The 144,179-nt window shown below is 45.4% G+C and overlaps 2 protein-coding genes across 6 annotated transcripts in view; one reads left to right on the top strand and one right to left on the bottom strand.

Annotated features, from left to right (window-relative positions):
* MAP2K2 (mitogen-activated protein kinase kinase 2) overlaps positions 1-50,204 on the bottom strand; it is a 63,272-nt gene extending 13,068 nt beyond the window's left edge. The window contains exons 1-9 of the mRNA XM_033955324.1: positions 49,123-50,204; positions 42,781-42,991; positions 25,776-25,922; positions 12,976-13,053; positions 12,329-12,380; positions 12,127-12,251; positions 6,164-6,377; positions 5,806-5,870; positions 5,344-5,405 (exon numbers count right to left, since the gene is read on the bottom strand). Coding sequence (XP_033811215.1) covers positions 5,344-5,405; positions 5,806-5,870; positions 6,164-6,377; positions 12,127-12,251; positions 12,329-12,380; positions 12,976-13,053; positions 25,776-25,922; positions 42,781-42,991; positions 49,123-49,214 — 1,046 coding nt within the window. The 5' untranslated portion in view covers positions 49,215-50,204. The remainder of the gene's footprint in view (positions 1-5,343; positions 5,406-5,805; positions 5,871-6,163; positions 6,378-12,126; positions 12,252-12,328; positions 12,381-12,975; positions 13,054-25,775; positions 25,923-42,780; positions 42,992-49,122) is intronic.
* Positions 50,205-64,669: 14,465 nt separating this feature from the next.
* Positions 64,670-135,340, top strand: CREB3L3 (cAMP responsive element binding protein 3 like 3). 5 transcript variants are annotated; one of them, XM_033953550.1, is made up of 11 exons: positions 74,832-74,969; positions 77,548-77,642; positions 81,748-81,903; positions 82,637-82,928; positions 91,112-91,230; positions 95,298-95,432; positions 107,932-108,038; positions 109,409-109,477; positions 109,876-109,960; positions 113,903-113,999; positions 134,561-135,340. In XM_033953550.1, exons 2-11 carry the CDS (start codon positions 77,607-77,609, stop codon positions 134,899-134,901), a joined length of 1,437 nt encoding a protein of 478 aa, XP_033809441.1. In that variant the 5' UTR covers positions 74,832-74,969; positions 77,548-77,606; the 3' UTR covers positions 134,902-135,340. The 5 variants fall into 5 exon arrangements, with proteins under 5 accessions (XP_033809444.1, XP_033809443.1, XP_033809441.1 ...); XM_033953551.1 differs by having other exon boundaries at positions 74,841-74,969; positions 77,487-77,642; positions 95,301-95,432; XM_033953549.1 differs by having other exon boundaries at positions 74,841-74,969; positions 77,487-77,642.
* The last annotated feature ends 8,839 nt before the right edge of the window (positions 135,341-144,179 follow it).

Below are 144,179 nucleotides of genomic sequence, written 5' to 3'. Positions count from 1 at the left end.
TTTGTCGTTTTTGCTTTAATCATCTTGTCTTCACTCTTCTTTCTAGCCAGCATCTGTCCGCTCTGTCTGCCATACAGCATCAGCCCCTTCCATCCAATGTCCGCCCTCTCCCCGTTCCATATGGCATCTTCCCTCTTTTTATGCTCCTTCAATAAACTGTCTATCCTGTGCCCCTTCTCTTCTCCTTTGTACATGATTGATTTCAGCTCTGCCACCTCTCCATTTTTCTCTCTCTGTCACCAACCCGTCCCCTATGCTCTGGCATCTCTCTCTTCTCCTTTCTTTCCTTCGCACCCCACAGTCTGGTATCTTCCCTTCCCTGATTCTCTAGCATCTCACTCCTTTCCTTTTCTTTCATCTCTCCCTCCCCCTCCATGCTCTGACATCTCCTCCTTCCTTTCCCCCTTCCTTTTCCCTTGGTCTGGCATACTTTCCTCCTTCCCTCCATGCCCTGGCATCTCTTCCTCCCTCCCTTCCCTCCAATCCCTGGCATCTCATTTCATTCCCTCCCTCATATTCTTTCTCCCTCCAGTTGGGTGCAGCAAGTCTCTCCCCCTCTGCTCCCTTTCCTCCTTCTGTCACCCATGACCTAGCTTCATGAACTTCTTCAGGCAGCAGCATTCACAATTCGCTGCTGTTGCCAGCTTCGGGCCTTCTTCTCTGTCGGGTCCTGCCTTCATGGAAACAAGTAGGCAGGACTCGGCAGAGAGGAAGCCCTGAAGCTGGCAACAGCAGTGAATTGTAAATGCTGATGCTAGCTGAAGAAGTTCATGACGCCAGGTCGAACACCCGGGGCAGACTGCTACTCTCCCCCCCCACGACCCTCCTATCTCTCCCTCCCTCCCATCACGAGACTCTAAACAGCACTGCTCTACTCTAAGCAGGCTGCTTCAGGGCTTTCTCCTGCCGTGATTCCCTCTGGCACGTCACTGATGAGGGAAGGAGGGAGAGATAGGAGGGTCAGATCGTGTTGGGGGTTGCCCGGGATGATGATGAGGTTGCTGCTGCTGCCAGCGAATCCAGCAAGGGTGAGGCCTCAAAGCACAGCACTGGCAGGCCCCACCTGACTATTTCGGGCCCTAGGCCTGTGCCTACTGGGCCTATCCTTTAATCTGGCCCTGCTTTCCCCCCATATGCCCTGACATCTCTCTCTTCCACTTCATGGTATGGTATCTCCTTTCCCTCCCTCCCATGGTCTTTGCATCTCTTTCCTCCTTTTCCTGATCTTCCTTCTCCCTCCTTCCCTCTCTCTCCCCAATTGGGTGCAGCATTTCTCTTCCCCCTCCCCCCCCACTGGGTACAGCAGTATCATCAGCATTTCTCCCCCCCCCCCAATTGGGTACAGCAGAAGCAGCATTTCTCTTCCCCTCCCCCCTAATTGGGTGCAGCAGCATTACTCCTCCCATTCCACCAGCCCCCCGTCTCACACACCCGGCAGATTCGTTACAGACAAAGGCAAGTTGCAAGTTTCCCTTGGTCGCTGACCTATCTCCCAAAGGGCAGCGACAGAGGGAAGTTTACAACTTCAGGCCTTTCTCGTTGCCAGGTCCTGCCTTCATGGAAACAGAAAGTAGGCAGAACCCGGCAGCGAGAAAGGCCCGAAGTAAGCAAGAGCAAGTAAGCTTCCCTCCGTGGCTGGCCTATCTCCCGCATGCTCCGGGGCTCTAATGGTCCGTGCCGGCTTCTCTTCTCTACCCCCCCCCACGACGTAACTTCCGGTTTCGGAGGGAAGCCGAGTTCGAATCGCTTGCTGGGGTTCTTTTTTGTTTAAAATCCGGCGGGTTTTTTGGCAGCTCTTCAGGCTGCGCATTAAGCAGTGGCGGCAGCAGGATTCGGCCGATAACAGCTGGGCGGGCATCTAAATTTGCTGGGCGTTGCGCCCGGCTGAAAAGCGCTGGGAGAACACTGGGGAGCCTGGGCCCCCTGTCAGCTCCGGGCCCCTGAATGCAGGACTGGTAGTACTGCCCTGATGGCGGCCCTGGGTAGAAAAAAAATCTGCTGACTCAAGCCCATAGAAATGTAAGAAAAACCTAGCTTTGGAAAACACAGCATCATCCTCTTGTAGATTGTGGCAGATTTTAATATGCAAAGGCGTCGGCACGAACAACTGAAAATACAGCTGGACATGTACTCGAAGTACTGAATGAAATCTGCTGCATAAGAGGAAAACACCAGTACTGCTGGCTGCATCGACGGCTCCAGAGATGAAAATGCCAGCATCAAGGCACACATCAGGAGCAGGGTGGAAAAAGTTACTGCAGGAAAGAAAAAACATTGGTACCATTGGCCTGTTAACCGATACCATGGGTGCTGCTCCACGCTCCGAAGATGAGTATGCTGGTATCGAGGCACTCATTGATATCGAAGCAGAGCCAGAGATGGAGCTGATCGAGGTCGGCAGGACTTGACTCACTGCTACAATAAGCCCAAAGGAGAAACTTGTGAGCCAACTTACCTAGGTAGGAGCGGGCCCAAGCAGCAATGTCAATCTTGGTGCGGGCTGGATTAGTGGTGCCAGAAGTGCACTGGGCACCGGATTACAGATATCGTTGGGTGCCGTATTCCTGACAGCACCGAAGGGAAACTGCTTCTGAAGAACCCACATGAGAATGCACTGGCGAGGAGAAGAGCAGGGGAAGAAGTAAGTGGCAAGGCCGAGGTCTCGACACTGCGAGAACTGTTGATGGATGTTGGTGAAGACAACTGCCCCAACAAATCAACTGCCCGGATGGAAAATTATCAGGAGTGTCCTGAACGGAAAAACAGCCATAAGGTGGAGAAAGAACAGTATTGCAACCCACAAGGCCCCATCGAGGCTAAACCGACGACAGCAAAAGAAAAAAAAAATTGTTTTACTATATATTGGTTTTTTGGTTTTTTTTATTACTAAAATTGAAAAAATTGACTGAAAAGTCAGAAACCATGAGAGTGGGAAGGCAGCAAAAAAATTTTCATCAGCCATTGAAAACGTGACTTCTTAGCTTTGCAGGAACTAGGAAACTGAGGGACTGCGCGCCCTACATCGGGCGGGAAGGCACTCGCACTTGCCAGTTCGGGCTATCACGAACTTTCTAAACTCTTAAAGTGGCGATGCACTTTTAAAGTGGTCCGTACCGGGGCTCTGTCGGTGACGTCACCCATACGTTAGAATATGCTGCCTGCTTGTCCTGGGATAAAGGCAATTATTAACTAGAAGAAAGCATCTACAAATAGCTGTGTCTTGAGTAATTTCCTGAACATACCCTTTACACGGCAGTTTCGTATTTGGCCCACAAAGGAGTTCCATTTTCTAACTCCTGCACAGCAAAAAGTCATTTTGCCAGTCTCAACAAGCCTTGGGTTTACATTCGTCTTCAGTAAAGCTAAATTTTCAGAATGTAATGATCTGTTTGGTGTATAACTGGACACATTATTTTAAACCATTCTGGGATGTTTCCATACAAGAATTGATGGCAGATCATTACTGTTTTATATTGTATTCTGAAGGCGTTTGAAAGCCAATGCAATTGCTGTAGATATGGCATACAATACTTGAATACAGATTCATAATAGTATTCCCACTAGATTCACTAAGCAAACCGATCGTGTTCTGATCTGTTTGCGATCCCTTTGTGACCCGATTTTACTCCGGCCTAATTCACTTACCTCTGTGCCGATCTGATTCCGATCCATGCATGCAAATGAGGGGAATGGCATGCAAAGTAGGCAGAGACGTGATTCACTAAAGAAATCTTGGAAACCAACTGGGTTGGCTGGTCAACACAAGAAGCGACTGCTGGGGACCAGTCACAAACGTCCTTTCCAACTGTCCTTGGCCTGAAATTCCAGCCCTGCAGCCCATCTCTGCCGCTCTGCTCTCTGCCCCTTCCAGCTAAGCCCAGCTCTTGCCACCCCAACTCTCATGCTCTCTGCCGTCCTTCTCCGCAGTGCGAGCCCTTGGTTTTAAAGCAGGGCTGCACTGCGGGGAAGGGAGGCAGAGAGCAGGAGAGTCAATAATTCCTGCCCCCCCACTTCATGTGCTGCGTGGCAAAAGGGCACCAATACAACACAAAACTGGCATGAATTAGGGATAAAAGAGCCTGAGGACTCCATCTCTGCCAGTTATGAGGCAAAAAGAGGTGATTTGAAGGTTCTGGAGAACTTTGAATAAAAAAAAGGGAAATTCAAATGGCCACGGTGGCAGCATTTTGGTGTAAAAAAAAAAAAGGCTCTAAAATGCTTTAAAATTAAACAATGAGGGATTTAAAGATTTTAGAGAGACGGGGAAACCTAAGGAAAGGGACAGACACCTAAAAAAATGTTTTAAAGATGCCCCCCCAACCTGATTTTCTCATAGGCTGTTAACAAACTTACTCACTGTGACCTGTGCTGGAAATGTGCTGCAGCCTGCCTCAACTCCAAAGATAGCTGGATCTGGGAGAAGAAATCACTGAAGCTGGCACCTGCGAGACCCTGATGAGCCCCCTATGGATGCCTGACAGCCTGCGCTCAATGCAGTAGGTGAGAAAAGCTACAAGGAGAACGGACCTCTTGCTCCAAAAAGATTCTGCAAATTGGTCCATAGGCACCACAGGGGGATTGGCCCGTCAGTTGCAAACCTCAGTCTGCTTCTTCTCTACGCAAGCAGAGCTGAACCCTCGATGAGCGGAGCTTTAAGCACCGAAAGCTGACAAAAAGTCACAAAAAGAACTGACCCCCCCCCCCCCCCCGAAAATCAATAAAGAAATATGCAGAGCATATCAGCATATCAGAAAGATGACTCTTGGCTCGCGATCTGAAGGAAAAACTGAAGGGGGGCAGCAGAGCTCTCTAGTGAAGGAGGGATTCGAAAGCTGGAGTGGAATCCTTCTGCATGGCTTGCGAGCACAGTGACATTACCCCATCTGTCCAGAATGACACACCTATTGAACATGAATGAACATTTAAAATTAAGTTTTATAAGCTTAAAAAAAAGTTTTATTTTGGATCAGATTATGCTCATTTAATAAAAGAGCCATTAGCAGGTGGCGCAGATTAAGAGAAAAATTCAGTGCTAGAGCAGCAGGTGATGTTATAGATCAAACTAAAGTGAACTGGAGGACCTGCAGGTCACAAATGAAGGCTCTTGGCCAAGCTGTGTGTTGGTCTCATTACAGGAATAGCTGGGTGAAAAGTGCAAGAGCACTGAGGTACACTGCCAGAGCTGTGGGAATATTGCAGTACTGAAATTGTACCGAGTGCTGTCTCAGCAAAAGTATTAGAGGGGCTGGTCACCAATCTAGAAATGTACCAGACTCTATGCATTTCCCAGAATGATGGCTGCTTAGGGATCCTTTCACTTTTGTTACTAAGTAAAATCCTTACCATTTATGTACAAATTCTTGGAAGTCCTGTGTGAAAACGCCACTTGGTAGTTTTGGAGGAGGCTACAGAAAAGAGGGTGAGCAGTCATCAGAAACCAGCAATCATGAAACGTACAGTTCTGTATTTAAAAAAACTCCCTGCATATTTGTAAAAGATTAATTCTTGCCATGTTCTGAATGCCATCATCATCCAAAAGCGCAGAGGTCTTAAAACATTTCAATCACACCACAGCCCCCTGAAACAAGGCAGCAGCTCCACCCCAGTTAGCAGCAGCAACTCAGAGCCAAGTATGAAAAGACAGCACAGAGGAGACTATTTTCAGAAGACCATTAAACAGAACATGCTAGGAATCAGCTGATTCCTTTCACTGGTACCTTGGATCTTGACCACCTGAAAGGCTCAACAGTGAAAATATCTGCAAGGTGCAGCAAGGTTGAAAAGGAATAGAAGTGATGTACAAACCTCATTGACAATGTAGTCCAGGAGTTCAAAAATGGCCATGGCTGGTCGGCTGTCTATGCCGTGACCTGAAAAGTGAAAACAGCAAGGAGGCTATTAAGTGCTCCTATTTCTGGGACGAAGCCCATAGGACGAGACAGAGTCTTAATTAGAACTTTTCTCCTATCTACACAAACTACAATTTCCATAATGTATACCTCAGCCTACTGTGTGGCTATTCCTCATTTGGACCCATATAGATTACTCTCAAGGAAAAGGGCAAAATACTGTGTTTGCTAATCACAGGATCTTTATTCATGTTATCCCTCAAAGACATTGCAAAGTCCAGGATGACTGTGAGAATGACACAAAAGGTTCTTACCACTGACAGGGCGTCCTGGGGGTCTTGGCCGTGGAGAGATACTGTGAGGTTCTCCTTCTGCCCCATCTGCTATAGGGCGGCCAAATATCACTTCTAGCTCCTTGGCATCTGGTGGGGGTATGGGATACCTGCCAATTGAGAGCTCCACCAGAGATAAGCCCATGCTCCAGATATCGGACTGAACAGAGTAATGTGTACCTTGTAACCTCTCTGGCTGAAGATTGAACACAAGCAAATTTCTGTCAAAATATTATCCTCCAAACTTAGAAAAGAAGATGGATTTAGAGTACAAAAGAAAATACAAAAATGTTATTCTCAGACAGGGCATTGGGGGGACAGAAAGTTTCTACTTATTTTTTGAGGCAGGAAACATTTTTTGTGCACCATCCAAAATCAAGTCATTGTTAAGCCAATATGGAAAGATTAAGTTCTTACCTTTGCTAATCTTCTTTCTTCAAAATCCACACTCTATTCCTGGACAAGTGGGTCACGTATCTTTTGTAGGAAGCCTCATTTACATATTTTTGATCCTCCCCTCTTATCTCAGGACTGCCCTTTGACTTCCAGTTGGTACAAAAGCCAAACCTATATAGGACACAGAAAGGGGAGGGATATGGGGACACTCCCTGAGAAACAAGTCTAATGTGCTCATAACAACATCAATAAACATCAGAACAGTCAATCAGAAATTTAAAAATATTGTAAATGAGAAAACAGTGAAAATACGGAGACTCAAACTGTACTAACAGTGTGGAGAACAGAAATTAAGGACCCCCTAGAACAAAGTGCACAAAATTTTGCAAGTATTATACTTGACAAAGGCTGGTCAAAGAATCAGTAGTCCAACTTACCAGTACTTAAGGCAGATAGTGGGTGAATCAGCAATTCTCAGGGCAGGTTCCAGTAACAGAGTGTGGATTTACAAGTAAGCAGATTAGCAAAGGTAAGAACCTAATCTTTCCTTCTTGTACAATCCCACTCTATTCCTGGACAAGTGGGATTTAACAGAGCAGTCCCTCAAATTCAGGGGGGACTGATGAGCCTGCTGCCAGAACCAAGGATCCAAATGCAGAATCCCTCCTGGCGCCCACATCAATTCTGTAAAACTTTATAAAGATATGCAAAAAAGACCAAGCAGCCGCTCCCCAAATATTTGCTGGGAAAACCACTGAAGATTCTGCCGAGGATGCCACTCTTCATGTGGAGAGCACCTTCACCAACACAGAAGAATGCTTACTAGCTCCAGTTTAGGCCGATTAAATTGCCATCTGAATCCATGTAGAAATGGTGGCCTTCAAAGCTGTTCTGCCCTTACAGGCTGCCCCAATCAGCACAAACAGGCGATCCAACAAACAAAATTTGTTCGCGACTTCCAAGTATCGCTGTAAGATTCTGCACATGTCCAACAATTTAAATACCCCATCATGTCCTTTCTAACCCAAGCGTGAAAACGCTGGCAACCTCACTTCTTAGATAATGTGAAAGTTAGATACCACTTTGGGTAAAAAGGAAGGAACCATGCATAGGATAACACTACAGTCTGTAACCGAAGAAAAGGAACTCTGCAGGACAAAGTCTGAAGTTCAGAAACTCTGCAGGCCGATGCAACAGCTACCTGAAAAACAGCCTTGATGGTAAGGTCCATCAAAGAAGCCCAGTCCAACCAGCATGCCAGTGACCTGAGAACCAGGCTCAGATTCCAAGCTGAAAACAGCTAGCACAAAGAAAGGCGGAACCTGACTTCATCCAGATGAGCGGCAAGAGAGCTTCCCAGAGGCTTCCCAGAGGCAAGAAAGCCCAGCTATCTGAACTCTCAGAGAACCAACTACAAGACCTGTCACCAAACCTCCCTGTAGGAATTCAAGAACCAGCAGGATAGTAGCCGAGTTTGGGTCTATGCTCTTTCAAGGGCACCAATTATGAAAACACTGCCAAGCCTTAGCATACATGGCATCAGTCGTTTTCTTCTTGCTGTGTAAGATGGCACCTATCACTCCTGTCAAGTAGCTTCTGAGCACTAAATCTGCGCACCTAAGAGCCATGCCATAAGATCAAAGTGGTTCAGATCCTGCAGGGCTATGGAACCCTGCATAAGACAACAAAAGTGGCAGGGAAGTTTGAGATCCTGCTCCAGCGGCAGACAAACCAGATCCACTTAGCACAGGTGCCTCGACCAATCTGGTGCCACAAGAAACACTCGACCCCCCAGAAAATCTTGATTCTCCACAGAAGATGGCCTATCATGAACCATGGAGGAAAGATATAAAGTAGACCCTCCTATGGCCATGGGAGCACCATAGCATCCAATTCTACCCTTCCAGGTTTATGATGGCAACTGAAGAACCGAGCTGCTTTCTTGTTGGGTGCTGATGCCATCAGGTTGAACACTATACTTTGGGATAGAAACCATTCCTCTGGATCCAGAGTTTGACATGAAATAATCTGCTTGCAAGTTGTCTACTTCTGTTTTGTAAGCCATGGAAAACGCCTGAAGATGTTTGCCCCCCAGTGAAAGAAGAGTTGAATCTCCTGCCACAGGGGTGCGCTTCTGGTGCCCTCCCTCTCAATGACTGACACAGGCCACCACTTTGGCGTTGTCCGAGAAGAATTAAACTGTCATATTCTGGAGTGCACTCTCGAGGTGTAGGAGAGCTAGCCAAATTGCACAAAGCTCCAAGCGATTGATCAACTACTTCCTCTCCGAGATATGAATGTCTCTTCTGGACTGGACTGTCCACTCAAAGAGCCCCCTAGCCATAAAGACCGGCGTCCATCATTAAAATAATCAAGGTGGCAATCTGAAAGGGAACCCCACTGGAGAGGGAGTGATGATTCAATCACCAAGTTAGACTGCACCGAGCTTCTGCCATCCAAAGGAGATTCAGTTGCAGCGGATCCCTTTGTGGATCCCAACGGGAAATCAGTGTATCCTGGAGCAGGCGCAAGTAAACCCTCGCCCAGGAGACATCATCTATGGTCACGACCATCAACCCCAGAACCTGCAAACCTGGGAGTCCAGAAAGGCATGTATCAACTGGTGAAGCTTCTCTTGGCATGACTTGAGAAGAAACACCCTGTTCATGCCTGTGACAAAATGGACCCCCTGGTATTCCAGGTCTTGGGTCAGCATGAGCTGGCTCTTTCAAAATTTGACCACCCAGCCTAGCCTCTGCAGCAATTGAACAACTTGGCAAACTGCTTGGTGTCTTTCAGACTCGGACAGAGTCCTGATGAACCAATGGACCACTGGACCAGTGGAGTACTGCAGGGCTCAGTCTTGGGCTGCTGCTCCCACAATCTTGGGGGAGACTGCTGCTACACCCACAAAATGGGGAGGGGGTTGCTTGGGCTGCTGGTCTGGCTGGAGCTGAAGGGAAAGGAGACAGGTGTTAGATCTGGTATGTGGATTGATGGGAAGGGAAAGAGGTGCTAGGTACATGTGGTGAGGGGACTGGAGCTAGAGAGGTGCTAGACCAGGGGTAGGCAATTCCAGTCATCGAGAGCCAGAGCCAGGTCAGGTTTTCAGGATATCCACAATAAATATGCATGAGATAGATTTGCATCTCAAGGATGCAGTGCATGCAAATCCATCTCATACATATTCATGGTGGAGATCCTGAAAACCTGACCTGGCTCCGGCTCTCGAGGACCAGATTTGCCTACTCCTGTGCTAGACCCACACCTGGGTGCTGAAGGGAGGAAATAGAGGTGTTGGACCCATGGGAAGGAGGCTAGAGGGAAGGGAGAGAGGTGCAGAACCTGAATAAGCAATGACATGGTTAAATCATCTGGATCATCCATGTCATCAGTCGGCGTACCATCCCTCCCCATCTCAGGTGCCTCATCCTGGGAAGGGGGGACCCCCCCCCCCCAAGCAAGGACGTCACAGGCGCCTTTTTCTTGGCTAGATAAGCCTGGAAGAGAATGTTAATAAATTCCAAGGGAAAACCCTCATTCAGAGATGCAGCCGCCTCCTGGGAACTCTGTCGCTCTTAGAGGACTTCTTCATCTTCAATGCTGAATCATGGCTGCATTTCGCTGAGGCCGTGAGCATGTCTTTCCCAGGGATCAACTTCTGCTCTTTCAACTAGCCACTAAAGGACTGAGCGGCAGGACCTCCCAAAGGGGTCAAGGGAATCAAGGCTGATGAAATTTTGCTCCCTTCTTGTGCTGCATGGCACGTGAAACACAGCTGGTTGCCGGCCATCCATCCACTGCAAATGTGGCATGAATCCAAAGTATCCTGCCCTGAGTAATCCATCTGATTAGTTTTCTTACAAAAATGAAGCTTGTAGAGGCATAAAATAACTTTAAATTCAAATCAGGAAAATCCAAGAGGGCTACTGCAGGAGTGATTTTCAAAAGAAAATAGCCTGGGAAAATAACAAAAACACCCAAAATGCGGCAATTTTAAGATTTTAGGGGTGGAGGGAGGGGACCTAGGAATAACCCCCAAACAACACTTTTGAAAACCGTCCAAAATCACTGACAGGCCTTGTACTCAATGTGCCATGCTGTGCTGGAAGCTGCAGGAAAAGAAGTCAAAATAGTTTACAAGGAGATCCTTCTGCTTCAACAAGCCTTGAAACCTGGACGGCTGATCTTCTGACTACCACTCCGGCCCAACACCCCAGCTGGAGACCTCCACCGCCTCTGAGACACACCATGCACATGACCAGGCAGTGGAACGAAGTGAACCCCAATCCTGACCACACCTCCACAGAGCCATGCAGCCTGCACTCAAACCTACTAGCTGACGAACCTGGGGTGAGCCAGTTCCCTGAGCCCCAATCTCAGAATGCAGGCTTTCCAGGCAAGTGCACAGCAAAGCAGCCAACCTCCCGGAAGCAGTAGAAGGAAAAATAAACACAAGCAGAAAAAGACAAGCTCCAACTGTACCTCTTGTAGGAAAGCAACTGGTGATCAGAGGGTAGTCTTCAAGTAAGAGGGGGAGGATCAGAAAAAAATATGTAAATGAGACTTCCTATAAGCAGTCTCGTGACATGGGATGCATAATCCACTTGTCCAGGAATAGAGTGGAACTGTACAAGAACAGAGCTTACTCTGTTCATTTACTGATTTAAGAACATTTTATAAAAATTTTGTAACTAATTCTTGCTATGACATAATCAAAGCGTATCAACTGCACAGGAAAAATCTTTCAGATGAGGATGTTACAAGTGTAGTACTTTTCCATGATGGAAAGCCATGCTTTGGTTAATTCTATCATGATAACTTTTCTGCTGCTTTGCTGATCCTACATGATGATACACCCCATTCCAGGCTTTTACTATCTGGACTTCAAGTTTCACACCCACTAGCCAACTGTACTCATTCAGCATGTCCCCACCCCACAGTGGGAAATGAGGGCATTTCAAATTGCATGATCCTGTTGTAGTTGGAAAAATATGATGCTCCCAGAAGAAGTAAAGGACAGCTCTGACATAAGCTCTCTCAATTGTTATAACCTAAAACATACTGCAGAGATGTTAAGGTACATTTACAAATCAGGCTACTCTAAGCCTGGGATCGGTAGCATAAAATATTGTTACTGTTTGGGTTTCTGCTGGGTGCTTGTGACCTGGATTAGCCATTGTAGAAACGATATTGGACTAGATGGACTATTGGTCTGACTCAGTATGGCTAATGTTATGTTAAGTCAAACTTGGGGGATAGTAAAAGCTATAATAGTTTTTCCAAAGCAATTTTTGGACTAGCTGAAAATCTGGATGCAAGGGTTGGGCCTAGGAGTTCAAGTACAAAAGACATATGAATATTGTTGTGTGTCAGTCTACAACAAGAACCATTTTGTTTAATATGAGACAAAGACAAAGGGAAGCTGCTCTCTTCATACATTGTACTAAGCCTATGATAGATAAGTAAACTATGCGTCATACAATGGTTTGCCAAACCACCATAAGTGTGAATATACAGGCCCAGTGAAAGCCAAGATATTGACTTACAGACATGTAGGAACGGGTGCCCACAAAGGAGTTGGCCATGGAGTCGATGAGCTGCCCACTGACTCCAAAGTCACAGAGTTTGATCTCCCCTCGGGAGTTCACCAGGATGTTGGAAGGTTTTACATCTGCAGAAAACAAAAAAATGAGGTAGGGGGTGGAGAGGAAGTGTGGGATCCCTAGATCATTTATGTGCATGAATTACCTCTGTGCATAATCTGGTGTTTTTCCCTTAAATATGCCAAGCCTCGCAGAACCTGCAGAAAAAAAGCCACAGATGAGAGGATGGCAGAGCCAAGAGTCATCTTCATAAGTGCCCTATACAGATTCTGAGCAGTCATTGTTCAATTCTGCCCACCATGATCCAAAGCCCTCACATATTTTTTTTACTTGCTACTGTTGCCCCATCTTCAAAGGGAAACGTTTTATCTTGGAAGTGTGCCATGGGTACAAGGTACACATGAGACACTGGCACCATCTACACGTGTGTTTCCTCCACCCAACCTAAAACACATTGCCAGAAACACCTCCTTTCAACATGGCTGAAAAGACTTGCACTGTTGCATAACATGTGGATTTTCTGCCACATTAAGAAGGGGAATGTAAAATGCATTCAACTTGCATTAAATTTCTTTGAAAACTGTCCTCAAAGTGGGTGGAGAGAATAACCAAGAGAGCTATGGAAAGCACCTCTCAGTCATAAAGGCTATATGCTTCTCTAATACAGAAAATATCAGAAGTTCACATTTAAGGATATACAGTCAGAGGAGCATGGAACTGTTGTACATCAGCTGATGAGCCTTCCTCAAAGAAAACTGGTTTAAACAAAACAAATACTGTTGGAACACTTACAGCAATGCTGACTTTCCCCAGAATCTCTTCAGGGATTCTTCGAGCTTCTTTCAGCACCTGGTCTAGAGATCCTCCATCCTACATAGACAGAACCAAGACTTGAATCCAATAAGCACAGTAATGTCCTTCAGGGATCCCTCGCTAATATCATACCTCTGGACCAATTAATGGAATCAGATCTCTCATTAGAGCTCATGGCTTAATAGATTTACATTATTTGGTCTGCAGAGGAAGGTGCTCTCTTTACCAACTTTGCACTCAAAGGCATATTCAAAGAGCACAAACAAGACTCCTCTCTCTTGTTCTCTACCTGTTTTGTTAAGACAGGAATAGGGCTAGAGCAATGATGCCAGGTTCCATTCACGCTCAGAGGACAGAAGAGAAAAGAAAGCAATTTTTTTTTCATTCATTAACTTTTAGGCTACTAAAGTAACTCATGCTGAATGAAGGCAACCAACACCTGCTCCAGAATCAGTGTCACTCCTCGACTCCTACCCATCTTGATCTGGGTCAATGATTCTGGCCAAAAGGACTTCCCCACTGTGAGTCCCCCTACCATTATTTGGCAATAGTATTATCTGACCTTGATCTACATCCTGCCCACGGAAGTCTCTCTCTATCATTTCTCTTTAGATAGCTTGAATCTGAAAGCAGAACTGCTCTCAATTCTGTACAACGCATCATCTGAAAAGCGATGGAAAACCCCTTCAAATATTTTCAGCATAGTCTCTGAGGTAATGGGAAAGCAGATGCTAACCTTCATTTAGGCCTGTGTTCAGGTCACAAATAAAACTGGACTTGACGGGCTTTTCTTATCAATCAGTCCAGGAACGGGAAGGGGAAGAAGGTGTATCAGGATTCTGGAAAACAACTTCCAGAGATCTCAATTACTGTATACAGTTTCTCCAAGCACAACAGGTCTGGTTCATCTGCTTGATTTAGAGAAACCCTTACATATGCAGAAACCTTATAGGAAGATCATCCCTGGGAGGATCTAGCCACATTGGCCCACACTTCACACCCAGCAACTGTTCAAGGGAGGGGCTTACACTGTGTATTTCCTCTTAACCCTGGCCCAAACCTCCACTTCTGCTTTCCATGAAACCAGCACATCTAACAGTAGCTTTAAAAGACTTAAGACCAAGAACACCAAGTTACTCTGCTAGACAACACAAGTAGTCGGCACTGAACATGCCCTAAAACCTTTGCAAAACCTGTACATACCAAAACACATATTCATATCTGTCTCACTTGTTATTTTCACCTTGGCTTGAAATCCTTTATGAAGAGAGTCAACACTGTTGCAACTTTGAAAATACAATCAATAAATAAAAGCAGTCTTTAAAACTTGGGTCCTTTCAGGGAAGCAAATAGGTGGTTTTGCTGTTCAGAGTTTCTATCTAGTGTTAACTGTACAAACCACAGTTCAGCAGATCATGCACACACAACCAAGACTAGAAAATCCCACTGCTGAAAATTTCAGCATTAAAAAGCAAAATATATGTGAACCCACATAAAAATCTCTCTCTTATCCACAATAGCAGCAGCAAATACAGACCAAGTGAAGAGATTCAAACAAGCCAAAAATTCCTAGTACAGGAGAGCATCAGCTAAAAACGTAGCTGGCTGAGGGAGATTGTATACTAAATGGTCCTCTGAGCACTGAAGGATACAAGAAAAAGAGATTATGTACTTACCTTGGTAAGCACTTTTCCAGTAGATAGGTGAGATATTCTAGACAGTAGGGTTACTTCCCTATAGCTGCGTGCTGCTGCAGAACGAATCCACTCTGGATTTTTCACTCTGTCTCCGTTATACTTCACTGGGCTCTCTAGCTCCACCTTCAGTTAGTACCCAAGCAAGTAGAGCCATCCAATATATGTGAAGTAGAGGCACCTGTAGTAACAGGCTTAAAAAAATTGTTCTGCTCAAAACTAAACATTACCGTCAACTGCCAACACAAGCTTCAAAGGAGCTCAGAAACTACTCCCCAATAAATTGAAACATAAGAATTGCCGCTGCTGGGTCAGACCCGGGGTCCATCGTGCCCAGCAGTCCGCTCACGCGGCGGCCCTCTGGTCAAAGACCAGCGCCCTAACTGAGACTAGCCCTATCTGAGTACGTTCCGGTTCAGCAGGAACTTGTCTAACTTTGTCTTGAATCCCTGGAGGGTGTTTTCCCCTATGACAGACTCCGACAGAGCATTCCAGTTTTCTACCACTCTCTGGGTGAAGAAGAACTTCCTTATATTCGTACAAAATCTATCCCCTTTCAATTTTAGAGGGTGCCCTCTTGTTCTCCTTACCTTGGAGAGGGTGACCAACCTGCCCTTATCTAGTAAGTCTATTCCCTTCAGTACCTTGAATGTTTTGATCATGTCCCCTCTCAATCTCCTCTGTTCGAGGGAGAAGAGGCCCAGTTTCTCTAATCTTTCGCTGTATGGCAACTCCTCCAGCTCCTTAACCATCTTAGTTGCTCTTTTCTGGACCCTTTCGAGTAGTACCGTGTCCAAATTCTTCCCAGCCCTCAAGGGCTGACAGGCATTCAAGAATCAGCTTAGAGAAGCATAAACAGACTGAAAACTGTAAGCAGGGGCAGGAAGGACAGGGCGGAAGTCTAGAATGTCTCACCTATCTGCTGGAAAAGTACATAATCTCTTTTTCCAGTGCAATAGGTGATACATTCTAGACAGTAGGGACATACAAAAGTAGTCCCCCCCAAAAAAAAACTAGGGTGGGCTTGCTGCACAGACCCTTAAGACCAAGGACCCAAAGGTTCGCAGCCATGTCCACTCTGTAGAGCTTGGCAAACATGTGAAGAGAAGACCACATCACCGCTCTGCAAATCTCCTCAGGAGAGACAGATCTAGCTTCAGCCCATGAAGAAGCCACACTCCTGGTAGAATGTGCCTTAACGGTAAAAGGAGATTGTTTACCCGAAAGAATGTAGGCTGATGAATTAGCCCTATGGATCCATCTGGAAATCATGGCCTTGGAAGCGGGGGAGCACCCCGTTTAACTGAATGAGTCAGAACAAACAAACGGTCAGAGACGAAACTCACTGGTGACCTCCAAATAATGCAGAAATCTCTGCGCACATCCAGTTTCTTCAACAGACGGTCCTGTGACTTGGAACCTGTCGGCTGAAAGGCAGGCAAACACACTTCCTGATCATGGAAAGCCAAAACTACCTTCGGCAAAAGAAGGAAGGAACTGTCCGAAGGGAGACCCCCACTTCCGAAATACGAAGGAAAAGGTCCCTGCAAAACAAACTTGTAGTTCCGACACATGACACACTGAAGTAATGGCGACCAGCAAAACAGTCTTGAACATCAAGTCCAATAGGATAGCATTTCAAAGGGGCTCAAAAGGAGCATTGGTAAGGCTAGACAACACCAAATTAAAATCCCAGGAAGGTCAGACATGAAGAGTCCCCTTCAAGAATCTAGCAACATCAGGATGAGATGCCAAGGAAGGCCGAGGCTCCCGGGATCTAAAATAGGAGAGCCTGGACATTTGGGCCTGAAGAGAAGCCACAGTGAGGCCTTTATCCAATCCAGCTTGAAGAAAAGCGAGAATCAGCAAGCATCTGGGCACACCAATGTTGGAAGACCTTCCACGCCTTAGCTTAAGCCACTATTGACAACTTCTTAAGACTTCAGAAGGGCTGAAGAAGCTAGGAAGCTTAGAATTGAGAGACGAGGCCATGAGGTCTAGGACAAGGAGATCTCACGTCCAGAAAAAGCGCTAGAATGCCTGAGCCACAACACTCAACATCCAGGATGGAGAAGATCACACTATTACCCACATGCACACTTTCCAGAGCGTACACAGCGCTGTACACTGGAACCTACAAGAAAATGGGCCATGCTCAGATTCTGCGGAAAGAAAGTCTATCCAAACCCTGCCAACAGAAGATGAAGATGAAAGCCCCCCCATTGAAGCAGACCAACTTCACCTGCCAACTGAGGACAACACCTACTGCCTAAGCTGTAGAGAAATACCCCCATCCTAATACTGACCAAATGATCGGCGGTCATGAGCTAGTCCAGCAAAGACCGAGGCATGCCTTGAAAAGCGAAATCGCTCTGAGCCACCAAACATATAGAGCGGTGCAGGGGGAGCCTACCAAACATTTGGAGTCCTGAGATACCGGGAACTACTGGAACAACAGCGACTGCTGTAGCGGAAGAAGGGGAAAGCAAGCTGAAGTTCCCAGTGGAGTCAGGAATATGGATCCCAGAAACTGTACAGAATCCCATACTCTTAGTCATGGTAAGCGAAGAAGAAGACCAATCTGAGACCGAGACCCCACACCCAAGTCTCCGGAAAGAAACACATGTCACTCCTATATGAATAAAACATCACCCCGTTATACCTATAAATAGTACAGGAGAAAAAAAGCGCTGTGCAAATCCGAAGATGCACATGTAAAGAAATGAGGGAAAGATACCACCCTTTTCATGACAGTCAAATGGCCCGACTGGAAGTCGTCCGAATCAAGTAGGCGGTCAAGAAAAAAAAAATTAGATGAATCACCTGGCATCGCCAAAACGGAACCACCGCCCACATCACCTAAAACGTTTGCGAAGCCTTGGGTAGGCGAAATGGCATGTGCCAAAACCAAAAGCGCCGCTCCAAGAGAGGCAGGCATACCAAGTGCCCATTTGGAGTCCATAGAGAAAATGTAAATATATTCCCAGGTTGTATGCAGAAATGTGTAACCCCGAGAAACTAATTCAGCAGAACCGGATTTAGCCTGCCCAATGCCCCCATCTCGGGCCCCATGCAGGAAGTGGAAAAACGTCCCTTAGTTCCCAAAGAACTGCAAGAACTGCCCCGAGGACCAGGAACACTGAAAAGGGAAACACAAAACAGAGAGACTCCAAGAACGCACTGGAAACCTGAGGAGGATGCAAAGATGCAAGCATCATGAAAAATCTACACCCCCCCCCCTGACCTGACAGTACCGCGTCTTCTCCCTCATGAGAAAGCCTGAAGAGACATTGGAAGAAGTCAAGATCTCCTCAGAATGAAGAGCAGAAGGTCAGGGAATGTCAGGATGAGACTGCCGGATCTGCAAGAAGAGTCTCCTAGGAAAAATCAAGTGTCACCCTGTAAAGAGGAATATACTGGAAACCATGAAAACAGTCCTAACACCATGCAACATGAGCTAAATACGTATGTCCGTTAAAGAGAAAAACACACTAGACTCAATCAAGAGGCTGCATCTACCGCCCCGTGGACAACAACAGCATCCTTATAGGTATCAGACAAAGCTCACATCGCTAATGAGAGCTTCAGGGATGAGGCTATCAGCCACAGAGCGCGCGTCCTCCGCGGGTTTGATAGAATAGTTAACCGGCTCCTGGTTAAAAGGAGCTGTACAGTCCGTCTTGTCTGGTCGGGGGGCCTATCTAGTATGTGCCATGAGAAAATGGTGACAGAAGAAACCAGCATGATAAGCATGGCAATCCGCAGTCCAGGCCCCCTCAGAAAGAGTGCCCTTAGGAAAAGTAGACAGACCCGTATGTCTGAAAGATAAGACACCCATTCCCAAAGAAAAAACGGGAGGGAATATTCAAACTGACATATAGCCCTGGTGTCCCCTACTGAGAGTCACTGCAAGGTGAAATGAACCCTCAAACAACCTGGAAAAACAGGGTGTACAGCCCCCTATGGCAGGAGAAGATGGTAGCCTCATAAGACTGCAAAGAAGCCAGTAAAACACAGGACCTTGCATCACTCCTGAAATAAGAAAACCTAGCCCTGCCCGTAGGAAAAGGCAAGGCACCACCTGGCTACCACACTCCAGCCTTAGGTAGCATCTCACCAGGAAAACCTAATACGGTAGGATAAAAAGTCATTTCCATAGCGCTAGCAGACCCCCACCGCGCAGCCTGAAGGTGCAAGGAAGAGGAAAGCAGACAAACTGCCTAAGCACCAGACAGGTACCCCGGGAGAGAGGAGGAGAGATCCGAACTCAGATCCGGATATCCCCCTGTTGCTGACCTCCGTCAGTGACAATCTGACTGCTGCCGGTCCAGTGCAGGAACAAGCTGCAACCCAGGAGCCAAGCACACCTTGTCACCCCCTCTCCATCGTCCTCTGGCCAGTCAGGACGGCTCCCATGCCCGAAAAAAACCCAAACATATAGGCCCAAACAACAGCCTCGGGAGAGAGTCTATGGCCGCAGTACTGGTAACTGCAACTCGCAGAAGCGGCCAAGTCCAGCAATCGGGAGCTCGCAGAAAGCGCAGCGAGAGGAGAGATGTCATAACAGACAACAAAGACGCCACGGTGATTCCGCCAGCGTCGGAGCACAAGCGCGGGCGTCCGGGCCTCCGAAAGGCACCGGCTCCATAAACAGTCACCCGCAGTGCAATTAAACACAGCTGCAGGATACTCCGTGCAAACAGCAGTCTCAGTGACCAGGCCATAACAATCAGGATACTTCCCCGCCCACGCAAGAAGACAAGCTCGCACCCCCTCACGCGGGAAGGCACCGGCGCCATTTTTTTTTTTTTTTTAACTGAGCCCAAAAAATTTTCTAAATTAACTAGATTGCATATACAAACGTACATTCCCTAGCAACAGCAGGGAGCCCTCCATCGAACAAGTCCAGTTACATTGAAATTTAACAAAGCGGAGCCTCTGAGAAATAAATCATCCCATGATTGAGCCACCTGACCGCACCACTGCAGTTATCACAAATCACCAAACATAAGATCACCAACAAAACCCGCAGCTCTAAGACAACGTCGAAAAACTAACACACCCAGCTCCAACATTACCAGAAATATAACCCACCGATGTAACATAAAAAGAAATACTCACAACCTGGTGGACAGGGCTTGCAGAGCTGGTAGACCCTGGCTGAGCCCAAAGACAGGGCAGAATCATACATAGCAAATGCGGTCTCTTTTTTTTTTTTTTTTAAAGGGAAAGAAGAAAAAAATTAGAGACCAAGTTAAACCCTCTATCATTGGAGGGAGGGTGAGGCAGGGACAAGGGGGGGCCCAAGTGTAACCTCTAAAGCCGGCACCGTTTAGCCGGACACCCCTGTCTCACTGAAGAGAAAAAACTCAACAGGAGAAACAGAATGGCAGTCTCACTGAAGAGAAAAAACTCAACAGGAGAAACAGAATGGCAGTCTCACTGAAGAGAAATCCTCAACAGGAGGTAATAAAGTTCCAGTCACAGCCAGAATCCAGGAGCTAGTTGAATAGCGACTTCAACCTGCTGGGAGATAGAGAATACTGATGAGACAGGAGGAGTGCCAGCAAATAAGTACACCTGTTAATCAGTTTCTCTATCTCCACCTGCTGATAGATGTGAGCTATCCCATTGGTCTCTGGATTCATCTGCTGCTTTGCTAAGGAATATCTCTTATGCTCTAAGGCTGCGTGCTCATGAGCCATGCTGTAAGAACAAAGTGACTCAGATCCTCCATGGATACCAGACCCTGCGTGAGAAGGTCTGGATAGGTGCTCAGCTGAAGGCTGTGACCCTTGCACAGCCTCAGAAGATCAGCATACAATGGTCTGCAAGGTCGATCTGGAGCCACCAGAATGACGTGGCCCGAATGTGCCACGACCCTCCGAATGACCCGGCTGATCATCGGCCAAGGAGGAAAAATATGCAAGAGAATCTCCCGAGGCCATGGCTACATCTGAGCGTCAAGCCCCTCACTTCCGGGCTCAGATCTTCGACTGAAGAAGTGGTCCGCTTTCTTGTTTCTTGCCATGGTCATGAGGTCAAAGCGGGGCCTCCCCTTAGCGACCCACTATCGCTTGGAACGCCTCTAGGAACAGGACCCACTCACCCGGTTCCAGAGTCTGTCTGCTGAGGAAGTCTGCTTGAACATTGTCTGCTCCTGCCACATATGCTGCCATCAGCACTAGATGACACTCCACCCAAAGAAAAATAAGGTGGGCTTCTTGAGCCTAAGGAGTGCTCTTGATCCATCCCTGGCAATTAATGCAGGCTACTGCCGTCGTGTTGTTGAAGGAGACCCTGACCACTTGGCCCTCCAGAGTCTTCTGCAATCTCTCCAGAGCTAGTTGAATGGCTCCAAGCTATTGATTGACCACTTTCATTGAGAAGGCATCCAACACCACTGAACAGAACGATTGCAATGTGCTCCCCAGTCCCGAAAGCTGGTATCTGTCATTACCCAGGAGGCAATGTGTAATGGTTTACCACTGCAGAGTGACATGCTTGCTTCCAGAGTCCAAGGTAGCTGGGTCTTCAAGGCATTCCTGTGTGGAGCCCAGTGAAAGAGCAAAACATGATGAAGAGGACGCATCCAGCATGGCAACCTTGGATCCCAGAACCTGAAGATAATCTCATGCCGAGGGAGCCGGCTGATCTAGAAGGCAAGAAATCTGGGCACACAGTTTCTGCATTCCAAGTTTCTGGAAGATAGACTTGGTCTGCTGCTGTGTCGAATGGACTCCTAGGTATTCCAGTAATTGTGAGCGCTATTCCTGAAGTTGACAATCCAGCCCACGTCTTCCAGCACCTGTTCTACCATGTGTCATCCCTCAGCCAATGAGGGAGCTCTAATCAGCCAGTTGTCCAAGTAAGGGTGAACCTGGAGACCCATCTTTAGCAGGTAAGCCACCACCACCACCTTGGTGAAGGTCTGGGGCGCTGTCACTAGCCCAAAGGGCAGTGTCAAGAACTAGTAATGCTGTTCCAGAACATGAAACCGCAAGATTTTGCGGTGAGCTGGAAAAATAGGAATGTACAAGCATGAGATCCAGAGAGGTAAGAAACTCTCCTGGGGCCACTGATTCAATAACTGAATGCATGGTCTCCATCCAGAATCGAGGAATCTTGAGAGCCACATTCACATGCTGAAGATCCAAAATAGGCCTCCAACCTTCTGAGCCTTTCTTTGGCAAGATAAAGAAAATAGAGTATCTACCTGAGCCCGAGAGGTTGGGCGATACTGGCTCTATAGTTTGAATACCCAGCAAGCATTGAATGGTGGCTTGAACCTTGAGCACTTTGTCTGGGCAACCTGAAGGAGAGACTATGAACCAATCTGTCAGAGGTCGAGCAAATTCCAGCTTGTAACCCAACCGAATAATGTCCAAGACCCACTGGTTGGACATAATGCACATCCAGGCAAGAAGAAATGGCGAGAGCCGGCCCCCTATCTGCAGAGGGGCATCCATTGGCCTAGCATCATTGAGCCTTTTTGGCAAAGGGTGCAGAATGGGAAGAGGAATGCTGGGAACACCTGTAGCCAGTGAATCATCGTTGGGAGCCCTGGGAAAATCTCTGCGACGTGGCATTTGTATACAGTCTGGAACACTATGAACCATGAAAATTAGAGTATCCAGAACCCCTGAAGGGTCTGGATCTACTAAATTCATTAGGTCGTCCCGACCTTTGCCAAACAATAACTGCCTCTTAAAAGGCAGCCTAGCCAAAGTAGCCTTTGAAGTGGAATCACCAAGCCATTGACGAACCCAGAACATTCGGCGGGCCAAAACTCTCATGAGATCATACAATACATCTGCTATATAATCTGTCCCAGCCATCAGAAGATGAAGAGGGGGATCCACTGCCTCACTATCCAGGACGCGCAGTCGAGAAAGACAGGCGCGTGCTACAAACGACATCGCTGAAGTAGCCTTGATACCTACAGTAGCTGCATCAAAAAGCTTCCCAAGGACCACATCCACCTGGCGGTCCTGCATGTCCTTTAACACAACACCACCCTCACTGGAGAGAGAGGTGCGATTAGTCACCTGCACCACCAAAGAATACACCCTGAGCTGACACTCCTGTATCACAGAATACAAGCGGGACATAGCTGTTGCAATTTTCAGAAAACACTCTGGAGAGTCAAACTGCTTCAAGATCAGAAAACTCATATCAGAGTGACAGGGAAAGGAAGCCAACTGCAAGCACATACTACATAAGCAAGGATGAAAAAAGTGGATGGAGTCGGCTGAGTGACTAAATTCAATTCCTGCAACTCAGAAATGAGGTCTGGCACAGCTGCAAACTTAAATAAGAGCAAGACAGTAGAATAATCCACAGGATCTAAGACTGCAGACGATACAAAGTTATTCAGAGTAGTGAAGACGCAGGAGGATTGCGAACATCTGCAACATGACATAAATATGCTCGAGAAATGGGCCACGACACGGCAGATGAGGTTCAATGTGGATAAGTGTAAGGTGATCCATGTCGATAACAAAAATCTTATACACGAATACAGGATGTCCGGGGCAGTACTTGGAGAGACTCCCCCCAGGAAAGAGACTTGGGAGTACTGGTCGACAAGTCGATGAATCCGTCTGCACAATGTGCGGTGGCGGCGAAAAGGGCGAACAGAATGCTGGGAATGATTAAGTAGGGGATCACGAATAGATCGGAGAAGGTTATCATGCTGCTGTACCAGGCCATGGTGCACCCTCACCTGGAGTACTGCATCCAGCACTGGTCGCCGTACATGAAGGACATGGTACTACTTGAAAGGGTCCAGAGAAGAGCGACTAAAATGGTAAAGGGGCTAGAGGAGTTGCCGTACAGTGAGAGATTAGAGAAACTGGGCCTCTTCCCCCTTGAAAAGAGGAGACTGAGAGGGGACTTGATAGAAACATTCAAGATACTGAAGGGAATAGACTTAATAGATAAGGGCAGGTTGGTCACCCTCTCAAGGTAGGGAGAATGAGAGGACACTCTCTAAAGTTAAAAAGAGATAGATGCCTTACAAACGTAAGAAGTTCTTCTTCACCCAGAGAGTGGTGGAAAACTGGAATGCTCTTCTGGAGGCTGTTATAGGGAAAACTCCCTCCAGGGATTTAAGACAAAGTTGGACGGGTTCCTGTTGAACTGGAATGAATGCAGGAAGGGCTGGTCTCAGGGCACTGGCCTTTGACTTGGGGGCCACTGCGGGAGTGGACTGCTGGGCACAAAGGATCACTGGTCTGACCCAGCAGTGGCAAATTTTTATGTTCTTATGTTCCAGCACACAGCCCCTGATCTTCTGCTACAGGAAGCGCTGTACCTGCAAAGAAAGGATAAATAAGGGAAACATCAGCATCTGGGTCAGAATCAGGATCAAGTAGCGCAAAAGCCACAGCAGGCTGAGGCGAGGCCATGGCCAGAGGCACCATGCTACTAAGAGATGCCGCGGAGGAGGATTGAGAGTGTTCAGAGGGAGAACACTTGGTCTGAAACTCTGTTCACAAAAATTTCATAAATTTAGAAAACATGTCTGGCTCCTGAGACGAAAAGTCACTCTTAGAAGACTTACATTTGCATTTCTTTGGCTCTGCAGCCTGGTTGACAGAAGTACGAGTTGTACCGAGCCCCTAAAAGAACGACGGCTGCCCTGCCAGGCTAGCTGAGCGTTTGGTCATCTGCTTCAGCAGGGGAGAAGCTAAGTTGGCACTGTAGCCCCCCCCCCCTTGCAACACGTGGCGCATGGATGCTCAAAGCGCTAAATTTGTGCAATCCTGGCAAGAATCCACATGAGGAGAACTTAAGGACTCCATCCCAGCAGGTTTCCAGGAAAAATTTGCAGTTTTGAAGAAGGAGAACTTTAGAAAAAAAGATTGCTAAAAATCCAAGATGGTCACCGTCAAAAAATTCACGCCAAAACTATAATATTTTTCACACTTCCCAAACAGTAAAAATGGTGATTTTAGGATTTTTCAGGAGGGGGAACACAGAGGAACCTCCAGAAACCTTCAAAATCCCATTTTTCCAACCTCCTCTGGTGACCAGACAGGATCAGTGCTGCAGCCTGCTTTCAGCTCTTTCACAGTACCTGGATGAGAAAATTCACTGCCACAATGCTGGGAATGCTTCTACAAAGATATCTTTGGGCTGTCAGTTAAGACTCCTATGTCTGACTACACCTCCACCTCTGAAGACCAACGGATGCGCACCAGGACGGGGCGGAGGTGCAACGACACACTCTGCAAGACCCCGCCAAGCCTTCTTAGGGCGCCTAACAGCCTGCGCTCGACCCCTGATTAACAGGAGGTGAGACCACCTCAGGGACAGCCCTGAGCTCCAGAGAAACGATGCAGACTGACTAACAGGTACCCAGAGGGATCGGCCTGTAAGCTACAGATTGAAGTCTGTGAATTCTCAAGCAGGCAGAGCTTCAAAAACGCTCCAAGCATTAAAATATCCAAAAAGGGGACGAAATTACATCAAATTAAAATAATAAAATGGGGAGAGAAGAGCAAACACTCCTGCAGGCACAAGTGCAAAAGGAAAGAACTGAATGTGGAGCTAGAGAGCCCAGTGAAGTATAACAGAGGCAGAGTGAAAAATCCGGAGTGGATTCCTTCTGCAGCAGCATGCAGTTATAGGGAAATAGCCCTACTGTCTACAGAATGTCTCACCTATTGCACTGGAAGTGGAGTTATCAGTGCACTTGAGGGTAGGATAGAGATGAACAGTGTAATGCAGAAAAGAAGTGTAGTGGCTGCTTATCCTAGACAGCCCTGAAGGATTCAGCCACATAGGTTTCTCTTTCAGTGTTTAGCACAAAGGAGATTCAGAAGCAAAGAGAATGGAACAATGGAGATATTTCGATTAAAAAAAAGGAAAATACAAGCCTCATAGAGCCTGAAACTGGTTGCAGTGTCTTACTACATTAAGTGCAATGACAACTAAAGCTGGTTTGTATATAAGTGCAGAACATATGCACACTCGGATCTGAGACATAATGCAATCTGGTAAACATAGATCACATAGAAATTCCTAGATTATAGGTGGGTCTCAAAACTACGGTTTTTCAGCTTCACTTGCAAGACTCACCATGTGCTCCATGCAGATGGAGATCTCGCCATCACTGTAGAAAGCACCATAGAAGCCTACGATGTATGGGGAGTTACATTCATGTAGCACTTGCAGTTCTCGAATGATCTGGTTACGGATAGCTGGTTTGATCTCTAGGTGAATGAGCTGAAAAAAAGCAAGAGGGGAAATAAATGTCTGAGTCAGTATGGAGAGTGTTGCCAAGAGGCAGAACACTCATGTTTCACTTTGCTAAGCTGACAGCACTCCATGGAAAGATTAGATTCTTACCTTGATAATGTTTCTAGTAGACATACACTCTATTCCTGAATCTGTGTGTAGTCAACCTCTTCTTGCGAGAGCTTCATTTGCATTCTTTTTTTGCTACGCCTCCCTTACCTCTGGGTTGTCCTTACACCATGGCCTGAGCTCCAGGAATCGGCCTTCCACCGTGGCCTGAGCTCCAGGAATATTCATCAATCAAAGCCTGAGCCACAGGAAAATTTCTCAACTGAGGTCCATGTCACAGGAGCCTCTTTCATCTGAGGCCTTTGCCCCAGGAATATGTCTTGCTCTGAGGCCTAAGCCCCAGGAAACCTTCTTGCCCTGAGGCCGGAGCCCCGAGAATCTTCCATCCACTGAGGCCTGAGTCCCCAGGAATCCTCCTGCCACTGAGGCCTGAGCCCCAGGAATCCTCCTGCCACTGAGGCCTAAGCCACAGGAAAATTGCTGAACTGAGGACCAAGCCACAGGAGCATTTCTCATCTGAGGCCTAAACCCCAGGAAATTTTCTTCACTGAGGCAGAAGCCACATGAAACTCACTCATCTGCAGTCTAAGCCACAGGAAGATCTCACCTCCGAGGCCTAAGCCACAGGAAGATCTCACCTCCGAGGCCTAAGCCCCTGAAAGATCTCACCTCCGAGGCCTAAGCCCCTGAAAGATCTCACCTCCGAGGCCTAAGCCCCTGAAAGATCTCACCTCCGAGGCCTAAGCCACTGAAAGATCTCACCTCCGAGGCCTAAGCCCCTGAAAGATCTCACCTCCGAGGCCTAAGCCTCTGAAAGATCTCACCTCCGAGGCCTAAGCCCCTGAAAGATCTCACCTCCGAGGCCTAAGCCCCTGAAAGATCTTACCTCCAAAGCCTAAGCCCCTGAAAGATCTTACCTCCGTGGCCTAAGCCCCTGAAAGATCTCACCTCTGAGGCCTAAGCCCCTGGAAGATCTCACTTCTGAGGTCTAAGGCACAGGAATATTACTCATCAGTGGCCTCAGCCACAGGCATACTTCACCTCTGAGGCCTATTAAATAACCTTCTTCCACATAACTTTAAAATCCATATGCTAAATCGCCAGGACAGAAGAGGGGGAGGATTAGCAGTCATCCTGAAGGAAGAAATCGAACTCGACTTATTAGACTCTAAAATAACCAACCAGTTAGAAATACATAAGAACATAAGAAGTTGCCTCCACCGGGATCAGACCAGAGGTCCATCGCACCCAGCGGTCCGCACCCGCGGCGGCCCATCAGGTCCATGACCTGTCAAGTGTTCCCTGCCCTAAAAAAACCTATCCTTACTTCTATCTGTATCCTTCAATCCCCTTTTCCTTCAAGAATTTATCCAAACCTTCTTTGAATCCCTGTAGTGTCTTCTGCCCCACCACAACCTCCGGGAGTGCGTTCCATGTGTCCACCACTCTCTGGGTGAAGAAGAACTTCCTGGCATTGGTTCTAAACCTATCCCCTTTCAGTTTCTCTGAGTGCCCCCTTGTACTTGTTGTTCCCCACAGTCTGAAGAATCTGTCCCTGTCTACCTTATCTATGCCTTTCAGGATCTTGAAAGTTTGTATCATGTCTCCTCTAAGTCTCCTCTTTTCCAGTGAGAACAGCCCCAGCTGTTCTAGCATGTCGGCATATGAAAGGTTTTCCATACCTCTTACCATTTTCGTCGCTCTTCTCTGGACCCCCTCAAGTAATGCTATGTCCTTCTTGAGGTACGGCGGTCAATACTGGACACAGTACTCCAGATGCGGGCGCACCATTGCACGGTACAGTGGCATGATGACTTCCTTTGTCCTGGTCGTGATACCCTTCTTGATGATACCCAGCATTCTGTTTGCTTTCTTTGAGGCTGTCGCGCATTGTGCTGATGCTTTCATTGTTGTATCCACCAGCACACCCAGGTCTCTTTCAAGGGTACTTACATCTAGCAATGTTCCCCCCATTGTATAGCTGAACATCGGGTTCTTTTTCCCAACATGCATGACCTTGCATTTCTCTATATTAAAACGCATCTGCCACTTTTTGGCCCACTCTTCCAGCTTCGTTAGGTCCCTTTGCAGGTTTTCACAGTCTTCCATGGTTCTAACCCTGCTGCAGAGTTTGGCGTCATCTGCAAATTTGATAACCTCACATTTCGTCCCTGTCTCCAGATCGTCTATAAATATATTGAACAGGAGCGGTCCCAACACCGACCCCTGCGGAACTCCGCTCGTGACCCGTTGCCAGTCTGAGTATTTGCCCTTCACTCCAACCCTCTGTTTTCTGCCCGCCAACCAGTGTTTAATCCATCGGTATACATCCCCCTCCACTCCGTGGTTCCACAGCTTCCTAAGCAGCCGTTCGTGGGGTACCTTGTCGAAAGCTTTCTGGAAGTCGAGGTAAATTATGTCTATGGGTTCCCCTTTGTCTATCTGGCTGTTTATTCCCTCAAAGAAATGTAGTAAGTTTGTGAGGCAAGACCTTCCCTTGCAGAAGCCATGTTAGCTCTCCCTCAGCTGCCCATTTTTTTCCATGTGCTCGCAGATGCTGTCCTTAATAAGTGCTTCCATCATCTTACCCGGAACCGAAGTCAAGCTCACCGGCCTGTAGTTTCCCGGGTCTCCTCTTGATCCTTTCTTAAAGATAGGCGTGACATTTGCTATTTTCCAGTCCTCCGGGATCTCCCCAGTTTTCAATGATAGATTACATATTTGCTGGAGTGTTTCCGCTATTTCCTTTCTCAGTTCTTTTAGTACCCTTGGGTGGATTCCATCCGGGCCCGGTGATTTGTCGCTTTTTAATCTATCTATCTGTCGTAGGACGTCCTCATGGCTTACTTCTATTCGCTCCAGCTTTTCATCTAGATCCCCACTTATAATCTCCTCAGGTTCTGGTACATTGGATGTGTCCTCGCTCGTGAAGACCGACGAGAAAAACTTGTTTAACCTGTCTGCTACCTCTTTTTCCTCTCTTACCACTCCCTTTCTGGTTCCATCATCCAACGGTCCCACTTCCTCCCTTGCCGGTTGCCTCCCCTTCACGTACCTAAAGAACGGTTTGAAGTTTCTCGCCTCCCCAGCCAGCTTCTCTTCGTATTCTCTTCTTGCTTCCCTAGCATGCAAAATTAGTAACAAGGAACTAAAAGAATCCCTCTCTTGTATTCTATTTTATGTCCCACCGAAAAGTTGGTCAAAAGCCAGAGGGGACTTCTACGAATTCGTTCTACATAATTCAATTACTCCTTCATATAGTATTATAGCAGGAGACATAAACCTACATTTAGAGGACGAGGACAATCCAGATGCGAAATACTTTAAAAACTTCCTATCTTTGCTCAATTACAATCTCCCTTTACCCACACAAACACATGAAAAAGGTCATCAGTTAGACATGGTAGCTATGTCCACAAAGGAGATCCTAAATCCTTCCATCTCTATCCGACGGTACCTGGTGTCATGATATCTGGTCCGATAATTTTACCTACTACTTTAACTTAATCTGGAATCATCTAAAATCTAAAACACACCTAAAGATAAAAAAAGAACATCTCACAAGGGGTCATATCAACCCAGTGGAATACTGGGCACATTACGAATTACAAGAGGAAATAGGAGAAGGGGATGATTTTTGGGATCACTGGATTAAAACAAGCACATCCATTCTAGATAAAATTGCCCCTAAACGAAACAGTAAAAACTGCTCAAATAAACATAAAGCAATGTTACTTACCGTAACAGTTGTTATCCAGGGACAGCAGGCAGCTATTCTCACTAGTGGGTGATGTCATCCGACAGAGCCCCGACACGGACATCTTGAAAGCATGTCTTGCTTGAAGAAACTTAGAAGTTTCGAGATGCCCGCACCGCGCATGCGCCAGTGCCTTCCCGCCCGATGTACCGGGCGTGTCTCCTCAGTTCAGGTAGCTAGCCTGAGAAGCCAACCCAGGGGAGGTGGGTGGGACGTGAGAATAGCTGCCTGCTGTCCCTGGATAACAACTGTTACGGTAAGTAACATTGCTTTATCCCAGGACAAGCAGGCAGGTATTCTCACTAGTGGGTGACCTCCAAGCTAACCCCAATGGGATGGTGGGAGAGTTGGCAATTTCAAGAGAATAAATTTTGTAACACTGTTTGGCCAAACTGTCCATCCCGTCTGGAAAAAATGTCCAGACAATAATGAGAGGTGAATGTATGAACCGAGGACCAAGTGGCAGCCTTACAAATCTCCTCAATCGGTGTCGATCTGAGGAAGGCTACAGAGGCTGCCATTGCTCTGACCTTATGGGCCGTGACCTTACAGGGAAGGGATAATCCAGCCTGGGCATAGCAGGAAGAGATACAAGCCGCCATCCAGTTAGAGATGGTACGCTTCGATACAGGTCGTCCCAACTTGTTTGGATCAAAGGAGACGAAAAGTTGAGGAGCAGTTCTGTGAGGCTTTGTGCGATCCAAGTAGAAAGCTAAAGCACTTTTACAGTCCAGAGTGTGCAAAGCAGCTTCCCCAGGATGAGAATGAGGCTTTGGAAAGAACACTGGAAGCACGATGGATTGGTTGATGTGAAATTCAGAGACCACTTTAGGCAGGAATTTCGGATGAGTACGAAGAACCACCTTGTCATGATGGAATACAGTGAACGGTGGATCCGCCACTAGGGCCTGAAGCTCACTGACGCGGCGAGCAGACGTGAGGGCCACCAGAAAAACCACCTTCCAGGTGAGATACTTAAGTGGAGCCTTGTTGAGAGGTTCAAACGGAGGCTTCATGAGATGAGACAGGACAACATTGAGATCCCAAACCACAGGAGGAGGTTTGATAGGAGGGTTGACATGGAAAAGCCCTTTCATAAATTTGGAAACCACAGGATGAGCAGACAAAGGTTTCCCCTGTAGAGGCTGATGGAAAGCCGCAATAGCACTCAGGTGGACTCGTATGGAGGTAGACTTGAGACCAGACTGAGATAGGTGTAGAAGGTAGTCCAATACAGAAGAAAGGGAAGCTCGCTGAGGTTCCGTGGCATTGGAAATACACCAGGAGGAGAATCTAGTCCATTTTTGGGAGTAGCATTGTCGAGTAGCAGGCTTCCTGGAAGCCTCCAAGACCTCCCTCACTGCTTGAGAAAACTGGTGAGGAGTTATGTTGAAAGGAACCAAGCTGTCAGGTGGAGGGACTGCAGATTGGGATGAAGTAGTGAACCTTGATGTTGAGTGAGTAGTGAAGGAAACACTGGAAGAAGTATGGGCTCCCTGCTGCTGAGTTGAAGTAGAAGGGAGAACCAAGGTTGTCTGGGCCACCGAGGAGCAATTAGAATCATGGTGGCATGGTCTGATCTCAACTTGACCAGAGTCTTCTGAATGAGAGGAAAAGGAGGAAACGCATATAGGAAGCGATTCCCCCAACCCAGCAGAAAAGCGTCTGCCTCGAGGCGGAGAGGAGTGTAGATCCTGGAGCAAAACTGAGGCAGCTTGAAGTTGTGGGGGGCTGCAAAGAGGTCTATCTGAGGTGTCCCCCACTGTGCAAATATCTGATGAAGGGGTTTGGAATTGAGCGTCCATTCGTGAGGTTGGAGAAGACGACTCAATTTGTCTGCCAAGACATTGTCCTTCCCCTGAATGTAGACAGCCCTGAGGAAGGTGTTGTGGCGGACCGCCCAATCCCAGACTCGAAGAGCTTCCTGGCAGAGGGAGGCCGAGCCCGTGCCCCCTTGCTTGTTTACATAATACATGGCGACCAGATTGTCGGTGCGAATCAGGACCACCATGTCGTGAAGCAGATGTTGGAAAGCCTGAAGAGCATTGAAGATGGCTCTGAGCTCCAGAAGATTGATTTGATGGAGTCGTTCCGCACTTGTCCAGAACCCCTGAGTGCGAAGACCATCTAGATGAGCTCCCCATGCATAGTTCGATGAATCGGTCGTGAGAACTTTCTGGTGGGGAGGAGAGTGAAACAGCAAACCTCTGGATAGATTCGAAGAGGTCATCCACCAGAGAAGAGACTGCCGTAGAGCAGGAGTGACTACAATGTGGCGGGACAACGGGTCGGACACCTGAGTCCACTGAGATGCCAAGGTCCATTGAGGAATTCTGAGATGTAGTCTGGCAAAAGGCGTCACATGAACTGTGGATGCCATGTGACCCAAGAGGACCATCATGTGTCTCGCTGAGATGGACGGGCGAGAAGACACCGATTGGCAGAGTAGAAGAAGAGCATCCATGCGCTGAGGAGGAAGGAACGCTCGAAGTTGGATGGTATCCAGGACCGCCCCGATGAAGGGGAGAGTCTGGGTGGGCTGAAGATGTGACTTGGGAAAGTTGATCTCGAAGCCCAAGTGCTGCAGAAAACAAATTGTAGTCAAGGTCGCCGAAATGACCTCTGGGGCCGACGGGGCCTTGATGAGCCAGTCGTCGAGGTATGGAAACACCTGGAGACCCATGTTCCGGAGTGCAGCGGCCACCACCACCAGACACTTCGTGAAGACTCTGGGCGAAGAGGAAAGGCCAAATGGAAGCACTCGATACTGCAGATGTAGATGTCCCACCCGAAATCTGAGGAACTTGCGGGAGGCCGGATGAATCGGGATGTGAGTGTAGGCCTCCTTGAGGTCCAGAGAGCATAACCAATCGTTCTGCTCGAGGAGGGGATAGAGAGAGGCAAGGGTCAGCATACGGAACCGCTCCTTGACCAAAAACTTGTTGAGGACTCGAAGGTCCAAAATGGGCCGCAGATCACCCGTCTTCTTCGGAACTAGGAAATACCGGGAGTAAAACCCTTGGTTTTGCTGATCTAACGGGACCGGCTCGACGGCCCGAAGCCGAAGCAAAGCCTGAGCCTCCTGGAGAAGAAGAGCAGTCTGCGTTAAGTTGGAAGGATACTCTCTTGGAGGGTGGTCCGGGGGGACCCGTTGGAAATGAAGAGAGTATCCCTCTCTTACGATGGTAAGGACCCAAAGGTCTGTGGTGATTGACTCCCATCGATGACAAAAATGATGGAGACGACCCCCTATGGGAAAAACCGGGGAAGACAGAACGTCGGTTATGCTCCCTGGAAGAGAGTCAAAAAGGCTGAGTAGCCTTGGGTGCAGCCGGCATCTGAGGCTTCTGCTGAGTCTTTTGCGGAGGCTGTCTCTTCGCAGGCTGTCTCGCAGGAGGAGTCTGCCTCGGTTGATAACGCTGCTGGTAAATTTGAGGCGGTCTAGATGGACGAGACTGCTGAGGCTTCGGTTTAGGACGTAGAATAGACTGAAAAGACTTTTCATGGTCCGACAGCTTTTTAGTAACAGTTTCGATGGACTTATCAAATAGATCCGCTCCTGCACAAGGTACATTTGCAAGTCTGTCTTGGAGGTTCGGATCCATATCGATGGTTCGAAGCCATGCCAGGCGACGCATGGCAACCGAACATGCCGCAGCTCGAGCTGAGAGCTCAAAGGCATCGTAGGAGGATTGCATCAGTTGAAGGCGTAATTGGGACAGGGTCGCCACCACCTCTTCAAACTGGAAACGAGCCTGAGCATCGATGAAAGGAATGAACTTGCGGAGCACCGGCAAGAAAAAATCCAAGTATGAAGAGAAGAAAAAGTTGTAGTTGAGTACTCGAGTCGCCATCATCGAGTTCTGATAGATACGTCTACCAAACTTATCCATCGTTCTCCCCTCTCTGCCCGGAGGCACGGAAGCATAGACTTGGGAGGGATGAGAACGTTTGAGAGAGGACTCGACTAGAAGGGACTGATGAGAAAGTTGAGCTCCCTCAAACCCCTTGTGGTGAACGATGCGGTATCGAGCATCCAGTTTACTGGGAACTGCAGGCAAGGAATACGGTGTCTCAAAACAGCGCATGAAAGTCTGGTCCAGCAGCTTGTGTAGAGGAAGCCGAAGTGTCTCCGCCGGAGGGTGAGGTAAATGCATGGTGTCCAAATACTCTTTAGAATATTTGGACCCAGTGTCCAAAGTCACATCCAAGTCATCCGCCATCTGTCGGAGAAAGGATGAGAAAGACAGTTGGTCCGCCAAGGCCGGCCGACGAGACGGGCTAGAAGACGTGGAAGCCTCCGGGTCCAGGGAGAGCTGAGATCGGCAGGGAGAATAGGAGGTAGATGGTTCCTCATACTCCGGCCCCTCCGGCTGGGACAAATCCGACGAGGAGTATCCCAAACGCTGCATCTTCTTCTGCGGAGACACCTCCGAATGACGTGAGGAGTGCCGAGAAGAGTGCCGAGATCGATGCCCCTCCCGGTGACGGGACGGAGAACGAGATCTTCTATGCATCGATTGGTCCTTTGAAGCCTCAAAGGAATGGATAGGGCTCGATGCAGTGGATCGTAGAGGTGGCAGAGATGCAGATTCACGCAGCGCCACCCAGGTCTGGTATGGAGTGCGGAAGAACTCCTCCTGCGATGCAGTATGCCCAGGACTACGATTATCATGAGCCGCCCTAGCACCCTGTTGGCGTGGAGGTGTGATGGGCTCCAAAGGTGGCATCTCAGGAAGGGAAGCCCTTCTGGAGGATTCCGCCGCCCTCCGCCGATCCCCCTCGTCGAGTAGAGAGATCGAACGACGAGGAGGAGGGGGAGGGGGCGGACCGCCCTCTGAAACCGGGGTCGGAAGCTCACCGTGAATGTTGGCGATAAGCCGGGGTCCCATAGTGCGCATAAGCTCGACAAACTGAGCTTCTAGCAGGGAACGAAGCGAAGCCGATATGGAGGGATCCGCACCGAAAGGGGGTCCTCCAGTATGGTCTTCGCGCTCCTTCGTGGCCAAGTGCTTCTGCTTGCTAGCTTTAGGCACTTTGATGACCACAGGAGGGACAGTGGAAGGCGGTACCTGAACCGAGGAGACGGAAGCAGGCGCCGATGCTGAACTCGATGCTGAAGCCGGTGCGAACGATGCGGGCTTCACGATGCTCGATGCAGGAGTCGTCGATGCAGGTTTCGAACGGACCGGCGAAACCTCAACAGCCGCAGCAGCAGAGATGTCCTTGGCAGTCTCCATCTTGAACATCGACTCCCAGAGCAAGCAGCGCCGCTTAAACGAGCGCGCAGTGAGCGTGGAACAAGGCCGGCACGATTTCGGAACGTGTTCCGGACCAAGACACTGAAGGCAGTGTCGGTGTGGGTCCGTCAGCGAAATCGCACGCTGGCACTTGCTGCACTTTTTAAAACCGGTGATTGGTTGGGACATAGGCCGGAAAATCGACGCTGCAAGGTCGAAGCCGCTAGGCCGCAGCCACGAGGCCGGCCCGGCCGAACCGCCGGAAGAAATAATTTTAAAATTTTTTTTTTTTTTTTTAGAAAAATAAAGTAAAATTGAAATAAAATCAAAGAAATAAACAGAAACGCGGGTTAATTAGAAGGCAAAAACTGAATTTCAGTCAGCGCAGAATGAAGTACAAACTTCTCAGCTCCGCGGAAAGAAAAGAACTGAGGAGACACGCCCGGTACATCGGGCGGGAAGGCACTGGCGCATGCGCGGTGCGGGCATCTCGAAACTTCTAAGTTTCTTCAAGCAAGACATGCTTTCAAGATGTCCGTGTCGGGGCTCTGTCGGATGACATCACCCACTAGTGAGAATACCTGCCTGCTTGTCCTGGGATAATAAATGGTTCGACTCTGAACTATTAAAAATGAAACAATTAGTTAGATGACTAGAAAGGATCTGGAAAAAAACAGGAAAAATATCAGACCAAAACAATTGGAGATCAAATATAAAGAGCTACAAACTATTGATAAAAGAAAAACGAAAAACATTCTATTCATCCAAAATTAATACATCCAATAACAGTTTGAAAGGAATCAACACAAAAGAACTGTTCAACTTGGTTACAAATTTATTTGATGCTACACGCCACACTCAATCCACCTTCAGCAAATGATCAAGCACAACACTTTGATTCAAAAATTATAAACCTAAGAAACAACTGTTCAATAAACAACAAATAGCCAACATACAAGGAAATGAAATACCAGCGGATATGATATGGAACTCCTTTCAAGATCTAGAATGGAATAATTACATCAAACTATATAACAAGTACACTAAATCACACTGCATTCTGGATCCCTGTCCCCCCAGCCGGGTGTGTGAGCTAGCCAGCTCCGCCCCTCCCGACCTGCGGGAAGAATTTAAACGGAGTGGAGGGAAAAACGCACACAACTGACCTGCAATTGGCAGCTCCAACTGCCAGACCGGCCAACTCCTCCACGGAGCCTCGTTCTCAAACCAACCCCCCAGCTGGGCGTGTGAGCTAGCCAGCTCCGCCCCTCCCAACCTGCGGGAAGAATTTAAATGGAGCAGAGGGAACGGCGCGCCGGCTAAGGCGCAAGGCAAAGGTGTGTGCCTTAGCGCGCGCCTTTGCGAAGCGACTGAGCGGAGCAGAAGAATAAGATCCCCTACACCACAGCATCTTCCCCCCTGCAGCTAGGCTCTGTCCAGGGTGGCCTAACAACAGGCATGAGAACCTCTACCTTACCACCAGCACCATGTTACCCAACACGAAGACCTTCCCCCGGTCCTCCAAACTATCCTTTCATCACCTATCTTGGAGGATCCTGGAAGACCTTCCCACTGACCCATTGACTGAAAAACAGATAAGTATTCGCATGTTTAACCAATTTGCATGTTTAGCCAATCAACTGAAAAAACCCCCAACAAAACTGATAAGTATTTACATGTTTAGCATATTTGCATGTCTAACTAATTGACTGGAAAAATCGATAAGTATTTGCATGTTTAACCAACTACAATCTCACAACAAAATGGCTTCGGTAAATCAGCTTTTTCTACTGGTTCTCAAATTTTACTGGTCCTGCTACAAAAGCAGGTCAGCCGATGCCCTGTACTTCACTCCTATCCCAATCCTTACAAGACCCCATTACACCAACTTAGAAACCCAGAGACCTGCCCATCGATTCATACATGACTGTTCAGAAACGGGCCCTTTCCAAATCCCGGTCTTACCCCCTTCTCGTAAATCAAATATACCCCCCTGCAAAAACCTGCAGAGACTGAGGAAAGTTCCCTACACAGTAACAACTGACTCCCCCCACTTCCAAATGGTCCAAGGCTTTTACCTAAATATTAGATCTATAAGGAACAAGGCACAATTGGTGAAAGACTGGCTTGAAGAGACCAACCCTGACTTTGTCCTGTTAACTGAAACGTGGCTGATCTCCAATAACGACATCATCATATGCGAGTGCTTCCCACCTGGGTTCAAAATCATTTCTCAGCCCAGAAACAGGGGAAGAGGGGGAGGTTTAGCCATCATTGTAAAAGACTCATTTGAATCTACCATCTTAGCTTCGAAATCCTCAGTGGATCTCAAAATCCTTTCTTGTAAACTCGGGTCAGACCAACTAGAAGAGGGCTTAATCATCACGCTATTTTACATCCCTCCCAAGAAATGGTCCACAACTAAGGATACCTTCTTCAAATTCCTCCTTACGAACTCAACAGCTGGTCCCTACAACCTACTGACTGGTGGCCTGAACATCCACCTAGAGCAGAGTGAACAAGGCGACACCAAAGAATTACTATCCTTTATCGCTTCTCTAGACTTCCTTGTGCCACCCCCAGAAAGAACCCACCAAAAAGGACACCAACTAGACCTAGTTACCTTTTCTTCCAAAGACCTAGTCTATCCAAAAATGCTCTGGCACCAAACCACCTAGACCGATACTCTATGGTTGGACCACCGCCTATGCAATTTCCAATTCAACTGGCAAGCCAAACGTTCCCCAACCAAGCCTAAAGGGGCAAAAAGGATTAGGAAAATGACATCTACCAGAGGCTTGGTAAACCCAGTAGAATTCTGGTCACATTACGAGGTCTCGACGAACTCAGACTCCCTCTCTGTAGACTCTTGGACCAATACGAGCATGCAAATTCTAAACAAGATGGCACCCATCAAATTAAGAAAAATGAGAAATAAAAACCTAGACGGCTGGTTTGACGCTGAGCTAGGAACAGCGAAACGAGAATTACGAAAACTGGAAAGACAATGGCTAAAATCAGGAGATAACAAAGGAAGAACAACTTGGAAACTAAAATTAAAAGAATACAAAAAAAACTACAAAACGCACAAATTTTTACGCACAAAAAATAAATTTTCCCAACACCAACACTAAGAATCTATTTAAACTAGTTAACAATCTTTATGATATACAGGCCTTTTCCCGCACCATAACAGACTCCCCACCATCGGCCAATGCTTTGGATGAATTTTTCAATTACAAAATCAATAACCTAAGATCCAACCTACCGACCTCCACAACCAACCATTTGAACTACCCAGTCGTCCAATACATTGACAAACCCAGGGTAGACATGCTCTGGAGCAATTTTTCTATCCCCACCTGGAATCAATTCAGCAAATTCTACTCAAAATATGCCGATTCGTACTGCAGATTAGACAGTTGCCCACCTAACGTCATGAAAGCCGCCCCAGTCACCTTCAAAGCCAAGCTACACGATTGGCTCTCCTCTCTATTGTTGTCTGGTACATTTCCCAAGGAGTTAGGTCAGATACTATATGTATACCCTAGAGGAAAGGAGAGACAGGGGAGATATGATTCAGACGTTCAAATACTTGAAGGGTATTAACGTAGAACAAAATCTTTTCCAGAGAAAGGAAAATGGTAAAACCAGAGGACATAATTTGAGGATGAGGGATGGTAGATTCAGGGGCAATGTTAGGAAATTCTACTTTACGGAGAGGGTGGTGGATGCCTGGAATGCGCTCCCGAGAGAGGTGGTGGAGAGTAAAACTGTGACTGAGTTCAAAGAAGCGTGGGATGAACACAAAGGATTTAGAATCAGAAAATAATATTAAATATTGAACTAAGGCCAGTACTGGGCAGACTTGCACGGTCTGTGTCTGTATATGGCCGTTTGGTGGAGGATGGGCTGGGGAGGGCTTCAATGGCTGGGAGGGTGTAGATGGGCTGGAGTAAGTCTTAACAGAGATTTCGGCAGTTGGAACCCAAGCACAGTACAGGGTAAAGCTTTGGATTCTTGCCCAGAAATAGCTAAGAAGAAAAAATTTAAAATTTAAATTGAATCAGGTTGGGCAGACTGGATGGACCATTCGGGTCTTTATCTGCCGTCATCTACTATGTTACTATGTTACTAATCACACCGATTATAAACAAATTATAAGGAATCTACTGAGCTGACATCGAATTACAGGCCCATTGCAAACATTCCCGCTGATGGAAGGCTTGGTAAACCAGGATTTAGTATCGTACCTGAACAAATTCAGCATTCTTCATGACAACCAATCAGGTTTTCGTTCTGGGTTCAGCACGGAAACAGTTATTGCTTCATTGCTGGACTCCCTCCTGAATCTATTCAGCCAAGGCTCTAGTGCACTAATCCTTCAGCTAGACTTGAGTAGTGCCTTCAATTTAGTCGATCATGCCATCCTATCTGACTGCTTGGAGACAATTGGACTCACCGGTAATGTATTGAAATGGTTCCAAGGTTTCCTGACTAATCGATTGTACCGAGCCCATAGCGATAACAATCAATCCTCCAGCTGGATAAACCCATGGCCTTGTCCCAGTACCCGTGGCGACCACTTTTTTCTCCCACCGTTTCGGTGGGTTACCCGCTGCTGGCCGCGGATATCAGCTACCGTGTCATTCTCTAGTCCAGGGGTGTCAAACTCAATCACATTAAGGGGCCGAAATCCAAACACAGGCTAAGTCACGATCCAGACCCCACCCCCATAATAATACTAATTATAACACCATTTTTCCCATTCATTTTTCATATATATATATATATATATATATATATATATATATATATATATATATACACACACACACAATATAATCTTATTAACACATAATGGTAATGGTTAACCACAAAATTAAACTACACAAAACACACTGTATGCTTCTCAACATTCCTTCCTACCAGAACACAGATAACTCTTATGCAAATACGGGGCCAAAAAGGAGGCGATAGCAGCTAGCACACACAGCATTTTAACGTGCACTATTCCTCGCGTTAAGGCCCCTTGGCACCTTTGTAAAAGGAGCCCTAAAAGTACTAATATATTTTTAAAAAACCTAAGATTCAAGATTCTGCATGCAGTACAACCCCCAGAGAAAAAGAAACAAATGTATTTCTTCCTGAGCAGTGCAAAAGATAGACCGCAGATTAAAATGCTCAAAACTGACAATTCAAACTTGAAAATAAAACCATTCCCCATACCTTTGTTGTCTCCCTCCCTCCATGCTGTGCCTCCTTCCGGCGGGTGTCTAACCTTCTGGCTGGCTCCAACCTGGCCGTTTTATGCAGCCCGCAGTCCAATGCCCCCTGGTGTTATCTTGTGGCCAGCTCCCTCCTCCTCACAGCCGTAGTGTGCATGGAGCCACGTGCAGCGGCTCCTCGTGCGTCCTGCATCTGAACCCAAAGCCTTCGCTCTGACATCGCAACGTCAGAGGAAATGCTTCTGGATGAGGTGTGGGACCCGCGAGGAACCACTGCATGCGGCTCTGTGCACATTACGGCTGTGAGGAGGAGGGAGCTGGCCACAAGGTAGAACTGGGAGCATTGGACCACAGGCCGCATAAAACAACCAGGCAGCCCAGAATTGGCTTACGGGCCTTCAGTTTGACCTCTGTGCTCTAATCTGTCATACTAGAAACAAAGTTAATAAAGTTAACTTCTTTTATTAAAAAAAATATCCTCCAAATCCTGTGCCCAGGAGAAAAAAAATTAGTAAATCAACACTGGATACTAGAGGACTCTTGACTAAGCTAGTAGAGAAATCTCACCTGAAAGTCAAAACCAATGCAGATAATCTCCCACATCCTTCTATTCCCAGCAGACAAATGCTAAATAAGTCACCCTCAGAAACCCTTACAAATACTTGCTGAAATATACACCAGCCAGGTCTGATTAACAGGAGACTGTATAGCAGCAGCAGCAGCAGCCATGCCACTCAGCAAACACAAAGGTTAGCATACTTAAGATATGAAGAACTCAGGCTGTGAATTACTCCACCATCCCTAGCCAACAATTCCCTATATACTAAGAAGTCAATATTCAAACAATTTAACTGACCAGAAACAGCTCCTGACCATTTAAATCACCTGTTCAGGATTAACGGCTTTTTTTGAATGTGTGGCACTTAACTGGTTAGTGCCCCTGAAAACAACTATTTAGCACCGAACTGAAAACTGGCTATTTTGAGGGTGTCCCAGGGTGGTGTCGGTACTTGGCCAGTCAATATTCAGCACTTAACTGGTCAGGTTCATAGACAAAATCGCGCGAGACAACGGCGCCCCGACAACTGAGCGCAGACAACTGAGCGCAAGGTTGACGGCGCGCCGAAGAAAAGCACTATTTTAAAGGGTTCCGACGGGGGATGTTGGTGGGGAATCCCCCTTTTTTACTTAACAGACATCGCGCTGGCGTTGTGGGGGGTTTGGGGGGTTGTAACCCCCCTCATACTTGAAACCGAACTTTTTGCCTGTTTTTTAGGGAAAAAGTTCAGTTTTAAGTATAATGTGGGGGGTTACAACCCCCCCAAACCCCCCACAACGCCAGAGCAATGTCTGTTAAGTAAAGTGGGGGGGGTTCCCCCCCACACACCCCCGTCGGAGCCCTTTAAAATAGTGCTTTTCTTCGGCGCGCCGTCAACCTTGCACTCAGTTGTCTGCGCTCAGTTGTCTCGCGCTCACCAACTGGTCAAGTTAACCACATAAACAGGACTGCATAAAAGTCAGTCCTATATTTATACTGTAACCCATAGCCAGTTAAGTGCTGAATACTGTATTGCTCTTAACCAGTTTTATTAGCTGGCTCTGGAAACTGGGAAATTCAATACTGGTTCCAGGACATGGCCCAGCATTGAATTTCTGAATTTAATACTTGCAGCGGTCAGTACAACACTGATTACCACAGGCTAAGCACTGGACCTTAAGAATTAAGAGTCAAGGCAATATGTCCGGGAATTCAGGCATATTGGAAGAGACTTTGTCTACATGTTCAATCCATTTGGAACTGTACTTGGTCGCCCACAAACACTTTTCTTTTCACGTTGAAACTTACTCTAATGCCCAAACGTCCAGGAGCGGCAGCATTTGTTCAAAAGACAATATTCATGGGCATTAAAACTATTCTTCAGTGCTGGTTGTCATCGCACACCCCAACATTAGCACATTGGCGTGCCCAGATGATCCAACTGGCGGGTTATGAACGACTGGCCATTACTGATATTAACTCTAAATTAGGAGCATCATACTTACGTTGTTGGCTGCCTTTTTGCGATACTCTGACACCAGTAGTACGCAGTAGACTGCTTAATTGATGTGTTACTCTGGCTGTTCCCATGGGTGGGAGTGGGTGGGTGGGTGGGTGGGAGGATGGCTCATTGGGGGGTTGACTTACTGGTACTGGAAGTCTCGTTTGACTGTGTTGCTGGATTATTTGTTCTGATATTGTTATTTCATAAAATAAAAAAGATTTAACTATAAGAGTCAAGGCAATTTTTTTAACATGATAGCTGGTGGGAGAGGGGAGGTCTCAATGAATTAGAAACAAACAAAAAAAACACAACAAAGCTTGGAACTTGAACCAGAGGACAGAGAGTTACAAATAACTGTGTTAAGTAAAACGGACATAATGGCTTCACAGCACACCATCTCTACATTCAATGGCATCTAGCATAAAGAAAGAAAGGAGGCGAGTTGCTATCACTCTCCCTCACATCCTGGTGGAGATATCAGAAGATAATACATCTGAAGTCAAGCCTTACTTTTCGGGCCATGATCAGTCCTGAGGGCCTGTGTCGAACTTTGGTAACCACTCCACCATTCCCTGCTCCTAGCTCACAGATCCTGTCAAAGTCGTCATCCTTCAGTTCCCCAACCTTGGCTTTCTGTGTAAGGAAAGCCTCTAGGCGTTTCTTCTGCTGTTCATCCAGTTCCAGCTCCTCCAACTTCTTCTGGAGGTCCACAAGATTTGCCCTGCAGTAAGAGGAAAAGGAAAACAGAAAAGAAAAGAAATGGCAGGGTAAGTATGCTTCATCGGCCAACATTAAGCATAGGATCCAGGTAGAGAAAGGAGGCAGCACCTGGGCAGGAAAATGCATGTAATCAGGTTCTATTATGAAAAAATTAGAAGTCCCGATACAGCAAACAAATACAAGCCTGGAGAACCAATCCATCAAGGGAAGAAAAGAACCCTCAGAGCCTTTCAAGAAAAAACAAAAAGCAATCACTGGCTGCCCCAACAAAAAAATAGCTATCTCTACACAGCAGACAAAAAAAAAAAGTTCAGCTAAAAATATTACGTTTACATGTTAGGTTCCGGGATATTCTGGATTATTCTGCTTTCAATTCAACTTCCTCTCCAAAAATTTAAATGTACCATCAAAACACCAAAACTATTTAGAAGTATACTAAATATTTATGCTGGGTGGCTCTCTGGCTGTTTATTTATATATGTAGTACATGAATGGTTACGTCTATTATTCAGACTGTATCCCTAAAAACCTTCTTCACTGTATTGGGACACGACTGTGAAGCAATTAAGAAATGAAAAACAGAAAATCCCAAATGTCAAATATAACTTTAATCTCTGTACTGTGCAATATTTTTAAAGAACATAAGAATTGCCGCTGCTGGGTCAGACCAGTGATCCATCATGCCCAGAAGTCCGCTCACATGGCGGCCCTTAGGTCAAAGACCAGTGCCCTATTTGAGTCTAGCCTTACCTGCGTACATTCCGGTTCAGCAGGAACTTGCCCAACTTTGTCTTGAATCCTTAGAGGGTGTTTTCCCCTATAACAGCCTCCGAAAGAGCGTTCCAGTTTTCCACCACTCTCTGGGTGAAGAAGAACTTCCTTATGTTTGTACGGAATCTATCCCCTTTCAATTTTAGAAAGTGCCCTCTCGTTCTTCCTACCTTGGAGAGGGTGAATAACCTGTCCTTATCTACTAAGTCTATCCCCTTCAGTACCTTCAATGTTTTGATCATGTCCCCTCTCAATCTCCTCTGTTCGAGGGAGAAGAGGCCCAGTTTCTCTAATCTTTTGCTGTAAGGCAGCTCCTCCAACCCCTTAACCATCTTAGTCGCTCTTCTCTGGACCCTTTCGAGTAGTACCGTGTCCTTCTTCATGCACGGCGACCAGTTCTGTACGCAGTACTCCAGGTGAGGGCGCACCATGGCCGGGTACAGCAATAATACCTCTATCAATTAACTATTTCACTGATAGCTTTTTTTTCCAGTTTTGAAACTTGTGTTCCTACAATCACTGAACTCTTAGGAGCTGCTATGTCAGAATCACAGATGACCTCACACTCAGTGGTTCTGATTGACCCATGTTGGTTATTATATAACAAGTGACATCACACACACACTGTCAGTTCTGAATATAGCTATTTCTGGGAGTTCAGGAGACTCGCAGGGAGGTAGCTTACATGGGGTTCACTAGATCAGGATTTCCAAACTGCCCTGGTGACATCTCAAGCCAGGTGGGTTTTCAAGAACTCCATTATGAATAAGCATGAGATAGATTTGTATGCACTGGATAACCAGTATTTGCAGATCTGTCATGCATCTTCTTTGAGGGGAATATGAAAATCTAAATCAGACAGCTTTAGGGAACCCATGGTCTAGATGAATTTTTTATTTAAAGGGAGTCAAAAACTAGTAACAGAACATTTTGTAAGACATAGGATAAAGGTTTACTGTTTGTATATCCATTTGAAATACTTACATAATAACATAGTAACATAGTAGATGACGGCAGATAAAGACCCGAATGGTCCATCCAGTCTGCCCAACCTGATTCAATTTAAATTTTTTTTTACTTCACAATATACAGAGGGCACAGCCTCTTTAAAGCATACTGACAGCTTCTACCACTAAATACACATAGCAAAACAGGCAACCCTCCAGGTACTACGAAGTACCCCACCACCCGGCCACACACAAGGAACTCAAATTAAACTAAGCAGCAGTGACCAAACTTAGATTTGCTAAAAGTCAGGGACAATAATTACTGTATATTGTGGAGCTTTTCAAAAGCACACTAGATTGTGTCAAAACTGGAAAGATGAAAGGAGAGGGCACTGAAGCACAGCTGCCCACAGTTTTGATATTCTAATGCTCAGCATTCTCTCCAACTCTTTTGAACAGCAGCATGCAGTCTGGAGGGCGAAAGCCCTGATCTGCTACTTGCAGAGGCTGTGGCTTTACGCAGCAGCATGCAAGGAATCCGTCGGAGACCTCTCAGTCTGGAGGGCGAAAACCCCGATTCGCTGCCCGCAGAAGCTGGCTCCACGCGGCAGCATGCAGTGACTCCTGGAGAGATCTCTTGGTCTGGTGAGACTCTTATCGGCTGCCCTGCAGAGGCTGGCTGTACGCGGCAACATGCAGGGACTCCGGGAGATATTTCTCTACCGGGCCGAGTGCAGGCAAGGGGATTAGATGAGCCAGGGCATCCTGGAGGCTCCTTGCCACTGTAGCTTGTGGATCCCCCACTGCTGCATTCCAATGAGGATGGCTGCTGGAGGAAGACTCTCGGGCCTCACTTCTCTTCACGAAGTCTCTCAGTGCCCTCTTTCTTAGCCTGCATGCACGTGGTGACATGTGCGCACAATGCAAGCAACACGGAAAACCCAAGCGCCGGATCCAATCAGTGGGAGCACAATTCATGGGGATCCAGTGTTTTCATCCTCCTCCTGTATCCCAGTTGTTTCTCCAGATGATTCAGGCATCTTCAAGGTGATGAGTAGAAAAGTTGTAATGGACAGCTGTAGAAAATCCGACCGATGGGAATGGGCGCAAACTAAAGACTGGGGATTAGGGGGAAGCAGGGGGAAATGGGTAGGGCTCGGGCATGCCCAGTGGGGCCCGGGCACTGCACGTGCTCAGAGAGAGAAAAAAAAAAAATCTCTCTGAGCTATTGGAGAGCTTATCCGCAAATTGGGAGCTGTTGGGACAACACCCATATGTGGCTGACTATCCTGCTGCCACGGAGAACCTACATTACAGGTAAGTAACTACACTTTCTCTCCAACTTTTTTGAACGGCAGTACCAAAGCTTCTTCACCCTTCCTGCAGCAAATTTTATTTCAATTCATTGGAAGAACTTTCTAGTCACTACAACATTTGAGCTGTGTTTGATCTACCCAGAAGTGAAAGCTTCCATCTCCTTACAAGTGTGGACCAAGTCCATTTCTTCTTAAACATAACATGATCTTTTCAAACTAATTCTAGAAGCAATGGTTTGCCTGGTTACCGTTTGAAAACTGAGGAACACAATGCCATAAAAAATTGGCAAGATAAGCTAGAGCACAGTATGGAAAGCAAAGATGTCCCTGATAGTGCACAGCAGAAGGCAGGCTCCAAAGAAGCCATCATTTAATGGATTAAAAGATCCTTTCTATGTTGCAAAATCCAATATAATACCTAAATAAACTTGACATTTCTTTTGCATTCAATATTCTGTACAGGATTCTATTGTTTCCTCTGGCAGCCCAGTTCATAGAATCACTACCCTGGGTTGCATATTTCCTAATACCTGTCACTTCCAGGGAGCACACAAGAGGTAAGCCTAACACTTAGAGAGAGGTGGGATGAGAAATACAGAAATAAGGGTTCACATCCAGCTTCTTCCACTGATGCGAGTTGCTCAGGGTCACAGAGAGCTTCATCCTTCATTGCTTCAGTACGATAACTTAGGGTTTCATTCATTAACTTATAGTAATATGAGTTATGTATTAAATCAGTAAACAGATCGCATTGAACACAGAAATTGTGTTAACACAGATTAAGTAATAAAGACCTCTGCTTGTATCCCTTTAGGCCAGACAAATATTTAGTATATATAAATGTAAATTTGCTTGTGGCTGATTGGACGTCAGAGGAGAGGCGGGACCACGGCAGAGGGAAAACAGCTCCGAAAACCTATGGCAGCTTGCAAAGATCACTAACACTGGTGATCTTCTCTGCAGGCTGTTGATATTAGAAAAATGGATGTGCGGGAGGTCAGGGAGAACACGCAGGCCTTCCGGGGGGGGGGGGGGGAGGGGGGAGGCAGGCCTTCAGGGGGGACAGGCCTTCAGGGGTGGTGGCACAGGCCTTTGGGGGGGAGAGGTAGGCCTTCGGGAGGGTACAGAGCTTCAGGGGAGAGGGGCCCTGGTGTAGAAGCACAAGGAGGGAGGGAAGGGGGGTTCAAAGAGACGTGCATATGCCGACTTTGGTGGGGGAAGAAATAATGGGTCTAAAAACAGAGGAGAGGGAGAGAGATGGTGGACAATGGGATTTAGGGAGGGAAGGAACAAAAAGGGAGAGAATTTGGACACAAGGGATGGTGTGGAGGGGGGATAGAGATATTGGATAGAAGGGTAGTTGGGAAAAGAAAGGGAGAGATGGTGGATGGACCCTGGGGTGGTGGGGAAGGAGGGAGAGATGCTGGATGAAAGGGTAATTGAAAAAAAAGTGGATCTGTGGATGGAGATGAAAAGAAGGAAAGATGCCAGACCTCCGGGGGAGGGAAGCAAAACGGAAGGGGATGACAAAGATAGAAGATGGATGGTTAGCATGGAGAAAGAAGGAGACTCTGGCAAGCAAGTTATCAGAAGACAACCAGAGCCTGGGACCAACAAGATTTGAATAATGACCAGACAACAAAAGGTAGAAAAACAAATTTTATCTTCCATTTTGTGATTACAATATGTCAGATTTGAAATGTGTATCCTGCCAGAGCTGGTGTTAGACCGCAAACATGAGCTAGGATTTAACAGAGAGAGGAAAAGTCTTTTTTGTTTGTTTATTTTGTTTACACCACAGCACCAGTGTGGTTAGGAGAAGGCAAAGGGGGTGAAGAGGCTATAAAATAAACCCACCAGGATGTTTGAAAAAAACTTAGTTTTTGGTCCTGCATTTACATGGGGTTATCTGTGCTCTGGTAGGAATGAATGTTGAAAAGCATACAGTGTGCTTTGTGTATTTTAATTTTGTGGTTAACCATTATGTGTTGTTAATTATATTGTGTGTATATTATATTATGTGTTGTTAATTATATTGTGTGTATATATGAAAAATGAATGGAAAAAATGGTACAATTAGTATTATTATGGGGGCGGGGTCTGGGGTGGAGAGGGGCACGACTTAGCCCAGTGTTCAACTGCCAGTCCGCGGACCGGTGCCGGTCCACAAAATAATTATTTTATTTCTGCCGGTCCATAGGTGTCAAAAGGTTTAAGAACACTGCCCTAAGCTATGCTACAAGTCTTCAATTTGCAATTACCATAATTTTCTCTCTCGTTTAAATGGTCCACATTTCATATGATTGCATTGATGATTTTACAGGCCCTGAAAGAAATACTAAAGGAATGAGGAAAGGCCAAAGTGGCTAGGGCTCCGACAGCTAAGGGGAGCTATGATAAGAGGTCTATAAAATGCAGAGTGGAGTGGAATGGATATACGCAAATCACTTGTTTACCCCTTTCAAAAATACAGTACTAAGATTAGAAAGCATGCAATGAAGCTACTAAGTAGTAAATTAAAACAAACCAGAGAAAAAAATGTATTCACTCAATATGTAATTAAACTTTGGAATTCATTACCAGAGAATGTGGTGAAAGCAGTTAGCTTAGCAGGGTTTAAAAAAAGGTTTGGATAATTTTCTAAAATAAAAGTCTATAAGCTGGACTTGGGAAAATCCAGTACAGTACTTATTTCTAGGATAAGCAGCATAAAATCTGCTTTATTCTTTTGGGATCTTGCTAGGTACCTGTGACCTGAAATAGCCACCATTAGAAACAGTGGCCAGCAACCCTTATGTCAGGATCTGACCTAGAAGATCCACAGGTTTACAGTTTAACAAAATAAATTCAGAAACTCTCAAATGAAAATACGCACACACATACATAACTTAATTTTTGCAGGAGCAAGTGAAATCTAAAGGTCTGCAATACTAATTTAGTATTATCAAAATGTTCAGTTGCAAACATTCTATTCACAGCATTTCAAAGATTTGTCCACTGGTCAGAGTGAAAGACTGTGCCGTGCTCCCCCCCCCCCCCCCAAATTCTCTGTACCTCACATTCTGGAGATGGAAAGCTCTACAGAACCTATTACTTACTCAGATGAGCCATCACTGGTGGGAGAGGGACCCTCAGCAATGGTAGGAGCAATGTTCAGAGCCGGCGGCATATGCTTCCTTTTAGCTGGCATTTTATTCCTGGGAATGACAGCTGATGATCAACCAAATCCCTGCACGTCTACCAGTAATACTGCACTGCAGTTTTATTTGGAGCAGCTACCCAAGGTTCACTTCCTTCTGCTTCCCAAGTCCTAGGCCTCTGGAGAAGGGAATCCTTCTCGTCTCCGAATCTCAAGGTTGCGGGTTTACGCACTCCCCAACCTATTCCAAGGACCTGACCTCCTCAACACTCAGGCTGGCGATGCCTGAAGAGACCGGCCTCCAGTTCTCTGCTTCTGGAAGGGTCTGCTCACACCAATCCCTAAACCCAACAGTTTCTCCCCAGAGCTCTAGGGAGGTGGCGGGGGCCAGGGAGAGGAGGTGAAATCCCTCCTCCTCCTCTCCCAAACCGATGCCTGGTGTGGGGTCTCTGTAAACCCTAAGCCCAGCTCTGAGTGTGTTGGGGAGGGGATACGACGCAGGAAAGAGAGCAGCCCTTTTCCAGATCGCAGAGGGGAAGAAGAGGGAAGGGGACAAGGTAGATATCTAATAGTGGGTGAAGGAGGAGGAGCCCCTGTCAGGAAACGGTGAGGACTCTCTCCCAAAGCCGTAGGATGGGAGAGTCTCTTCTTTCCAATCCTCGAGTTGGAGAGGAAGGAAGGTAATAAATGGGGAGGGGGATGAGTCTCTGATAGGAAGGGGTGAGGTGTTTCTTTTTTTTCTCTTCAGTTCCCCTAGTTGGGGGGGGAGGAAGGGAAATATTTAATGAAGGTGTGAATGAGGGAAAGTCTCTATCAGAAGGGAAATGAGGAAGGTCTTTACAGATCCGGGTCCCCTCCAAGCTCTAAGAGAACAGCTGTCATCCCCGGATTCGGGCAGAGGACACAAGAAAAAGACCCCAGCCTCATCCAATGCCGCCGAATCTCTCTTTAGGAAAGGCCGCGGCCGCAGTTCAGAACGAGGCCGGCATGTCTCGCGAGAAGACAGCCATGGCTCATCCTCCAACCCGGAGCCGCCTAAGGGGCATACCGGAGCTTGTAGTTGGGAGCTCCGGGCGTGGCCCAGCCTGCGTTGGATGGGCGGGGCCTTGAGCTGCCGGTTGTGCGGTGAGAGTCTGCGGCTGCCTAGAGTTGGGGAAAATGGTATAATGCCTCTTGAGTTAGAATTTCAATTTAACAACATTTTTACACTCTTATTTGACCTCAATTATGATTGAGAAATAAAAGGAAAAAGATAAGGAGCTTTGACTTCTTAAACATCATTTATACTAAAGAAAGGCTTAACATGGCTATAATTCCAGCTCTATTTCCAATAAAGCAGCCTTCAGACATATTATGTAATTTTCTTAGAGTTCAGAAAACTACGAAGTTGCTCAGGTAAAAAGAATACATATTTAGTCCCGGCATATCTTATAAGACATTTGCATGGATAACTAAGCAAGAATGTAGCTCCCATCCCTTTTACTTCTTCCCTTATATCAAGGAATAATTTTCTCCGATCCTGTGTTGACTTAGTGACATCCGGGAAGACCAAAAAATAAACTATGTTATAAATGAAAGAACATTCTCATCAAGGCATTTATATCCTGCTCACAAAGAAATGATATTAATAATATTCAATTTCTTCTTGGGAGCTTTCCAATAAATCTGTTATATTGTTGAAATCAATTGGTTGTGGCTTATCAACCTGATTACTCTCTGCAGGTATTTCAGTTTTCTTCTTTGGAAGATAGTAAATCCTATTTACTGGTGGAATAGATTCTGCAGTGTAATTTAAATTTTCAATTAAATACTTTTGAAACATGTCCAAAGGGTTAATCACCACAGATTTAGGAAAATTCAGAGCTCTCAGGTTAAGCCAGGAGTAGGGAACTCCGGTCCTCAAGAGCTATATTCCAGTTGGGTTTTCAGGATTTCCCCAATGAATATGCATTGAAAGCAGTGCATGCAAATAGATCTCATGCATATTCATTGGGAAAATCCTGAAAACCCAACTGGAATACGGCTCTCGAGGACCGGAGTTCCCTATACCTGGGTTAAGCCTTCTGTTATACTTTTCTAACTGTTCAATTTTCCTTTGTAGAAACAATCTCTCTTTAACGAAGGAACCTGAGAGCTGTATTGAGGCAATTTTGGTATTAATTTGATCAAACTTAACATTTGTTTCAGTCTGGATATTTTGAACTGAGGTTAATAAAGTATTTATTTTCTACAATATGACCGAGATATCACCTGCAGATTTTGTAGCTGCTAACTTGAGTTTCTGTAAAACCCGCCATACATTCTAATGTCACCTGGGAAGTGCAGTTTCCTTCCGCAACTTGCTCTGTTGAAAACTCAGCGTCCAAGAGAACGTGGGACCCCCTCACTGCTTGAAGGCATCAGACTTTTTTGGTCTTCCACATTCATACTACCCATATCCTCCAGCCCCGGATTTGGTGGAAGTCAGTCTGCAGGGGGAGATAATGATGTTTCAAATCCCAAGACTCCGGCAGCTCCTTCCGCCGGAGTAACAGCTGGGAAGCTTCCACCCTCAATACTAGCTGGCGAGCTAGTGAAAAATCTGTCCAGCGAAGCTTGTCGGGGTGTGGAAGGATCTATCCGGAGAAATCCCTTGCGCTTGGTATGAGGCATCTCGAAAACTCCAACAAGGGAGAAGGTAGTTCTAAAATCGCAAGGTTGTAAAATCGCAAGGTGGAGCAGACCTATCTCACTGCTACCACACCGCTGCCATTTTGTTTCTCTCCCCTAATTAGTTCTTTTTCTTATGATAGTTTCCCCCGATGCAAGTCCTAAGCCTGCCCAAAACATCCTACTAACATGTTCTTTTAAGATTTGGACGAACTAGAAACAAAACAACCAGAAAGATGTCTAGAAAGCCAATTTTGAGAAAGCCCACTTGGACATTTTGACTAGTAAGGTGTCCAAGTGCAAGTTTATACTGTCTTTTGGACGTCTATCTTTTTTGAAAAAGAGCCCAAAGTCAATGGCAACTGATAAAGGCCAGCACGGCCTACCTACGTCTACCTAGTAAGGTGACTAAAGTCATACCTGCCACTCCATGCTGGTTACCACAAGCCACACCCCACTAATGATGATAATAAGGCTCTTCAAATAGATTACAAACAAGTAAACTTCCTAAGTGAAAGAAACTATAGCAACATCTCTAAGAGGATCTTCAGAATGCCAACAGAGTAACATAACTCTCACTAGCTACAATTGTCATTGATCCCCATTTCAGTATTGTATTTTTTCATAAAGCTTGTTTTCCTTTAAATATTTCTTCTTAATGAACGTCCACAGTGTCCATATAACAATATATTAATAAATCTTTATTGTGATAATAAGGCAAAACTGATCAACTTATCTTTGCAAAGGCATCTCTTCCGATGTGATACACGTTTTAACAACTTTCTTCAGGGATGAAGTGGTAACGGTATGTAGCTGCTGTAAAGTAAAGCCAGAAGTTACTAACTAACTCCAATAATTTCATCTAAAGACAGACCTAAGTCGGTGGTACCAAAGACTCACCATTTAACGCTAGCCCATTTGTCTCTATGTTGCAAGACTGTATATCACCACAAGCAGCAGCAGCACTAGCAATTTTCAAAGCTATTAATCCAAGTAATTATTTACCCAGGTAAAATAAAAACTGCCTCCCCCTTCTCCATCTGGTTAAAAGAACACACTGACTTTTAGCATGTTTAATTTGGGGAAGTAAACCAGTATATATGCTTGCTATTTTCAAAACCATAGTTTATTTTACCCCCAAATAGCAGGCATATGTGCTTTGCATTTTCTAATTTTCAAAGAATAACACAGGGTGTTTCCTTCTGAAAACTTGCTTCAAGGAATGCATGGTGTAGGCTACACATGCCAGGGAGCATTGCCTAACCACACAAGCTATTCAAAATTGCCACCTTTGTATATCACTTTTACAGCACATGTACAAACAGTTTCTAGACTTTGAATCTATGAGATAAAGCTAATATCACATGATGAAAAGCTTGCCTCTTTCCCATCACCATTGCCCTTCCTTAGCAGTGATGTCAGTAAATCCAACCAATGCTGTTCTAGAGAAGCAAATTGTAGATATTCTTTCTGTTCAGCATATGGCATATTTAATGCCGCCCACTTTATTTTAATCATAAATATGTTGACATGGCAGATTGTGTGGATCAAAGGTCAGAGGTTGTACATTCTTGTAGATATGGGGAGGAGAGCTCAGAGCACCTCTGTTGCAATAATTCCGATCTCCACATCTTTCCATAACCACAGACCCAGAATTAGAAATAGGCAACTGCCTTTAGTTTCAAATTTGGATAGGTGCCAAGGCTTTGCCATTGCCAAGGTGCATCCAACTAGATCTGTAGTTTGTTTTTGCTATGGAAACCAGTATGATAGGTAGGCTGCTACAGGGCCTATCAGAGTATGTGGACGAGCAGGCCTCGCACTGAATTTATTTATTTTTTTAACTGCTGTGGGTCTGGTGCTGGAAAACAAACAGTGCAGACATGAAGGTGAGAGCTCAGAGGGGGACTAAAGGAAGAATCTGAACAGCAGCATTTGGGGGTAGGGGGAATAGGAGGTCTCCTCACTTCTTTTTTCTCTCCTTCCCCTCTGTCATTCATATAAATCTGGTTGTGATATGAGTGGCTTTGAGGTTAGAGCTGGTGTCTTAACACCCCGTGGTTGCAAGTTCCGGATTGCTTCAGGTTCAGTGCTACTCCTTGTGATCCTGGGCAGATCACCTAACCCTCCATTACCATTGCCTCAAACATCATAGCTAGATTGTGAGCTCACTAGGACAGATAGGGAAAAGCACTTAGGCCCAGATTCTGTAATTGTCAGCAGCCGCCTTAAAAGCAGCTGCCGATCGCATGCAGTGGCGCCAGTTAGAGAATCGCGCCTCCTACAAAGCTAGGTGCCGGAAATGTAGGTCAGGATTTTCCAGGCCTACATTTCCAGCACCTATCTTTGACGTGAATTGTGCCTCCTGATGTGCCAGTTAGCTTATTTGACATATAGCATTTTTTAACAAATGTAATCAAAGCGGTTAACAAAGTTAAAAACAATGGGTTAAAAAAATAAAAGGGGGGGGGGAAAGACCAATACAATAGACCAGGGGTGCCATAAAGGTCGATTGCAATCGAACAGTAGATCGCGAAGGCAACACGAGTGTAAACCCAAGCACAGTACCGGGTAGAGCTTTGGATTCTTGGCCAGAAATAGCTAACAAGAAAAAAATTTAAAAATTTAAATTGAATCAGGTTGGGCAGACTGGATGGACCATTCGGGTCTTTATCTGCCGTCATCTACTATGTTACTATGAGTCAATCGCAGAGCCCATCTTGGGCTCTGTGATAGACTCGTGTTGCCTTCGCGTTCTACCTGCTTCCCAACGCTGTAAAGAGGACACAGAAGCGCCGGGCCGAGCAGCCTTCCCCACCCGACGTCAATTCTGATGTCGGAGAGGAAGTTCCGGGCCAGCCAATTGCTGCCTGGCTGGCCCGTAACTTCCTCTCCAATGTTAGAATTGACGTCAGGTGGGGAAGGCTGCTTGGCCTGGTTATCCTGCGTCCTCTTTACAGCGTCAGGAAGCAGGGAGAGCAGAACTCGGTGGCGGCGGCTTGGGGGCCTGTTCCCCGATGGCGATGGCGTTGGCTTGGGGGAAGGCAGGAAGAAAGAAAGACAAAGAAAGAAAGGGGGCAGGCAGGGAGACAAAAAGAAAGGGGGGCAGGGAGACAGAAAGAAAGAAGGGAAACAAAGGAGGGACAGAAAGAAAGAAAGGGGATATGGAGAGAGAAAGACAGAAAGAAAGGGGGCATGGAGAGAGAAAGACAGGCAGAAAGAAAGAAAGGGGGTATGGAGAGAGAAAGACAGACAGAAAGAAAGAAAGGGGGCATGGAGAGAGAAAGACAGGCAGAAAGAAAGAAAGGGGGTATGGAGAGAGAAAGACAAAGAAAGAAAGGGGGCATGGAGAGAGAAAGACAGACAGAAAGAAAGAAGGGGGCAGGGAGAAAAAAAAGAAAGGGGAGGGAGGCAGGGAGAGAGGAAGAAAAAGTTGGGGGAGGGAATGAGGTCTGGAGGAGAGGAAACATACAGGAGGCTGAAAGAAGGGAAGAAAAAATATTTGATGCACAGTCAGAAGAAGAAAGTTCAATCAGACACTCATGAAATCACCAGACAACAAAGGTAGGAAAAATGATTTTATTTTCAATTTTGTGATCAAAATGTGTCCGTTTTGAGAATTTATATCTGCTGTCTATATTTTGCACTAGCAATAGCAGTTTTTAGCGCAGGGAGCCTATGAGCATCGAGAGCAGCGCAGGGCATTCAGCGCAGCTCCCTGCACTAAAAACTGCTATCACAGTTTAGTAAAAAGGGAGGGGGGTCTATTTGTCTATTTTTGTATAGTTGTTACTGAGGTGACATTGCATAAAGTCATCTGCCTTGACCTCTTTGAAATAACCCTGGAATATAAATAATTAACATTTTCTCTGCGTATAGTGTGCTTTGTGAGTTTTTTAAAAAAAATTTAATGTTGGTAGATCATTTTGACTTGGTCATTTTAAAAGTAGCTCGCAAGCCCAAAAAGTGTGGGCACCCCTACAATAGACAAACTGGAACAAAAGGATTAACAGGAAAGTGATGGATTACAGTATTTGTTGGGGAAAGGAAAATAAAAACAAAAAAAGCGTTAGGCACCGGTAGGCATCTCTAGAGGCACAATTCCAGTGCCTTTTGTTTAGGGGCCAGAAATTGAACTGAAACACCATTTAAAACAGTATTTCCCTCTTAACATAGGCACCGGTAAGGCATGATTAAATTAACTTGTTTCTTTTCTTTGATATTTCTGGGCCATAGAGTGTAAAGTCCACCTGGTATTGTGCTAGGTTCCAACTGCTGAAGTTGCTGTCCACGCTCACTCCAGCCTATCCAACCATCCTGTTGTTTGCAAGATATCTACCATAAAGTCTGGCCAGTAATGTCCTCATGTTCCAAGTTAGTGGAGTTCCCACTGATGCCCCTCCCCAGCCTATCCTACACCGAATCACTATATATGGGACACAGACCGTGCAAGTCTGTTCAATACTGGCCTTGGTTCTTTCATTTTATACCATTCATTTTCGAATTAGAGATCCTTTGTGTTTATCCCATGTTTTTTTGAATTCCATCACCATTTTCCTCTCCACCACTTCCCTCGGGAGGGCATTCCAGGGAGGGCATACCACCCTCTCCAAGAAAAAGAATTTCCTAGCATTACTCCTAAGTATTCCTCCCTGTAACCTCAAGTTATGCCCTTTAGTTTTACCATTTTTCCTTCTCTGGAAAAGATTTAAACATCTGTATCATATCACCCTTGTCCCTCCTCTCCTCCAGAGTATACATATTTAGTTCTTCCAGTCTCTTCTCATACTTCTTTTGGTTCAAACCCCTTACCTTTTTCATTGCCTTCCTCTGGACGGCTTCAAGTCTTTTTATATCCACCAGATATGGCCTCCAGAACTGAACACAATACTCTAAGTGTGGCCTCACCAATGACCTATATAAGGGCATCAACACCTTCTGCTGTTTACTCCTCTTTTTATACAGCCTAGCATCCTTCTGGCTACAGCCATCATCTTATACTGTTTAAATGCCTTTAGATCCTCAGACACAATCACCCCAAGGACGTTCTCTCCATCTGTGCTTATCAGCCTTTTTACCTCCCAGCACATATGGTTCCCTCAGATTTCTTCCCCCCAAATGCATCACTCTGCACTTCTTTGCATTGAATTTTAATTGTCAGATGTTAGTCCATTCTAACTTTTGCAGATTCTTTTTCATGTTTTCCACTCCCTCCGGGGTTGTCCACTGTAACAAATCTTGGTATCATCTGCGAAAAGGCTACTCTTACCTTCAGCAATGTCACTCACAAACATATTGAACAGGGTCGGCCCCACCACTGATCCTTGAGGCACTCCACTACTCATTTTTCCCTCCTCCGAGTGAATTCCATTAACCACCACCCTCTGGCATCTGTCCATCAACCAGTTTCTAATCCAGTTCATCACTTTGGGCCCTAACTTCAGCCCATGGAGTTTATTTAAGAGCTTCCTATAAGGAACTGTGTCAAAGGCTTTGCTGAAATCAAAGTAAATTACATCTAGTGCACATCCTTGATCCAATTCTCTAGTCACCCAGTCAAATAATTCAATCAGATTCGTTTAGCACGATTTACCTTTAGTAAACCCATGTTGCCTTGGATCTTATAATCCATTAGATTCTAAGAATTTCATTATCCTTTCCTTCAGCAATGTTTCCATTATTTTTCCAATAACCAAAGTGAGGCTTATCGACCTGTTGTTCCCCGCTTCATTTCTGCGACCATTTATGTGAAGAGGGACCACATCTACTCTTCTCCAGTCCTGCAAAACCTCTCCTGTCTCTAAAGATTTATTGAACAAATTTTTAAGAGGACTCACCAGAACCTCTCAGAGCTCCCTCAATATCCTGGGAAGGATCCCATCCGGTCCTATAGCTTTGTTCACCTTCAATTTTTCAAGCTGTTCATAAACACTTCCATGAACAATGCGGTATCCACTCTATTCTCAGGGGTAACTTTGCTAGCCAATTGGGGTCCTTCTCTAGGTGTTTCTTCCATGAACACTGAACAGAGGTATTTGTTTAGCACGTTTGCTTTTTCCTCATCACTTTCCACATAGTGGTTCATATCTTTTTTCAGTCTCGTAATTCCATATTTTGTCTTCACTAATATACCTGAAAAAACTTTTGCCTCCCTTTTTTATATTTCTAGCCATTTTCTCTTCCGTTTGCACTTTCGCCAGATGTATCTCTTTCTTGGCTTCTTTCATTTTCATCTGATATTCCTTTCTGTATTTGATTTTTTTTTTTTTTTTTAATATTTCATAGACGCCAACTCTTTTGCTTTTATTTTTTCCACCACTAGTTTGGAGAACCATATCGGTTTATTTTCTCTCTTATTTTTATTTATTTTCCTTACATAAAGGTCATTAGCTCTTTTTTCTTTTTTTTTTTGGACCACTGTTTTTCCACTTCCCTTATGTCTTCCCATCCAATCAGCTCTTTCTTCAGGTACTCACCCATGCTACTAAAGTCTGCATATTTGAAATCCAGGACTTTGAGTTTTGTGTGGCCATCCTCCACTTTGGCCATATGATGATCGCCACTTCCCAGGTGGGCCCCCACTTGGATATTAGAGACACTTTAACCATTTGTGAGCACCAGATCCAGTATCGCTTCCCCCTCCCCCATGGGTTCCGTCACCATTTGCCTGAGCAAAGCCGTTTGAAAGGCATTCATGATCTACCTACTTCTTTCCGATTCCGCAGACGGATCTTTCCAGTCCACATCCAGCAGGTTGAAATCACCCAGCAACAGCACCTCCCCTTTCCCAACTTTTGTATATCTGTAATCAGATCTTTATCAATTTGCTGCGATTGAATGGGAGATCTATAAACAACACCCACGTGGATAGAAGCTCCGTCTTCTCTTTTCAAAACAATCCATATCGCTTCTTCCTTTCACCAGGCTCCCTGCATTTCAGTCGCTTGGATATCTGTCTTTACATAGAGAGCTACTCCTCCGCCGTTTTGACCATATTTGTCCTTCCTAAAAAGATTATAGCTCAGTATGGTGTCCCATCTATGTGAATCACCGAACCATGTCCCTGTGATAGCAACAATATCCAAGTCTGCCTTTAACATCAGAGTTTACAGATCCTGTTTTTTGTTGCTTAAACTGTGAGCATTTGTGGTCATTGCTTTCCAACTACTATTCTGCATAAATCTCATTTTTTGTACAGTTTTTAATTTTGTCTCATTTCCTGTTGCATCGTTAAGAAGTGAATTGCTAATTTTGTTGTTTTCATTGCTATCTTTATTATCATCATATTTATTATTTGCTTCTATACTGCTATTAATGACCGGGATGTCAATTCAGAGCGGTTTGTATGAGCTTCTGTAAAAGGTGTTACAATACTTGAGCTTCTGTGGTGTTATAATACAGAGTTACAAAGAGCCTCTGTGAGGTGTTACAATACATGGGCTCTCTTGTCTTTTGCTTGGGGTGGCGTATGTATAGAAGTAACATGCATACATACGCCATCCCTACTTTCTAGTGTAAATGCCTAGAAACATATTGCCTGAATTTCTCAGCTAGGATTCTTTTTCCTGCCATCGTAATTTGCAGCCCTTCATTACAATAGTCTCTTGTTTTTCCATGTATTGCCCCATCCTCCTATGTACGTAAAGCCTTTTTGACACCAGGCTTTGAGCCACCTATTGAAGTTCTCAGTATTTTGTACTTTTTCCTCTCCCTTTCCATAAGTAGGCAGTACTTCTGAAAAAGGTTTTAACCCTTCCCCCAGCTCCCAAAAAGCTTTCTGCACTGCAAGTGGGGTATTGTTGGCTGTGTCACTTGTTCCCAGGTGGATAACAATATCAGGGTTCAAATTCTTTGCTTCTTCCCTAATTATAATCAGTATTTGTCTGGTGTTCCTAGTATCTGAGGATCCAGGAAGGCATTTCACTATTTTGAGTTCCTTCTCCTGTGTGCCATGGTTAATCCCTCTGATGATAGAATCCCCTAGCAGCAGGGCTGGCGTTAGGGGTGGGCAAATAGTACATCTGCCCTAGGCCCCAAGGCTCTGGGGAGCCCTGTGAGCCAGCATGTCTTCCATCTTCTCTCCTTGCCAGTCCAATGTCGCCCCCACCTTCTGCCTCACTGAAATATTCGCTGGCCTTAGCAGCAATTCAGAAACTCTGCCTGCAGCTCCCCTTTCTGCTTTCTGTCTGCCATGGTTCACCCAGGTGGAAACAGGAAGTTGTATCAAGACCACAGCAGACGGAAAGCAGGGGGGAGAGCCGCGGGCAATGTTTCTGAATTGTTGCCGAGGCTGGTGGATTTTTCAGCGAGTCAGAAGGTGAGGGCAACATCAGACCAGCGCAGAGAGAAGAGGGAGAACATGCTGGGCCACGGAAGCCCCCCTGGACTAACTTTTTTTATGTACAAAGGGGGAGAGCATTAAAAGAAGTGCCAGACTGGGCGTGGGGGGAGAGCTTATGGGGCCGGAAACAGGAGAGAGAGAGAGAAATGGGGGGCAATGGTCTGAAGGAAGAAAAGTTGGGGAAAAAGATACTTGAAGGGAGGGCTGTTGGGAAGAGAAAGGGAGAGATAGTGGACCTGGGGGAGGAAGGGAAGCAGGCAGGGAGAGATATGGGATGGGGAGGCAGTTTGGAAGAGAAAGGGAGGGAAGTTGGACCTGGGGATGGAAGGGAGGGAGAAATGTTAGGCCTGGGGGTGGAAGGAAGAGAGAGATGCAACATCTCTTTTTTTTCTCTCCATCTCATTGTTTAGTAACAAGGGAGAAGGGAAGAAGAACAACATAAAACAGAGGATCACAGGGGGAGAGATGAGAGATGGACTCATGAGAGGGCAGGAAAGAAGAGAGCTGGAATATGAAGATGCTAGGGGATGGAGAGAAAGGGACAGGGAAAGTGGTCCCTGTGGCCATTAGGATGAGGTCAAAAGGGAGATGAGTGAGAGAACAGTGAGTACACTGGTAGAAATGTGGAAATGGGGAGTAGATAGAAGGAAATAGGAAGATGGGAGAGCTAGGGACTGAGAGGTAGCTCAAAATTTAAAAAGAAGGGTGAGAAAGAGGGCAAGATTTGAGTGGGCAGAGGCAGAAAAGAAAAAGGAAAGCTGAAAGGGAAAAACCAATATGTTGGAGACAGGCATAAGGAGGGAATGGAACAAGAGAGAAGAGGAGAAAAAAATGGACAGCAGGTATTGGAAAGATAATTAGCAGAAAATAGACAAAAAGCAGAAAGAGAAACTTAGATCAAGATGGAAAAACAAAATGTCCAGACAACAAGGTAGAACAAATTATTTTATTTTGAATTTATTAACTGGAATATGTTAGTTTTGGGATATGTGCATCACAATTATTTTTGTATTATGTTCAGTGGCATAGTGATAGAGCTGATTTGGGGGCGGGACTGGAGCCCAAAATTAGTGGATGGGCACCAAAGTTTCTCCTGGCCTGAGTGCAATATATAAATACTTGAGCTAGTGGGGATTCCCAAGCCCTGCCAACTGAAGACATCTTCCTCCAGTCCAGCAACCAGAAATCTCTGAGCTTTGCAGCTAATTGCAGTATCCTCAAACTGCCACTGCCAAGCAGGGGCAGGGAGGAGGGAAGGTGGCAGCAGCAGCATCTCTGCAATATTGCTGCCAGCTGCAGAACTTGGAAAGTTCTGGTCACTGGACATGATGGGGGGGGGGGGGAAGGTGGCCATCAGTTGGTGAGGCTTGGGGATCCCCACCAACTACAGCAAGGAAGATGTTCATTTTGAGGGGGCCTAAGCTCAAAGTGGGAGGTCCAACCCCCTCTCATGTTCAAGGCAGGATTAATTTGTCGAGGGCCCCTAGGCACAAAAGTACACTGGGCCCCCTGCCACGCCCTACCCCACCATGCACCCAGGCGGAAACAGGAAGCTGCGTCAGAGGGAAGCTTTGGGCAAGCAACACCGCTTGCAAAATTACAGTTCCCGTTGCCTTCCTTACCCGCGTTGCTTGCTTGTCTTAATTTCTGTCAATGGGAGGGGGGGGGTGTTGCTGATCGGGGGGCCCGTGTTGCCGATCGTTTGGAAAAAACAATGTTGATGCCCTCCTTCATCGGGCCCCCTGACCATTTCAGGCTCTAGGCACTGGGCCTATTGGTTAATCCTGCCCTGCTCATGCTTATGCCACTGGTTGTGTTCAAAATGAAGTACAGTATTTGCTGAGTTTAACTTTTTGATATTCCCAGTTCAGCTTTAGTATTCATATTTCTATTTTTAATTTGTGACCCATTGTTCTATATTTGGTGAAAGTTTATCTGTCTGTTTTGTGTGTGAAGAAGTCATTTAAAGGTGGGTGAGGAAATTGGGAGACGAGCAGATAGAAGAGGGGCCCCCCTCCTTAGTTTCTGCCCTGGGCTTCAGCATGTCTAAAACCGGCCCTGCCTAGAAGTAATACTTTTCTGGTTTGAGATTTTATATAAGTGCTTTGGGGGTGCTTTTCTTCATGAGTTATCTTCACTGGTTCTAGTTCCTCCTCAATTATTTTATCTTGAGTATCACAATGCTCTAATTGAGCAAAGGGATTCTTTAGGGACAACAATTGTGAGGGTGGATGTTTCTATGTCACATTCCGCAACCTACCTGAGCCTACTTTGATCCATTTATTCCTGGGTTGTTTTATTCTTTGAGGGAGTGATGGTAAATTGATATATTTGTGTGGGATGACTGTAGCTGTTTAATTGCCTCTAATTCCTGCTTAAGTTTACAGAGATCCACTTTGATATTAGCAAGATGAAGATAGATGGGGCAAGCCTTGAGCCTCTAGTTGGTGTGCCCAGGAACTAAAGCACTACAGTGACTGAAAGTCATCTTGATTGGTTGGAATTGGGATTGACTGAGTCTTCTTGATTATTGGGTTTTGAATGAGTTCCGTTTTTTAAACTGTTCTTAAGTTGAATTTGTATGTAACTTGGATCCTGTACAGTACACAATCTATAAAACATTAAAGAACATTAAACATTAAAGAAACAATCCTCAAAATAAAGTGCTGTAGTTTAAATAGAAAGAAAAGATAGGAGGTTTACACTTATTTTCCCACATCAGTCCCACTGTTCCCTCTCCACCACCACATCCAACAGTTCTCTCTCTTCCCCATATATTTATACCTTATGCCTCTCCCATCACCATGTCCAATATTTCTCTCTCCCTCTATGTCCAATAATTCACCGCTTTCTTGATTTCCCCATGTGTACTTTCTCTCTTTCCCTCTCACTCAGACACCCATACCCAATAATTCTCCCTTACAATTCCCTCCCCACCTTAGTATCTCTTTCCCTTACTTCTTCCTTTCTTTCATCCTATGCCCCAAGTTCATGCTCCCCTCCCTCACTCCATTCTGTGTACCATGTTCATGCTCCCTCCCTCCTTTGTCCAAAGTTTGTACCTCCTCCCTTCCTTCTGTGTCCCAATGTGACCCTGCTTCTGCCTTCCTATACCAACACAGTCCCTCTTCCTCCCTTCTTGTCCCAACGCGACCCTTCTCCCTTCCATGTCCCATCATGACCCTCGTTGTCCTCCTCTGTTCCGCTTCCCAAATTCATGCCTCCCATGTTTACCTCCTCTGGCTGGCTCCCTCCTCCCAGCCGTACTTCTCTTGGCAAAGCTGCGAGCTGTGGCTTCTGCACGCGGTCCGCTGGTCTTTGTAAAGCCGCAATCGGTGATTCCTGCACATGGTCCACTGACCCAGAAACCTTCCCTCTGATGTCTGCATCAGAGGGAAGGTTTCTGGGTCAGCGGGCTGCATGCACAAGCTGCCTATCGTGGCTTTGTGAAGATCAGGGGACCACGTGCAGGAGCCACTGCTTGCAGCTTTGCCAAGAGAAGTGCAGCTGGGAGGAGGGAGCCAGCCAGAGAAAATAAATGCCCATGGGAGGCATGAATTTGGGACACGGAACGATGAAGAAGGACATGTTGGGACACGGAAGGGAGGAGGAGGGGGGTGCATTGGCACAGGAAGGGAGATACAGTACCCCAGTTCATAAGTACGAGTTTAACGTGTCAAGCTTTCTTAAACCATGGACTGCCTGTATATTTGTTTCAAACCCTGGGCTGAGTGTGGTGTGGGTAGGGTGGGTAGGAATAAAGTCCAGTGAGTCACCAAGATCCCTATCAGCAGTTCTATAGGAGGGGATAGCAATTGAGAAACTATGATACAAATTCTGCTGGAATCTACCTGTTTTCTCTTTTTTAAAAAAATAAGCCAAATATCCCTAATAAATCTAACTAGCTGTTTCTGTGCTATAATCTCCAACTACAGATTAAACCTTAAAGCTGCTTTCTGGTCTGAAAGACTATGTAAAATAAACCTTGCCAACAGTATGAAAGACAAGAGTTAGTCAGAAGAGTTTATCCCCTCTAATAACAGAGCTAGGCAGAAAAAGGAAAAGGAGGGAAGGCTTTGGTTTTTTTTTAAGGTGTTGAGGGGGGGTGTTACATTGGAAGACAGAGGAGTTACACCACACTGGGGGCTTAGTCCACTTTCATTTACAGCGAGAAAACGCAAAACACACATGATCTTTCTGAAAGATTGCATTTTCGTTGCTTTTCTTTAATTTGAGACATTATTGAAAAAGCCTTGATTTTCCTTTAAAGTTAGTATTTTTTTTCTTCAGGAGGCAAGAACAATTCCATCCACTTGGATGTGATTCTTTGAAGAAAGAAGGAGATATAACAGACGTTAATAAAATCAGTTTATAAAATCACGAATGGCATGAAACAGTTGTTTAACCTATCAAACAACACAAAAGCAAGAGGACATACATGAAATTAATGACCAGCAGATGGAAAACAAATTGTGGCAATGTTTATTTTGAATCCAGCACATAATTAAGCTGTTGAATTTGTTGCTGGAGGATGTGTAAGTCACCCGTTTTCCTTGTTTTTCACACGTCTCAATGTGATTTTTATAGTTTGTTTTTATGTAATTTTATTTTGTTAACCGCTTAGAAATTAGAATAAGCGGTCAAAAACATATTTTAATAAACTTAATAATAAACTTGGTCAAAGTAACCAACATCATGGGATTCAAAACAGGACAAGTTCCTGAAAGAAAAATGCAGTTTTCCTTGGTTCTCCTAGGACAAGCAGGATGAGTCAGCCACATATGGGTGTTGTCCCAACACCTCCCAATTTGCGGATAAGCTCTCCAATAGCTCAGAGAGATTTTTTTTTTTTTTTTTTCTCTGAGCATGTGCAGTGCCCGGGCCCCACTGGGCATGCCCGAGCCCTACCCATTTCCCCCTGCTTCCCCCTAATCCCCAGTCTTTAGTTTCCGCCCGTTCCCATCGGTCGGATTTTTCTACAGCTCTCCATTACAACTTTTCTACTCAACCTGAAGATGCCTGAATCATCTAAAGAAACGACTGGGATGCAGGAGGAGGATGAACACACTGGATCCTCATGAATTGTGCGCCCACTGATTGGATCCGGCGCTCGAGGTTTCCGTGTGGCTTGCATTGTGCGCACATGTCACACATGCACGCAAGCTAAGGAAGAGGGCACTGAGAGACTTCATGAAGAGAAGTGAGGCCCGAGAATCTCCCTCCAGCAGCCATCCTCATCGGAGCGTAGCAGCGGGGGATCCACAGACGAATCCGGTGAGGAGCCTCCAGGACGTCCTGGCTCAGTCAACCCCCCCCCGACTGCAACTTGCCCGGTCGAGAAATCTCTCCCGGAAGTCCTGCATGCTGTCGCTAGCCGTCGGCCCCTGCAGGAAGCCGATAGGAGTCTCACCAGACCGAGAGATCTCTCCAGGAGTTCTTGCATGTTGCTGCTGACAGCCAGCCTCCGCAGGGCATGAAGAGAAGTGAGGCCCGAGAATCTTCCTCCAGCAGCCATCCTCATCAGAATGCAGCAGCGGGGGATCCACATGCTACAGTGGCAAGGAGCCTCCAGGATGCCCTGGCTCAGCTAATCCCCCCGCCTGCACTTGGCCCGGTAGAGAAATATCTCCCGGAGTCCCTGCATGTTGCCGCTTAGAACCAACCTCTGCAGGGCAGCCGATAGGAGTCTCGCCAGACCGAGAGATCTCTCCAGGAATCCTTGCATGTTGCCACGCAGCCATCCTCTGCAGGGCAGCCGATAGGAGTCTTGCATGCTGCTGCGTAAATCCACAGCCTCTGCAAGCAACAGATCGGGGCTTTCACCCTCCAGACGGCATGCTGCCTCTTACAGCCGGCCTCTGAAGGGAGCCGATTGGGGTTCAAAGGTAAGTCCTATCTGCTTGTTTTTGGGAAAACCTCTGATAATCTGTTGCAGCCCCGAGGGCTCTGCCCCACCCTCCTCCCAATCTGAATTTAAGGAGAAAGAATCTCCCATGCTTCTTTCCCTTGGAGGGGACCTGCAGACCTCTCCCCCCAGTAGGAGACATGCTGCCCCAGAGTTCAGCTTATAAAGGACATGCTGAAAAAAAAAAAAAAAAAACCCAACTCGATGTTTCTTTCCCTCTTGGGGTCCTGCAGAGTCTACAATTCACACCTTTCCCACCCCTCCCCCTCCCCCTCTCAGGTTGGGAAGAGGAGTCTGCCTTTCTCAGCAGGGTGCTGATATCTTCAGAGATGCGGCATGTCAGACCATGCCTCTCCAAGGGTGGGGGTTTAAAACTCCTCAGTCTAAAAAGCTGTTTGCTCTTCATAAAACCTAGGCAGAGTGTTTTTCCAGCTAGCATGAGGGACTCTGTACTATTCATGATTTCTATAGCACTGAAAGGCATATGCAGCGCTGTACAGTTTAATATACAATAGGCAGTACAGCAGGAGAAGCCCACTCAAGAGGAATTATCACTCCTCTTTCTCTGCCTCCAGGCACAGTGGGAAACGCAGCCAGGAGCACTGGCACAGATGAAGGGGTGCATCCTGCCCCCTCTCTGCAGGCTCTCCCCCCCTCTCAAGAAGGACAGAGAAGGGTGGTGGGGTACATGGAGCCACCCAACCAGTCAAGTGGAGCAGCACATGAACCTGCGAACCACCAGGGGTGGGACCAGCAGCCACAGTTAATCCTCCTGCTGACCCACTCCTCTCTCAGCGGGCTTACACTCCCCACAATGCCCCCCTTTAGAGGGAGCCACGCACAACAACATGGCGCGGTTCAGCGGCAGGCCATGCACCCAAGCAACGGAGGAACAAGCTACACACCAGCCTCCAGCCACGCCCCGAGTCACCACCCACAAAAATAAATAAATATTTACTAAAAAACAAAACAAACAAACGAGGACTCACCCCAAGTCCCTCCAGAAACTCACAGCCTTTCTCAAGATCCACGTGGGGGGACAACAAGTACCCAAGACAGAGTACTACAAGGCCTGAACTACCAGTACCAGTACTTCACGCAGGCAGTGGCAATTCCAGTCCACAAGAACCTCCTGGACTGCAGAGACAAGATTTGGCTGACTCCCTCCTCAGGGCAACCAACATCAAGGAGACTGGGATTGAAGTACCAGATCTTTCCAGCCCAGGAATTCGACAACCCGCAGCAGCCATACATGGACATTGCGGTAGCTTAAGAGAAACAGGGCAGCACAACCCCCCCCCTCCAACCCCCGTCAGGGAAGGACCTGAAAAACCCTGGTTTCCACGGGGAAAAAGACCTTCGAGGGCGCAATGCTGAGCGCACGAATTGCTGCGCTCCAGTTCCAGATGCGGCTTTATCAGGAGGCCAGTGAGAGGAAATAAATAAATAAAATAAAATAGAGACTCCAGCTCACAACTGAGCCAGTCCACACTGGCAGCAGTCTGTGCCCCAGCACTCGCAACAGTAACATAACTGCTACGCAAACAAGCACCGCCCGAGGGGCAGGGGCATCCAAGGGCAGCCCTCTCCCCAAGACAAAAATAGAACCTTGACCACCCTCCGGCCCAGCAGGATCAGATTGTCTGTGAAGGCTTGGCCCAGGATCACCATCGACCAGTGGGCCCTCAGCATCATCAAGCAGGGATTCCGAATTCGTCTCCACTCCCGCCCCCCCCAAGTGGGCGGGGCACCCTCCACCTGACGACCCAACTTTCCTGCAGCAAGGAGAGGACCTGCTTCGGTAGAATCAATAGATGCGGTGACGAACAGAGGAGATCACCAAGGGGTTTCTACTCCAGGAACCCCCGCGTCACCATGGACAAGGACAACGCTCGTCCCTGGATCTCTGTAAGCTCAACAGATACATACACAAGGTCCAGATGCACTCTCTGGGTACAGTCTTGGCCCTGTTACAGCCCGAGTATTGGCTAGTATCCCATGCACCCAGCCCACAGGAGGCATCGTCGCTTCTAAAGCCAAGACAGACGCCTCCAGTACAAGGTCCTGCCCCTTGGACTCTCAACGGCTCCAAGAGCGTTCACAAAGTGCGTGGCAGTGGCACATCCTCGCCTTCAAGGGGTGCGCGTCCTATCTTATCTCGACAGCTGGCAGCCCCGTTAACCACCATAACCCTCCTCCAAGAACTGGGGTTCCTCATCAACTACATGAAGCCCAACCTGATACCCACCCAGGGGATATCGTTCATCTGGGCAGTCATCGACACCACGCAGACCAAGGCAGTCCTACGGGACTACCAGATCGACGCCATGACATCCCTGGTCCAGTGCATCCCTGCCAGCAGCTCATTGTCAGCACGCTCCGGTCTTAGTTGTGCAGCACACCAGACTACTCATGTGATCCCTGAAAGGGCACCTCAGACATCACTGAGACCAGTGTACGCAACCTCTGACCACCCACCCACTGGAGCTCAGGGCCTTAGGGAATGCCCTCGAAACCTTCAAACAGGCAGGGCAGTCCTCACCCAAACAGAAAACCAGGTGGCCTCGCACTATATCAGCAAACAGGGAGGGACAGGGTCAACCTCGCTATGCAAGGAAGCTTGCCAAATGTGGGAGTTCTCCAACTCCATTCAATGCACCATCCAGGCAACTTACCTCCTGTGGGAGCAGAACGACCTGGCAGAAAGACTCAGCCACCAGCTGGATCCCGATGAGTGGTGTCTCAACCCAGCGGCGATTAAGAAGATCTTCAGCACCTGGGGCACACCGAGCATCGACCTGTTTGCAACCGAACCGAACTCAAAATACTCGACCTTCTGCGCAAAGAGATCAACCCATCGTCATCTCAGCCCCGACGGTCTGTCTGTGAGTTGGAACACCCTAAGTCCTGCAGAAGATTCTTCAGGACAGAGCAACGGTGATCATGATTGCCCTGATCGGGCTCCTGCAACCATGGTTCCCGTTCTGGCAAGGGATAGCGGTTCACCCACCTCTCCCCGCTCCAGATCAGTGCAGTTCTCATTACCCCCTCCACCACGACCTGCGTTCCTTAGCCCTGACCGCATGGATGATGAGAGGATGAACCTACCACAAGACGTGGAGCACACTCTTATGGCAGCCAGAAGACCTTCAACCAGAAAACGCTATGGGTTGAAAGGGAGAAGGTTCCACTACCAGTGCACAGACACGCAGCGAGACCCCTACAACTGCCCCATACCGGACATCCTGCAGTACATACTGAGCTTATCTCAGGGGGACCTAAAACCCACTTCCATCAAGGTCCACCTAAGTGCAATCACGGCATACCACGCTGGCCTAGACAGCAAACCAGTGTCGAGGCATCCAGTAATCACAAAATTTCATGAAGGGACTGTCCAATCTGCACCCACCGGTCAGACCACCACCGCCCGGATGGGACCTCAACTTGGTGCCGCATCATCTCACCTCGACCCCTTCAAACCTTTGGGGGAGGCAGATCCCGTATTCCTGGCTGGGAAAACCCTGATCATCGTGTCTCCGACACACTCCCTCATGAGAACAGGGTGGCACCCAGTACCCTTCCCCGATTCTTGCCGAAGGCGGCTTCAACGGGCCTCCCGGCACTCTACATCTCCCCACAGGGAGGCACACTGCCACCTCAGCAACACCTCCTGGACTGTGTGCGGGCCCTGACTATGCAGCAGATTAGACAAGCCTCAATTGTTCGTCTCCTACGACCAAAACAGACCGGGACTTCCGGCCACCAAACGCAGGCGCGCGCACTGGATATAAGAGTGCATCCCCTTCACCTATAGAAAAGCGCAGCATCAACCGCAGGTGGGAGCCAACGCCCACCAGCGCAGAACCATAGCCAACACAACGGCACATCTGCACCACACACCAATAGGGGACATCTGCGATGCAGCCACTTGGTCCTCCATGCACACCTTCACCAAGCACAGGTTCACTCCCAGGAGGGACAGCAACCACTAGCACAGCCTTGACAAACACTGATCAAGTAGGGTGTTATAAATATCGACAAACACTGTTCAAGTAGGGTGTTATAGATATTGATTAAGTAGGTCTTCCAGCACTCCTTCTAGACTGAATGTGTAATAGGCAAGTATGAATTCTCACATGCAAGTACGATTTGTCACTGTTGATCAGTTGGTTTCTCACTGTTCATTGATTGTCATTGACCAATTTCACTGTTCTGTGAGTTAAGTAGGTCTTCCAGCAATCCTGTCTAGTCTGAAGGTGGAATAGGCAAGTATGAATTCTCATATGCAAGTACGAATTGTCACTATTGACCAGTTATGAATTGTCACCGTTGACCAGTTGGTTTTCTCACTGTTCATTCATTGTCACTGACCAGTTTTCGCCGTTCTGTGAGTTAAGTAGGTCTTCCAGCACTCCTGTCTAGTCTGAATGTGGAATAGGCAAGTATGAATTCTCATATGCAAGTACGAATTGTCACTGTTGACCAGTTAAGAATTGTCACTGTTGACCAGTTGGTTTTCTCACTGTTCATTGATTGTCATTGACCAGTTTCGCTGTTCTGTGAGTTAAGTAGGTCTTCCAGCACTCCTGTCTAGACTGAATGTGGAATAGGCAAGTATGAATTCTCACATGCAAGTACGAATTGTCACTTTGGACCAGTTGGTTTCTCACTGTTCATTGATTGTCATTGACCAGTTCACTGTTCTGTGAGTATTATTGCTCAGTTAACACAGCACTTTATCTAAAACCTTGTTTCCACAACCTTACCTGCTTTGCCTGATTACCCTGCCCGGCTCGGCCTCCACAGCCAGGCGAGGGATGCACAAAGCGCTAAGGCGCAGGTCCAGTCGGTACATCCCTCGGCTAGGGAGTCACCCATATGTGGCTGACTCATCCTGCTTGTCCTAGGAGAAAGTGTAGTTACTTACCTGTAACGTAGGTTCTCCGTGGACAGCAGGATAGTCAGCCACACAACCCACCCGCCTCCCCATACGGCCGACCCGGCCACAGCTAGGAACATCCTGGGGATTAGGGGGAAGCAGGGGGAAATGGGTAGGGCTCGGGCATGCCCAGTGGGGCCCGGGCACTGCACATGCTCAGAGAAAAAAAAAAAAAAAAAATCTCTCTGAGCTATTGGAGAGCTTATCCGCAAATTGGGAGGTGTTGGGACAACACCCATATGTGGCTGACTATCCTGCTGTCCACGTTACAGGTAAGTAACTACACTTTTTCCTTGGTGTGAAATATTTTCCTATCAATTATTTGTAGTTCCTTTCCATCTGTATTTTTTGTTTATTAGACTGTGCACCACCTTGTCCTGCTCTGTCATTTAAAGACAGTATAGAAAGACAGAAATAAGCTTAGGGCCTCTTTTACAAAGCCATGGTAGCGATTCTCCCACATCAAATATACCAAAATCCATAGGAATTGAATGGGCTTTGGTTCATTTGCCACTGGAGAAATGCTACCTCTGCTTTGTAAAAGAGGTCTTTAGTCAGGTAGACTTGGCAGAGCCATTGCTCATCCCTGGAAATGAGTTCTGGGAAATATGTCTACTTTTCAACATCTGCCTGTTACTTGTGACTTGAACTGACTGCTGATGGAGACAGGATGCCAGATTCGATGGATCTTGGTTAGATTCAGTGTAGCTTTTCTTAGGGTTACTAGACATAACCTTTTTTAGAGGACGGACTTTCCAAAACCTGGCAGTTTGTCCAGGTTTTGGAAATCCCTGAAGAGCTCCGGCCGCTTCTGGAGGGCCTCCAAGCATGCCCAGATTATGACACACACGTCTGCGCATTCTTGATGCCCTCGAAACACGGCCTGGAGGTTGAGGGAGTAAGAAACGAGGCTTTGTGGGGGTGAGGCTGGAGGCAGAATGGTGGGGGGGGGGGGAACTGGGGGCAGAACAGGACGGGGCCATGTGGTCAGTTTTTTGCAACAGTAAATCTGGTAACCCTTGCTTTTCTTATATTCTCAGATTCTTTTGCATTAGGAACCAAACCAAGTCTGGGGTATAACAAAGTCATATTGAATAGCTACTCTTGTATACTGGAAAATGCAACTAGTGTATTAACTGTGATTAATGGCATACTACACTGGGTAACTGGGAAGGGAAGGTATCAAAAGTACATCAATAAAACTCAAATCAGGACATCTGTCATGAGACAAGTTAGGTTGCAAAAATTTGGCCTAGAGGTACTAATATGTGTTTATCACATTAGTGTGCTCTAATGCCATATCACATGTTAGTAGTGGGACCTGTGGTAAAATAATGCATGTTAATTGCAGTAACATGTTAGTAAGTCTAACTATTGCTATAGGAGGCCCATCAGCTTTCATCATTAACTGCTAAATACCAAAATACAATTAGTACAGAGTTTTCACTGGTGCTAGATGTTACTTATTCTTCCCATATAAATCCTTCTCTTCAGCTTTATTTTAAAAATGAGTTGTCAGTTTTGTAGAACATCAGACAAGATCGTACCATCTCATCCTCTCTAGGTCAGAAAAATAATTTTCGATTACTCTGTCAATATCTGATTCAGCAGTCCCCGATCTATTATAGTGTTATGGATGTGCATGGTACGAAGCATGCATTGTGCAGTCATAAGAACTTAAGAACATAAGATTTGCCGCTGCTGGATCAGACGTGTGGTCCATCGTGCCCAGCAGTCCGCTCACGCGGCGGCCCATAGGTCAAAGACCAGTGTCCTATTTGAGTCTAGCCTTACTTGCATATGTTCTGTTCCAGTAGGAACTTATCCAACCTTGTCTTGAATCCCCTATAAGATCCTCCAGGAGAGTGTTCCAGACCTCCACCACTCTCTGGGTGCAGAAGAACTTCCTTATGTTTGTTCGGAATCTTTTCCCTTCTAACTTTAGCGAGTGCCCTCTCGTTCTCTTCATCTTGGAGAATAATCTCTCTGTCTCTACTAAGTCAATTCCCTTCAATATCTTGAATGTTTTGATCATGTCCCCTCTCAGTCTTCTCTTTTCAAGGGAGAAGAGGCCCAGTTTCTCTAGCCTCTTGTTGTACGGCAACTCTCCCAGCCCCTTAACCATTTTTGTCGCTCTTCTCTGGACCCTTTCGAGTAGTACTATCTCCTTTTTCATGTACGGCGACCAGTGTTGCAGATGGGAATAAGGAGCTCTTTAGGGTCACCATTCCATTTACCATGGAACTATGCTTTGCTTAAAGACAGATACAATGGGGTGAAAACTGAGACTTGGCTCAGCCTAGACTAATGACTCAGGGACGGACACCTGCAACATTTCTCTGCCTTGTCTTCATTCTTTAAGGTCATTCCCGTTATCACCTCTGAAGTTCAGGTGGATGTATAACGACTTACCTTTGTACCAAGCAATGATGGTTCTGATAAAATAGAGCAATAAATTAATTTAGGCAAAGTAATTTCCAATGAGTGCATTGCACAACTGATTTCGCTTCATACTACTGTCCTGTATCTAGGTCATGGCTTTGGCTCCTTTCCTGGGGTAGACTCCCTTGTTTGTTGCATTTATAAAATTGACATTTTTCTTATTCTATATCTACGCAATTGATGAACTCAGGGGTGATATGATAGAGGCCTATAAAATACTGAGTGGAGTGGAAAGGGTAAATATGAATTGCTTGTTTACTCTTTGCAAACATACTAGGATTAGGGGGCATGCGATGAAGCTACTAAGTAGTAGATTTAAAACAAACCAGAGAGAATATTTCTTCACACAACGTGTAATTAAACTCTGGAATTCATTGCCTGAGAATGTGGTAGCATCAGTTAGCAGGGTTTAAAAAAGGTTTGGCCACTGTTGGAAACAGGATACTGGGCTTGATGGACATTTGGTCTGTTCCAGTATGACAATTCAAATTCTTATGTCCTGATGCATCATGCCTCTCTCTTTCCCTTTTTTACCTTCCCTCATCCTCAACTACCTTCTTCATTTTGCCTGTTTCCTCTCTGTCCCAAACAACTAAAAGTCCAGGCATCCAATAGGGCAAGAACAAGACTGGATCAGTTTGTTTCATTGGCATAAGGTGAGGGGGTGACCCTATATTACAGGTCTATTGCTAATTCCAGTATGAAAATAAAAGTGTTTGTGGTGCAGCTTTGGGCTGGGATGGCAGATTCTAAATTCTAATACTGTAAATAAACAAAGCAGGGAAAGAATGCAGAGCATGGCCCATGGAATTCTTTCCAACTCCACTATATATGTATGTGGGTGAATGTATGTGTTGCCTGTAGATTTGTGGGTGTGAGATATGTATGTTGATATTAAAGAACAAAAACATCCCTAGTTCAAGATTTGGAAAGGTGTTGGGACCTGGTGACCTTCCTTAGTCTGCTGAACATGTTGGCTGTTTATTTTCTGAGTGGCCCTCACTGTCGTATGCACAGAATAAGAGAAACCCTATTCAAAACACAGGTGCTAGTTTGTTTATTCTGTTTGCAAAAATAGAGAATTTATTGCACGCCAATTTGCTCCAAGTAGTATATAAAAAAAAAAGGGAAAATGTATTTTGAAACTATGTCAGAGTTCAAGGTGACCAACTGGGGATGGACTATGGACCATTGTTTCCATGGCAATATCAGTCCAGAACAAGGCATTTTCTAATGGACATGCCCATCTGGGGCCACTCTAACCTGAGTGGTGAATGTCACTTGCCAGTCATCCCAGAAAACCAGCAATCTGCCTAGCCTAGGCCAATCAGATGACAAAGATGATTTTGCAATCCTTCAGTCTATTTCTGTACTGCCAGAGTTTAACTTTATCACAAAGTAGAGAAGAGCTGCAAGAGGGCACTAGAGACATAAGTTGCCACCAGACCTCTACCAACAACCACAGCCGATCTGACACCAAATTAAGAATTTGTCCTCTGGGAGCTGGGAATGGCTCTGGTCTCAGAAAAGGTGAGTTGATTTTCTGGGTTGGTTTGTCACACACTGGATTCTTTTCCTCAGTTTTGTCTTTTTTTCCCCCCTGCCTGACATTGTCCACTGTGTGAGACGATCTGTGAATCATAAACAGATCAACAGGAGTGAAGTCCAACAGGGCAGGATAACCCAGCTGAACAAAAAAACTCTTGAAGGAAAACAAATGGCTTGTACCGCAGTTTCTATAAAAAGAAATGTATCCTCTTTATTTCTGGTGCTCTAGAATGGCATTTTCATACTTTTCATAAAATGCGTATGTATTGTCATTCTTAGCAAGGACAATGGTCGCAGTGCTAAGAGTAAATTGACTTCAATGATGAGCTCATAATTATAAAAAAAATAAAAATGAATTGGGTGCTAGGTGCTTGTCTTCTTAGGCACGATTCTACAAAAGGTAGGCGCCTATTGCATGGCACCCGGCACCAAGGCAGTTGTGTTTAGGGGCAATTCTGTAAAGGACTTAGGCGCCTATAATGTAGGCCTTTAAAATCCTGGCCTACATTACGGTGTCTAAGTTAGGCGTCTGTAGGTGCAATTCTATAAAAGGCGTCTAAGCGTGATTGACACACGATAGATGCCTATATCATAGGCACCTATCTTTTTAGATGCCATTTACAGAATATCCTCCTTACTTACAGTCTATCAACCAAGTTTCTCAGGATAATATGGAAATTAATGTTTTGTGCACGAGGGAGATTTTTGAGGATGTGCATGGTAAAAATAATTGGTTTCTTCTCAGATTTTTTTTTTTGACCAGTTCTCACTTTTTTCAGTTTGTTTCAAACTTTTGTGTTTTGCACATGGAAATGAACATTGGGCGCATTGATCCTTAGATTAATGTGCTTTAAATCATTTCTATGTGCACTTTTTGCGCAGGTAAAGTTAAAATGAATGCCTGAACTTTTATAGAGATATTGTATGTGTCAGTAGGCATAGAAAGAGATGTCATTAGACCTGAGTGTAGGGAAATGGGTGGTGGGGGGGTGGGGTGGAAATTCTCTCCTGAGGTGGGGTATCAGTCTAGAACAGGGGTCTCAAAGTCCCTCCTTGAGGGCCGCAATCCAGTCGGGTTTTCAGGATTTCCCCAATGAATATGCATGAGATCTATGTGCAGGCACTGCTTTCAGTGCATATTCATTGGGGAAATCCTGAAAACCCGACTGGATTGTGGCCCTCAAGGAGGGACTTTGAGATCCCTGGTCTAGAATGAGGGTGGGCAGAGGCACAGGCAGTGGCTTCCAAAATGGTGTATTCGAGCCATCTTTAAAGAGAGATTACGTTGTCCATTAGTCCATTACTGAGTACTACAACAGTAATGGTCTGTGTAACTTACTACATCTGATAAATTGCCTTTTCCAGATCTTATCAAATACATTTATCATTTTAAAAAGATATTTCAAGGAAATGGATTTACCTAAAAATCAGAGAAATCCCAACAAAAGACCTGGAAGAAGGGGTTATTAGTTTCTGTTTTATACATAGGAAATGATTGTGGGTGATTCTGAATGAGGGCAGCATCTAAACAGCAGGGGGAAAGGGCACACATTTGCCATCACTGACACACCCCATAAGAAGGAATTCTGTGTACCCCTATACTTCCAAATAAATTCATGGGATTCTTCACAGGTGGTGATGCCTTTTTTTATATTGATTTTACAATCTTCAATAGTGTAATACATAAATATATTTTATATAATAAGTCAATATAAGCACATTTAACTTTCAATATACATAACCAACTAATTTCTCCCCCTCCCGCTCCTCACCCACCTAATAATAATTTAATAAAACACAGAAACATAGATTTCCCCAATAACCTTGCCCTATTAGCCATATACTTCCATCCTCCCACCCATTCCAAGTGTAAATATTTAAAAATCAAATAATGACAGAAAGAACCCCTCCCACCCTTCCCTAACAAAAGATCAATTGATTGGGGTAGAGAAACATCCATTTTCAAAACTGCTAGACGTCCACTTTTTTTTAAAAAATGACCTATTTGGACGACTTGGCCTTTAGGACAACTGTCCATCTTCAAAACGTTCTAATCCAGACCATTTAGATGTGGGAGGAGTTAGCATAGTAATGGATTAGCTACATAAACATCCCAACAGAGAAGTGGGGCACCTCAGAGGGCATTGCTGTGAACTTCACATAAAGAGTATCAGATGTATATCTCACCAAAAACCCCTTATAATTTATAGTGAGCTCCCCAAAACTCCCCCAAAACCTATACTCATCTGTGTACTACCCCAATAGACTTTATGGCTGCAGATGGCAAATATATGGCAGTATAGTAGAGTTTGGGTGGGTTTTGATGGGCTTATACTTAATACCATAGAGGTTGTGATTAGAGTGCCTTATGGGCCTGGGTCCTCCTTTCTGTGGTTCAATAGCCTACACACCTGATGCTCTACTAGGCTTCCCTATACCAGATGCTACTGTTCTAGAGCCAGATATGTACCTTTTTGTGAATGTTGACATTACCTCTAGCTCTTTCATCACCTTTTCTGCTGCCTCTGACTCCAACGTGGGGGTGCCTTGGTCTTCCCAGCCTCACCCCTGGTGCAATTAATTGTAAGGGAAGGCTGAAGATAACTACAAGGTTGCAGGATGAATGGACTGGAAGGATGGCAGCTGAATCCTCTGGTAAGAGAAATGGGTTGAGAGAGAAAACAGAAATGTTTCTTTTGGCCATGTTAAGTTTAAACTTAAAGTGATGGTTTGACAGGTTAGGTCATATTAAACTTCTACCCCATCTTCCTTGGATGCAGTCCGATCCAGAGTGTAATAGAATACCCTGCAATAAAACATAAAGGCCCTCTTTTACTAGGCCATGGTAGAGTTTTCTACTGCAACCCATAGTGCTAAATGCTCTGAAGCTGCTCTGACACTCATGGAATTCCTATGGGTGTCGGAACAGCATCGGAGCATTTAGTGCCAGTGGTGTAGCGAGAGTGAGAAGCGCCTGGGGTCTTGGTGCCCCTCCCGCCCCTCTCACCTCCGCCACCTGCACCTTCCCGATCCCCCCTGCTGCACACACACCCCCTTCCTTTCTCCTGTACCTCTATTTGTTCACCGCCGCGAGCAACAAGAACTTCAAAATGCTCCTTGTGACCCCGTCATCTCTCCCACTAACGTCATTTCCTATGAGCGGCACGCGGAAGTGACAGTGGGAGAGACAACACCGTCGTGAGGAGCAAGTTCTTGCTCATGGTGGTGAACAATTTAGAGGTAAGGGGGAAAGGAAAAGTGTGCGCATGGCAAGGGGAGGAGTGGAAAGAGGAGGGGCAGAGAGGAAGAGGGGTGCCGACGCCCCCACCAACATGGCATCTGGGGCAGACTGCCCCCCCCCTTACTATGCCACTCTTTAGTACTCCGGGCCGCAGTAGAAAGCTTTACCACAGCTTAGTAAAAGGGGGAAAAAATTATACAGTATAAAATGTAGACACATAAAAAAAACACTAAGAGGAGCATAATCAAAAACAGCGTCAAAGTCCCCCTTTTGGCCTAAGGCCCTAGGCACACAAAGTAGGCATCAGGGAAATGTCCATTCTCGAAAAAAACGTCCAAAATGTGTGTTTTTTTTAGAATGACCTACCTGTATGTTCAGCAGTTTAATCATCCAGACCTCCATTACGTGTATGCTTACAATACTCTCCTGACCCAAAAATCGCCCAAGTCCCAAACGCCCAAAACAAGACCATTTAGGCGAAGGAGGGGCCAGTCCTTCACCTAAAAGCATGATTCTCTAACCGGTGTCTCATAAGCAACGCCGGTTAGAGAATTGTGGAACCGTCTTGCCCCGTCCCCTCCCCCTCTTAATGATTGCGGCAGTAAAAATGCACAATCTTTCCTGCCACCACCCGCCACGACCCCCCTGACATATCAGGGCAGGAGAGATGCCCAATCTCTCCTGCTGGATCACCCCTGAACTGGCGTGCTCTTCACTAGCAGGAGAGATACCCAATCTCTCCTGCTGGACCCCCCCCTCCCAAAGCGCTTTTCACCGGCAGGAGGGATACCTAGTCCCTCCTGCCAGACACCTCCCACCCCCCTGCCGGACCACCCAGCCCACCCCCGGACCCCCCCTCCACCCCCACCCGTACCCCCAACAATCAAATAAGGTCCAATTAAGTCCAGTTTGAAATTAGGACAATCGAACAACAAGATCTGCTCAGTGCAAGGCCATGAAGACACCCATGCAGAAGTCATGACAGGCCAGGCAAGACGCCGTCGACTGCAGACCAAAGCAGATCTTTCCATGATGCGACCTAGGCTGAAAACAGGACCCTCTCCAGTGGGCGAAGTAGGAAGCCGACATTCAAACCGCTCACAGTTGACCAGCAGAGACGGCTGCAGACATCCAGGAAACACGGCACAGCAGGCCGAAGACAGCGGCAGAGAAGAGAGAAGGTAGATCACCGTCACCAGATTTCAGCAATGCAGACTCTATCCACAGGAAAGCAGCGCGCAACCATCGCCGACCTCTGAGTACAGCAACCGATGGTATAGCTGAGCTGAGCATGTATGAGAGTGCCAGCATTGGTGTCTGAAGCATGCCAACAATTTAAGTGCTGCTTGTGAATCACAGATAGGGACGTGAGCAGCAGACCTCTTTGACTGGTGGGGTTTGGGCATCCCTGCCAACCATTAAACCAGTGTGACAGTTTTGGAGAGGGTTTGACCCCAAAGTGTATGTGTGTTTTGGGGGGAGCAAGCCCCTGGTGTATATATAGAGAAAAAGGGACAGCTCTAGATCACAAAGATTGATAATGAGATAACAGTGAAAAAATATGCACTAAAAGTGTGATGGGGGAGGTAGAAAGAGAACCAAGTTGGAAAATCTAAGTGATGGCATAGTGCCAAGGAAAAGATGGTGATCAATGGCCTTGCAAACCAAGGTGATCAAAGCTAACCAAGATGGATGAGGTTAGAATAAAGGACCCTATGCTTAGCCATAAAAATGTCCCTTTGTCCCTGGAATGTAGAAGCCAGAAGCCAGACTGGACTGAAAATAATATATGGAAACAAGAAAGTCAAAGCAGTGGAGAGGAACAGCACACTTGAGTGAGGAAAATAGAAGAGGGTGGGACAATAGTCAGATGGGTAGACAGGGTGCAGGGAAACAGTGATGTGGTCACTCTGAAAATAGTTGCAATGGAATGTGATAGATGGAAGGAATAACTGTAGTCAGAGAGTTTCTGCTGACCAGGTACATACATGTAGGACACAAAGTAAAATGGGGAGACCCAATGATCCACAGTGAAAACAATCCACCGATGAAAACAAAAACAAAAACTGTGGATACAGATGTTCTGGAGATAATTTATTAAACACTGACATATAAAACCATGAAAATTCAATTAAAAAAGTACAATAATAAAAAATACTGTGATAAAAATCCAATCGGACCCTACACGGTCCATGTTTCGACGAGCACGCCTTCCTCAGGGGTCCAATGGTTTGCAACCTCACATATAAAGAATTGGACTGAAAACAGTCTATTGTCTTTAAGCATGTGAGCAAAGAACACTGCAGACAAGCTGAAGTAGCATTTTTTTGCTACTTCAGCTTGTCTGCGGTGTTCTTTGCTTACATGTTTAAAGACAATAGACTGTTTTCAGTCCAATTCTTTATATGTGAGGTTGCAAACCATTGGACCTCTGAGGAAGGCGTTTCTCACTGAAACACGGACCGTGTAGGGTCCGGTTGGATTTTTATTACAGTATTTTTTATCATTGTACTTTTCTAATTGAATTTTCATGGTTTTTATATGTCAGTGTTTAATAAATTATCTCCAGATCATCTGTATCCACAGTTTTTGTTTATATACATGTAGGAAACAAACTTTGGAGGTGAACTGAGGCCGACATTTGATACATCTTTCTGGATGTAGAAGTAAGGAAGAATGTCCAAAGAAAAAACCCAGCAAGAAACTGCATCTTCAACAAAATGAGAGAGAGCAATGAAGAAAGATGAGACAGTCAAGGAGAGGATGTAAGACTCATGGTCTACGAAGGGACAATTATATACTATCCTTGCCTCCTCTATACAGTGAGGGCTATATCCCCCTTTGTAGCTCATTCCCAAAGGAAGGGGCTTCAGCTGATTGAAATAATTACATTATCTGGTCATCTCATTGATACATCAACTCTGTTTATTGATTGAACACTGTAGATATAGGTAAAGACTGGAGGTACATCACATGTGAACCCTGGTATGGACCCACTGCACTAAATAATATGACATCTCAAAGAGCCCCAGGTCCCAGTAATACTCTGATTCTAGGAACTTTGAGCTGGACAAAGACAAACCAGCAAGCTCTATTTAAAAAAAATTATGTTTTTATTTTCGTAGTTTCTTACTTTCTGAGGCAGGTAAGAGGATCCCCTAGGCTTCCAAGTCAGACACATTTGAGTATCCAGCCAACTCAAATACTGCAGGGATCACAGTTCACTGAGGATAAACAAATGTCTGAGCTCTTTGGCAGGAACACTACCATGAGCCCCTCCCTCTGCTCTTTTCTTGACCATCCTCTAGTTTCTGTAAACCACTTTGATATTTTTTTTGAGAAGCGGTATATATGAACCTTTTAAACATTAGTGTTCGCTAGAGTTGTAGTCTTTTTTCATGAAAGATCTTACTGTGAAGTTAAGCAATGATATGATTCCATATTTCAATGTCTTTCCTTCTGCTTGATCACTCATCTCCTAATCTTCAGTCTGTCTGTCTGTTTCTTCTTTCTGTCCAGATGGCCTCTGGTTGCCAGCTGGGAGAGTTGGACAGTTTGGAGCTGCTGGACCTTCTGTTTGATCATCAGGATGGGATTCTACGACATGAGGACTTCAGCAGAACTCCTTTAACCAACTTTTGGGCAGCCACGGGACAAAATATGAGTGAGGACAAGGTAAGAAAACTGTGTCAAATGCAGTAAGGGGCTTGAATATACTCCCTGGATGTATAGCACTATATATCCTCAGGATAGGGCTGTCTTTTTGTTAAAGAAAAGCAAAAAGAAGAAGACAAAACTCTACACAAAACTAAATGAATAATCAAAGGAGCAGAGAAGACCAGACCTTCACAACTGAAGCTTTTAAAGTCACCAATAGGAAGTGGAACAAGAAAAAAGGTCTTGACACAGGCCGTGTTTGGGCTACAAAGAATGCAGGCTTTGTAGCTGAAACACGGTTCATGTTGAGTCCATTTTTTCTCTTTCCACTTCCCATTGGTTTTGAAGGTCTGGTCTTCTCTGCAAACTGAACTAACACACACAAGCTCTTCTCTCCTCATCAGTACTGGTGTTTAAAGGAAATGGACTGCCTTTTTATTTCAAGGGGAGGTATGTAAACCAGTCTATGCAAGCACACTCAAATTTTCTAGTTGTTAATGTCATGTGAGGCAAAACATTGGTCTGGTCATGGCCCCAGTAGTCCTCCCTATTCTGATTTCTACGCTGGGATTCAGACTTTCTGTATGCATGGATTCAATATATCCCAACTGTCTTCCATGCTTGATTGCATACAGTTGGTTAATTCATACTTGCTATCTCCTCCACAGACTGGAAACCTCAATGATTCAAATTTTTACTGCACTCTCATGGTTTGCATTGTATTTTTTACCTATCTGTATTTATTATGCAGCTGATACACCCTCCAGACAGTGAAGATTTTCTCAACTCTTTTTTGGCCCATGGGGATTCAGTCCCAAGCTCTCCCCTCTGGTCTCCTGCAGCTAGCGACAGTGGCATCTCTGAAGACACTCATTCTGACCAGCTTGACAGTCCTCAGCACTGCCTTGCCACCAGCAGCCCAGGGTACTGTGAAGGCGGGCAAGCTAAGAACCTCTATGCTTCCTTCCAGGACTCACGCCAGGCTCTGCCTACCCTAAAGGTGCCAGGAATGGAGCGAGAGGCAGAGATTTCCATTGATCTGGGTGAGCACTTGATAACCTCAGTTTTCTTTCCTATTATTTCATTTCCAGCCTCTAAAGCTATTGTTATCCATGGGATAGTTAAGTTTCTGGTCAGAACTGAGTATAACCAGGGAGCTCTATGTACTAAAACTATTTTATGGCCAGGCACGATGAATTCCTGGTCTGAGGAAATGTTCCTAATGGGACTAGAACTCAAGGCAGTAACTCTGCTATTCTACCAGATAGGTTTCCCCTCATTCATCTGAAGGCTTTGCTACCCTTCTTCAGCTCTCAAATTTTGTTCCTACTAGTCTGTGAGGCTCAGTGAGTAGAATGGGGACTTGGATCCCTGCAACAGAAAGATAAAATTGTATTCTTTGTAATATCTGAATAAAGAGTCCAGGGATCCCGAACGACCAAAAAACAGAGATGGAGGCAGATGTTAAGAGACAGAGAACACTGACCCCTAGATTCTATTAAAAAAGAGTGCACAAATTAACATCTTCGGATTTCTTTGGAACGTAGACAATTTGCGGATCTGACCAAGGGTCGGGGCTACCGCTTTAGTCTGATTTGGGAACATTTCTGGATGGATCTTACTCCGCACACTCGGAGTAGACTCTTGAATTTGTGATCTAGATAGTTTGCGTTTTACTGCTCACATATGGGTACCATGCTTGGAGATGAGGGGGGGAGGGAGGGATGGGGGGGGTTCTAATGTGCGTGTACCACAGAAAATTGTTATACTTTCTGTGCTATGTTTGCTTGCACTTTGATGTTCAATAAATATATTTCAACATAACATCTTCGGATTTTAGAAGCAGGAGGAGAGTGTGGCATAGTGATTAGAGCACCCTGAGGTTGTGGGTTCAAACCCCACTCTGCTCCATGGGATCCTGGGCAAGTTACTTAATCCTCTACTGCCCCAGGTACATTAGATAGATTGAGAGCTCACAGGAACAGATAGGGAAAATGCTTGAAGTAGGTATATAAAACACTTTTGAGTATGGTTGTAAAACTACCCATGTTTGGTGCTCAAACTTTCCATGTTTGGTGCTCAAAATTGCGCATGCAAATTTGGGCATATGTACCATTTAACTGAGTAAAGAGCCAATTGGTGCTTCTAATTGGTATTAGTTGGCAACTATTTGGATTTGTGCTTTCATCTTACTAAGTGCTATTGTATAAAAAGCGTTCATGTATCTTTTGGTGCACAACTGAAAAGGGGGCAGGTTAGAGGCATTCACTAAAAAAATGCGAGTAGTAGTATAGAATCTGAGAGGCCTAAGCCTAATTTAAGTGCAAGGATTTGCACCTTGTTTCAGTTGGCTTAAATCTTCGTGCCCAATTCCGGGCACTATTCTATAAATGGCACCCAACTCAGAGCGCCATTTATAGAATGCGCATTTTTTTGGGCACCCAAATTTAGGCATCACGTACTGAATCCAGTCCTTAGTGCCCAAAGTTGCATGTGCTGTAATAGAATAGGGGCATGTGTGCGCACAAATTAACATAATAATTGGCTGTCAATTGTGGTTGATGCTAATTGGCACTCATTTGCAGTTTTGCACACAACTGCCTCTAGTCGCTATTCTATAATCTCGGCCCATAAATTCAAGGACATGCGTCTTCAAAGGGGGTTTTGACATGGGAAGGGTATGGCTGTGTCAGGGGAGGAGCCTGAGTGGGTTAGAGGCATGCCAAGAATATACATGCTTAGGTTACAGAGTACCAGTGACATACCTGGGGGTGGAGCATCCCCTCCTCTGGGCAGCATACCCTCTCCTCCTCCTCCAGGCAGTGAGGGGAGGTGCGTGGAGCGGTTGTGGTCCGTATGTGTGCGGCCATCGGCTCTACTGGTCCTTTGCCCCGGAACAGGAAGTTAACATCAGAGGGGGCAGTGGCCAGCGGACATGACAGCTATATGCATGTAGACCAGGGGTTTTCAGGATTTCCCCAATGAATATGCATTGAAAGCAGTGCATGCAAATAGATCTCATGCATATTCATTAGGGAAATCCTGAAAACCCGACTTGAATACGGCTCTCGAGGACCGGAGTTCCCTACCCCTGATGTAGACCATGGCCTTCCATCTGCTTCATGCACCCCTCTACTACCTGCGCTCAGGGTCGACTGCTACCACTGTCCCACCCTTGCTATGCTAGAGAACAATACCTGCATTTACATGTGCATTTTGGCATTTTTAGGTGCCCATATTTACAACGGCCTTTGAGCAAACGTAGTCACTGTTCTATAATGGGAGGTACAAACATACTTTCCATCATAGACTAGCCGATTAGCATGCAATTTCCTGGTACCTCAACACAGCGGCGTAGCGAGGGAGGCTTGCGTCCAGGGCGGTGGCACTTGGCATCGCCATGCCATGCGCCCAACCCCTCGCTTGGGCGCCCCCCAATCTTCCCTGCCGCTTGAAAGCTTGAAATGTTTGCCAGCACAAGCAGCACCTTCCACCAGCTGCTCATGCCCACCTCAGCACCCTCTGACCTACGTCCTCGTCCTGCAGCCAGGAAGTGACATCAGAAGGGAGTCGACGCCAGTGCGAGCAGCAAGTAGAAGCTGCTGCTCATCCTTTCGAACATTTAAAGAGGTATGGGGGGCAGAGAGGAGGAGAAGCGCCAGCGCCCCCATGAAGACAGCGCCTGGGATGGTCTGCCCCTCCTGCCTAAACTTGAGCACCCTATTCAGAATCTACCCCTGAGCATGGTGTCTGAATCAGAAGTCCCAAGCAAATCACACTGCTGCCAAGTTAATCTGTGCTGGAAAGTGAAGCATAACCCCTGGTTGCCCAGTAGATGCCACTCTTATCCCAGACAGCATCCCGGTAAATGACAAATGTAAGGTCAAGTATAACTAGAGCAGGAATTTTATTTATTTTTTATTTACTGAATCTCTGTCCGGCTTCTGGGTCTCACAGCAAATGCCTTTGCATGATGATTCTCATTAGATTCTTGCAACTCTATGAACTCTGCTACATACCTGCTCGGGGATTCCTGGCAGGGAAGGATTTCAGTTATCTGACATCAAATGCAGGTTACCGAGTATCATGCTATCCTTGTTTCCACATTTCAGAGATCCAGAGTCATACCAGAGTGATGAAATAGGGGTGTTAAAGTCCCTCCTCGAGGGCCGCAATCCAGTTGGGTTTTCAGGATTTCCCCAATGAATATGCATGAGATCTATTTGCATGCGCTGCTTTCATTGTATGTTGAAAACCCGACTGGATTGCAGCCCTCGAGGAGGGACTTTGACACCCCTGAAATAGAGAAATATGCATTCATAAGTGTTGTCTTACAGAGATATTACCTCATCCATTAGTAGTTCCAAAACAGAACTGTACTACTATTGATTGAGGATACTATTTATTGAGCTTTAGTAAATAGGGACCTTAGTTAATTCGAATTGATAACATGTGCAAGGTAAATATTGCAGCATTTCCACTCCTAGCCTAACATCCCCCCCCCTTAGAATTCAACAGATAGCCCTACCCAGGGCCAGGTTGTCCAGATTATCCTTCTGGCTGAGGGGGAGGGGAGAGGCAGCAAACAGCACCTACATTCAAAGCAAAACGACAGACACACAACAATGATAACAACATGTATTATTTCAAAGTAGGATGTCTAGCTCTGCATTTTTAGGATTATCTGGAAGGGGTGGACTGAGGTGATCATCACTGAGTTTAATCAGCAAAAACTTGGCAGATAGAGGAAACATAGAAATATAGAAACATGATGACAGATAAAGGCCAAATGACCCATCTAGTCTGCTCATCCACAGTAACCATTATCTCTTTCTCTCTCCGAGAGATCCCACATGCCTATCTCAGGCCCTTTTGAATTCAGACACAGTCTATGTCTCCACCACCTCTGCTGGGAGACTGTTCCATGCATCTACCACCCTTTCTGTAAAAAAGTATTTCCTTAGATTACTCCGGAGCCTATCACCTCTTATCTTCATCCTTTGCCGTCTTGTTGCAGAGTTTCCTTTCAAATGAAAGAGACTCGACTCATGCACATTTACATTATATAGGTATTTAAACATCTCTATCATATCTCCCCTCTCCCGCCTTTCCTCCAAAGTATCTAGATTGAAATCTTTAAGTCTGTCCCCATACACCTTATGATAAAGACCACATACCATTTTAGCAATGGCGTACCTAGCATATGTGACACCCGGGGCCCATCATTTTTTGACACTCCTCCCCATCTGTATGAAAAACATGATTTTTAGTAACAAGCCACATGTCACACATGAGTACCTAGGAAAAGGCAGCATCTTACATACTGCAGTGAGCAGTACAAAATCAATACACCCATTGTAAAACTAAACAAGCCAGACTAGTACAGATCTATCCTGCAGTCAAGCCTAACAAAAAACCATGTCTTTTGAATACACAGAACACAGAAAACACCTTTGCCTAGTATGTAATATGTAATCACAAACTAACCCCTCCCTCTTATACAAAACTGTAGTGTGGATTTTAGCCATGGTGGTAACAGCTCTGACGCTCATAGAATTCTGAGCATCAGAGCTGCTACCACCACGGCTGGCGCTAAAAAATGCTCCACAGTTTTGTAAAAGGGGAGGATAAAATAGAAATACATAGACAAAGGTTAAATTGAACCAGTAAGAAGCTGGACTCTGCATACAGTGCACCACAGAAACAGTGACACATGTCTCCTAAAGCAATAAATAAATAGAACATTTTTTTCTACTTTTGTCTTCTGTGGTTTCTGCTTTCCTCATCTTCTTGTAACTCTCTTCCTTCCATCCATCCACTGTCTGCCGTCTCTCTTCCCCTATAAGGCATCTTCTCTCCTTCTATGCCCCTTCCAGAAACTGTATGCCTCCCCCTTCCATCTCTCCTTTCATCCCCATTGGTCTGGCATCTCTCTCCTCTCCTTCCCTCTCCCACACCTCTCCTCTGCAATCCCTTTCCCTTTTTTCCCTCATTTTCCTTTTCAATTTATTTTCTGCATCTATCTAGATTACGTTCTTACTACCTTATTATCAATGTCCTTTTTTACTGTCTACCTAAAACTTGCCACCTCTTTCCCTCACCCCTCCAGTGTTTCCCTAACTCAATCCTTTTCTCCCCATCATGTACCCTCCTTTTATTTATCTCCTCCTTTCATCATGTACCCTCTTTCTCCAACCCTTCCATCTAGTACCTTCTCTCTCTGTCCACTTCCATCCAGCGTCTGCTCCCCTCTTTCTCTCCTCCCATTTCCTTCCTGCATATGCTCCCTTATCTCTCCCATCTGCACTTCCATCCAGCATAGGCTCCCCACTACCATCCAATGTCTGCCCTTTCTCTCGCTATCCACCCCTCTTCAATCAGCATCTGCCCCCTTTCTTTCCCTCCAATATCCTTCCCCCTTATGTCTCTCCCCTTTCTCTGTACATCAATTCTATCAGCACCACCCTTCCATACCACCCTGCCCCCTTTCTTTCCCTCCACCACTCTTCCATTCCAGCAATCCTGCTCCTTTCTCTCCCTTCATGCAGCAAGGTCCCACGATGACTGTAGCTTCCGGCTGCCAGTCCACCCCACTCCGACGTATTTGCTCTGGAGTGGACTCAGCAGCCGCATGCTGGAAGGTCCCGCGATGACTCGTCTGCTGGCTCTGCTCCGGCAGATGCAGGGAGTTGTGGCAAAGTCTCGCAATGACTGTGTCTGCTGGGTCCACCCCCTCCGACGTAACTTACTTCTTCCGGAGCAGAGCTGGCAGATGAGTCATCGCGGGACCTCAGCGCGGCTGCCGACTCTGCTGCAGAGAAAGTAAGTCAGAGGTAACGTGACCATTTATTTTTTTCATCAAAAGGGGACATCTATTAATTGACTGTGTATCCTTTCTTTCATTTCTTTCTTTTGCACTCAGGCCCAACAATTGTCCCTTTCTATTCCCTCCCTCCTTCCTTCCCATGTCCTTAGTGCCCCCAGTGCCTCCTTCCCGTGTCCATGGTGCCCCCAGTGCCTCCTTCCTGTGTCCTTGGTGCCCCCAGTGCCTCCTTCCCGTGTCCATGGTGCCCCCAGTACCTCCTTCCCATGTCCAATCACTGCCTGTCTGGTCCGGAACATCCTCTCTGACGTCAGAATTAACGTCGGAAAGACTTTTTGTCTGCGGGGGGAGGTAAGATTGCAGCAACGTGGGCCAGAGGATAGGAAGGGCAGGAGGACCCGGACCTGGCCGGCTGTGCACCCCCCCCATGCCGTGCACACGGGGCGGACCTCCCCCCCTTGGTACGGCACTGTATTTTAGTAACCTTCCTCTGGACCGACTCCATCCTTTTTATATCTTTTTGAAGGTGTAGTCTCCAGAATTGTACACAATATTCTAAATGAGGTCTCACCATAGTCTTATACAGGGGCATCAATACCTCCTTTTTCCTACTAGCCATACCTCTCCCTGTGCAACCTAGCATCCTTCTAGCTTTTACCATCACTTTTTCAACCTGTTTGGCCACCTTAAGATCATCACATACAATCACACCCAAGTCCCGCTCTTCTGTCGTGCATATAAGCTCTTCACTCCCTAATCTGTACCGTTCCCTAGGGTTTTTGCAGCCCAAATGCATGACCTTGCATTTCTTAGCATTAAATTTTAGCTGCCAAATTTCAGACCATTCTTCAAGCTTTACCAGGTCTTTCCTCATATTATTCACACCATTCGGTGTGTCTACTCTATTGCAGATTTTTGTATCAACTGCAAAGAGGCAAATCTAACTCGACAACTCTTCAGCAATATCGTTTATAAAAATGTTAAAAAAACAGGCCCAAGAACAGAACCTTGAGGCACACCACTGGTAACATCCCTTTCCTCAGAGCTATCTCCATTGATCACTACCCTCTGTCGCCTTCCACTTAACCAGTTCTTGACCCAGCCCATCACTTTAGGACCCATCCCGAGGGCACTCAGTTTATTTATTACACGTCTGTGTGGAACACTGTCAAAGGCTATTCTAAAATCTAAATACACCACATCTAGCGCACATCCTCTATCCAATTCTCTGGTCACCCAGTCAAAGAAATTGATCAGATTTGTCTGACAAGACCTACCTCTAGTGAATCCATGTTGCCTGCAGTCCTGTAATCCACAGGATTCCAGAAACTTGACCATTCTTTGTTTTAAAAGTGTTTCCATTAATTTGCTTACCACAGAAGTCAGACTTATCGGCCTGTAATTCCCTACTTCTTCCATTCTTCCGCTAGTCCTCCGGTTCCACTCCTGACTCTAGAGACTCGTTGAAAAGGTCAGTCAGCGGAGCTACCAGAACTTCCCTAAGTTCCTTCAGCTCCCTAAGATGTACACCATCCGGCCCTATTGCTTTGTCTACCTTTATTTTAGATAGCTCCTCATGAACACAACCCTCTGAAAATCAATCAGGGTCTATTACTCCTCCATCCCTATTCACGTTTGTCTTCTGCTTCCAGTGCTTCAGCCATGAACTCAGAACAGAAATATCTGTTAAGTAATTCGGCCTTTTCTTTATCAGCTTCTACATATTCCTCCCCTTCACTTTTGAGTCTCACAATGCCACTTTGGCACTTCTTCCTATCACTAATATATCTAAAAAATGTCTTGTCTCCATGTTTTACTGTCAGCTATTTTTTCTTCAATTTGCATCTTTGCTTTCCTGACTACAAGACCAGCTTCTCTTAACTTTTCCAGATATTTTTGCCTGTCTTCCTCTTTCTTTTGTAGTTTTTGAAAGCTAACCTTCTCAACTACTACTTTTGAGAACCAAAGTGGCCTTCTTTTCCTCTTACTTTTACTTACTTGCCTTACAAAAAGGTTTTTCACCCTTACAATTGCTCTTCTCAGTTTTGCCCACCGCATTTCCACTCCTTCCAGAAGTTCCCATCCAGACAATAATTCCTTGACGTAAACCCCCATCCGAACAAAGTTAGTTTTTTAAAAAAAGTCTAGACCTGAAAATTACTTAAGTGTGCAAGTCTAAAGAGTTCCCTAAAGTGCCTAATAGATAAAATAACATTTTATCTATCTATATAAAACCTTCCCCACCCCCTCCCATTGCAACAAATAATCCTATCCCCTTCCACTCCCCTTGAACTCCTGGGAGCATTGCCACTTCTCATTGATACTGAGTCTTCCCTCCCACAAATGCTGACTCCTATGGCTTCTTATCTCATTCTTTTTCTTGTCTTGTGTTTATTTGTGCAGAAATGTGGGTTCCCAGCTTTTACCAGGAGGAGAACTGTGAGTTGCCAGCTCCAGCCCAAACTGCGGATTCATGCACACTGACTGTGAAAGATCTGTTGCTTTCCAGTAGCTGTGAGATGGTAAGAGTGCAGTGTGTAGTGGTTAGAGCTACAGCCTCAGCATTCTCAGGTTGTGGGTTCAAATCCCGTGCTGCTCCTTCTGACCTTGGGCAAGTCACTTAATCCTCCATTGCCCCAGATACATTAGAAAGACTGTGAGCCCACCAGGACAGATAGGGAAAATGCTTGTAGGACCTGACTGTAAACCGCTTTGAGTGTGGTTGTAAAACTACAAAAAGGCGGCATACAAGTCCCAATTTCTTTCCCCTGTCCTTCTGGCTTGTCTCCGCCCACTCCCCAGCACAGGGGGTTCCCAAACCTTTCCTGGGGGAATCCAAAGCAGTCAGCTTTTTTAGGTTATCCAGAAAGAATAAGCATGAGTAGGGTTACCAAATGTCCGGATTTATCCAGACATGTTCTCTTTTTAGAGGACCGTCCAGGTTTCCAGGACGGGTTTTCAAAACCCAGCAGTTTGTCCTCTGCGCAGATGCAGATGCAATGCGATGAGGTCGTGTGCATGCAGTGAATAATGAAAAATTGGAAAAACTGGGACAGACTGAACTTCAACTTTTGGTGGGAAACTGTGTCAATTTTATAGATATGAGAGAATGAATTCTGAACAACTGGGACATAATAAAAAATTTAAAGAAACTTGGGGGTCCAGTAGCGGAATTTATAAAAACTGATTGATCAAGTAAGCCTTTGATTCCTCATTGATCTTTATGCACATCCAGGGAGGGGGGGGGGGGAAATGTATTTAATATCATTATTTGTTTGGATGTAAGTGCTGATTATTGTATTAATTGATTATATATTCTTTGCACTTTTGTATTTGATTTGAAAATTAATAAAGAATTACAACAACAACAACAAAAAAAGTGTTGCGCTTAGGGCCACGTCTGAAAGGCCTCTGCGCATATGCAGATGCAACGCGATGATGTCATCTGCATGCATGTGGCATCATTGCATCGCATCTGCTCATGTGCAGAGGCCCTCCAGACGGGTCCTGATGAGATGCGGTTTGTATGGGGTTGGGGGGGTTGAATAGGGCAGTGCCGGGGCAGAACAGCATGGGACCACTCATCCTCTTTTTTTGAAGGAAAAATTTGGTAATCTTAAACATGAGATAGATTTGCATTCCAGGTAGGCAGTGTATGCAAATTGATCCCATGAATGAATATTAATCGTGGATATCCTGAAAACCTGACTGGTTGGGGTTCCCTTAGGGCAGGTTTGGGAATCAATGCCTCAGCCAGCAAATACTTTGCATGCCAAATATAACAAATGAAAACTGTATTGTGACATACAATTTAAAAATCCAGCGGATCTGCAGGTGTTCCAAAGTGTGGGTGCTGCTTTCACGTACATTTTACTACAAATTTCCTGGGGGGGGGGGGGTGCGGGGCTGGTCCTGACACACCAGGGACGGAGCTGCTCTGACACTTTGGTAGAGAGCTCAGATACACTCCAGAGCAGTGTATCTCAACTTGGTCCTGGAGTAACCCCTTGCCAGTCAGGCTTTTAGGATATCCACAATGAATATGCATAAACTTGATTTGCATACACTGCCTCCATTATATGCAAATTTCTTTCATGCATATTCATTGTGGATATCCTGAGAACCTTACTGGCAAGGGGGTACTCCAGAACCGAGTTGAGAAACACTGCTTCAGAGGCAAAATAAATCTTGGAGCTGTCTTGTCCCAGACATTAGCTCAGACACACCCAGTACCAAGGAAATATATTCACACCATACCGTGCATGGTCAGGTATTTCTCTTTATTCTGATTAGCATACACTCTCCTACATTCATAGAAGGAGAGCTTATACAAAATAGAAAAGAATCAAATAGCACACAAAGCTTTCTCAAGACAAACCTTACACATAATAAATCCACTCTAACATATCAGACAAAGCAAGACAAGCAATAGACAAAAACAGATTTGGGATTTGTAATCCTGGCCCAGAAACATTTTCTAAGGCAGTACAAAGTTCCCCCAGGAGGTGTTGCTTTCTTAACACAGAGAAATACATGTGTGTCAGAGAAGGCAAGCCCTCCCCCTGCTGAGACTAGGTGTTCAGTTTTTATAGGTTTCTCAGTCATGTACAGAGTAGGAAAAATGCATATTCATTAGTTCACAGAACCTATTAGTGTAGTTAAAGTTAAACCATGAACCTTCCTTTGTTTTTTGTTAATCTCTTTCATGTGCTTAGACAAACTCTGGATTGTGCCATGTCTTGAACCCTTAATTGGACGGATTGTGAATGATGGGCAAGGGGGTAGCTTGCTATGCATATCTCTTCAGGCCATGTGGATCTTTTTGCCCTCTCCCTGAGCTGGTCTTTAGCAAAGATGGAAAAAGAATGAAAAGAAACTCAGAAACAGAATGGATGTAAACAGTAGAGAGAGTCAGAAAGATGGGCCTCTAGCAAGGTCGTTGCCAGCCCATAGGTACCGTATTTGCCGGTGTATAAGACGACCCCCCAACTTTTACAGTTAAAATATAGAGTTTGTTATATACTCGCCATATAAGACTACCCCTTCTTCCGCACACCTTCTGCACAACAAATAAAACTTAAAAGAACATCAGAATTTATTTCAACAATTTTAATTAATTCACTAAAGCTGAATAGAACAATAAACCCATGGGAGCTGCCATGCTATTTGTTTTCTAAACTGTTAACCAAACTGAAACTGTCAATGATAGAAGGAAGATAAGACATAGAGGGAGAGAGCAAGTGCCGGGCAAGTCCCTAGCAAGTTTGCTGGCATGACAGTTTCCCTTTAAAAGCCTTCAAAAGCCTCCTGTTCGCCCCCGCAACTTCCTTAAGGGCTAGACTCCACACACGGCCGCATGTGCGAGAGACGTAGTAAAGAGAAAAGGGGTGGGGCCAGAGCGCCGCTGCTTCCCGCTGCGCAGGATGAAGGAGCTGGCACCCTTGTCACACTGATGTCCCGCCATGGCCCCGCTGATGTCCCGGCAGGTTTACTAGTACCGTAAGCACCGTAAGGAGGTAAGGAAGGAGATGTTAGGGCATGTAAAGTAAGGGCATGTAAACAGTACCCGGCGTATAAGACGACCCCCGACTTTGGGGAGGATTTTAAGGTACTGAAAAGTCGCCTTATACGCCGGCAAATACGGTAATTATTTATTATAGCAATTACAAAGTATAGGACTGTTGGAGTCAAGGAAAAATACATAGGGAAAAAAGGGGGTTTAACTTCAAAGAGCAGAAAAAAAAGAATAAACATGCCTGTTATTGGGTTTGGTTTTTTATTGTAACACTGCAGAAGCTAAATTTATAGCCATATTGTTTCAAAGCTTCATTCTGCCAACCTTGAACAACCATTCTACATCTTCCCTGAATTAGGCCTGCTGTAGTCATAATGGTTCTTCTGGTCCTTTGTGCCATAGAGAGGGATAACAGTAAGAGACGTATATAAAAAATTAAGATTCTATCGCTGTAAAATTATTCCCATCTCTTATACCTCTTATATCTGCAGACATTGGTAGTTACTGGTAAGGTTGCCATCTTGTCCAGTTTTTAGAACAGGATGATCCATTCTGGTTCTACCACAATATAGGCATACTTTACTTAGAAAAAAAAACCAATAGGGAAGTTAGGACCCCAAGTTTCTGCATGCAGTGATAAAACCAGGCCTGGATTAGCCCATCCTGATAAAATGGAGCAACTTGGGAACTTCTCTAACCTGAGCTCCTGGAAAAAAAAAAGCTGAAAAGCTTAGGTAAAGTACTATGAGTGATAATGGGCTCATTTCAAACAGTCTGTACAAAAGTGGTCAGTGTACCTGTGGCTGAGAGCTAGCTTGAATTAATCCAGGGCAGGGGTAGGCAATTCCAGTCCTCAAGAGCCGGAGCCAGATCAGGTTTTTAGGATATCCACAATAAATATGCATGAGATAGATTTACATCTCAAGGAGGCAGTGCATGCAAATCAATCTCATACATATCCTGAAAACCTGACCTGGCTCCAGCTCTCGAGGACCGGAATTGCCTACCCCTGACTCAGGGCCATATGATGTTTTGGGTTCCTCTAAATTAAAATTTCTATTTCTTGTGATCCAGCAGCAGCAACAACAGATACCAGTGCTGCAGAGCCTGTGCCCTGGGCAATGCCAAGAGCTGATACTGACAGAAGACGAGAAGAAGTTGCTGACCAAGGAGGGAGTCACACTCCCCACCAAGCTGCCTCTCACCAAGGTAGAGCTCAGCTCAGATTACAGAATGAACTTGTCACTCAAATATACCACTGCAGTCTCACTCTGTGCCAGGGGTGTCAAAGTCCCTCCTCGAGGGCCGCAACCCAGTCGGGTTTTCAGGATTTTCCCGATGAATATGCATGAGATCTATTAGCATGCACTGCTTTCATTGTATGCCAATAGATCTCATGCCTATTTGTTGGGGAAATCCTGAAACCCGACTGGATTGCGGCCCTCGAGAAGGGACTTTGACACCCCTGCTCTATGCTAAGGCAGTGATGCCAAGTTATCCACTCTCAGGCTGGAGACTTTTTGGCTAGTCCTGGTTTTGAATTTACATCCTGAAGCAATGTGGAATTTGTAGTGCCTTATCCTAACTAATGAAATCAGTGCTGCATGTCTCATATTGCACCAGATTGGTTGGTCAGAAATCTAGGACTGTCCCAAAATCTCCAGCCTGGAATTGGGTAACTTGATATGTCTGGCCAAGGGATCTCAACCCAGTCCTTGGGACACATCTAGCCAGTCAGGTTTTCAGGATATCCACAATGAACCTGTATGAGATAAACTTGCATGCTCTACCTCCATTGTATGCAAATCTCTCTCATGCAAAATCACTTTGAATATCCTGAAAACCTTGTTGAGTTGAAAACCCCTGCTCTATGCTACTGGCCCATTCCATGGTTCCTAGTCCAGTATGAATGTTATGTCCTGCAACACACTTCTTGTTTGTGTGGTCCTATCATCTATATGCACTCATGTTACACTCCTCTCAGTACCAGAGCCATAGATGCAGAAACTCAGTGATGTTTCATTATTGGGATGTCAAAAATGACATGTTTGCATTTGGATCTCCTAATCAATCACAGCCCTTATATGATTTAATATAAATATAAGTATAAATTAGTAAAAGTGCTCAGACCACCTAACCATATGTTTAGTGATGACAGCAAACTGCAGTTAGAATCGAGACCATCATGGCAAATTTTACTGTCCCTTATCCAACCTTTAACCTTAAATGTATTCACTATATTGTAAAGAAGTAATCACTTATCTGTAGAGTAGCAGGTTGCGTACTCTTTCCACCGCAGTATAGTCGTGCAAACATGCAAACTGTGCTTAAAGTGCAACGCTACTACTGTATCAGCTCAAATAAAACTCCATGACCCCCCCCCGACTCGAGTTTCGACTCTTCATCAGGAGGGGACACTTATTACAGAAATGAGCCATATTTCCTTAACCCCACTACTGAAAAAACCTGAGCTTGACCCCTCTACACCATCCAGCTACCGTCCAATAGCTAACATTCCCCTTCTTACCAAGATGCTAGAGTCCATCATATCCACTCAACTATCTTCCTACCTTGAGAAATTCTTCAACCCTACCAATACGGCTTCCGTCCCAATTTCAGCACCGAATCCCTCCTGACCTCCTTAATCTCAAAAGTTCAATATCTCCATTCTCGCAACAAGTTCGCCGTCCTTCTTCAATTCGACCTCTCTGCAGCTTTTGATGTCGTCCATCATGATATTCTAATTTACCAACTCACCGAGATAGGCATAAACTCCACAGTCCTTGACTGGTTCTCGAAGTTCTTACGCTCCCGCTCCTACATAGTCAACATGAAGGGCACTTCTTCCTCCCCCTGGAACCCGATCTGTGGAGTCCCGCAAGGCTCACCTCTCTCTCCTATTCTCTTCAACATTTATATGTCCTCCCTTAAACTCCTCCATCTCTCCCCCCTTGAAACACTCTACACTTACGCAGACGACATCTTTGTCCTCCTCGAGACCGACCAGAACCTCACCAACCTCTCGGCGAACATATCCTCATGTATATCGAACCTTCAATCCTGGGCCCACACTGTGCAGATGAAACTGAATGAATCTAAAACAAAACTTCTCTGGCTCGGCCCAAAATTGGACCAACTGCCCACCTCCACCCCACTGTCCTCTGGCCCCACTCTGCATCTTGAATATTCTAGTAGAGTTCTGGGAGTCATCATTGACTCTACACTTTCCTTCAACGACCACCTCAACTCCCTAGTAAAAAAATGTTTCTTCAGCCTTCACATGCTGAGAAAAGTGAGATCCTGTTTCCATCAAAAACACTTTGCCGTCCTTGTCCAATCCACCATCCTTTCCAGACTGGACTACTGCAACTCTATCTACCTTAGCCTAACAAAGAAAAACCTTCAAAGACTCCAGCGGATTCAGAATACCGCTGCTAAGCTTATCTTCGCAAAAAGCAAATTCGACCACGTCTCACCGCTTTTATCCAAGCTCCACTGGCTTCCGATTATCTCCAGAGTCCACTTCAAATGTGCCTGCCTCACTTTCAAGATCCTACACGGTATCCTCCCTCCCTTCATTCCTCTTTCTTGGAACTCCTCTAACTCCAATTCTGCCAAATCCACCCAAAAACTGAAACTTTCCTTTCCCTCTCTAATAGGCGTTTCACTTGTAGGAAAATTAGGTTCTTCCCTCCCTTTCAGAATCACTCAGCTCTGGAACAACCTTACCTCCGCTCTTAGGAATCTGAGCTCCCTCCAACTCTTCCGTAAACATCTGAAAACCTGGTTATTCTCAAAAATGTAACTCCTCCTCCCTCTGGTTATTCTAGTCCTCTAAATTTTCTCTTTATTTTGCCTCTTCCCTTCACTGGAGTTCCTTTCTACCCTAACTCTTGTTAACCGTGTCGAGCTTTACGAATGTAGAGATGATGCGGTATACAAACCTAAGGTTTAGATTAGATTAGATTAGATTAGATTAGATTACAGCAGCCATTGCCTATCGGGCTTGTCGGATTATCCTGACTTCTCAGCCCGACAGGCAATGGCTGCCGTAATAAGTGTCCCCTCCTGATGAAGAGTCGAAACTCGAGTCGGGGGGGTCATGGAGTTTTATTTGAGCTGATACAGTAGTAGCGTTGCACTTTAAGCACAGTTTGCATGTTTGCACGACTATACTGCGGTGGAAAGAGTACGCAACCTGCTACTCTACAGATAAGTAATTACTTCTTTACAATATAGTGAATACATTTAAGGTTAAAGGTTGGGTAAGGGACAGTAAAATTTGCCATGATGGTCCCAATTCTAACCGCAGTTTGCTGTCATCACTAAACATATGGTTAGGTGGTCTGAGCACTTTTACTAATTTATACTTACATTTATATTAAATCATATAAGGGCTGTGATTGATTAGGAGATTGAAGAGCTTCATTACAGAGTTGAATAAGCTATTCCCCATTTGGTTGCAATGTTTGCATTTGGAAACATTTTTATTTTTCATTACTGTAGAAATTATTTAAAAAACAAAAAACCAGGATCAAAGTTATGTAAGAAAACAGAATAATATTTCTATATTCTTCCACCCTGTTCATTTGGTAGACATTCACAAACTAATTGGCTTAATTAAATGTAATATTTCAAGAATGAGGTGAACTGAGACTTTGAACATGCGTACAATCCAACCTGAACAAAGATTTGGATAGGTTCCTGGAAGAAAAGGTTATTGGGAGAGCCATTGCTTATCCCTAGAAATAAACTACGTGAAACAAAAATACTTATGGGGATCTGCTGGTACTTGTGACCCAGACAGACAGGGCAGGATTAATTCATCTAGGGCCCCTAGGCACCCAAGTACACTGGGCCCCCTGCCCCACCCCACCCCACCATGCGCCCAGGCAGACACAGGAAGCTGCATCAGAGGGAAGCTTTGGGCAAACAGCACCGCTTCCAAAATTACAGTTCCCATTGCCTTTCTTACCTGCGTTGCTTGCTTGTCTTACTTTCCATTGATTGGGGGGGGGGGCCCGCATTGCCGATCGATGCTGGAGGGGCTCATCGCCGTTTGGAAAAAACAATGTTGATGCCCTCCTTCATCGGACCCCCCTGACCATTTCGGACCCTAGCCACGTGCCTACTTGACCTATTGGTTAATCCTGCCCTGCAGACAGAATGCTGGGCTTGATGGACTTTGGTCTGACTCAGCATGGCTTATCTTATAGTTCCTTTCCTTCTGATACCAAAAGGGGCTCCTCTTTGGTTTGTTTTCTTTCTTGTACTCCTTCTGGATCACTTCTGTGTCATCTGCTACCTCTCTTTGTTCCTTGATTACTGTGGGCCCTGAGAAAGATGGGATGTGAATTTCAATGCCATCGCTGTCACAATTCCACCTCCCTTAGCCAGCTTCCCACCCCTGAGAGAAAACCCGGCCTGACCACCAGCTCCACCTGCTCTCCCCAGGCCTACCTTTTAAAGACTTTGATGGTCTTCTTCGGGCTTCTTCGGGGCAGGAGTATCCTATGTTGCTCTTGCCTTAGTGGCTCCATATTCAAAATGGCAATTGCGACTTCCCATGGCAGCCTCACAGTACTGCCGTCTGAAGTCATGGCCACCATTTTGGACTTGGGACTAGCATAAGCAGGAACAAGTCTCCTGTTCATGCCTTTCCCTTTCCAAAATGGTGTCTGTGACATCCCATGCCAGTCACAATCACAATTTTGAATACAGAGCCACCACAGGCAGGAGCAACACAGGATGCTCCTGCTCTGAAGAAGATATTAAAGAAACAATCAGGGGCTTTAAAAGATAGACCAGGGAATGAGTGAGAAGCGAGAGAGTGAGAGATGGATTATCAGTTTGTCACTTAAAGTTATAGTTTTGTTTTCCCGCACTTTGAAGCCTTGGTACCTTCAGAAAGGTAGCTTTTTCTTCAGTTTTGTGATGAACACGTCTTGGAATAATACACAGAGCTGTTCTGATAGCACAGCACAAAACAATTTGACAGCACTCTATAAGATTCTGTGACCCCTGAGGTGGGCAACCATTGCTGAAACATGGCTCCATGTTGAGTCTATTCAATTTTGGTGCTTTATCAATAAACCTTTTGTTTTGGACCTCCCTTTTGGTTCCTTGTGGATTTTCCATTGTCTTACCCTACTTGTTTTCTTTTTGGACCCATACATACTCCTGCAGTGATTAAATTTGCGGAAGTTATACAGAGTACTGAAGACACAGGGGGATTGCGAAGATCTGCAACGTGACATAATCAAGCTCGAGAAATGGGCATCGACATGGCAAATGAGGTTCAACGTGGATAAGTGCAAAGTGATGCATGTCAGGAACAAAAATCTCATGCATGAATACAGGATGTCCGGGGCGGTACTAGGAGAGACCTCCCAGGAAAGAGACTTGGGAGTTCTGATCAACAAGTCCATGAAGCCATCTGCACAGTGTGCTGCGGCGGTGAACAGGGCGAACAGAATGCTAGGAATGATCAAGAAGGGGATCACGAACAGATCAGAGAAGGTTATCATGCCGCTGTACCAGCCATGGTGCGCCCTCACCTGGAGTACTGCATCTAGCACTGGTCGCCGTACATGAAGAAGGACAAGATACTACTCGAAAGGGTCCAGAGAAGAGTGACTAAAATGGTTAAGGGGATGGAGAGTTGCCGTACAGTGAGAGATTGGAGAAGTTGGGCCTCTTCTCCCTTGAAAAGAGGAGACTGCGAGGGGACATGATCGAAACATTCAAAATACTGAAGGGAATAGACTTAGTAGAGAAAGACAGACTGTTCACCCTCTCCAAGGTAGGGAGAATGAGAGGACACTCTCTAAATTTGAAAGGGGATAGATTCTGTACAAACGTAAGGAAATTCTTCTTCACCCAGAGAGTGGTAGAAAACTGGAACACTCTTCTGGAGTCTGTTATAGGGGAAAACACCCTACAGGGTTTAAAGACAAAGTTGGACAAGTTCATGCTAAATTGTGAGACTAGACTCATTTGGAGCACTGGTCTTAACCTAGGGGCTTCCGCGTGAGCGGACTGCTGGGCAGGATGGACCATTGGTCTGACCCAGCAGTAGCAATTCTTATGTTCTTATACATTAAAAAGGCTGGCATTCTGTATGGCAAAATGGCTAGTTTGCTTGTGCATACCATGCGCTAAAAACTATTTTAATTTTTTTGCAAGGGAGCATGATAGGGGTTGGATAGTAGGCATGACCACTAATCAGCATGTGAGGCATTGCTGTGTGCTAATTGATTAGTACGAGGTTAGCACAGGGGCTCTTAACACCTACAAAATAGGTGATGGTAGGGGCTCATGCAGTAAGTTTTTTTTAATGGCAAAATTAGCGCATGGTCATTTATTCAGAAAATGGGAAAAATCATCCATTTTCTGGCCACAGCAAAAATGGCCTCAGCATTCGAGAAAGGCCTGTGTAAGGTCACTTTTGCCATGGCTTTAGTAATAGGGCATGAAGAAAGGTAACGTTGCTCAGGGTGTCCAGATGGTTCCATGCCATAAACCCACAGCTTTTGTAGTTCTGATCTCTTTAGAATATTTCCACAGATGAAACGGGGACAAAATTAACTCATCCCATGTCCATTGGGATTTATTAACTGCCTATATGAAGAGATTCACCCAAGGCAATGTACAGAAGTGTAACATAAAATTTACAATTTTGTTAACAATAATAACATGATCAAATACTGTATAAGCATAAATACAATCAATGAGGTAAACTTCGAAATGGCAAACTGAAACCTAATAATAGGACTAACCTGATAAAGTATAAGAAATATACACAATAAAAGCACTGTAGAACAAACACACAACAGAAATATGATAAATGTCAGCACTATAAAGTACAAATCAAGATGGCCGAAGGTCCGTCGGGCTGAGCTGTACGCTGTGGGAGCTCACTTGGATAAATGTTCTGAACCCTTCAGGGAAGTTTTTTCTTCAATTCTATTATGCCGAAGAGAAGAGGCCGTAGCGCCGCTGGAGCCTTGCGGCGCTCTGGTGTTTCTTCCTTCGGCAATATCGAAGAACTCCTGCGCCGTATACTTGAGGGTTGAAATGGAAGATTCAAAGAACTCCATAGTGAATATCCAACAAGAATTAAAAGTTTCCAAACAACTTAGTGAAACACTAGTAAAAGTTAATTTAAATCTATGTAGAAAATTGGAGTCCTTGGAGAACTTTTCGCGCAATAATAACCTGCGATTGATCAATTTCCCTAGGATAGCAGCTGTGACTCCTAGGGATATGTTAAAATGTTATATGACGGAGATTTTAGAAGTCTCAGAAGATATGATTCCACCATTTACTCATGTCTACTATTTGCCATTAAAAACTAAGGAACAGCAACTACAATTGCAGGATGATAATCAACTGCTCAATGTATCAGCAATGTTGGAACTTTCTGATCAAGAGGCTGCAATGGTGGCTACATTACTTATTACAGTAGCCCTTGCACCAGATAAAAACTGGTTGCTTCGGCTCTTCTTTAAGAATAAGCAGAAAGATTTTCTTGGCTATAAAATATTAATGTTTCTAGATTTGGCACGGGACACACAAAAAAGGAGGCGTGAATTTCCCATGTTAAAGCCAGGGGTTATCTCTCTTGGAGGGACATTTTTTCTTCATCATCCATGTAAATGCATAATACATTACCATATGAAAAAATATGTTTTCTTTGAACCTCTCCAGCTGACAGCCTTCTTGGCTGGAGCTTGAATGGATGAAAGAAATGGAGGCTACAGGAACCCAGCGGAGCTACCCAGTATACTGCATCGAATGTCATATGTATGACTACCTCCCCTCCGGGAGCTGTAGTAATCCATGTTGGAACCAACGACTTCAGCAGGAGGGACTACAACAGGACTGCACTAACTGATCAGTTCAGGATCCTGGGGAGGAAACTGAAACTGAGGGCAAGGAAGATAGCCTTCTCAGAGATCCTGCCAGTACCGAGAGCGGACGCACGGAGGCAGGGCGAACTACAAGCAATAAACGATTGGCTCAGGAGATGGTGCGAGGAGGAGGGTTTCCTTTTTGTTCAGAACTGGACAACTTTCTTGGGAAAGAATAAGCTCTACAGGAGAGACGGACTGCACCTGAGCACGACTGGGACGAGGATGCTGGCACGAAACGTCCAGAGCGCCATAGACTTGGCTTTAAACTGAGGAAGAGGGGAAAGCCGACAGTCAATCTGACACATCGGACAAAAGTATCAAATAAGGATACTGAACAAGGACATTGTAAAAGAGGGCTCGGGACTGAATGGGAATTTCTGGAAAAAGGACCTAAGGAAGCATTTCAGGGGCCCAGGGCCAAGGACATTGAGCAAGGACGTTGTAAAAGAGGGCTCGGGACTAAATGGGAATTTTTTGGAAAAAGGACCTAAGGAAGCAATACAAAGGCCCAGGGCCAAGGACATTGAGCAAGGACATTGTAAAAAAGGGATTGGGGCTGAGTGGGAATTTTTGGGAAAAGGACCTAAGGACGCAATGCAGATGCCCAGGGCCAAGGACCTTGAACGAGGACACTGTAAAAGAGGACTCAGGACTGAGTGGAAATTTTTTGAAGAAGGACCTAAGGACAAATTGCAGGGGTCTAGGACACAAATAAAACTGGCAAACAGGACTAACAGAGAACAACGGAATCCAGAGTGACAACCAAAAATGAGGAAACAGGCTGAGGACGAAACAGACGCACCACAGGAGGAGGATGACCGAGACGAGGCTTGGGGACTGGCAACTCCCAAGGGGGTCGCCAGGAGCGCCAGACCACGAGGAAAACCAGCAAGAAAGGCGAACAATCGGGACTTACACTGCCTGTACACTAATGCTAAGGGCTAAAATGGGAGAGCTGGAATTATTAGCCAGCACAAAGGGCCTAGACATAATTGGAGTCACAGAAACGTGGTGGACTGATGACAACGAATGGGATGTGGCTTTACCAGGGTTCAAACTCTACAGGAGAGATAGGTCACACAAAAAGGTTGGAGGAATAGCGCTATATATAAAAGATTCCATACCTTCAACCAGGATGGAAACAACAATAAGGGCGGATGACTTGGAATCACTATGGGTTAAGCTACCAGGAGGAACAGGAGCGGACATAAAATTGGGTCTGTACTATCGCCCACCTGGCCAATCGGAAGAAATCGACCAGGACCTGGAGGCCGAACTGAGACAGTTATGCAAAAGCGGAAGTGTGGTGGTGATGGGGGACTTCAACCACCCAGGAATAGACTGGAGCATCGGACACTCGAACTGCATGAGGGAGACCAAATTCATGGAGGTCATGAGGGAGTGTTTCATGGAAAAGCTGGTCACGGAACCAACACGGGGAGATGCCACTCTTGACCTAATCTTCAACGGACTAGGGGGACCCACTAAGGAAGTGGCGGTACTAGCCCCACTAGTAAACAGCGATCACAACACGATCCAGTACAGGCTAGAAATTGGATCATCAAAGGTGAAAAGAACCACAACGACAGCACTCAACTTCAAAAAATGGAATTATGATGCTATGAGGAAAATGGTGGGGAAGAAACTCAACGATACCGCAAGGAATATGGAGTCCGTAGAAAAAGCTTGGACCCTACTCAAGGGCACGGTGCACGAAGCACAGAACCTGTGTGTCCCCAAGTTCAGGAAAGGGTGCAAAAAAAATAGAACAAAAAACCCAGTGTGGATAACAAATGCAGTGAAAAAGGCGATAAGTGATAAGAAAGCATCATTCAAAAAATGGAAAAAAGACCAGACAGAGGACAACCAAAAGGAGCATAAAAAACACCAAAAGGAGTGTCACCGAGTGGTTAGGAAAGCAAAAAGAGAATATGAAGAAAGACTGGCAGGGGAAGCAACAAACTTCAAATCATTCTACAGGTACGTCAAGGGGAAGCAACCAGCTAGGAAGGAAGTGGGACCCTTGGATGATGGAGACAGAAAGGGAGTGGTAAAAGAGGAAAAGGAGATAGCGGACAGGTTAAATGAGTTCTTCACGTCGGTTTTCACAAGGGAGGACACAATCAACATTCCGGAACCCGAGGAGATCGTAAAAGGAAATCAGGATGAAAATCTGGTTCAACTAGAGGTGAGCAAGGTGGATATCCTCAGGCAGATAGACAGGCTAAAGAGCGACAAATTGCCAGGTCCGGACGGCATTCACCCAAGGGTACTCAAGGAACTAAGGAACGAAATAGCTGAGCCACTTCGACAGATATGCAACCTATCCTTAAAAACTGGAGAGATTCCGGAGGACTGGAAAATAGCAAATGTCACGCCCATCTTTAAGAAAGGCTCAAGGGGAGACCCGGGAAACTACAGGCCGGTGAGCTTGACCTCGGTCCCGGGAAAGATGATGGAAGCGCTAATTAAGGACAGCATCTGGGAACACATCGAAAACAATGGGCAGCTAAAGTCGAGCCAGCATGGCTTCTGCAAGGGCAGGTCATGCCTCACAAACTTATTATACTTCTTTGAAGGGGTAAACAGTCAGGTGGATAAAGGGGAATCCATAGACATCATTTACCTTGACTTCCAAAAAGTCTTCGACAAGGTACCACACGAAAGACTGCTAAGGAAGCTATGGAACCATGGGGTGCAAGGGGTGGTCCACCGATGGATCAAAAACTGGATGGTGGACAGGAAACAGAGGGTTGGAGTGAAGGGCCATTACTCAGATTGGAAATGGGTCACGAGCGGAGTTCCACAGGGGTCGGTGCTGGGACCGCTTCTGTTCAATATATTTATTAACGACCTGGAGGCGGGAACAAAATGTGAGGTTATTAAATTTGCGGATGACACTAAACTATACAGCAGGGTCAAAACCATGGAGGACTGCGAAGACCTCCAAAAAGATCTGACAACGCTGGAAGAGTGGGCCAAAAAAATGGCAAATGAGCTTCAACATAGGGAAATGCAAGGTCATGCATGTTGGGAAAAAGAACCCGATGTTCACTTACAAGATGGGGGGATCACCGCTAGGGGTGAGCAATCTTGAAAGAGACCTGGGAGTGATGGTAGACACAACATTGAAGGTGTCGGCGCAGTGCGCCACAGCCTCAAGGAAAGCGAACAAAATGTTGGGTATCATTAAGAAAGGTATCACGACCAGGACGAAGGAAGTCATCCTGCCACTGTATCGTGCAATGGTGCGCCCGCACTTGGAGTACTGTGTCCAGTACTGGTCGCCGTACCTCAAGAAGGACATGGCGGTACTTGAGAGAGTCCAGAGAAGAGCAACTAGGCTAATAAAGGGCATGGGGGACCTCTCATATACTGACAGACTGAAAAAGCTGGGGCTTTTCTCGCTTTAAAAGTGACGACTTAGAGGAGACATGATAGAAACCTTCAAGATCATGAAGGGCATAGAAAAAGTGGACAGGGACAGATTTTTCAAACTATGGGGAACCTCAAGTACAAGGGGGCACTCAGTGAAATTGAGAGGGGAAAGGTTTAGAACAAATGCCAGGAAGTTCTTTTTCACCCAGAGGGTGGTGGATACATGGAACGCGCTACCGGAGAATGTGATAAGCAGAAGCACGCTACAGGGCTTCAAAGAAGGTCTGGACAGGTACCTGGAGGACAAGGGATTGAGGGGTACAGATAAGAGTAGAGGTAAGGTTATAGGGATAGGATTAGAGGTAAATGGTAAAATTAGTCAGAGACCACTGTTCAGGCAGTGGGCCTGATGGGCTGCCGCGAGAGCGGACCGCTGCGCGAGATGGACCTCTGGTCTGCCTCAGCGGAGGCAACTTCTTATGTTCTTATGTTCTTATGAAGGGAAAGTTTGAGTGCAGTTTAAATATTAAGGGATATCCTTTCTCAGTCGAGGAATCTTATTTTCTTTATGATGTTTTATATCATTTTGTCTATACTCGCTAAACTTAATCTTGGATCTAATTTGAGGACTTGAGTTGAAGTAAAGCCAAGGGGTCCTTTTATCAAGCTGCGGTAGGGGTTTAACACGCGTTAAACCGCCTGCCGCGCTAGCCGCTAACGCCTGCATTGAGCAGGCGTTAGATTTTTAACCGGCCACGGGGGTTAGTGCGTGATGAAATGTCCGACACGCTAACCCCACTAGCGCAGCTTAATAAAAGGACCCCCATGTGTTTTATTTTAATAATAATGGGAAGGGGGGTGGGTGGGTTATGGGTTTATATATATACAATTGTTGTTTCTCTTGATAGATTTACAAGTGATGTTTTCAAAAATATGTATGATTTTAATTTGTACACTTGTTGAAAGATTAATAATGAATAAAGATTTACAAAAAAAAAAAAAAAGATAATTTGTATTTGAAATAGCAGTGTGTTAGCTGTTTGCTTTCCTCAATTTTCTGTACAAGTGGATACTTGAATTGTAAATTTGAAATTTGATAAATAAAAAAAAAAGTACAAATAATACCATATAGCATGAAAAACATTCAAATAACATAGATATAACACAGTGTCAGTGTAAAACCAATGAAACACCTAATAAGCACACATTAGAGTATTTGCACAACATAGATATGATGCTAATGCTGTTCCTATAATACAAGGGTCCAAGTGCAGATATATAGATGGGGAAAAGATGAGTGGTCCCTTGTTGCTTTCATTAGAATGGCTCACAAGACTTTCTGCTGCTTATGCTGGGGCCTGCATTTGAGATTTTGCTCACCAGGATTTTAATAGGAGCACTCTTTTCTCTAACAGAATGAGGAGAGGATTCTGAAAAAGGTTCGAAGGAAGATTAGGAATAAGCAGTCAGCCCAGGAAAGCCGCAAGAAGAAGAAGGAATACATTGATGGACTAGAGACCCGGTGAGAACAGAAACAAACCAATGTGCTGTCCTGTCCTAACTACAAAGGGTCAAGGATCTGATATACTGTCTTTCTGTGGTTCAATCCAGTGGCATAGTGAGGAAAGCTGGTGCCCAGGATGGAGCCGCATTGTGTGCCCTCTCCCCCCACATTCACACCCGGCATCACCACGCTGTGCACATCCCCTCCCCCCAGTACCTCTTCAAATCTTTGCCAGCTGCAAGTAACATCTCTTATCTGCTGCTCGTGCTGGCCTCATCCTTCTCCCCTAGTCTCCACAAACAGGAAGTGATGTCAGAGAGGGATGAAGCCAGCGTTAGCAGAAGGTAAAAGATACTGCTTGCGGCCAGCAAAGATTTGAAGAGGAACAAGGGGAGCAGGTTGCTGATGCATGAGTTGGGGGAGAAGGAAGAGTTGAGGTGCCCTCTCAACCTAGGGTTACCATATGGCTCCAGAAAAAGGAGGACGGATTGAGACATGCAAATTTTAGTTCCATTGCTTTCAGTGGAAGTAAAACCCAGATGACTGACTCAATCTATCTTCCTTTTTTTGGAGCCATATGGTAACCCTACTCCCCCCCCCACCCCTGCCTTACTATATCAGTGGTATAACCAAAGTGGTTTACATATTATATACAGATACTTTCTCTGTCCCTAATGGCCTTGCAATCTAAGTTTTTGTACCTGGGGTATTGGAGGTTTAAATGAGGTCTAGTGTCAAAATAAGCTGCAGTGAGAATTAAACCTAATTCCCCAGGTTCTTAGTGCATTTCAAGAAGGAGTGGCCTAGTGGTTAGAGTTACAGCCTCAGTCCCCTGGGCAAGTCACTTAATACTCCATTGGCCCAGGTATGCTAAATAGATTGTAAGCCCTCAGGGACAGATAGGGAAAAATACTTGAGTATCTGAATGTAAACCACTTAGACAACCTCCATTGATAGGCAGAAGAAGAAAAAGAACCATTAGACTACTCTTCCATACTAAGGCCAGTCTCATCTCCAGAACTGTTGTGAGGGATGGGCAGGCAGGGCCCCTAGATGCTAAGCCCAGGGAACACCACGCTGTCCTTTTGAATCTGTCTGTTAGTTTATGGTGAGCCTGAAAGGGAAGAGGGTGTCAAAAGCAATTCCTCTGGGCAATGTTTTACCCAGCAACTGCTCTGAGTCCAAAAGGGAATTCTCAGTCCACCACTGAGTGGCATGTTGAAGTGTGGGAAACTGTCCATGCCCATGCTATCCTTCCCTATGGGTGTACATTTTATCCTGTTCTTTTCCCTCTTCTGGCTCTCTTTCCTTCATTTCTCTTTCTCTGGATGGAGAGTGGGTTGCTGTAGGCTGCCCTCCATTCTAATACCTCTTCTGTCTCTTCTCAGGATGTCTGCTTGCACAGCACAAAACCACGAGCTGCACAGGAAGGTGATGCAGCTGGAGAAGCAGAATTCGTAAGTCCCAGCTTCCAGTCTCTTGGGAAAAGAGGGAGGTGGATAAAAAGAAGCATGTGAAGGGAGCAGATGGAAAATCCACTCTGTGCTTTTAAAGTAGTAGACCATAGCCATCAATTAGAGCTCAGTATTTGACAGTATTTCAGAAGATGACATTCTGGCCATGGCACTGGATAGGCAGAGTGTGCTATATTTTGCTACGTACTGGAAAACGTCCTTCATAAGCCATGGAATGAAATATCAGGCCTAGATGTAAAATGTCCTGCTTGTGACTGATTGCTCACTGCTAGTGTCAGTCCTTATGCATTCCTCCCCCCCACCCCCCCACACACACACGCAACTCAAAGCAGAATGTCTGTCCTCTGCAGAGACTTATACTCATGTTTTAATTCTTACAGGTCTCTATTGGAGCAGTTGAAAAAACTTCAGAACCTGGTCATACAGTCAACAAACAAGACTGCCCAGACAGGAACATGCATTGCAGTACGTGACAGTAGCCTCCTTATTTCTGTCTCCAATCTCTCTCTTTTTATACCTGCATTCTCTCTCCATGTTCTCTCTCCCTGGAGAAAAAGTCCATAGTCTGTTATTGAGAAAGACATGGGAGAAGCCACTGCTTGCCCTGGATCGGTAGCATGGAATATTGCCACACCTTGGGTTTTGGCCAGGTACTAGTGACCTGAATTGGCCACCATGAGAATGGGCTACTGGGCTTGATGGACCATTGGTCTGGCCCAGTAAGGCTATTCTTATGTTCTTATGTACCTCTGTCTCCTTTCTACCTATCTCTTTTACCTTCTTTCCATATCTCTTTATTCCTGTTTCAGCCTCTCTTTACCTCTTTTGTTTCTATGTGCCCTCTCCCTTTCTCCTTATTTCTGTTTCCTTTCTCCCTATCTCTTGTCTTGTCTCCTCTTTCCCTTCCTCTTTTTTGTATGATTTCCTCATGTTCCCTTGTCATTTCTCCTTATTTCTGTCTCTTTTCTGTCTGTCTCTTGTCTTCCCTCCTCATTTCTTTATTCATATCTGTTCTCTCCCTACCCCTTTTTTACCTGTATTCTCTTCCCATGTTCTCTCTCCTTTTCTCCTTACATCTGTAACCTTTCTTCCTATCTTCCCATCTTTTTATACTTGTCTACTTTCTCCCTATCTCTTTTTTTGCCTGTATTCTTTCCGCATATTCTCTCACTTTCCCCTTAGTTGTCTCTTTTCTCCTTTTTCTTTTACATTCTCTTCTTATCTTTTTATTCCTGTCTCCTCTCCCTATCTTTTTTCTCCCTTATTCTCTCCTTGTATTCCCTTTCTATCTCCTTTCTTCCTATCTCTTGTGTTTTCTCATCTCTTCGTTCTTGTCTGCTCTCTCCCTACCTCTTTTCCATCTGTATTCTCTCCTAGTGGTCCCTCTCTCTTACTCCTTATTGCTATCTCTTTATTTGTTTCCTCTTTCCTGTCTCTTTTCTCTCTACCTATTTTTCTCCTGTATTACATCTCCCTTTCTTCTTGTCCTTTCTACCTATTTCTTCTGCCTTCTATTCTCATCTTTTTATTCATGTCTCCTTTCACCCTACCTTTTACTCCTCTCTTCTCTGTGTTCCCTGTGCCTATCCCTGTCCCTTTTGCCTTACTTCTCTCTTTTTCCCCTGTCTCGTTTTCTCTCCTCATTCCTTCTCGTTTCCTTTCTCCCTATTGCTTTACTTTTATCTTATCTCTTTGTTCCTGTCTCCTCTCCCTGTCTTTTTGCTCTTGCTGTCCTTTCCCATTTCCTCTTTTTCTATATCTTTATTCCTTTTTTTAATTATTTCTTTGCATTTTAAATAACAAATAACATATAACATGCATAAGAAAATAAAATTCAATTGCATTATTCAGAAATTAACGAAAGGCAAATCTAGCAGATATTCTGTATGGAAAAGGGGAAAGTAATGAATTTCCTATCAGCCCACAGTTCAAAGAGGAGATCGAAAGGAAAAGAGGCTATCTCCTTATTCTTGTCTTCTCTCCTACTACTACTACTATTTATCACTTATATATTGCTGAAAGACATACGCAGTGCTGTACATTTTTACATTTAATAGTTGGTTCCTGCTTGTTTGATCTCTATTCTCTTTCATTGTCCTCTTGTATCCTTTCTCCCTATCTCTCACTCCTGTCTCTACACCCCCATGTCATCATTCCCTATTTCCCTTTCTACATCTCTTTTCCCTATGTCCTCTCCTTTTTGCCTTGTATTCTCTTTTGCTATCATTCCTGTCTCCTCAATCTGCTTATGGCAGCTATCTCTTTTCTTTTCTTGTCTCATCTCTTTCATTACGTCCTTTCTTCTCCTGAATCTCTTTTCTTGCACTTTATGTGAGTGTGTTTGTGTATGTGTCATCCTAATAACGTTTTTTTTGTTTGGTGTTCTATTCATACTAAACTTTCAGATCCTGTCGGGAGAGGGGACGAATTGCACAAGGACTCTGACAGGGATGGGGATTTTCAAAAAGCATTCTGGACAGCAGGGACTTTTGCTACCCACATTCTCTCTCTGTATCTTCTATTTTCTCTATCTTTACTCAAAGGTTCACAGAAGGGAGATCATGTTCCCATTGGGGTGCAGCACAAAGGTGGTCCTTTAGCTGTGAAGCCTGCTACCACCATGCCAGTTTAAGTCTGGCATTCAGTAGTTTTCTAGTTTTTAGTAATAGAACAGCAAGGATGTCAACATTGTTTTAACATAGCATAACATAAAAGCTTGCTTCTATACTGCATTACCGTGAAGTTCCATGAGGTTTACAAAAAAGAGAAGAAACAATCAAGAGGAACGTTTTAGTTACCTAGAAATCTAGTGAACAAGTATGTTTTTAGGTGTTTCCTAAACTGTTGATACGTACTAGCAGTCACAATTCAGATCCATATCCCCGGACGCTGCGTGGTAAGATAGAAGACATTGATGATATTTTTTTGAATCTATATGTTCTAACTAATGGAAATGAGAAAATAGCGTCTGAATGTCTAGAACATTTTACATGAACAAATGTAAATGAATCCATTAGATATCCAGGTATAAGACCAGACAATACCTTGAAGCATATGGAACCAAACTTAAATTTCACACCTGCCTCTACCGGCAACCAATGCGGTTCACGCAAAAAAGGAGTGATATGGTTGAACTTTTTCAAACCAAAAATCAGTCAGATTGCTGCATTCTGAATAATGTGCAATCTATAGAGATTTTTTTGAGTACCAGCCCAATAGATAATATTGCACCTAAATTTTGACCTTTTTGGAGGGAAATTATATAAAAGGCACCTAAAAATAGGCACCTAACTTAATTAGTATATTGGCCTCAATTATAAGCTTTAATAAGCTCATAATTGAAAAAAAAAAAATGAATTGGGTGATAGGTGCCTATCTTATGCATGATTTTATATAAGATAGACACTTATTTATAGGCACTAACGACAAAGCATGCATGTTTAGGAACGGAGAAGGACTTATGCACTATCGGTGGCATAACGAGGGTGAGAGGCGCCCAGGGTGGTGGTGCCCCACCCTTGCTTTCTTCTCCACCCTCCCTCTCCTTCCCCGTCCCCCTGCCATGCGCGTGTCCCCCCTGCCCTTCTCCCGTACCTCTAACTATCCTGGAGCGAGCAGCATCACAAACTTGCTGTCGGCGTCAGCTCTCCCTCTGATGTCACATCCTAGGCACGGGACCTGGGAATGACGTCGGAAGGAGAGCCGACGTTGGCGCGAGCAGCAGGTTAAAGTTGCTACTCACGCTGTCAATGGGCACCAGCTTTCCTCACTATGCCACTGGATTGAACCACAGAAAGACAGTATATACGGTGTGGGGGAGGGGGGAAGTGGAAAGGAGCAGGGGGACGGAGAGGAGGACGGGCACCAGCGCCCAGGACAGACCCTACCCATACTATACCACTGAGCGCCATTAGGCGTGATTCTCTAAAGTACTTAGGCACCTATAATGTAGGCTTTAAAAACCTTGGCCAACATTGTAGGCACCTAATAGGTGCCTAAGTTTTAGTTAGGCACGATTCTGTAATGGGCACCTACAGTCACACTTACATGAAATATGGTAGGTGCCTAACTTTAGGCACCTAATTACAGAATCTGTCCCTTTGTATCTCTGTGAAACCCAACCAAAAATGTCTTTCATTTTAAATGATTCAGGAACACTCATTCCTTACACCAAGGCATTTCTCTGTTGCAGCACACATTTTGAAGAAACAACAAACAGGAAGTGATGTCAGAGAGGGATGAGGCCAGCGTTAGCTCTCAATATAGATTTGAAGAAAAATATTATACACCACAGATCTCAGAAAAATAAAGAAATACACACAACCCATATCAAATTATAGATGACTTAAAAACAACTGGGAATGAAGAAGCTTCGCTAAATATATCCTTCATTTATGTGTATTGCAGGTTGTGCTACTGTCCTTTGCTCTGATTATCTTCCCTTGCATTGGCCCCTTTGCCCGGAATAAAGCCACAAAAGAAGGCGACTTTGTGCCTGTCCGAGGTAAGATGGAGAGTTGTTTTCTACTCTCTCTTGATCCAGCCACCTCAGCCCATATATGGTATGGGCTCCTTGCTAAAAGGCTTTTCATGGTGGAAAACAATATCTTATCTCAGAACATAAAAGAGAGTCGTGCTTTCAGTGTAACCTTTTCTATTTGGTCCATCTATGTGTAGGACTCAGAGCTGGCATAGTACAGGGTGTTGTAAGTCAGGTTTGGTTGCATTAGCAGGGCTGAGAATTATGTAAGCTGAAGCTAAAATGAATTGGCAGACCTGTGTGTGTGTATATATCAAAATATAAATATATACTGCAAAATATAAAATCAAAGTTCTTTATAAAAAAATAAGAAAGCAAAGTAAAAGATTAACAAACAAACCAAAATAGTAACAATAGACTTAAAGATATAACAACACAAAAAGGAGAAAAAGTACTTTGTAAAATTATACATGTAAAAGTAGAGACACAAAATGGGGAGGAGCAAAGACATACCTGGCATATGTGACACCCGGGGCTGATCATTTTTTTAACACCCCCTCTTCTGTATAAAAATAATTTGTAAAAGGAGACCTTAACTTTTTTTTGAAGATATGTTAGTAATTAAATTGTACATTTTCCCCTTTTAGTTTTATTTTATGTAATTCTTAGGTACTGTATATACTCGAATATAAACCAATCCAAATATAAACCGAGGTAAGCTTTATTTCTCCTAAAAAGGGGGAAGAAAGATTAACTCAAATATAAACTGAAGATTTATATTCAAGTGCCCTGTCCGGCTCTGCACCCAGTCTCTCTTCCTCTTTGCCCTGCTCTGCACCCAGACCCCCTCCCTTCCTCCCTCCCCCTGCCAGGCTTTGCATCCTGTCCCCCTCCCTCCCTCCCCTGATGCCTTCAGGCCTGCCCTGGGCCTGACATAAGCCCTGGTAGTCCAGCAGTGAGCCAGGACAGGAGGGATCCCTCCCACCTCCTGTCCCAGCCAATTCTGAAACATCACACTTCTCTCCCACCTTCCAGACCTCTAGAAAACCTACCTTGAAAGCCCTGGTGATCCAGCTGTGAACTGGGACAGGAGCAATCTTCCTACGCTCCTGCCCCATGCAGAGCTGTTATCCAAAATGGCTGCTGCAATTTCTCATGACAACTTCACAAGTTCCCGTAGTCTCTCAAGGTTGCCACAAGAACTTGCAGCCATTTTAGATAGCAACTCTGCATGGGGCAAGAGATTAGGAAGATCGCTGCTGCCCTGGTTCACCGGGGCTTTCAAGGTAAGTTTTCTAGAGGTCTGGAAGGTGGGAGGGGGGCAGGAGGGAGGTATGATGTTTCAGAATCAGCTGGGACATGAAGGGATCCCTCCTGTTCTGGTTTACCACTGGACCACCAGGACTTATGGGAGGTCTGCAACAGGTCTTGGGGGAGGGGATGCTGACTCAAATATAAACTGAGACCCCTATTTTGGGGCCATTTTTGGCTCAAAAATCTTGGTTTATATTTGAGTATATATGGTATATGAGGGACTTTTTTGATAGGACATCTTAGTCCAATTTTGGATGTTTCCGCAAGGACATCCAAAAGTCAGGTTGACCATTTTTGTTTTTAATTGAAAAGCTTTTATTGAAAAAACACTCCAAACAGTACATAGCAAGTGCACATGAAATGCAAGAACACAAATACAAAGAGCAAAATATCACACTCCAAATTAGCTCACAGAGCTACAATCAGCAATAGTGACATGTGCAAGCCCTGCAAACGAAATAACAAACTATAATACCCACCCAGACCCTCCCAATACCCCCCCTCCCGCCCCCCAGGGACAAAACACACTACCCACTACTTTCAATAAGGTTGTAAATACTCTATACCAACCATAGACCAAATATTGGAAAGGAATATGGAAATGGGATCCCTCCAAGCTTCGCCCACCCAGTCCAATTTCAAGGTCAGCTCAAGGCCCTCGACCACCCCTACCACAAACCCCCACAGAAGCCCGAAATTGATGCCACACATGAGCATAGCCATGTAGTTTACCATGCCTCAAAGCCGTTAAATAATATAGATTCTGCCAAGTGAGCAAACGTTGCTCCACCAGGGCCCACGTGGGAGAAGACACCTGATTCCACCGAGAGGCAATGGCCAATCGAGCAGCAGTGAATGCTAGTTTACAGAACAGAGAGTCCCCCCGAGCCAGGTCTAATTGATGCCAAAACAACAAGGCGTGTCGCCAATCGGCCGGAATCTGGACATCCAGGATCTGGGACACCCGAGCAAAGACCTCAGTCCAGAATCTACACACCCTCCCACACTGCCACCACATATGAAAGTAGGTACCTACCTCCCCACAGCCCCTCCAGCAAAGCACACTCGCACCCCCCTGCCAGCGAGCCACAGTCTGAGGGGTATAATACCAACGGAAAAGTACCTTATATCCGTTTTCAATCAGCAAAGCGGCTATACCCGCCGAGGAGATCTCCGACCATATGTCGCCCCAAGTGTCCCAGGAAATAACAGAACCACAATCATCCTCCCAGGCCTTCATGTACGGAAGGGGAGCCCCCCGACCATTAAGACATCTATATATCGCGGAGAGAGCTCCCCTCCGAAGCACTGGGCCCAGTAATAGCTCAAAGGGCGTCTTACCACCCCTCAAGTCTTCCAGAAGACCCGAGGACCTAATATAATGGAGAACCTGCAGGTAGGGGAACAAATCCCTTATCCCAAGCCCATACGTGCCCCTAAGTTCCATAAAGGGTCGAACCCCTCCCAAAACCGGGTCCCACAGCTGCCCCACACAAACTAAGCCCCGTGACTCCCAAGCTGCAAACACTCCCCCATCCCCTCCCGGTGGAAAACCAGGGTTATATCTCAACGGAGTATACCAGGAGTGTCGCTTACTCCCCAGTAAACAAGCTTTGGTCTGATTCCATACCCGCAAGGAAGTCACCACCGAGGATACTCCCCCTACCAGGCTCGCCCTACCAGGCACCCACGGCCGATGTAACAAAGGTACCCCCTCACTTAACCGTTGCTCAATTTCCACCCACAGTTTCGGTGTCTGCGTCTGCCATTCCAAGAGGGCGCGCAGCTGAGCAGCCTGATAATATTTCACCACATCCGGGACCCCCAACCCTCCGTCCCCTCTCCCCATGCACATGACCTTCCTACTCACCCTCGGCTGTCTACCAGCCCAAATAAAATTAAAGATATGCCTCTGCACCCCCTCCAAGATTTTACTATCCACCCAAAGAGGCAATACCTGGAATAAGAACAACAAGCGAGGCAAAATCATCATCTTCACGATGGCCACCCGGCCCAGCCAAGAGAAATACAGATCTTTCCAATTAAGTAAATCTTGGCGAATGCGACGAAAGAGAGGTGGGAAGTTGAGGTCATATAACTCCACTCCCGGCGGTCCAAAATAAACCCCTAGATAGCGCAATGAATGGGAAACCCACCGAAACGGAAACCGATCTCGAAGATAGGAAACCCGGTCAGCCGGCAAATTAACATTGAGGAGCTCCGATTTACCAACATTGACCCGAAATCCTGACACCTCCCCATAAATCTCCAACTCCCGCAATATAGCCGGCAAGGAAGCTGCCGGGTCCTCCACCGTAAACAAAATATCATCCGCAAACAAAGCTAACTTAAAATCCCCTCCCGGTACCGTGACCCCCTTAATATCCGGATTCATTCGCACACGCTGCGCCAGAGGTTCCACGGTCAAAGCAAAGAGAAGCGGAGAGAGGGGACACCCCTGACGTGTTCCCCGTGCTAGAGAAAAAGTCTCCGAATAACTACCATTCACCTTGATGCAACTCAGAGGTCCACTATATAGGACCCGAATCCAGTCCCGCATTCTCGGGCCCAGACCCACCGACTCCAAGACCCGAAATAAGAAAGGCCAAGACACTCTATCGAACGCCTTCTCAGCATCGATAGACAAAAACACCGTTTCTCTCACCCCCCCCCTGGCCCTGTCATACAGATTATAGACAGGTTATCACCCACCTGTCTGCCAACCACAAATCCAGACTGACCCGGATGGATCAGCCGAGGGATCCAACTCATCAATCGGTCCGCCAGAATGCGCGTGAAGATCTTAGTATCCACCCCCAATAGAGATATCGGCCTATAGGAAGCACATTGGAGGGGATCCTTCCCCTCCTTGGCCAACACTGTCACCCCCGCCAAGCGCATAAAGAAGGGGAGGGCACTATTCCCTTGCAATGAGTTAAGAAAACGCAACAAGGGGGGCAGCAGCAGATCCTGGAAACGTTTATAGAACCGAACGGTAAAACCGTCCAATCCAGGGGACTTACCAAGTTTCATAGAACGCAACGCACTACGAGCCTCAATCAATGTGAGAGGACGGTCCAACCGTGCCACATCACCCTGTGCAATCTGGGGCAACCCTGCTGAATTCAAATAAGCAACCTGGTCCTGTAAGGGTCCTGGAGCTTCCGGGGTATAGAGTTGTGAATAATATTCCACAAACCGTGCACGTATAGCTTCTTCAGTCTGTAACACTTCCCCAGAGGCCGCCCGGAGTGAGAGGATCTGATTTCGCGTCTGTCTCACCTTAAGACAATGTGCAACCAGGCGACTAGCTTTATTGGAAAACTCAAAGTATCTCTGCTGGATGAGCTGTAAATTATGGTGTAATCTATCCAAGTCCAAAGCCTGGAGATCCCTACGGGCCTAAAATAAGCGCTCCCGCAACACCACATTCCAAGGGGAACGCTTATGTAAACTTTCCAGCCTACCAATAACAATCAACAGGCCAGCTGCCTCCTCCCGCCTTTTTCGCTGCCGAGCCGATGACAGGGCTATCAGCCTGCCCCTAAGGGTAGCCTTTAATCCCTCCCAAACCGCCTTCAACGAGGCTCCACACTCCACATTCACTTCTAGATATTCTTGTATCCACCCTTCAATCTGCGTTCCCACCTCTGGGTCATCTAAAAGACTATCATTATTGACTATCATCAAAATTTCCGTCCTACCCCCCTTCCCGCCCCCTGGAAGCGCAACCACACCGGAGCATGATCCGACCACGTAAGGGACTCAATCCCTGCAGACTCCACCCTCCGGAGAAGTCCCCTCTCCACAAAAACATAATCAATTCTGGAATAAGAGGAGTGTATACCCGAAAAGTAGGTAAAGTCCTTCACCGAAGGATGGAGCCACCTCCAGCAATCCACCACATTCAAACCAGCCAATGCCGCACGCAACAATTTCCGATCCCTTCTCCCATAATGATCCGCCCTCCCCGAATTATCCAAGTGAGGGGTCACTGTAAGATTGAAATCCCCACCGAGCACCAGGGCCCCCCCCCCTTAAACTTGAGGATCCGAGGGACCAACTCACGGAAGAAGATCCCCTGTCCCTCATTAGGGGCATAAACATTTACCAGAGAGTACAAGATCCCCTCAATCATAGCCTCCAACATGATGTATCTGCCCTGAGGATCCCTCACCACCCTATGCACCTCGCAGCGGATCCCCTTACGGATAAGAATACCCACCCCGCACCTCTTAGAAGTGCCCACCCGGGAAGCCCAAAAGGCCTGTGGAAACCTGTGATCCCCAACCAAGGATTCATGGGATTGCAGTAAATGAGTTTCCTGGACAAAGCAAACATCAGCCCTCAGACGGAGCAATTCCCTATAGAAGGCTCTTCTCTTGTTAGGGGAATTAAGACCCCTAATGTTATAAGAAACCAATTTAAACACCTCCATAATTCAAATACGTATAGAGAGAATGCAAACCCAACCCCAACACATATGTCCCCTTTCCCCCCATCCCTCCCCCCCACCCCCCCTCCCCCACAGGAAGAAGCTCCCCCAAAGTACGTAGAGTACCAGAAAGAAGAGAAAAGAAAAGAGAAATCCTACCCAGCCCCTGTCTCCCCAGCAACCTCCTCCCCCCCACCTCCCCTCCCCTCCACCCCCCACTCCCCCACGTGAGAGTCCACCGATCTCCCACCAACATATAAGGAATGTAACAATCCCCGAAGCCCCTGTCACACCACCCCACAACCAGACAAAATTGTCAAATAACAAACAACCTCCACCCCAAACAAACACAACCGCCCATCCACCCTCCATAATCCACTCCCCCTCTCCCGCTCATTCTCCCTCCCAACGGTCCCTCAGCGCCCCACTCTCCCACCCCTCCACAACATGTCCAGTACAGCAATGTCCCTCCAAGAGCACCGCCCCACAACTTGAACAGAGGAGCACAGTCACCCAGGGCAGATTGCCCCCCCACTGGAGGAACAGCCCCCTGGCAGCGCAAGGGGGGGAGGAACAGCCAGGTAAAATTAGCGGTCCTCCCGCAATGGAGAGTACATCAGGCGGGAGCAGTATTCTGAGGCGAGGGGCCACCGCCTCGGCCCCCCCTCCCCCCTCCCCCCTCGTGACCCCCGATCCACACGCTGCCATCTCAAGGCCGTTGGAAGCCGCACGCTACTGGATCCTGCCCCCACAGCCGAAGCAGGTTCCTCTGGAATCTCGATGCCAGCCTGTTGCAGCAGGGTTCGGGCTTCACGAACTGTAGTAACTCTGGTATGCACTCCATTGATAGTAATGACCACTCCAAAAGGATAAATCCAACGGTAGCGCAGATTGCCACGCTGCAGAGCCTTCGTCACTTCTCGGAATGCCCTGCACTTCTGTAGTGTGCTCGCTGCCAGATCTTGATAGAATTCCAGCCGATGACCCTCCCAGGTCACCGTGCCCATTTCTCAAGCTCTGCGGAAGATCTGTTCTTTAAGCACAAAGCTCCTTAGACACAACACAATGTCCTTAGGCTGATCCGATGTATGGGGCCCCAAAGCTCTGTGAGCCCGCTCCAGACCTGGATCCAACGCGTCATTCTGCAACAGCCAGCGAAGCAAAGTAGTAATGGTAGCACTGACATCTTTATATTCCGGCAATTCGGGTAATCCCCGCACCCGCAGGTTATTTCACCTGGTACGGTTCTCCAGATCCTCCACCTTGTCTAGCAGAAGCTGATGTTCCGCGGCGGCACTCTCCAAGGAGCGCTGCATCCCGGTCACTGAGTCCTCGCAGCTATCCATGCGCATTTCCACCACTTCCACGCGGTTGCCCACCTCCACGAGGTCCGTGCGCAGTTCCTGCACCACCTCCCGGACCTGCACCACCACCGCCGAAATTTCGACTTTCACCTCAGAGATCCAGCGCTGCATATCCAACTTGGTAAGGGGGTCCGCAGGGGAGCACTCAGGGGTCAACGCGGCAACCGGCGCAGCCACCTCCACTAGAGCCCCACTCGAATGCGCCGCCTCACCTCCGCCGGTCTCTAGGCCCGCGCTGCCACGTGCTGTCCGGCTCAGCGCTTGTTCCAGCGTGCGCTGGCCGGTTTTCTCCGTCGGCAGTTTTTTGCGCGTTGCCATGGGGTCCCTACTCCTTGCGCTCTTCACCCCACTGCCTGAAGGTATATTTTTGACCATTTTTGAAACCATAAGATGGCTATCTTTTTTTTTCCCCCCCCGAAAATGACTCATCTAGACATTCTGGCCTTTAGGATGTCTATCTTTTTTTAGCCATTTTCAAAAATCAAAATGTCCAAATGCAAAACATCCAAAAACAAGCCCATTTGGATGTGGGAGGAGCTAGCATTTTAATGGCCTGGCCACATAAACATGCCAACAGTGCCTTAGGGGGCACTGTTGTGAACTTCACATAAAGAGTGACAGGTACACATTTCACCATAACCCCTTATTGTGTATGGTGAGCCTTCCAAAACCCCCCCAATATGCACTATACCCATCTCTCTACACCCCAATAGCCCTTGTGGCTGCAGGTGTCACCTATAAGGCAGTACAGTAGGTTTTGGGTGTTTTGGTGGCCTTGCACTTTCCACCATAAATGTAGTGGGTAGGGTGGGGTGGATTATGGACCTGGATCTCTCTCGTTATGGTTCACTACACCACCCACCAGGCTACTCCAGACACCTGCTTGCTGCTCTACTAGGATTTCCCATAATATCTGCAGCTGTCATAGAAGCTGGTATGTACTGTTTTTTTTCCACATCTTTGGGGTTTGGGAGGGGATCAGTGACCATTGAGGGAGTAGGGGGAGAGGTCATGCCTTCATGCATCCAGTTGTCATCTGGACAGTCCGGGTATTTTTTTGATCCTTATGTGCTTTTAAAACAGGTCTAACTCTGAACATCTAAATGACACCCTGAACATCTTCAAAATGTTTTATTATCCCTGCAAAACATCCAAGTCCTAAGGCCACCCTAATCCTGCCCAAAACACACCTCTAACATACCCCCTTAAGATTTAGTTGTACTGGAGGGAAAATGACTTGCAAGATGTCCAAATAGTCTGTTTCAAAAATTGGCATTTGGACTTGTTGGAGAATAAAACGCTCAAGTGCTATGTTATGCCATTTTTTTGGACATCTTTCTATTTAGAAAATGAGCTCCATAGTCTAGCTTCATTTAATTGTTAATTTTAATTTAGATGAGTGAGGTAGAAGAAATTAAGACAGTATTACTTGATAAATTTATCTCTTAATTCGATGTTTTTATTCCTAAAATAATAATTTTACCACTTTTACTTAAATTTTTATTGTCTTTTTAGTTAATATGCTGTATTCTCATCTTAATATTGTACTTTGCTGATTGTCCAGTTTTTTCTCTCTTGTGTAAACCGCCTAGAATTCTTTTGATTGTGGTGGTATACAAAAATAAAGTTATGTTATGTTTATGTTATAAGCCCTCCAGGAGACAGCAAAATACCTACTGTACCAGAATGTAACCTGCATTGAGTTATTACCTAGAAAGGTGTGATATTAATCCAAATCCAAAATTCATTACAAGGCATATTGTTGATTACAGTGTTCCCCCGGTCGTTCGCGGTCAGTGGTTCGCGGTCCCAGTCATTCGCAGTGTTTTCCGACCGTGAACCGCCCACAAGGAGAGGACAGCTGGAGAGGTAGGAGAGAGCAGCCGACTCGCTGTATGCTCCGACCGCCCCTTCCTCCACTAAGTCGGGCCTTACCAATCAGGAGCTGCTTTGACACGCAGCTCCTGATTGGTAAGGCCAGACATAGTGCAGGAAGAGGCAGTCAGAGCATATAGAGAGTGATTTCCTGCATTTGCCGGCGCTCCAGCTGCTCTCTCTTGCCTCTCCCGCTGCCCTCTCCAGTCTCCCCCATGAAAAAACATATTCGCGGTTTTTCAAGATTCGCGGGGGTTCCATTCTAGGAACCCCCGCGAATATCGGGGGAGTACTGTAATACAAAACGTCACTTATGGCCAAAAAGCTGTGTGGCGGTAAAGGACAGAATTAGGAGCAGTTGAAACAGGTCAGAGTTGAGGTACCTTGGTAGAGTTGTCAGAATAGCAAGCTAGCTTGAAACCTATATGAAACTACATTTGTCAGAAGCCAATGCAGAAAAACCTTGGTTTGCGAGCATAATTCGTTCCGGAAACATGCTTGTAATTCAAAGCACTCGTATATCAAAGCGAATTTCCCCATAGAAATAATGGAAACTCAGACAATTCGTTCCACAACCCAAAAACTTTAATAGAAAATACTGTACTGTAGTACATACTTGTATTGCAAGACCTCGCTAGTTTAGAATAGTCACTACACTCCTGCAGCGTCAGAGAGAGAAGAACCATCGGCTCAGTTGTGACGCGTGTATACAGTACGTACTTGTATTTCAAGACCTCGCAGCGTCAAAGAGAGAAGAACCATTGACTCAGTTGTGACGTGTGTATACACTGCGTACTTGTATTACAAGACCTCGCAGCATCTTCGGCTCAGTTGTGATGAGGTACTCGTATTGCAAGACATCGCTCGTTTATCAAGTTAAAATTTAATAAAACATTTTGCTCGTCTTGCAAAACACTCGCACACCAAGTTACTCGCAATCCTCGTAATTCCTAAAAGTAATACTCGTAATACTTGTAATTCCTAAAAGTTAAAGAAACCTTTGTAAGAAAAATTCATAATGTGAACTTGGGGGCGGGTTAAGCTAAGTCTAAATTAAAGAGGATGCATCAACCATCTATCACAGTCTGCACATAAAGTATAAATATTTTTTTTATTTTATTTAATCAAGCATTTGATATATCACTGTTAACAAAGTATCATTACCATTTATGTAACTCAAATTAAGTCAGAAAACCTAAACTAGATTAAAAAAAGATCACAGGGGGGGCGCTATTGAGCTGGAGAACAAGATGGCTGCATAATCTCTCCTCTCCTCCTTGATTCCTAAATCATCGTCACGGAGCAAGTGATAATCTTTAATAATTAAGCATATAAACATCTCATTCTCTTACTGAGATGGCAGCGACTAAATCTTCTAAAGCAGAAGCGCAAATACCGCAAGCCTCAAGCTCAAAAAGATCAAAACACGATCCTCCGACTCCGGAAAAACAGTCGGTGAGTAAACACCATGTGGAGTCCTCTGATATCGTGTTAGATGAGATTCGGGCGCTGAAAGATTTAATAACTAAGCAGTACGATATCACATGTGAAATGCGCAGTGAAATAAACTTACTTTCTGCCTCTTTTGAATCCTGCAAAACACGTGTGGAAGCGCTAGAAAATAAGGCAGACATGGCGGCACTTTCCTCTGCTCAATTCGAGGAACGAGTTCAGCAGCGCTTTAAAAAACTAGATCAGGAATTGGAAGACCTTTCTAACCGAAATCGTCGAAATAACATTCGTATAATTGGATTAGCGGAATGTGCAGAGGGAACTGATTTAATTAAATTCCTTATGGATCAACTACCGAAAATCCTGCATTTACCAACTGATTCGGCTCTGCAATTCGAGCGTGCTCACAGGACGCCATCTTCTGTGAAGCAAGGGTTCACGCGACCAAGACCCATCATTGCAAAGCTACTGCGCTATCCTCAGGCTTTACAAATTCTAACTGCCGCAAAATCCACTTCAGATTTGAAATTCGAGGACAAGAAGATCTTAATAGTCCCGGATCTGGCAAAGACAACGGCTCGGAAAAGAAAGTCCTTTCTTGAAATGAGGGCGAGACTCAAATCGATGGGAGCCAGATACGGGCTACAATACCCTGCAAGGATGATCGTAACGATTAATAACTCAACTCGCCACTTCGAATCCCCAGAACAACTTCAGTCCTTCTTGGATGGCCTGCAATCCCAAGGCATGTCTCCCTCTTGAAGATTTTGCACTTTGCTCCAGATACATGCCTGCACTTCTGCTTGAGAAGCGAAGATCACTATGTGAGCCGGCATCTGCCTTTCATTTACCATAGCCTTCATTACTTGCTGATTTCTACATATCCTTGGTTGACTTATTTTTATGGACTATTATTTTACTTACTTACATTCATATGCCTCATTTTTGTCTTGATTCTTTTTCCTTCCCACAACAGTTCTGGACTCTATTCTCTATGGACATTATAAAAGAAATTTTTCTGTATTTTTTTTTTTTAGTTTACTATAAAGGGTTTTTATCTGTCCTTAGATTTCAATATGTATTAAAGTGAGATAAGTGTGGGAGGGATCTGAAGATGATTGGGATTTAGTTAAGAATTTAGGTAAAAAAATATTACATTAAAAATACAAAAAAAAAAAAATAAAAACAATTAAAAAAATAAGGGGGGAAAAAAAAGGGGATAAAAAAAATAAAAAAAAAAAAAATAAATAAAAAAAAAAATGAATAAAAATATATATAAATCAATAAATAATAATAAATAATTAAAAAAAAAAAAAAAAAAAAAAAAGGAATAAAAATACTGAAACTGTAGTTTTAAGATTATTCCTTGGGGTTTTTTTGTATAAGATAGAGATTTATAAAACGAAAAAAAAAAAAAAAAAAAAAAGTGAGATAAGGATGGAAGGGTTCAAAAGATATTTGGGACTTAATTAAGGGATTAGCACATTACTTGATTATATTGTATTTTTTGGGGGGTTTTCTATATATGATAGAAAATCATAACGAAAACAAAGTAAAAAAATAAAAAAAAAAATAAAAAAATAAAAAAATAAAAAAAAAAAAATAATAATAATAATAAAATAAAAAAAAAAAATAATATATAGAATAAAAGGATAAAAAATAATAAATAATTAAAAAAAAATAAAACAATAATAAAAAATAAAAAAAAAGTATAACAAATATAATAATAAAAAAAATGGGGAAAGGAAAATTAAATAACAAAGAACTTATCTTACTTGTTTATAAACAAAATAAGCTTTTATGACTGTATTATTTTATTCACAAATATGGCTTACTTTATCACAAGCCATGTTCCACTGGATTAATGGTGTTTTTATTTTTGTTTTCCTTTCTTTATACATTACTGAAGATACATAACATACATAACACATTATCATCCTCAATTTAATGTTTTTTCTATTTTCATGCTCTGTTACCATATTGTTCGGTTGTTACTGAAGGGGGGGATTTGTGTGCCCTTGTTACTCTTAGTTTAATGGCACCATTCTTCTTTCATTATACTGTTGGCTGGACTGTTTTGGTCCCTCATGCCTTTATTTCTATACTGTATTTACAGTTAAGCTGTTGTTTTTCTTTTTGTTTGTACTCTTTCTCTAATGGCACTTGGCAGTACACAGATGTTTCTGAGATTATATTTGGTACTTCTTTATTTTATAACTCAGTCTTATCAGCTGTAATATACACTTATGACTTTAGATAAGCAATTACCACTCACTGTTGTCTCATGGAATGTTAATGGGCTTAATAATCCCATAAAAAGGAAAAAGGTCCTTATTCACTTAAAACAGAAATCACCTGATATTATAATGTTACAGGAAACACATTTATCCTCCACTTCTTCTCTGATTAAATCTTGTAATTGGATCTCTTCTGGGATCGATTCCCCTTCGATGGGTAGAAGAGGAGGGGTATCTATATTATTCTCTAAATCTACACAATCTAGGATCCTGAGCCAATCTATTGACACTAATGGTAGATGGATAATTCTGCAGATCACTATTCATAATGTTCCACTTCTTCTGATAAATGTTTATGCACCCAATAGTGATTCTCCAGAATTTTTCCTTGACTTATTAACTACTATACAAACGTTTGAACCACTGCCAATCATTATGGCAGGAGATTTTAATCTCCCTTTAGACATGTATCTAGATAAACAATCAAACTCTATACTGTCTCCACAAAAATCTCATATTTCCTTCAAATCACTTATTACGCATCTACAATTATTAGATATTTGGAGGCTTCAGCATCCTACTGATAGAGATTATACATTTCACTCTATTCCACATAATAGTTTCTCCCGATTAGATTATATCTTTGTCTCTCCTCCTTTCCTCAATTCCATTACTAACACTTACATCTCTCCGATTCTCATCTCAGATCATTCACTAGTATCTGGCACTTTCTTATGGAATACAACGCCAATCCCTAAATCCCCTTCATGGAGAATGCAACTCTCTCTCCTTGAGGATGACGGTATAGTAGAAAGGATTAAGAAATTTATTCAAGACTTTTTTGCCTCCAATATTATCTCTGATACCAATCCATTAAATACATGGGAAGCATTTAAAGCCTCATTAAGAGGAGAATTCATTTCCATTGCCTCTCATAAATCAAAAACTGATAGAGCCATTACAACAGATTTAGAAGCTCAAATTCTAAATCAGGAACACTTATATTGCACCACAAAAGATCCCAAGCAATATAACACTTTATGTCAACTTAAATATCAATATAACCGTCTTATTTCCAAACAAGCGGGGATGCAAATTTTCCTTAGTGAAGCCAAATATTATGCGGAAGGAAACAAAAGTGGTAAAATGTTAGCCTCATATTTAAAGAGAAAGCAATGTAAAATTCAAATTCCTGTGATACATAATAAGAATGATTCTCCTGTTACTTCATATTCTGGTATTTTGGAGGTTTTTCAGGAGTACTATCAGAGTCTATATAGGTCTGAGGCTTCACCTGACCCAGCCTCTTTAAATTCCTTTCTTTCAAAAATGCATCGACCAGTTTGGTCTGAATCAGAGAATGCTGTTTTAAATCATTCCATTACTTCAGAGGAAATTCTTATTGTATTGAAACAACTAAACTCGAATAAATCACCAGGTGCAGACGGTCTCCCCGTAGAATTTTATAAAATCTTTCAAAAAGATCTCTTACATTATCTTCTTGAGTTATTTAACTATATTTCCCCTGATGTAGTTCATGGAAGCCGATTTAGTGAGGCAATTATCACTGTCATTCCAAAGCCTAACAAAGATCATCTGAAAGTGCAAAATTATAGGCCTATATCATTATTGAATGTAGACTATAAGATATATGCTAAAATTTTGGCAAATAGAATAAAAAAGATTATATATAAAGTTATTCACTCTAATCAAATTGGCTTCATGCCTAATCGACTTATTGCAGATAATTCTAGACTATTCTTTCATCTTTCTCATATAGCCAGCAATTTACCAGAACCAGTAATAGCCTTATCTCTTGATGCCGAGAAGGCTTTTGATAGAATTGAATGGAATTATCTATTTCATATCTTAGAGTGGTTTGGAGCTCAATCCCCTTTCCTTCAAATGATTAGAGTCCTATATACCTCTCCGTCTGCTCGAATAACAGCGAATAATTCTCTTTCTTCCACCTTTCAGCTTCATAGAGGAACTAGACAGGGTTGTCCACTTTCTCCATATCTGTTTAATCTTGCCCTGGAACCCTTACTTATTCAAATTAGACAGAATCCGATTATTACTGGTGTAATATGCAATTCCACTGAAGTTAAACTCTCTGCTTATGCAGACGATATTCTCCTATATCTCTCTAATCCGGAAACCTCGATTCCAGAACTTCTCAATACTATAGTTCGATACTCTTCTTTCTCAGGATACAAACTCAATCAAGAGAAAACGGAATCTCTTCCTTTAAATCTTTATGCTACTCCAGCTATGGTTCAACCATATAACTTAATTTGGGCCTCCAATAAACTAAAATACTTAGGTATCGAACTTACTCAATCTCTTTCAGACACTATGGAAATTAATACACAGAAAATACTTGCACTAGTTAAAGCCTTAATTAACTCTTGGCATCCTCTATTCCTTTCATGGTGGGGTCGATTGGAAACAATTAAAATGATGTTCATGCCCAAAATAAATTACATTTTACTTATGATTCCTTGTCTTTTTTCTCCAGCTTTCTACAAAAAAATAGATTCACTTTTGTCTTCCTTCTTATGGAAAAATAAACAACCCAGGATAGCTCTTAAAAAACTTAAACTAAAAAAGGAAGCTGGCGGAGTTCTTTTTCCAGATTTCTATACATATCATAAAGCTTTCATCACTCACCAAGGTCTATACTGGTTTTTTGATCAAGACCCTAATTCACCAGTTTGGCTAGAAATTGAAAAACAACTGATGGCTCCTCTCCCTCCTTCTGCCTATCTAACAGCAACACGTAACCCATCTTTGTACCCTTTGATACAATCGACAATTCAATGTCTCTTAGATTTGGATTCTAATCTGGAAAGAGCTTATACTGTTTCTCTATATACCTCTCTATGGTATAACCCAAATATCCTCATTGACAAAAAACCTTTTTTGTGGAAGGAATGGATAGACAAAGGAATATTCTTCCTAAAAGATATTGTAGATACTAATCTTAAATTACTCCCTTTCTCCACCTTACAAACCAACTTTACTCTTCCATCATCAGCCTACTTTAGATGGATGCAGCTTCATCATTGTATTTCGAACAATGTCTCTCTTCAAACTATTAATACCCATCAACCGTCCATCTTTAATCTTGCTTCAATTCTATTGACAACAGGACACACTGCTTCTAAACTATATAAATTGGCCCTAACACAGAATAACTCACCAAATAACACAATCATGGGTATTTGGGAAAAAGATTGTGAACATCAATTAAATAATAAAGAATGGGCGCTTCTTTGGTCTAAATCTTTGAGGTCTTTATCATCAGCCAGTACATTACAGTCTATGTACTTTTTATATCATAAAGCTCTATGGACCCCTCATAAATTGAATATTGCAGGTCTCTTACCTTCTGGCCTATGTTGGAACTGTAATATGGGTCAAGGTTCATTGATTCATATGATATTTGAATGTTCATTTGTAACTTCCTTCTGGCAAGATGTGTGGTCCATCATGAAATCAATGTTTGGTTTAGATAATCAATTATCTTTATCTATAATAATGTTTAAGTCACACTCTATACATATTGACCTATTAGACTCTCAAAGAAAGTTGTTTGATATATTAATCATACTAGCTCAAAAACTGATTCTAACTAATTGGAAATCTGCTAATTTACTTCACGTCCAACATTGGTGGAATTTAGTTTTACAGCATCATAAATATGAAATGGTATTCTATGAACGTAAAGGTCAATCTCGTTCTGCTAATTCTTGTTGGTCCCCTTTACTGAACTATTTGCAAACATCAATGTCTGACTGTATTTGATTTATATTTTTATATAACTTTGCTTGATTTTGTACTGCTCTGTGCCTTTGTTATACTGGTTTTATAGTAAAATCAATAAAATTTTCATGGAAAAAAAAAAAAAAAAAAAAGATCACAGAAATTAAAACTGAAAACACTGCTGAGCAAAAAGAAAGGGGTACGAATAACATGATGGAGACATAGCGGTGATATGAAGTCATGGACTTGAGAAGATTCAGCTAAGTTAACTGGTCTTTCAGCTTTTCCGCGGTTTTTATCGTTTTCACTTGATTTTTGTGTGATTTATCATCAATTAACAGAGACATAGGGGTCCTTTTATCATGCCGCACTAGTGGGATGAGCGCATCGGACATTTCATCATGCGCTAACTCCCGCAGCCAGCTAAAAAGCAGGCGTTAGCGGCTAGCACGGCAGGCGGTTTAATGTGCGGTATTACGCGCGTTAAACCCCCCTACCGCACCTTGATAAAAAGGACCCCATAGTGGTGTTATGAACTTATGTATTTATGAACTCAAAGAAATTGAATCTAATTGACTGCTTATTTATGAATTTAAAGAAGCCTCAACCCAATTGATTGATTGTTTTTTATGTTTATTTTTCCTTACATTTTTGTGATTGATTTTTGTAGGGGATTTCAAATACACTTAATAATTTTTCTTCCCCCACCTTTTTTTTTGTCCCACATCGGATGCACGTTTGCACTTTGTATTTATTAATTGAATTATATTATTTAAAGTAAAAGGGTAATTATGATGTACAGGGCAGGGTTTATTTAGACCTGGTCTGGTGCTAGTCACCTATGAATACCTGCCTGGGGCCTTGGTCACTCGTATGGAAATTTGAGCCCGTACTGAAATTCCCTTATTCTTTCGATTAAATTTATAGTGCGGGTCCCATCCTGATGTCGGGTAAAACAAGGGTTTTTTACTAATTTTTTTTAATTAAAAATATAACCTAAAACATTTCATAAATAGAATACATTTGGAGGGAACAAATTGATACGAGAAAAGAAGAAAAATAAGAGATGTTAAGAAACCTACTACTACTACTACTATCCATTCATGTCCAACCCTTGGATACTCTGTAGGCTTGTCCTCGACATGCTTCCCTGTTTTCCAAAGCTTCTTTCAATTGCTTGATGTAGAAAAAGCTTTAGAAAATAAGCAGTCTTCACTAAGCAGATTTAAACCGACTCTAGAAGGTTCTAAGTGGAGGTTGATAGGGAAGTGATTCTTAAAGCGGAGAACTGAGAGGAATCCAGTCACAAAGAAAAAATCAAAGGAATAACCAATAAATTGGTATTGGGCAAGGGAAGCACTCAAGCAGCTTTTCTGCTATGATTTCCCCAAATCTGAAAAGCTGTGAGCACTCATCATCTTTTCATAAGTATGCCAGCTGTGTTGTGCCTGTCATGTATAAAATAATGCACATGGGACTGTCCATCAGAATGAGGAGGTTGGCTTTTTCACCCCTTAGCAGTGACCCGCAATATCACATGATCCATATAAAAGGCTCCTGAGACATGATGAGGGCTGGTGCTCCAGTCTGGCAGCTCCTTTGCTCCAGGACTTGTATTATTATTCAAGGACTTGAATGGTATCTCTATCTTTGTCAGATTTTGCAGCTACCCTTTGTGCCCTGTCTAAATCAAAGAGATGAAAAGGCAGCTTCATAATAAATTCCAAAATATAAATGTTACAGCTCCGTTTGCTCCAGCACTCATTCCCTTCAAGCCCTTCTCTCTGACCCTTTGCCTGGGAAGAAGGGGGTAGAAAGAAGGTTTAGCTCTGGGGGTTGGTTGAAGTACCTGACTTATGTTAAATTGTTGTGACATTATGAGATATATAAAGCACTCTACAGATGCACACAAGAGACAGTCCCTGTGCAGCAAAATTTGTAGTCTAGTGAAAACAGACAGACCGCACACAGGTGTGTTTGGAGAGAGACAGGGATGAGGTTTAAAATCTGTAAGATAGCAGAGTTTAATTTAAGGTAAAGACTATTCTACCCAACTGGGCAAATCCGCGAGAAGTTGAAACTGTGGCCCAAAAACAAGCTACATAAGAAAGTAGGGAAACAGGTGGGTAAGTTATGAGTAGGGTGGGATGACCTTCAAAGTCTACCTCCAGTGTTCTAACAACTGGCTGCGTATCAGAAGACACCTTTAGTAAGCTTGGAAAACCATGATGGTGTATTTTGCACAAACAAAATTTAAAAGGACAGACAGAGCATGCAACACTCCCTTGTCAAGAATGGCAGAGCTGTCATATAGTCCAAATGATGTACTGCTGTTTATTCTGTGTTCATTAGCATTGGGTTATTGACAGTAAGACTCAGGGGTTTGGTTCACGGGACTGTGTAAATGATCTTAGAGAAGAGAAATGAGACAAGGAAAAAAGTTTTGTTGGGCAGGGGGAAGAGTGATCAAATGTTAAGACATCGTGAAGTTAGAGAATGACACGGGGATAAATTTGTCCCTGTCCCCTCGAGAACTCCATTTCCTGTCCCCATGAGTTCTTTCCCTGAACTATTACTGCAAGCTCTGTCCTCATCTGCACAAGCCTTGAACACTTTAAAATCATAAGTGTTTGAGGCTTGTGCGGTTAAGACAGAGCATACAGGAATGGGGTAGGGACAGAACGCGCAGGGATGGGATGGAGCAATTGAATTCCCATGGGGACAAATTTGTGCTAAAGTGAAATACAGTGGTGCCTCGCACAGCGAACGCCTCGCACAGCGAACGCTGCGCACAACGAACTTTATGTCGTGATCCGTATAACGTACTTCGTTTCACACAACGAAGTCGCCCGAGCTGCATACTTCCGGGGTTCCTGCGGGGTTGGATCGCAGCGGGGTTGGTCGAGCCGCGAGGGTAGTCTCCTTCTCCTTACCTGCCCTGTCGCAGCCGCACACAGCCGAACGGAAATCTTCCCGATGTCAGCGCCGACGTCGGAGGGAGGGCTTAAGCAAAGCCCTCCCTTCCTCCGACGTCAGCGCTGACATCAGGAAGACTTCCGGTCGGCTGTGTGCGGCTGCGGCAGGGCAGGTAGGAAGAAGGCAATGGCGAACGAAAGAGGGGGGAGGGGGCGGTCCGCCCCGAAGAATGTGCACAGATGGTCAGGTCCCCCGATCGACCGACAACAGGCCCGGCCGACAAACCTCCCTGCCCTGTAGCCGCGAATCTTAATTACCTCTTACAGCAGCTTCAATAATCCAGCTGCTGTAAGAAGGTAATTTAGATTCGCGGCTACAGGACAGGGAGATTTGTCCGACCGGGCCTGTTCTGTTGTCGGTCGGGTGCAAAAGCGCCACAAAGGTGGAGGCAGGGAGGGAGGAAAGGTGGAGTGGAGAAAGCACATGTTGGAGCAGGGGATGAGAGGGAGGGAGAGAAGGGGAAATATTGGACAAGGGCAGAAGGGATGCTAAATCATAGGGTGACAGGCAGAGAGAACAACAGGAAAAAGAGTGGAAGCAATCTTGAACCCTGAGGGTGAGGGCAGAGAGAGGTGGTGAGATGATTGATCATGGGGAGAGGGACAAAAGGGAATAGAGATGGGATAGGAAGATAGTGGAAGTAAAAGGACAGGGAGATGTATGTTTTTAGATGTATCTAAATAAAAATAATAACAAAAAATTTATCTTTTTTATGTCATCTTAGCATATTTTATGCTGCAGAACGAATTATTTTTTTTTACATGTATTCCTATGGGAAAACGCGTTTCACATAACGAACGTTTCACATAACAAACTTGCTCCTGGAACCAATTAAGTTCGTTGTGTGAGGCACCACTGTATTTAAATTATGAGTACTGGCTTTATAGATTAAATTCCGTAACAACCCTAAACATAATATGGTGGGAGATGGGAGAAGAGAGTAACCTATACAAAACAGCAGTTACAACCCTAATCACATTGCTGGACAAATCAGATAGGCCATTCTGATCTTTATCTACTGTTATGTATTATATTGCTATGCTACCATGGAAGCAAATGTTGTAATTATGATGAAAACCTGCACTTTGGTCTCTGAGAATATCCATTTATCTCTTCTTTTCTTGCCCCTCCATTCCAAAACCTTCCAACTTCTTTGCCCCCCTACAGTTTTTTCCAGGTCTCTCCATGACGTTGCCTCCTCTAGAGTCTTCCATACCCTGGAAAATGAAAAAGAGGAGATGCGAAAGGAGCCACTGTGGACTGAATTCTCTGGGGAGGGGCCAAACAGCAAGGTTGGAACCCTTAGGAAGTACCTGACCAGTTCCGTGCTTTCCTCAGGAGTCATGCCAGATGAGACTCTGAGCAATAGAACAGAGGGGCGGATGGCAGATAATCCATCAGACCTGGAAAAGGTCAATCACGATGATCCCATTGCTGGCCATGCCATGGCATCTGTGACCTGGACAGATTCTAGCCAGGTGATCCTGGATCAAGGGGGTGAACTGTGACCCTTGGGAAGCCTTTCCCAAGTTGTGTGAGAGGCTGAGTGAGGACGTGTGCTGCAGCTCTGTGCGTGACCTGTGTTATCGTCTGTGGCCAGCCAAGTGTGTAAGCGGAGACAGCCTTGCGCCCTTTATGGATCTGGAGACTCCCTTTCTAGTCTCTCCCGATAGGTTAGATTGCAGTTGACCGCAGCCCCCTAGGTGGCGTTGTGTGAGAGATCCTTCTTCAAAATGACCAATACCAGTCCATACTTGACAAATACTGTTTAAAACCAGTGGAGGTTGAAGAATAGTCTGGAAAGGTGATTGTTGGCTAGTCCAAAGCACAATACAAATAGATTTTTCAGACAACTTGATGAAAGATCAACAAAAAAACAATAAAAGTGAAAATCTATGCTTCTGGGGTGGGTTGGGGCTGTGAGCTAGAAGGATATTTGTGGGACAGTCACATGCTACAGCTGTCAGCTAAATGAGCTTAAGACATCAGTGCTCTACTCTAACAGGACCAGGGTTATGTATACAGCTGTATAAGAACATAAGAATAGCCTTATTGGGTCAGACCAATGGTCCATCTAGCCCATCCTCACGGTGGCCAATCCAGGTCACTAGTACTGGCCAAAACCCAAAAAAATAGCAACATTCCATGCTACCAATCCAGGGCTACCAAAGCAGCGGCTTCCCCCATGTCTGTCTCAATAACAGACTATAGACTTTTCCTCCAGGAAATTGCCCAAACCTTTCTTAAAACCAGCTACATTAACAGCTTAAGAGAACTCTCCAGTATAGGAAGGAGTATGAGTGTTATGTATGGGGACTATATACAGCCATCATCAGAAAATAGAAGTGGTTTATAAGAACTAAGGCTGTAAGCCGAGGAGGGTTCTGACAAGAAAGAAACTTGACACCCACATCAAGGATAGTGCAGACTGGGCCAGAGAAGGGAAAGGCAGTACAGTTGTGCTCACAGGATTAGTCACGTAGGGGATGCGGTCTACTTTTTTCACTGGGTCAGAAATGCTAGGTCAGTCCCAACTCCAGAGTCTACTGGAGGTGTTCCACTGCTAAACTCCAGATGTTTCTCTTAGGATCATGACCAACTGCTCCACTGGATGTGTTGGTATACTGTACTGCTTAGGGCATGCTTCATGCACTGGTTGTGCTCATGGCAAAATAAATAGCCTAAAATCTTCTGTATAATGTGATTGCCTGGAGTGCTTTTATTGCCTCTCTTTATAACAATGGAACCGAATATTTCCTGTTTTCTGGAATGCTTGGCAGTCACGTGTGTCTCCTTAGAGCCTATAGTAGGGCTCTTTTACTCTAGTAAATTTTTCAACGAGCACAACATGAATTATGTAGTTAATTGTAAATAATTGTTCATGGGCCTGTTTTTCCTATGTACTTCCCCCCTTGGCTCAGTTCACTTCATGTTATATGATACTACTTATTATGAATGACTTTGCACTATGGATTCTTGTACTTGTAATGGTTTCATAAGTTTAAGTTTTTATCTTCAAAATAAAAATATTTTAATGAGGAAACATAAAACATTTGGTGTGTCAGACTGGCATATCCTGGTGACGGCAACATTGAGTGGAATATATATATGTATACCAAAACAGAAGAAAGTGAAAACCACAAACAGAAAGCCAGCACAGGAAGTGTATTGGCCTGAGGTAGGACACGAAAAACAGTGGCACTGATTCCAAATTTGAAAAAAGCAGAAGTTATTGATTGAAAGACCTGAAATGGACCATGTTTCCATGAAATGGACCTACATCACAGCTCTGGAAATATACAAATAAATACAAACATAAATGAAATATAATTATAAAAATATGTAAACAATAAAAAGATTAATATGTACACTAGAATGAACTTTAATAAACTAATGGAGAAAAGCCATACATCTGTGTTTTCTTGTCATACCTATGGTCAATATTGTCACGTGCTGTGAGGGAAGATGCTGTGTGGCTCAGAGGAGGTGTGGGGGGGGGGGGGAGGGGAGACATATTGACTGCTACCAGTAAGTTGAATAATATTTGGTTGTAACCAAGACTCCATCATGTTTAGTGACAAAAAAGGCGAACAGAATGCTAGGAATGATAAAGAAGGGGATCACGAACAGATCGGAGAAGGTTATCATGCCGCTGTACCGGGCTATGGTGCGCCCTCACCTGGAGTACTGCATCCAGCACTGTTCGCCGTACATGAAGAAAGACACGGAACTACTCGAAAGGGTCCAGAGAAGAGCAACTAAAATGGTTAAGGGGCTGGAGGAGTTGCCGTACAGTGAGAGAGTAGAGAAACTGGGCCTCTTCTCCCTTGAAAAGAGGAGACTGAGAGGGGACATGATAGAAACATTCAAGATAATGAAGGGAATAGACTTAGTAGATAAAGACAGACTGTTCACACTCTCCAAGGTAGGGAGAACGAGAGGGCACTCTCTAAAGTTGAAAGGGGATAGGTTCCGTACAAACGTAAGGAAGTTCTTCTTCACCCAGAAAGTGGTGGAGAGCTGGAACGCTCTTCCGGAGTCTGTTGTAGGGGAAAACACCTTCCAGGGTTTCAAGACTAAGCTGGATAAGTTCCTGCTAAACTGGGACGTACACACTGTAACCCACACTGAAGCCTAGCTATGGGGTTCCTCCCTGCCCCTAGTGGTTACAGTCAAAACTTGCACCAGCGTGTGACTCAGTAGGGAGTCACCCTGCGGACACTGAATTAATAAGTAAAATAAACAAAAATCAGAACCCAAGGCATACAGCTCCAAGGTTGGTTCTTCAAGGAAAATTTAATGTCTGAATGGCAAAGTTCGAAACAAATACTGCAACTTGCAAAATACAAACCAAAAATATCCAAAAGGAAAACCCTGATTGCTTTCAGGATTTTCTCCCCATTAAAGTCAGTATTGAGCCCTGTGAATCTGCTCTCACCAGAGCTCCTTACACTAAGGCTTCCAAAAGCCCGCTTTTAGCAGGTTTCTCAAAATGCAGTTCTCCTGCTTTAATGTCTCAAACACACTCAGTCTCAGCACAAGCCTCCAGCTTATTTTGTAGCACTGCTGGGTTCAGGGCAGTGTCTCAGGTTTGCCTTGCAAAAAGCACTAAACAGCTTTCAAAAATCCCTCCCGGTTTTTAGCAAACCTCTCCCTATTAAACACTCCCAGCTTTAAACAAACTATGCTGAGGATCAGAACAGTGCAGAACCCAAAAACTCTCACAGTTCAAACAGTCACTGTAGCTGGCTGGCAAAACAAACACAGCCTAAAAAAATAGCACACACAAAAAAAAACCTCACAGCTTGCAGTTCAGTCCTTGGAAAGGGTTGTCCAACCTCTTGCTATTCTTGCAGCTTCAACACCCACACAGGCTTGTGGGGGCTGCTAAAGGTGGTATGGATCCAGCCTCTACCGGTGTCAGGTCAAAAGCGCGCCGGGACAAAGGCGCGCCCAGACAATTGAGCGCAGCGCGGAGGCGCGTGCCGCTCTAAATTACTGTTTTTAGGGCTCCGACGGGGGGGCGTGGGGGGGAACCCCCCCACTTTACTTAATAGAAATCGCGCCGCGTTGTGGGGGCGTTGTGGGGGGTTTGGGGGGTTGTAACCCCCCACATTTTACTGAAAACTTCACTTTTCCCTGTTTTTAGGGAAAAAGTTAAGTTTACAGTAAAATGTGGAGGGTTACAACCCCCCCAAACCCCCCATAATGCCAGCGCGATGTCTATTAAGTAAAGTGGGGGGGGGGGTTCCCCCCCATGCCCCCCCGTTGGAGCCCTAAAAACAGTAATTTAGAGCGGCGCGCGCCTCCGCGCTGCACTCAATTGTCTGGGCGCGCCTTTGTCTTTCGCGCCGTTGCTATGAACCGCCTCTACCATACCCGGGTCTACGGCATTGCCCTTCCTTGAGCCAGCACTGCTCTCTTAGGAAGAAGCCCATGTCTTCCTCACACCTCCTTCTCCAATTGCAAACTACAGGCTTTTTATGAGAAGGAGCCACACCCTGCTCTACCTGAGCCTGCTCACATCTGTGCTACTCTCTCTGGCTCCCCCCCCCTCCCCCGGTGGACGCCAAGGAAAACACATGTACCAGGGCAGGCCTGACTGGTCATAACAGGTGAGGCTGGACTGCTGGGCACGATGGACCACAGGTATGACCCAGCAGTGGCAATTCTTATGTTCTTATGGTGAAGATTTGTCAACCAGCATTTAAGCATGGGTGACTGTGGCCCACACCGAGTGGCAGGCGTGGCTCTGGCCACCTTGTTCCAGACTGGGTGGACCATGTGGGTCTTTATCTGCCATCATGTACTTCATAACTGTACAATACACTCACTGTGCTTACTTTGAGTAGAATTGTCATAAACCCGGGTTCCCCAAACTTTTCAAGAGAATGGTCATATATAGGATGTTTCAGGTTACCGAGAGGACAAGAAATGAAAACATTCTGCATGAGCTGGATTCAGCTATTGGCAGGAAAAGTGGGGAAGACAGGAAAAATGAGCTCCACAGGCTGCATCTGGCCCACAGGTCATAGTTTAGAGATGCCTGAGAAATCCAGGTGAGTGGGGAGAAGACCCTCGCAGAGCTTTGTCCTGTTCATGAGCACTGTCCTTCATTACATGTACCAGTACAACTTTGGGCCTGATGAGCTTAGCCTTGGGTTGTCCGTCAGGAGTTTGTCTTAGGGTGACTGAAGAGAGATTAAACAAAGGTCCTGGCAGTGGCGTACCTAGGGGGGGGCGTGGGGGGCGGGCCGCCCCGGGTACCAGCCCTAAGGGGGTGTTCCCGGCCTTGCCGTCCAGTCCCCCGCCACCCCCGAAGGACCGCTCGCCCCCCTGGCCTCCCCGCACCACCTATGAACAGCCGCAGCAGGATCGCGAAGTCAGCGTCAGCATCCCTGCGCTGCTTCCTGCGCCGCGATCCCGCCCCTCCTCTGACGTCAGAGGAGGGGCGGGACCGTGGCGCAGGAAGCAGCGCAGGGATCGCTGACGCTGACTTCGCGATCCTGCTGCGGCTGTTCATAGGTGGTGCGGGGAGGCCAGGGGGGCGAGCGGTCCTTCGGGGTGGGTCGGGGCATCAGGCCTTCAGGGTGGGGCGGGCGGGCAGGCAAGCAGAAGGGGTGCAGGCCTTCAAGGGGGGCAGGCAGGCCTTCAGGGGGGTGCAGGCCTTCGGGGGGGGTGTAGGCCTTTGGGGGGGTGCAGACCTTCAAGGGGGTGCAGGCCTTCAAGGGGGGAAAGGCAGGCAGGCCTTCAAGGGGGGGACAGGCCTACAAGGAGGGAAAGGCAGGCAGGCCTTCAAGGGGGGGGGACAGGCCTACAAGGGGGGGGACAGGCCTTCAAGGGGGGTGCAGGCCTTCAAGGGTGAGACAGGCCTTCAAGGGGGGAAAGGCAGGCAGGCCTTCAAGGGGGGGACAGGCCTACAAGGGGGGGGGACAGGCCTACAAGGGGGGGGACAGGCCTACAAGGGGGGAAAGGCAGGCAGGCCTTCAAAGGGGGGGGACAGGCCTACAAGGGGGGGGACAGGCCTTCAAGGGGGGGGACAGGCCTTCAAGGGGGGGTGCAGGCCTTCAAGGGGGGGACAGGCCTACAAGGGGGGAAAGGCAGGCAGGCCTTCAAGGGGGGGGACAGGCCTACAAGGGGGGGGACAGTCCTACAAGTGGGGGGACAGGCCTTCAAGGGGGGGTGCAGGCCTTCAAGGGGGGTGCAGGCCTTCAAGGGTGAGACAGGCCTTCAAGGGGGGAAAGGCAGGCAGGCCTTCAAGGGGGGGACAGGCCTACAAGGGGGGGGGGACAGGCCTACAAGGGGGGGGACAGGCCTACAAGGGGGGGACAGGCCTACAAGGGGGGGACAGGCCTACAAGGGGGGGTGCAGGCCTTCAAGGGGGGTGCAGGCCTTCAAGGGTGAGACAGGCCTTCAAGGGGGGGAAAGGCAGGCAGGCAGGCCTTAAAGGGGGGACAGGCCTTCAAGTGGGGGACAGGCCTTCGGGGGGGTGCAGGCCTTCGGGGGGTGCAGACCTTCAAGGGGGGGACAGGCAGGCAGGCCTTCAAGGGGGGGACAGGCCTACAAGGGGAAGGGACAGGCCTTCAAGGGGGGTGCAGGCCTTCAAGGTGGGACAGGCAGACCTTTAAGGGGGGACAGGCCTTTGGGGGGGGACCATGATTTAGAAGTACACGGAGGGAAGGGGGTGTTCAAAGAGACATGCATATGCCAAACTTTGGGGGGGGGAAGAAATAATGGGTCTGAAAATGGAGGAGAGGGAGAGAGATGTATTCGTAGAGGTTTTGTCAGCAGGAGACCTGAAGTTATGATGCCGCTGTACAGGACCATGGTGAGGCCTCACTTGGAGTACTGCGTTCAATTCTGGAGACCTCACTACCGGAAGGATGTGCAGAGAATCGAGTCGGTTCAGCGAATGGCCACAAAGATAGTCTGGGGGCTCAAGGATCTCACGTATGAAGAAAGACTGAATAAACTGAGGCTGTACTCACTTGAGGAACGAAGAGAGAGGGGTGATATGATTGAAACGTTTAAGTACATCACGGGCCGTATCGAGTCGGAAGAAGATATCTTCTACCTCATGGGACCCTCGACCACCAGGGGGCATCCGCTAAAAATCAGGGGAGGGAAGTTCCATAGCGACTCCAGAAAATACTTCTTCACTGAAAGAGTGGTGGATCATTGGAACAAACTCCCACTGCAGGTGATTGAGGCCAACAGCGTGTCGGACTTTAAGAGAAGGTGGGATATTCACAGGGGATCCCTAGGGGAGTGAAATCAGAGGGCGGGTATTTGGAGTGGGCAGACTTGGTGGGCTATAGCCCTTTTCTGCCGTCTTTTTCTATGTTTCTATGTTTCTATGATGGACCATGGGATTTAGGGAGGGAAGGAACAGAAAGGGAGAGAGATTGGACACAAGGGATGGTGTGGAGGAGGGATAGAGATACTGGATAGGAGGGTAATTAGGAAAAGAAACGGAGAGATGGTGGACTCTGGGATGGTGGGGAAGGAGGGAGAGATGCCGGATGAAAGGGTATTTAACAAAAGGTGGATCTGTGGAGGGAGATGAAAAAAAGGAAAGATACCAGACTTCCTGGGAAGGGAAGGGAAATGGAAAGGGAGGACAGAGTTGGCAGATGGATGGTTAGCATGCAGAAAGAAGGAGACCCTGGCAAGCAAGTTATCAGAAGAAAACCAGAGCCTTGGACCAACAAGATTTGAAATATAACCAGACAACAAAAGGTAGAAAAATTAATTTTATTTTCTGTTTTGTGATTATAACATGTCAGATTTGAAATGTGTATCCTGCCAGAGCTGGTGTTGGACTGCAAACGTGAGCTAGGATTTAACAGAAAGAGGAAAAGTCCTTTTTGTTTCTTTATTTTATTTACACCACAGCGCCAGTGTGGTTAGGAGAAGCCAAAGGGGGTGAAAAAGCTATAAAACCCACCAGGAGTTTTGAAAAAAATCACCCAACTGGGCAGGAAAATCGAATTGAAAAACCAATTCAATAGGGCTGAATCGAATCAAAATTTTTTTTTCCTGTATCTGGCAGCATTAGTTTGCGCTACTGTCTTAGACTTTAGGACCTGGGATTGGGGAGAGATGGCATCCTCAGTACTTTATAATGCAAGTGAAACGAGGATTTGGTCAGACTTTTGAAGGGTCTGCAGAAAAAAAATATTGTATAGGCCGGGGACATGAGACAGCAGGAAATGGGAACTTTTCTTCCTTCTATTTTTGTGAATGGAAAGGCTGAGGATGTCAGAGAGGTCAGTTAAAATATGTGCTTTATAAGAAAATATAATAATGTGTTTTATAAAGTTTATAGCATAGCTGGCCTACCCAGTGAGGTGTTCCTAGTGGTGATGGTGGCAGCGTGTCAATGTGTTGAGAGGAAGAGGTGGTCTGGGAAATTCTGCTGAGCAAACTCCGGGCCCATTTCCACCCCCCAGTTAGTCCACTCCACTCAACTGATTCACACACTGAGTGGGTCTTTGGATGTTGTTTTGGGATCTCTTCCAGTGGTTTATCTCCTTCTGGTCCAAGGAAGGAAACTTTGTTATCCTTAGCATTGACCTACAGAATATGTTTGTAACAGCGCTGCTTGTGTGGCATTAGGCTATGTAGTGATCGAAAGAAAAAAACAGACCTTTGCACATTTTTGCACTATATGGTGGGTGTATGAGGAGATTCACATTTCCTGCACAGCTAAGTCCATGTGAAGTTACCTTGTGCTGTATTTGACATCTAGCAAGGTCTCTGTTTGAAAGGAAAGATCTAAACTTAAAAATGAAGTGGCCAGAAGTTATGGTAAAAGCAGATAGTGTAGCTGGTTTTAAGAAAGATTTGGACAAATTCCTGGAGGAAAAGTCCATAATCTGTTATTAAGACATGGGGGAAGTGTCTGCTTGCCCTGGATCGGTAGCATGGAATGTTGCTACTCTTTGGGTTTTGACCAGGTATTAGTGTCCTGGATTGGCTACCATGAGAATGGGCTACTGGGCATGATGGACCATTGGTCTGACCCAGTTAGGCTATTCTTATGTTATGTTCTCATCTGTAGGGGCCTTTGTTTTCACTTCTTATTTTAATGTATTTTTTTTCTGGGAACTTATCAGTGTTTTTTATAATGGGAACAAAAATGGAAGAGAATTAATGTGTGTGGAATGGGGGGTAACTAATTTCTTCAGCTAAATAATTCAATCCACTTCAAACAGACATAGGAGAACTTGTGCACCATTCACACACCCTCCAACCAAAAACGTCAAAAGAAAAAAACTGTTCGACAACCTCCTAGCCATTCGAGCTGCAACACTCGACCCCCAACTCTACAACCAATTGATATCAACCACAGACTGCAAAACCTTCAAAAAGAAATAAAAACCCTTCTATTCAAAAAACACATAAAACCGAACTAACACAATCAGAACTGTCCCAAGCATCACCTGCAACTACTCCATATGTACTTCTAATGTCATGACAATTTAGACATAATTTATGTTATGTTATGTTTGGAATAATGGTTACATATATGAGGTTCAATAAAAGAAAATTTTCACTGCCTGTTTCTATTCTGACCATTTATTCCATTTCATGGTTATTGCAAAAAAAAAAAAAAAATTTTTTTTACATGGGGGGGGGGGGGGTGTCAAAAAATGATGGGCCCCGGGTGCCACATACCCTAGGTACGCCACTGGGTCCTGGTACTAGCCTTGCGGTTCTCTGAGCAACAGTGGGAGGGACGGGCATGGCTAGCACCCTGACCTGTACTTGGCCCCCTTCCCTC

Source organism: Geotrypetes seraphini, chromosome 8 (assembly GCF_902459505.1).
Source record: "Geotrypetes seraphini chromosome 8, aGeoSer1.1, whole genome shotgun sequence".
Taxonomy (NCBI): Eukaryota; Metazoa; Chordata; class Amphibia; order Gymnophiona; family Dermophiidae; genus Geotrypetes; species Geotrypetes seraphini.
Note: the sequence above shows the minus strand (reverse complement) of the source record. Positions and strands in the feature narration are given on the sequence as shown.

Excerpts from the sequence above, each read along its gene's own strand:
- CREB3L3 (XM_033953550.1), top strand. The coding sequence starts at position 77,607 with ATGAATGGACTGGAAGGATGGCAGCTGAATCCTCTG. Across the intron at positions 82,929-91,111 it reads AGAGATTTCCATTGATCTGG|AAATGTGGGTTCCCAGCTTT; the intron begins GTGAGCACTTGA and ends TTATTTGTGCAG. Across the intron at positions 95,433-107,931 it reads CCAAGCTGCCTCTCACCAAG|AATGAGGAGAGGATTCTGAA; the intron begins GTAGAGCTCAGC and ends TTTCTCTAACAG.